This window comes from Mesoplodon densirostris, chromosome 6, assembly GCF_025265405.1.
Source record: "Mesoplodon densirostris isolate mMesDen1 chromosome 6, mMesDen1 primary haplotype, whole genome shotgun sequence".
Classification (NCBI taxonomy): domain Eukaryota; kingdom Metazoa; phylum Chordata; class Mammalia; order Artiodactyla; family Ziphiidae; genus Mesoplodon; species Mesoplodon densirostris.
In genome coordinates this window covers 129,601,118-129,733,599 of record NC_082666.1, presented here as the reverse complement: position 1 = coordinate 129,733,599, position 132,482 = coordinate 129,601,118, and the positions used below count along the sequence as shown (strand labels likewise).

The 132,482-nt window shown below is 45.0% G+C and overlaps 1 long non-coding RNA gene and 1 other non-coding gene across 5 annotated transcripts; both read right to left on the bottom strand.

Annotated features, from left to right (window-relative positions):
- Positions 1–44,796: 44,796 nt before the first annotated feature.
- Positions 44,797–118,491, bottom strand: LOC132492790 (uncharacterized). 4 transcript variants are annotated; one of them, XR_009532866.1, is made up of 8 exons: positions 118,242–118,491; positions 117,714–117,877; positions 116,111–116,222; positions 106,604–106,671; positions 105,265–105,424; positions 90,835–91,019; positions 53,322–53,467; positions 44,797–47,019 (listed from the first exon to the last, which is right to left on the bottom strand). It is a non-coding gene; the product is annotated as an uncharacterized LOC132492790 (long non-coding RNA). The 4 variants fall into 4 exon arrangements; XR_009532869.1 differs by having other exon boundaries at positions 118,271–118,491; XR_009532868.1 differs by lacking the exon at positions 106,604–106,671 and having other exon boundaries at positions 118,242–118,489.
- Positions 49,695–49,767, bottom strand: TRNAG-UCC (transfer RNA glycine (anticodon UCC)). The gene has a single exon. It is a non-coding gene; the product is annotated as a tRNA-Gly (tRNA).
- Positions 118,492–132,482: the final 13,991 nt, after the last annotated feature.

Below are 132,482 nucleotides of genomic sequence, written 5' to 3'. Positions count from 1 at the left end.
CCAACCTGGCATGGCGGGGGCAGGGGTGCAGTGAAGCCATTTCAAGCTCTGCCAGCTGAATCACTATCCCCCCAACCCTGCGTTGCCCCGTCTAAGGATGACGGGCAGTGTGTTTAACAAGCTGTATGGCAACGTAAGTTTTATAAACAAATGTATATAAATAAATCATTATATAAGTAAAAACCTAAAATATTCCCTTTTTGGGACTTCCCTGGAGGTCCAGTGGTTAAGACTTCACCTTTCAATGCAGGGGGATGTGGTTTCAATACTTGGTTGGGGAGCTAAGATCCCACATGCCTCGGGGCCCAAAAACCAAAACATAAAACATCAATATTGTTACAGGTTCAATAAAGACTTTAAAAATGGTCCACATCATGGGCCTCCCTGGTGGCGCAGTGGTTGAGAGTCCGCCTGCCGATGCAGGGGATGTGGGTTCGTGCCCCGATCTGGGAGGATCCCATATGCCGCGGAGCGGCTGGGCCCGTGAGCCATGGCCGCTGGGCCTGCGCGTCCGGAGCCTGTGCTCCGCAACGGGAGAGGCCACAACAGTGAGAGGCCCGCATACCGCAAAAAGAGAAAAAAAAAAAAAAAAAAAATGGTCCACATCAAAAAATCTTAAAAAAAATTCCCTTTTTATTCTCTCAACTAAACTAAACTCATCCTGAAGCTACTAACTGTGGTATAAATTAAAATGGTCATCCAATCATTCTAATTATTTCTAAATCATTATTGATGTTTAGAAATTACTGGGTGGTCTTATGTTTGATAAGCTCTCGTGAAGCTGGACGCTGCCCGTCTCTAAGCTATGATTCTGCAGAGGAAACGAGCTCTTCCGATGCCTTCCCTGTGAACTTGATGGTCATTAGACCTGGGGCCAGGCACTGGCTGCAGTGGGAGAGTGACCAGGCGGGCTGTCCCTCGTGTTCTGGATGCTGGCGCATCTCACGGAGCTCGTACCTGGAGGGCCTTTGCTTCCACCCTCACCTACAGCACTGCCCTAGCCAGCCTGTCCCTCCACTTCTGCCCCCCTGGACCCCTCCTGAGGGCAGGCAGGGACTGCGTCCGCTCAGCTGCCACCTTGGCCTGCTCGGCTCATGCACCAGCGTCCAGGTGCACCCGTCCCAAGTCCCACTGCCACCTGCTCGGTGGCCACTGGATGATGTCATTCGGTGATGCGTCGTCTAACCTCAGCTGTTTACCAGCCTTCAGGACTGTAGTTCTGTGTGATAACCTGCAGGAACACCATGCCAGTGCATGCAGGCTGAATATCAACCCTGGCCCCGTCCCTTCTGAGTGGTTCAGAGAGTCCTGAAGTCTTATGCATGTGTTGGGGCTAGGCCGCGAACCCTCCCCTTCTATCTCACGGTACCTACCATTTCCTCCTCTGTCTCTCACCTCCGTACAGTGGCTCCCACGTTGATGTGTTCATTCCTGGAACCGTCCCTCAGGTAGTGTTGCCCTTCGGATGCTCTGTCTCTGAGCTGAAGCAGGAGAAGGCCCCCTCCACTGGCCTGATGGGCCCACAGTTGCCAGGCTAAGCTGCCTTATTCTCTTCGTGACTTGCTCCCCACTACACCCTGAGTCTCTGGAACCATACCAGACAGTAACCCCAGCATCTACCCCCGGCAGCTGACTGTTGCCCACACATCTCACCATCTTCTGGATTAAGCCTGTACATTTTCCCCCAGTTTTAATGAGAAATAATTGACGTACAGCACTGTATAAAGTTAAGGTGTTCAGCATAATGGTTTGACATATATTGTGAAAAGCTTACCACAATAAGTTTAGTAAACTTACATCTCATATAGATAAAGAAAAGAAGTTTTTCTTCTTGTGATGAGAACTCTTAGGACCTACCCTCTTAACTTTCCAATAAACCATACAGCAGTGTTAACTGTCGTCACCCTGATGTACGTCACATCCCCAGGGCTTATTTATCTTATAACTGGAAGTTTGCACCTTTGACCAATCTTATTCCACCCCCCGCTCCTGCTGCCTTTGGTACTTTGGTAACCACACATCTGATCTCTTTTCCCTGCCGTTTTTCTTTTCAAGATTCCACATGTAAGTGAGATCATACAGTACTTGTCCTTCCCTGTCTGACTTATTTCACTTAGCACAATGCCTTCAAGTTCTATCCACATCTTGCAAACGGCAGGATTTTCTTCTTTCTTATGGCTGATTATTCCATTGTACGTATATACCAAAACTTCTTTATTCCTTCATCTTTCAGTGGTCACCTCAGTTGTTTCCACGTTTTGGCTGTTGTAAATAATGATGCTATGAATATAGGGGTAACAGATCTTTCTTCAACGTAGTGTTTTCGTTCCCTTCGGATATATACCCAGAAGTGGAATTGCTGGATTGTATGGTAGTTCCATTTTTAAGGAACTATAAGTAGAATTTGCCCATTTTTAAACTGGATTATTTGGGGGGTTTTTTGCTATTGAGTTGTATGAGTTCTTTATATTTTTTAGATATTAACCCCCTATCAGATATATGATTTGAAAATGTTTTTTCCCATTCTGTGGGTTGTCATTTCAGTTTCTTGATTATTAATTTTGTTGTGCAGCCTAAATATTTTGACGCTTTTTCTACTCTGGGTTATTTCTTCCCCCAATAGCTTGGTAGCTTAAGAAGAGGTCTTTAATCCCCAATGGGTTAAGGACATTTTGCTCAACACACATGGGCATCAGAAGCAGCTATTTGAGTGGGACCAAGGCATGAATACTGAAAACTCCATAGGTGATCTGGATGTTCATCCAGGGTGGAGAAGAACCCTTAGCTTAGGGGCCCTCTGTTTGGGTCCAAAACACGTACTCAGTTGTCCCCTCCATTTGTAGGCCCAGTGCTGGATGTACCGACATGCCTCAATCGGATTGATTCTTTGGAAATTCGTGGTTGGTTGTTATCTGGGCCTCCTGCTACTCTGCAAACCACCCCTATGGACAGTGATGCACAATTTCCTTTAGGTTAATTCCATAAGTTGCATTTCAAAAAGAAAAAAAGACTTGACATCACAAGGAAACCACTTTTAGTTGCTTCATTTCCTGGAGCCTACAGCTTTTTTTTTTTTTTTTTTTTTTTTTTTGTACAGCTGGCAGAATGCCTGGGACAAGATGTATTCAATTCTAGTCAAAGCAGAGCTATGTCCGGAGAAACAGACGGCCCACCTAAGGTGAAAAAAATTACTTTCTTGGCAGGCAAGCCAGGGTGATTTATTCACCTCTTCCTCTAGGAAGGCAGGAATGTGTGCAGGCAAAATAAATACATGTTACAAGCACATTCCACAGATGAACAGAATAATTGGTGCTGAACCAGGCAGTGGGAGGTATCCTCCTGTGTCCAGATAGGCTCAGGGAACTTGTCACACACACATGAAAGTGCCCCCAGAACTGGAAAATCACTCCATCGCGGAGGTACTAAGAACCAGGACATAAGTGAAGAGACCCATCGTAACCCTCTCTGAGAGCCCATAATGACATGCTGAGAAGATCAGGGACAGATATAGGCTCAGAAAAATGACTGGCTATACACAAAGCAGTGAGAATTGTATTGTGCTCCATCTGAAGAAGCCCTGTCTGGGGTTAATGAGGTAGACAGGTAATCCGCATTTGTTCAGAAAAGGGGCAATACGGCCTCAGAATTTGTTGCTGATTATCTAATACTTTTCCTGGTGGTTACTTGTGTTCAGATCACCTGGAAAGTACATCCCCCTCAGAAGGCTTTTCCAATACCTGATGAAACAACCCTTAAGTGTTTCCGCTCTTTTGTTCTGAGTCTGCATTCAATAAGTAACATTCTGATTATGAATTTGGTCTCCCAGTTACCTTGATAATGGGCGGGGTTGAGGAAACAAGTCTGGAGGTCACTGGAAAGGCTTATTGTATACTTGTTACAAATAAGTGAATTTGTGTTTTGTTTGCTGTGTCAATCTTTTGAAGGTGTGGTTAGCACAGGTTAGTCTTGCAACCGACATGCCCGCCAGTACAGACAAAATCCACTCTTTGGACCTGCACGGCTGAGTGCCAGAACCTGGAATCTCTGGCCATTGCTCCATATGCAGTCTTGTGAGGCTCCACCCACACAGCCCAGGGTCTGTGCCTCTCTTTAAATTCAGCATAAACCACCCCCCATAGTCACCTCCCTATCTGCTTCTCTAAAATTAGCAGAGGCTGATTCTAAATTATCTTCTCTGCAGTGACTTCTCGTGTCTTGTAGCCTTGAACCCTAGGAAACAAGTTGCATGACCTGTGATCACACTGTGACCATGTAGTTTTACCCAGTTGCAAACTTTCAGCTTCCTGTGGTCCTTCCTGCCCTCTTCACTTGGAGAAATGGGCCATGGTGAGGCCACATGAGGATGTACTGAGGGTCCCCCTGTACCCCTTGATCAAGTAACTGGAAAGGAGTGCATGTTCTCATCCACAGGAGCAGAACTAGAATGGCACTTCTGTCTGTCAGCTGTGCCCTCAATAGCTGTGAGCTTGGCCCTTCCCCCGTCAGAGAGACGGTCCTTCTGTGACCTGCCCTGGCATCCTCATCCCCGACTCTCACAAAGTCACCATCACTTCAAAGACTTTTGCTCAGTCTTCACCTTCCTACAGAGTAAGTTGGTGGCACCGTGCACTCCTTGGTGGACACTCCACACTGGTTGTTTGCTGGAGGGCATTTGTCCACTTTGGTGACCAATAGTTTTTGCTCATTTCCAGAATGAGATGGAAGCAGGAATGACCCAACTCTGGAAATTACCTGTTAGCCTTACATCCCAGAGATTGCCCTGTATCCCTTGAAAACAGCAAGCTATCTTCCCTTTAAATGCAAAATAGAAATATCAGTATTGCATATTAATTTCTTCTTCCCCTAATTGGGAGAGTTGGCCAAAGGACTAATAATGATGACTGTTGTAAAAATGTCCTTAAAATAGTCACTTCATAGATAAGAGATGCATTTACTGCAACCGAGATTTATGAAGGTTCTGTGAGATGGCAAAATGGGGTTTGCAACGCAGGATGTTTATTGCTTCCAGGGGCTGTGGCTAATCTCTCATGAAGCAAGTTTTCAGTTGGGTAGAGATTGAGTAATTAGAACACAGATGCATTGCGTAACTCCTTCTTCCTCTTTATTTATTGTGAACCAGTGAATACCCTCAGTCTCAAGCTGCAGGCCAGCTTAATAGATTTGATTTTTGAGTGTCTCGCATCATGAGAGCTCAGCAGTTCTTGCAAGAAGTGCCCACAGATAACCAAGGCCTTGTATCTGTCTCTGTGCTGATGTTGAACGTGTCTGATAGATTCACCTAAGGGCATCCTACTGGCCTTTTCTTTAAAGGGAAAGAGAACTGACATTTACTGATTACTTACTCTGTAGGCATACTATCTTTACTTCTCATGGCGGATCTATGAGATTGGTATTATTTTCCCTATGTTATAGGTTGGATTGAGACCAGAGAGATTAAGTAATTTGCTCCAGGTAATAGAAAACCTTCGAAGCTGAAGACAAACGTGCTCTCTTCTGCTCAGTTTTATACAGGAGAAGTGAGGTGATAATACAGTAGAGCTGGATTTCTGGATTTAAAACCAGGCCTGTCTGACCCCAAAGCCCCTGCTCCTTCTGCTGTGCTGTGTTGCCATATTGACATACAAGAGGCTCGATAAATGCCTAAGGGTTTTTTTCTTTTTTTTTTTAGTTTTGCTACTCTGAATTGTTTTTTTCAATTGTGTGTGTATCTGGCAAAATGCACATAATATATAATTTACCACCTTACCCATTTTTAAGAGCACAGTTCAGTGGTATAAATACATTCATAATATTGTGCAACCATCACATCTCCATAACTTTTTTCATAAAACCGAAGCTCTGGGACTTTCCTTGTGGTGCAGTGGTTAAGAATCCACCTGCCAGTGCAGGGGGCATGGGTTCGATCCCTGGTTCAGGAAGATCCCACATGCCATGGAGCAACTAAGCCCGTTGTGCCACAACTACTGAGCCTGCACTCTAGAGCCTGTGAGCCACAACTACTGAAGCATGCACACCTAGAGCCCTACTCCGTACCAAGAGAAGCCACCTCAATGAGAAGCCTGCGCGCCAAAGGAAAGAGTAGCCCCCGCTCGCCACAACTAGAGAAAGCCCACGCGCAGCAACAAAGACCCAAAATGCAGCCAAAAATAAATAAAAATTTTTTTTAAAAAGAAAAGAATCTTAAAAAAAAACCTGAAACTCTATTCCTACTGAACAATAACTCCCTCATCCCTCTTCCCCTAGCCCCTGGGAACCACCATTGTACTTTCTGTCTCTACGAATTTGACTATTTTTAGTACCTCATATAAGTGGAATCACGGTATTTGTCTTTTTGTGATTGCCTTATTTTAGCATATTGTCCTCAAGTTTCATGCACATTGTAGTATATTGTAGAGTTACCTTCGCTTTTAAGGCTGAGTAATATTTCATGTATGTATGTATTACATTTTGCTTCTCCATTCATCTGTCAACGGACCCTTGTCTTGTTTCCACATTTTATTTATTGTCAATAATGCTGTGCACATAGGTGTACAAATATCTCTTTGAGACCCTGCTTCCTTTGGGATATATACCCCAGAAGTAGAATCACTGGATCATATGGTACTTCTGTTCTTAATTTTTTGAGGTACCTCCATACTATTTTCCACAGCAGGTGTACCATTTCGTATTCCCACCAACAGTGCACAAGGGTTCCAATTTCTCTGCATCCTCACCAACACTTATTGTTTTGTTTTTTTGATAGTAGCCATCTTAATGGGTGTGAGGTATTATCTCATTGTAGTTTTGCTCTGAATTTCTCTAATAATTAGTGATGTTGAGCATCTTTTCATGTGCTTATTGGCCATTTGGATATCTTTGAAATTTGTATATCAAGTCCTTTGCCCATCTTTGATTAGGTTGTTTGTTTTTTGTGTTGTTGAGTTTTAAGAGTTCCCTATATGTTCTATATGTTCTGGATATTAATTCCGATATTAATCAGATATATGATTTACAAATATTTTCTCCCATTCTGTGGGTTGCCTTTTTACTCTGTTGATAGTGTCTTTGATACACAGAATTTTAAAATTTTCATGAAGTCCCATATGGTGTCACATCCAAGAAATCATTGCCAGATCCAATGTTGTGAAGCTTTGACTCAAGTTTTCTTCAAAGAGTTTTTTTTCCCCCCTTAGGCCTTACATTTAGGTCTTTTATCCATGTAGAGTTAATTTTTATATATGGTGTTAGTTAAGGACCCAACTTCATTCTTTTGCATGTGGATATCCAGTTTTCCCAGCACCATTTGTTGAAAAGACTTCTTTCCCCATTGAATCGTCTTGGCATCCTTGTCAAAAATCAGCTGACTGTATATGCAAGGGTCTATTTCTGGGTTTTCTATTCCATTATTGTTATGTCTGTCCTTATGCCAGTACAACACTGTTTTGATTTCTGTAGCTTTGTGGTAAGTTTTGAAATCAGGAAGTGTGAGTACTCCAGTTCTGCTCTTCTTTTTCAAGGTTGTTTTAATTATTCAAGGTCCCATGAGATTCTCTATGAATTTTAGGATGGGATTTTTCTATTTCTGCAAAAAAAATGTCATTGGGATTTTAATAGGGATTCCATTTAATTTGTAGATTGTTTTGGGTAATATTGACATTTTAACAATATCAGGTCTCACAGTCAGTGAATGTGGGGTCTATTTTCATTTATTTATCCCTTTAATTTCTTTCAGCAATGTTTTATATTTTTCATTGAACAAGTGTTTCACTTCCTTGGTAAAGTTAATTCCTAAGTATTCTATTCTTTTCCATATTATAAATGCAATTGTTTTTGTAATTTCCTTTTTAGATTGCTCATTATTAGTATATACAAATGCAACTAATTTTTATGTATTGAGTTTGTATCCTGCTACTTTGCTGAATTCATTTATTAGTTCTAATAGTTTTCTTTGTGTGGAATCGTTTAGGATTTTCTATATGTGTGATAATGTCATCTACAGAGATAATTTTACTTCTTCTTTTTCAGTTTGGATGCCTCTTATTTCTTTTTCTTACCTAACTGCTCTGGGTAGAACTCCAGTACTGTGTACAGGGGAAGTGGTGAAAGCAGGCATCCTTGTCTTGTTCCTGATATTAGAGGAAAAGTTTTCAGTCTGTCACTATTGAGTATGATGTTTGCTCTGGGTTTTCTGTAAATTGCTTTTACTGTGTTGAGGTAGTTTTCTTCTTCTATTCCTAGTTTTTTCAATGTTTTTACCATGAAAGGGCATTGAATTTTGTCAGAAGCATTTTCTACATCAATTGAGATGATCGTGTGTGATGTTTTTTCTTTCTTTCTGTTAATGTAGTGTATTACATTGATTTTTGTATGTTGAACCATCCTTGCATTCTGGGAATTAATCCCACTTGGGCATGGGGCATAATCCTTTTAATATGTGTTGAATTTGATTTGCTAGTATTTTGTTGAGGATTTTTGCATTGATGTTCATGAGGGATATTTGTTTGTAGTTTTATTGTTGTGTCTTTATCTGGCCTTTGGTGGAAGGGTAATTCTGGCCTCATTGAATGAATTGAGGTGTTCCATCCTCTTTGATTTTTTGGAAAAGTTTAAAAGAAGCATTGATATTAGTTCTTCAAATGTTTGGTAGTATTTGCCAGTGAAGCAACTGGGTCCAGGACTTTTCTCTGTCTGGAGATTTTTTAAATTCAATCTCCTTACTAATTGTAGGTCTATATACATTTTCTATTTCTTCATGATTTAGTCTTGGTTGGTTTTGTGTTTCTAGGAATTTGTCCATTTTATCTATGTTGTGCAACATGTTGGTATATAATTGTTCATAGTACTCTCTTACATCCTTTTTCTTTCTTTAGAATCAATAGTAATGTCCCCCCTTTTATTTCTGATTTTTGTAATTTGATTCTTTTGTCCTTTATTCTCAGTCCAGTAGCTAAAGGTTTGTCAATTTTGTTGATCCTTTTGAAGAGCCAACTTTTGGTTTCATTGATTTTCTTTATTGTTTTTCTCTTCTCTGTTTTGTTTATCTCTATTCTAATCTTTATTATTTCCTTCCTCCTGCTAGCTTTGGGTTTAGTTTGTTCTTCTTTTTCTAGTTCCTTAAGTTATAAAGGTAGGTTGTTGATTTGATATCTTTTTTTTTTTTTTTTGCCATACCGTGTGGCATGTGGGATCTTATTTCCCCTGATCACAGATTGAACCCGTGCCCCCTGCATTGCAAGCATGGAGTCCTAACCTGTGGACCACCAGGGAAGTCCCATCTTTCTTGTTTTTTTTAATTGAATATAGTTGATTTACAATGTTGTGTTAATTTCTGCTGTACAGCAAAGTGATTCAGTTATACATATATATACATTCTTTTTTCTTTTCTTTTCCACTATGGTTTATCTCAGGATATTGAATATGGTTCCCTGTGCTATACAGTAGGACCTTGTCATTTATCCATTTTATATGTAATAGTTTACATCTGCTAACCCCAAACTCCCAGTCCATCCCTCCCCCAACCCCTCCCCCTTGGCAACTACAAGTCTGTTCTCTATGTCTGTGAGTCTGTTTCTGTTTTGTAGATAAGTTAATTTGTATCATATTTTAGATTCCACATATAAGTGATATCACATGGTGTTTGTCTGTCTCTTTCTGAGTTACTTCACTTAGTATGATAATCTCTAGGTTCATCCATGTTGCTGAAAATGGCATTATTTCTTTCTTTTTTAAGGCTGAGTAGTATTCCATTGTATATATATACCACATCTGTTTTATCCATTCAGCTGTCAGTGGACATTTAGGTTGTTTCCATGTCTTGGCTATCATAAATAGTGCTGCTGTGAACATAAGGGTGCATGTATCTTTTCAAATTAGAGTTTTGTCTGGGTATATGCCCAGTAATGGGATTGCTGGATCATATGATAGCTCTACTTTTAGTTTTTTAAGGAACCTGTATACTCTTCTCCATAGTGGCTGCACCAATTTACATTCCCACCGACAGTGTAGAGGGGTTCCCTTTTCTCCACACCCTCTCCAGCATTTGTTATTTGTACACTTTTAATGATGGCCATTCTGACTGGTGTGAGGTGGTAGCTCATTGTAGTTTTGATTTGCATTTCTCTAATAATTAGTGATGTTGAGCTTCTTTGGAGAAATGTCTGTTTAAGTCTCCTGCCCATTTTTCTATTGGGTTGGTTTTTTGTTGTTGTTGTTGAGTTGTTCTTTCTTATTTTTAAAGTGTTTATGGCTATAAGTTTCCCAATTAGCAACACTTACATTTCATCCCATAAGTTTTGGCATGTTGTGTTTTTGTTTTCATTAGTCTGGAAATATTTTCTTTTTTTTTTGTATTTTCTTCTTTGATCCATTGGTTGTTGAAGTGTATTGTTTAATTTCCACAATTTTGTGAATTTTTCAGTTTTCCTTCTGTTGTTGATTTCTAACTTCTATGCATTGTGGTTGGAGAAGATATTTTGTATGATATCCATCTTTCAAAATTTGAGACTTCATTTGTGACCTAACCTATATTCTATCCTGGGGGATAGCCCATGCACACCTGAGAAGAATATGCATGCTATTGTTGTGTTTGTTAGATCTAGTTGATCTATTGTATTGTTAAGTGTCTATTTCCTTTCTTATATTCTGTCTGGTTTTTTGGGTCTTTTTAAAATTTTTATTGGAGTATAGTTGACTTAAAATGTTGTGTTAGTTTCTGCTGTACAGTAAGGTGCTGTCTGCTTGTTTTATCCATTATTGTGATAATGGATCACGAAGCATCCAACCATTATTGTAAAATTGTTTTATTTCTCCCTTCAATTCTGTCAGTTTTAATTTCACATATTTTGATGCACAAATGTTTATAATTGTTTTATCTTCTTGCTTTATTGAAACTTTTATTAATATACAGTGTCTTTGTTGTAAACTTTTTCAATTTTACGTATTTTGTCTGATATTTTTATATCCACCCATGCTCTCTTTTGGTTGCTATTTACATGGAGTAACTTTTTCCATCCTTTGTTTTCACTCTATTTGTGTCTTTGGATCGAAAGTGGGTCTCGTAGATATAGTTGTATCATGTGTTTTTATCATTTCTGCCAATCTCTGTCTTTTGATTGAAGAGTTTAAACTATTTACACTTAAAGTAGTTACCAATAAGGAGAGATTTACTTCTGTGATTTTGCTATTTGTTTCCTAAATGCCTTGTAGCTTTTTTATTGCTCATTTCCTGTGTTAGTTGTCTTTTGTGTTCAGTTGATTTTTTATAGTGAGATGTTTAAATTCCTTTCTCATTTCCTTTTGTGTATATTCTATAGCTGTTTTCTTTGTGGTTACCACAAGGATTACGTTTAACATCCTAAAGTTATAACAGTGTAGTCTGAATTTATACCAGCCTAACTTCAATAACGTACCCACACTCTGCTCCTTTACAGCTCCATCCCCATCCCTTTCAGCTGTTGATGTCATAAAATTACATCTTTCTACATTGTGTGCCCCAAAACATAAACTAATATATTTTTAAAATTCAGTAGTCTCCTAAATCATGTAGAAAAGAAAAAGTGGAGTTACAAACCATTGTTACAATAATACTAGCTTTGATAATTATCCATGTATTTACCTTTATTCAGATCTTGATTTCTCCATATAGATTTGAGTTACTGTTATGGCTTCTAGTGTCTTTTTATTTCTTGCAGGACTCTTGAGCATTTCTTGCAGGACAGGTCCACTGGTAACAAACTCTCTCACTTTTATCTTGATGTCTTAATTTCTCCCTTACTTTCAAAGGGCAGTTTTGCTAGACATAGAATTCTTGGTTGACGGTTTCTTTTCTTTTAGCATTTTGACTATATCAGCCCACTGCCTTATGGTCTCCAACGATTCTGATGAGAAATCTGCTGATAATCCTATTGACGATCCCTTGTATGTGATTATTTGCTTCTCTCTTGCTGGTTTCTAGATTTTCTCTTTTTCTTTGGCTTTCAGTTCATCTTACTTGGAGCTTATTGAGCCTGTTGGATATTTTTTTCTTAATTTTTTTTTTTGGCCACACCACACATCATGTGGGATCTTAATTCCCTGACCAGGGATTGAACCCATGCCCCCTGCAGTGGAAGCGTGGAGTGTTAACCACTGGACTGCCAGGGAAGTCCCCTGTTGGATATTTATATTCATGCTTTTCACCGAGTTTGGGAAGTTTTCAGCCATTATTTCTTCAGATACCCTCTCTGCCGTTTTCTCTCTCTCTTCTCTTTCTGGGACTCCCACTGTGTGGTGCTGGTCTGCTTTTTGGTACCTCAGGTCCCTTAGGTTCTGTTCACTTTTCTTCAGTCTCTTTACTTTCTGTTCCTCATACTTGATCATTCCCTTTGTCCTTTCTTTAAGTTTGCTGATTCTTACTTCTGCCTGCTCAAATCTGCATTTGAATTTCTCTAGTGAATTTTTAATTTCAGTTATTTTACTTTTCAGCTCCAGAATTTCCTTTTGACCTCTTTCAAGATTTTCTATCTCTTTACTGATATTTTCTTTTTTTTTTTTTTTTTTTTTTTTTTTTTTTGCGGTACGCGGGCCTCTCACTGTTGTGGCCTTCTGCCGTTGTGGAGCACGGTCTCCGGATGCACAGGCTCAGCGGCCATGGCTCACGGGCCCAGCCGCTCCGTGGCATGTGGGATCTTCCCGGACCGGGGCACGAACCCGTGTCCCCTGCATTGGCAGGCAGACCCTCAACCACTGCGCCACCAGGGAAGCCCTGATATTTTCATTTTGATCATACATTGTTTTCTTGACTTTCTCCACATGTTCCTTTAGTTCTTTGAACATTTTTATGCAGCGGCTTTAAAGTCTTTGTCTAATATTTCTTCTATTGGATCTGTTTCAGGGACAGTTTCTATTGATCTATTTTATTTCTTTGAATGGGCCATACTTCCCTGTTTCTTTGTATGCCTTGTGATTATTTTGGGTTGAAAACTGGACATTTGAATCTAGTAATGTGGTAACTCTGGAAATTATATTCTCTGCCTTCTCCCAGGGTTTGCTGTTTTTTGTGACTGTGTTTTTTTGTTTTATTCCATAGACTGTATGTCAGCTGAGTGTGTCTCAGGTGTAAACTTAAGGTATTCTTAGGTCTTTTCTGAGACTTTCCTTGGGCATGCCTAGTCACTTTCTAATTTTCCCCATATATGCAGTCATTTTTTAATAGTCTAGTCTTTAATATCTGACTACCAAAAGGGGAAAAAGAAAAATAAAGGGGGTAAAAAAAGGGTACTGGTCCCTTTAAATCTCCTGGCTGTCACTTCAGCCAGATGAAGAGGGACTTGTATTGGTGGGGGAGGGGCTACAACAATGGGCACTGTCTCTGCCCCTCTGTGATCAGAAGCAGTGACCAGTGACCAGAGCACAGATCACTGATGTCCTTTTTGCCCACCCAGGCTCCTGCAAGCTGTGCAGAGCTGCTCCAGGAACCATGCACAGCTGCCTGCCATGGGGTTGGGGATGGGTAGCTGCTGCTGTGCTGAGAGCTGAAACTGGCCAAAATGAACAGTCCAAGTCTTCCCCTGGACATTGCAAGCCTTCAGTAAGCTGTCCAGAGTTCCACAGTAGTTACATCAGACAGGTTTCTGCCAGTGCAGCGTTTGTCTGGGGGTGGGGGAGACAGAGTCTTAGCGCTTCCTACTGCACCGTCTTCCCAGAATCTGCCAAGAGTTTAAAAAACAGATTTCCTTGTTTTTTTTAGGAGCAGTTTTAGGCTCACAGCAAAACTGAGTGAAAGGTACAGAGATTTCCCATACATCCCCTGTCCCCATTATCAACAGAGAAATGCCTCTGGATTTTGTAAGTAAAATAAAATCATGTGTAAGAAAACATTTCTTGAGAAAAGGCCAAGTCTGGCCCTTTTAGGACCAAAGCTCGTGCACCGGGGATTCCTCAGTACCTATGAGGGAGAAGCCCTCATGGTTCCTTCTTCTGGGTGTACACGTGAAGTGCAGGAGTAACAGTAATACTGCCACCCAAAGTCATGTGTTTTCTGTCAGTGGCCCCAACAGTTTCCTACTTATCCAGGAGTCGTCTTTCATAATGACTTATCCTACTTGAAGCCTCTTTATTTAAATAGTTGCCAAGTTCTAGAGATTCTGTTGCTGTAACATCTCACCCATTGCTATACTCACTCCCACTCTTCTATTTCTTTTTCTTTCCTTTGGCCACGCCATGCGGCATGTGGGATCTTAGTTCCCTGACCAGGAATTGAACCCGTGCCCCCTGCATTGGGAGTGCGGAGTCCTAACCACTGGACTACCAGGGAAGTCCCCACTCTTCTATTTCAGACCCGTGTACGTGGATTCTTTTCTGTCGTAAGAGTCTCCTAAACAATTCTCCCCTGTGCCAGACACTCCCATCACATGGCAACTAGATGTATCATCCTAGAGCACAGCTCCAATTACCTCATGCTTCTGCTCAAAAACAGAGAAGCTCCCCTATTCCAAAATCAAAGCCTAGGAGCTGTCTGGGGCAAGTCCCCAATTTCCTGGGGTCCTTTCCCAAAGCCTGAGGTCCTAGGACTAGAGTGAGCATTTTGTTTCTGGGTGCTGTTTCCTCAAAGTGGTGCTTTCTGAGCAACTACCAGATGCAGGAGTTCTGCTTTATAACAGTCTATAAGAAGAAAATAGTAACTTTCTAGACTCTCCAACCTTCACCCCAGAAAAGCCTCTGTCCTTTTCCATTAAGTTGTTTTCTAGCGCCACCTGGTGTTAGAACTAAGCAGCAGTGGCTCTAGAGGAAAAGGAAGAACCCACTGTAAATGTTTTATCCCAAACTGAGGATCTTTAGCACCAGAAAGGAACCTTAGACATCATTTAGACAGATTCCTTGTTTTATAGATCAGTAATTTATCCAGGATTTAGAGCAAGAACTGAATCCACATTTCAGTCCCAGGCTCCTCAATTTTCCAACACATCCCCCGACACCCTCAGCCCGCATACCTTCTTAAGCCTCAAAAGGAATTGGGCCAGAGTGATGATGCCACCTTTGGAAGAAGACAACAAAAGGATATTAACTTTTATTGATCTCTTATTATAAGTCAGTTACTGTACTGAGTACATTTATACTATCTCATTTATTCTTCACAGGTAGCCTGTTCTTATTCCTGTTTCACCGACGGACAAGGTAAGGTTCAGAGAGATTGAGTGTCTCATTACAGTTACGTTGTAGTATTTTTTCACAATTATTCACTCCCTCCTTGCCCTTGCCTTACTTCTGTGTCTGGGCCACATACACACTCACTCCCCTGCCCTCACTGACTTTGGGCTCGGCCACTTCGACCTTCTTTGGTCGATGGAACGTGAATGAACTTGATCGGTACCCATGAGAGCAGAAGTTTTAAGTTCCATGGTGTGATTAGATGCACTTCAGCCCTGACCTCCTCTGTGGGGACAACATAACTGAGAGGGTAGCCGTCCCTCCAGCCCTGCCCCTGGAATAGGACACATGTGGAGCAGGGCCAAGCCTGTCAGTCACAACTGACCCACAGTTAGCCTGCAGCCCTTGTGAAACATGAGCAAAAAATAAATATTTGTCCTTTAAGCCAGCGTTCCCCAACTTTTTTGGCACCAGGGACTAGTTTCGTGGAAGACAGTTTTTCCACAGACCCGGGGCGGGGGTTGGTTTCAGGATGATTCAAGCCCGTTACATTTATTGTGCACTTTATTTCTATTATTATTACATTGTACTATATAATGAAATAATTATACATCTCACCATAATGCAGAATCAGTGGGAGCCCTGAGCTTGTTGTCACTTGCCACTCACTGATAGGGTTTTGATGTGAGTGTGCAAGCAATTGACTTATGATGGTCTCTGCGCGGTCAGACCTCTCTGCTAAGGATCATCTGCATTTGCAGCCGCTCCCCAGCGCTAGCATCACTGCCTCAGCTCCCCCTCAGATCATCAGGCATTAAAGTCTCATAAGGAGCGCGCAACCTAGATCCCCCGCATGCGCAGTTCACAGTAGGGTCCACGCTCCTGTGAGAATCTAATGCCGCTGATCTGACAGGAGGCGGAGCTCAGGTGGCAGTGTGAGCGACGGGGAGCGGCTGTAAATACAGATGCAGCTTCGCTCCTCTCCTGCCGCTCACCTCCTGCTGTGCGCCCAGTTCCTAACAGGCCGCCGACCAGTACCTGTTGGTGGCCCTGGGGTTGGGGACCCCTGCTTTAAGCCAATGAGAATTTGGTGTTGTTTGTTGCTGCAACAAAGCTGACCCATACAGGATTGAACACAAGTCTGACTGACTCCAAAATCTCTCTGGAAACTGTGAAAAAGAACCCTGCTCCCAGGGTGATGTCTAATTTAATGAATTTAAGAACCTATGTGTTAGGTCTTAAGTTGCTAAGGTTCTCGCCTCCTTGGAGTCTTTGCTTAATTCTACCCTTGCACTGACACTTATCTTGAGGATCCAATTTAATTCTGCAACCTGTTTCTCCAGCTCCACCTCCTCAGTGCTTTTGATTCCCTTTACTTTGATTTACTTTTTCTTCTTTTTAAAAGCAGTTATTACCTTCCAAAATACAGTTAACTTATTTATAATGCATACAGTTTAAATGGTGCCCAGCTGAGTGTCAGGAGGGAAGGGTTTTTTTTTTGTCTGTTTTGTTTATTGTCATTGTCCTTCCTTAAACAGTGCCTGGCACATAGTAGGTGCTAAAAAATATCTGTTAAATGAATGAATAAATAGGAAGGACACTTCTGAAATCATGGTAGCTGTTGTGTTTTACTAGCTTGACCAGTAGAGGTCATAGATGAGTTCTTTAAATATCTCGGACCTGCAACTACTTTTATGTGTGTTTTATGTCAGGATCTGTTCACTGTGGATGCCTCGGGGATTAGTGTGGGTTGCCACGTGGCAATGATCAATCTGATGGTGGCATTTGGCATATATCATAAAAACTGCTGAAAGTGAAAAATTGATGATGTCTCAGATTGGTTTCTCCTCCATCTATGACCTAGTCTTGGGAGCCAAGGAAAAAAAATGGCAAATAGGATGCAAGATGGCGCAGAAAGTGTCGGCTTTAAGGTTGTGTCTATTTATATAAGTTGCTTGTAAATAAAAGTTAAATTCAGTCAAACAATCAGAGAGGGTAGTAAATGCTTATTGGCAACTGCAAAGCTATTTGCCTAGATTAACAATGGAACCTTCCAAAAGTGTCTGCGTATGTGTGTTTACAGATACAGCCTAGTAATACTAGAGCACTTCACTGACCTTTCCCTCTCCTCTATTACAACAAAAAATGGAATCACAAGCCGTGATTCTGCCTGCAGGTGGCTTATTCTCCCTGGTTCAATAGCTCATGCTAAACTTCACAGTGTGTAACTGCACGGGGGGTAAATTTAAAGGGATGATGAGACTAGATTGGAAGCAAATTGTTTTCTTCAGGTTGCATATGATTGATGAGTTCAAGGATAAAAATTTGAGAAGGAAGGAGGTCTGATTTTGTTGCTTGCCTCTCACACACCAGGCACTGAGCTAAATACTTTTACAGGTCCTCTCATTCACTGTGCCTGAAGTGAACAGTGTCAAAGATAGCACCTAGCACTTAGTGAAAGCTCAAAAACTACTGAATAAATGAGTGAGGGAGTCGATGACCATTAGGAAAAGGATCTGTTTCTTTGTTTTGTTTTGGGGGGTTGTTCCAGGGGGTTGATTTGTTTTATTTCCTCTGTAGAGCTCAATCCAATTGAAACGCAGAATGTGGGTACATTTGTGTTTGGTGTTTATTCATATCACGTGTCCACTTACTGGGCACTTAAAAAAAAAAGGATGCCTAGAAGGTGGTTCCTGTCACGAGACACTGAAAGATAGGTGTGGATGGCGAGCTTAGGGGAACGGGCGTTAATTTTGGTCCTGCTGTGAAGCTGACCTTTCCTTTAGAGTCTATGCGATGAAAATCGTAATCACATAACTTCTACTGATTCTCCTTGACACATGTCATGAGACAAATGTGAGATGCCCTATTTGAAAGGTTTTGTGGTGAATCAATGGGAAAGGTAGCCAGTAGTGGGAGTTTAATGAAAGTAATTTGTGATGGCCCTTGGGGAGGGCCTGGGACTAAGTCACAAACTCCATCCTGCAGCACATGTTGCTCTGGCTTTGTCTCCATCAGTGGATGAACAAAACAGGACAGTAATGCCAATATCATGTACCACCTATACCTCTTCTGCCTTTATGGTTGGGGTGGATTGCCAGACTGAAGAACTTCATTATGTTTGAATATCAGAGATGATGGTTTTCTTGAGCTCTGTGTTGGTAAACAGCCAGATAACATAGTTTTATTCTATTGTGAGGCTTGTAGCCAGATAGATGCAAGGGTAGATTCTCCTATGTGATGATATGAAAGAGAATTCGCCAACTACTCAAGAATACTTTTAGTGTGGGGCATCAGGCAGGGGAGGGGGACAAGGAGCCCCAGGAAGAGTTCCCCCCAAGAGTTTATGGAGGTGCATCCTCACTCCACCAGAAGTGAAATAGGGCTTCTTTCCTCTCCCCTCTCTTTTCCTCCTCTCCCTTGCTTAGAGCTTTCTTCAACTGTTAGGCATGTGATATATTCATCGCAAGCATAATCGGTACACAGAATGTAGAGATGCCAAGTGTGCGTGAACAAATTAGAGGTTCTTAGTCAAATCCAAACAAACATATACTTGATAATGGCTTTGGCTGAAATGTATTTTTACATTTTGTAGCGTGTTCCCATTTGCCCGTGGTTAGCAAAGATTAAGCTTGCCAAACTTTAATGCAGTACAAATGCCATGTTCAAGACAAAACAAGTGCACTGTTACAGGATCTGGCAAATCTAAAGCATTATCAACAGCTGTGGTTTTCAAATACTTTGTGAGACTGGAAAAATAAAGCACATGTGCGTTTAGAGTGGGCATTTACACTCCCATTAATTTTTTAAAATATAATTTGCGGTTACTGGTAGTTTCACATGGTTTTATAGTTACAGTCAAGTTCTGATTACATGTGATAATGGCCAGAAGGCAGAAATTGATTGAGTCCCTCATTAATTAATTAATTAAGGATTCATTGAGAGAAATCTCTGTTCACGGACATATACTTGGTGCTAATTGTAGCAAATCACTTCCCACCCCTCCCCATCCATACTTTTGCCAGAATTGCCATGAGTATAAGTGTTCATTTGAATTTCATCCCATTCCATTTATCACCATCAAAGGACACATCTTTAGAAATAGAAAGGTCAAAAGGAAGGAGAATTGTCGTAGGGAAGGAAAACAGCAATTCTAAATTGTTAAACAGTTGACTTCTATATAGGAGGGTTCTGTATTATGGTTCAAAGTATCTGATGTTGAAAACCATTTGAAAAGTGACAAGAAAATTGACATTTTGCTTTACCTAATGACTCGAACTGATAAGGTTTCATCATAAATATCACCGTATATGACACAGATCATTTATCAATATCTTGGCTTTTCATTTTCTATTTTGAAAGTTAAATCCATTATCACAATTACAACTCTGTACAATCAATTAAAAATTACCTGTCAGAGATTATCTGAAGTCCAGATTATCTGTGTAGGGTCAGAATTTACCCTGTTTTATAAAGAGCAGGCTCAAAGGATCACATTTCACCTTTGTGCCGGTGTTGGTTTTAGCTGCCTTCAAGAAGCCCTGAGTGATCATGGTTTATTTTACTTCACAAAAAATTAAGGGGAAACTACCATGAACCTCATGACATTAGGTTGGTTGGAAAGAAATAATCATCTGAGTTATTAAAGTACTAATTGTGCACTTTAAAATTGATTTCATTAATTTTAAATATTTTTAATAATATACTTGATAGTCACAAACTTGATTTACTCAACATTGTTGCCTGGTAAAAGTCCTATGAAGATGTAATACAAAGATAAGACTTGATCCAGAATTTGCAAATCTAAGTTCCTATCTGGTCTAGATGTCCAAATCATCATTTTCTTGGAGATCAGTAATCCATTTGGACCCATGCATATTTTTTAATTGAAATGAAATAAAGTTCCCAAGAAGAGTTGCTTAACCGTTTCAGTTCCCTGATCAATTTAGCACATTAACTTGTATAGTTGATGAAAAAAATTTTGCTGAAAAAGTTAAATTTTAGGCAATCTGGGGAAATTATATAAATTTGAAATTTAATTCGAATTATTAACAAGAAAACCTTATATTTGTTTTCCCCTTTAATGTGAATAAATGCTTTCACATAGTGTAATTCTCTTTATTTCTCTTTTGGTAATATTTTCCTTATAATATTTTGCTGTGGCTATAATCACGCTGATGGGAACTTCACACACAATTAGTTCAAATTAGGGGAGGCTTTAGGGTAAATTGAGCAGATCACCAAAACTTTAGGAATCGGAGGACACCGTGAACGGCTTATTTAGCTGTGCTTGGTGGTGTTTCATACTGTAATCATTTAGCTATTTGGTTGTATGTCTCATTTCTTAACAAGATAAAAATTGTATCTTTTTCTCAGGAAGGCAAAACAGTGATATAAAGAGTTTACAGGGTAACAGTTCCCTCTACTGCAAGTAGGTATCTCCATTTTGTGTCAGCATGTCTCTGAAAAACGACAAATATTCTCAGCTGCTTCTTCTACTAACCCACAGTCGCCTCCTTAAGTAACGTAAACTTGGGATATGTCAGGAGATCAGGAGGTACACGACGGGCACAGAGCGCCCTAAAGAGCAGCTGGTACGGAGCCAGGCTTCTGGACCATCAAACCCAAAGTCATTTTCTGTACACACTGAGCCTAAGAAATGTGTGCAGCTCCTCACTTTGATTTCACAAAGCAGACAAGCTGCTGTAGAAATTGTCAGTCATCATCTGTTTCTGCCCATTTTCCACATTCCTGTGCCAATCATCAGAAAGAAAATTACATATACACTTTATGACTTCTGAACTGACAAAAATTTGCTGCTGTGGAAATACTTGCATGGTTCTGTAACAATGAGTAAACCCAGAAGTAGAAGAATATTTTAAAGAAAAAGAAAAAAAAAAGGAGTTATCAGTGAGTTGCCAATTGCATGACCACCGCTTTGACTTAACTTTTTTGGTCCTGGGGCATTCTTTCCATTTTCCAAAAGATTTCTCATTACTCCTTAGCAGGGTTTAGCCAGAAACTCAGAGGGCATAAGCTGTTCAAAAAGATCACAGTATGTTTTTCTTGAGTTTCATTCAGCAGCCAGGAATTTTCTCGTTGTTTTAATTGGTAGCTGGCTTCCCAGTAGTTTTCCAATGCAGTCATACTACTTCACTCCACTTAATTTAAAAGACATCCATTTCTGTGTCTCTCACGCATCTACTGAATCTCTCCTACTTCCCCTAAGGAGTAAGTATGGTGGCCGCCGTGTCTCCAGGCCTCCGTCCCTTGTGCTCTTAGCTCTCTGTGCTCTTTCGTTCCATCGGCCCAAGACCAATGAGATGCACAGAAAGGCTGGATCTGCGGCATTCATTCCTTGAACCAACATGTCTCACCCATCTTTCATCTTCCTATGTTAGCCCTCCAGTGCCAGTCCACCCCTGGAATAATAAGAATATCTCTTCTCTTGTTGCCTTCTGCCTTCCCCTCCCCACCCCTGCATCTTCTCCTGAGACCTAATGGCTTTCCCAATGGCTATAATAACAATAGGCAGTATTTATTGAGCATTCTCAAGCATTTCCCAGACAATTCAAGAACGTCACACGCAGAGCAGGCCTAGGGATTGACACCTCTGCTGCCATTTCTGGGCCATCACTCCCATGCCATCGGGCTGAGACCCCAAACCAAAAGTTCTCCCGGGGAAGAACTTTTAATGGCCAGACTTAGCAAATAGAATTACAGAAATCCCAGTGAAACTTGAATTTCAGATAAACAACGGGAAAAAATTTAGTGTAAGCATGTCCCAAATATTGCATGAGAGGTACTTGCACTTGACCATGATGTATTGTTTATATGTCCTTGCCCATCCCAAACCAGGTCACTGGCTCCACCTCACTCTCGAGCTTTCTGTGATAACTCACGCACAAAAGATGGGGAAGTGAGTCTTCACAAAGCTCTCCTCGAAATAAACAATATAAAAATTCCTTGATTGTACAATCTAGGTGTGTCCAGGAAGCCCATGTGCAAACATAGGTTTGGAGGCAGCATGTTATAGCAGCAAGCACGCGGGCTTTGGAACAAAACAGATCTGTGTTGCCTGACAGCCCTACCACTACTGCCTGTAGGACTCTGGGTAAAAGGGCTTTAATCCTCCTATGATGCAGTGTCCTCCTTTAGAGTAAAAAGAGAATAAGACTTAAATTGTAAGGTTGTGCATTAGTTTTCTAGGGCTGCTGTAACAAAGTACCACAAACTGGGTGCCTTAAACAACAGAAATGAGTTGTCTCACAGTCTGGAGGCTGGAAGTTTGGAATCAAGGTGTTGGCAGGACTGCTTCCTCCTGAGGCTGTGAGGGAAGGGTTTGCTCCAGGTCTCTGTCCTCAGATAGTAGACAGCTGCCTTTATATTCACATGGCATTCTTCCTGTGTGTGTCTCTGTGTCCAAATTTCCCTTTTTTTCTAATAAGGATACCAGTCATCTTGGATGAGGGTCTTCCCTGATACATCACCTTGACCTAATTACCTTTGTAAAGACTTTATCTCCAAATAAGGTCCCACTTTGAGGTACTGTGAGTCTGGGCTCCAGTGTATCTTTTGCGGGGAGCAAAATTCGACTCATAACAGGTTGTGAAAAGAATGGAGTATGGTAACTTACGTGAGGCACCTAACAGAAACTCTGGATTATAATACTTAAGAAATAGCAGCTTTTATCGTTATTATCAACAGTTCTGTGTTCTGTTGTTTTGTAATGATCTTATGAATACACAGTTACTCTCTGGGATTAATGGACACATATATAGAAGGCCTAGGTGGGGAAAATGTGTAAGTATCTGGAAAATGTTAGACATAAGAATCAAATATTGAGGACTTCCCTGGTAGTGCAGTGGTTAAGAATCCGCCTGCCAATGCAGGAGACACAGGTTCGAGCCCTGGTCCGGGAAGATCCCACATACCATGGAGCAACTAAGCTTGTGAGCCACAGCTACTGAGCCTGTGCCCTAAAGCCTGCGAACCACAACTACTGAACCCACACACATAGAGCCCGTGCTCCGCAACAAGAGAAGCCTCTGCAGTGAGAAGACCATGCACAGCAACGAAGAGTAGCCCCTGCTCGCCACAGCTAGAGAAAGCCCGCACGCAGCAACAAAGACCCAACGCGGCCAAAAATAAATAAATTTATTTTAAAAAAAGAATCAAATATTGAGAATAAAGGGCTTTATGTTTCTGTATGTATTTGGGGTAGCGGGGAGAGAAAGAGCAGGGACATAAGATAGATGGTGAATAGAGGTGATAGGATTTAACTATCCAGACTGACGCATGTTGAATTAACACTCCATTTTACTTCACTTTGAAAACAGAGTCAGAGAGAGACAGAATCAAAGTTTACTCTTGAACAATACAATCTGCCAGAAACAGTCAGAATCATTGTGGTTTTTAGAGCAAAAAAAAAAAAGTCATCAGAGAACCAGTCACTCGATTCTGATGACAGAGAAAGTCAGACTGTAATTATTCTACAAACAGCATTACTTGGAAAATGTTTACTAAAGCAACAGTTTCAAGCCTCTGTGGGATTTAAAAGTGGTGCATTTTCTGTGGCACCTTTCATTTCAGTGTATTACTTGAAGAGAGATTCTCGCTGCTAATAAAACTAGAAAGGAGAAAATTGCATTTGTTAGTTCGTGAAGAGAGACACCCTGTTTGATCTTGGACATTTCCCTCCAGCATACCCTCTGTGCGGCTGGGTTACTCAGACAATGCAGTGGAATGTGTGGCAGGGAGGTTGGGTCTTCAGTACCATGAAGAAGGGTGATTATTTAAGGAGTCTGGCCTCCATTAAGAATAGAACAAGAGGGGGCTTCCCTGGTGGCACAGTGGTTAAGAATCCGCCTGCCAATTCAGGGGACACGGGTTCAAGCCCTGGGCCAGGAAGATCCCAAATGCCGTGGAGCAGCTAAGCCTGTGCGTCACAACTACTGAGACTACACTCTAGACCCTGCGAGCCACAACTGCTGAGCCCACGTGCCACAACTACTGAAGCCTGTGCTCCACAAGAGAAACCACTGCAATGAGAAACCCGCGCACCGCAACGAAGAGTAGCCCCTGCTCGCCACAACTAGAGAAAGCCCATGTGCAGCAACAAAGACCCAATGCAGCCAAAAATAAATAAATAAATTTTTTAAAAAAGAAAAAGAATAGAACAAGAGGAAATATGTTTGATTTGCAGAAGAAAGGATTTAGGCTGGATCCATATACTCTCTGTATTGGTAAACAGTAAAATAGATGCTCAAGAGCGGCTAAGTAATACCACTCCTAAGAAGATCTATAAAATTATGATAGAAATTGCATTGTTAATAGTATTTGAAAATCATAAGGCCTTATGAATCTTCAATCCAGCATATGAGATTTGCATAGGGTAATGCAGCCTGAGGCTCTCATGTGTTTGCAGATTCTCAGGGTTTTACTTCCCATCTCCTTTCCCCCATAGGTCGGGCTAAACAGAAGAGTTTCCTTTAAGTCTCGCTTTGGGAGGGGATAAATGTTTTCAGTTCTCCCCTTTCACAGATGTATAGTAATTCAAGGGTTCTTTATTTGAGGATGCTAGGTCCAAATTTCTGCCCCTCATGGACCCCAAAATTTGCCTCCTGTACTTTCATAGACATTAAAACTCAAACCCATTTTTAAACCCAGAACAGTCAAAATATCAGTTTCTGGAGTATTATTTCCCTTACTTTCCTATTAGCACTTAAAAGCATACTTGTTATATTTTTGTCCAGTACATCTAAGTGATTTGTAGTAAGAGGGTTTTCAGATTATCTAATCAGCACTATTGCTAGCAGTGAAAGTCCTGTGTTGTTTTTCATGTATTTATACTTTGAACATTTCGTTCTTATTTTTTGTCAAGATTCCTTTGTGTATGTAGTCACTTCTGAATATGAACTTGCTTGATAACCACTTCTGATCCTATATAGACTTACACTGAAAATACCTTATTAGGCAAAGTGAAAAGAAGATTTGTGCAAGGTCAGCTTCAGGTTGCCCTCCCTCGGGTTTAAGGTTTGAATTTGGACTGTCTGGAGGGCCTAGATTCCCTAACAAAATAGTTTGAAATGCAGTCTCAGGCAGATAACAATCCTGGAGTCTTCAATAAAAGTTATTAAAAGCCTTCCCTAGAAAGGTGTATTTTCAGCCCTACACAGAATTCCTATAGATAGTCTCACCAAAATGAACTTGCAATTCTAAATTACAAAATACATGAAAGAAACAATCCAGAATCATCAGCAATAACAACCTGTATAATTAGACCTTAAGAACTTCAGGAAAAATATTTTAAGTACATTTAAAATTGTTAAAGAGAAAAAGCAAACGTTGCTGAAATATTTACAAGGAGTAGTTTTTCAAGCCTACAAAGGGGTTAACTTGTAGGCTCTCCCATAGGTCATTTTACTTATGAAGTAACTCAGGGCCAGAGTTCCGCTTATGGGCAGGAGGGCACTCGGTTATTTTCAGACCACCCTCTGCACGTGCTAGGGTTCAGTGAGCAGAACTAAACTTGGGAAAGGGAGCCACTTCTGGCCTTCAGTCGTGGGCCACTGAGCAAAGGGAAATTTAAATCTGTGTTCCGGTGAAGTCAAGTTTGGAAAGCCAATGGATTAATTCCAAAAGGGTAGAAAGACTGAGAATCAAGCGAACGAGAAGCAGGACAAAAGCCAGTGAATGTAGGAGGTGGACAAGGTGCTGTTCCTTCAGGCAAAAGCATACAAGTGGGAGCAACCTTCATAGGTCACCTTCCCGGGAGGCTATGGTTGGGAACTAGCTTGGGGGATGTTCAGAAGTGTTGTTTTGACGGTGAAGTGAGGCCAGACATGCTGAAAGAAGTCTAATTCCAGAAAGGGACTGTGTCTGCTAGGGTGTTAATAGGAGATTCTAATCCCTGGGACTATACATATTTACTTGGGCTTGGTTTCTCCTGCCTCTGCCCCAGGAACTTCTGTCCTTTGTTATGTGGGTGTTGGACACAAAGCTACCAGAGACTGTCTCAACTGATCAGCTTCCAGATGAATGGGACAGAAATGTTTCTCAGAACTAGAATTGGGCCGGAATGTTTTAATATGAATCTAGTGCCACGTCAGGTCTGTAGATAGCAAGTCATGATGAAAAGAAATAGGCTGGGGCTTCCCTGGTGGCGCAGTGGTTGAGAGTCCGCCTGCCGATGCAGGGGACACGGGTTCGTGCCCCGGTCCGGGAAGATCCCACATGCCGCGGAGCGGCTGGGTCCGTGAGCCATGGCTGCTGAGCCTGTGCGTCCGGAGCCTGTGCTCCGCAACGGGAGAGGCCACAACAGTGAGAGGCCTGCGTACCGCAAAAAAAAAAAAAAAAAAGAAAGAAAGAAAGAAATAGGCTGAAGTCATGTGATAGCTACTTTCCTCCACATTTAAGTGTTTGGAATTTTTAGTACCTGTTTTTAGGGCACAGAATGGAATAAATAGGATACAGTTAAATAAGTAAAATCAATTCAAACTGCTTTTGCATAAGATGTTTCCAGAGAGGAAAGAGCTGTCTTCATGAATGAAATCCAGCTCAAAGGTAAAAGCCAGATTAGCATCACTTAATGTGTGTGGGATATGTCTATGAGTTGGAAACGTTCTAGTTGAACAGGGGTAATTTAGAGCCAGTTTCCAGGGCGTCTAGAAGATCACCAAGCAGCTGTTTTTTCTTCCTTCCTTCCACCCTCCTCCCCTCCCCCTCCTCCCCTCTCCCCCCTCTCTGTCTTCCCCGTCTCCTCCCCCGCTCTCCGTCCTGGTTGCTCCTTTTCTCTCAGCATCTGCCTCTGCAGACAACCTCTCAACCCCGACGTCTGCATCTGCCACAGAGAGTTTTGCTGCCCTGCTCCCTCTGTTTCCGGGTCAGCCTGTGTCGGGGGTCAAATCAGATGCCTCTTCCAGCCTGAGGCAGGGGTGGAGGAGGTCGAAATGATCAGAGTCCTAAAAGTGATGGAAAGGTAGAGAGTGGAGCTGCCTTTTACGGCCTTGAATGAAAGTGTGGCTGCCCTTAGCCCCATGGGGTAACTGTCAGGCCACTCTGCGTGTTTAAGGGCAGGGGGCACCCAGGCCTCTCTGTGATGCTCTGTGCAGCTCCATGGAGCACTTCCCCGTTTCTCTCAGATTATGTCGAGGCTGGTGGTCTTTGGTTAGTGGTGCTCACGGTTAGTGATTCTTCTGGAGGTGGAGTGAGGAATTCTCTTCCTCACAGTGTGGTGAAGGGCGGGGGGGATGTCCCCTCTACAGATAAGAGGGACCGTGGAAGTGAAATAGACTCAGTACTTTGCAGGTAGGATTCTGTTTTTCTTCCTATTTCACTTCTATATGTTATTTTTTTCCAGCTCCAGAAGCTAACAGATAAAAAAGCAGTTTGGGCTGAGGTAGTGCCTTTTTTAGAATGGCATTTACAACACAGTTTGCGTGCTCTGAGGAATATTATATCCGAGAAAATAAGGAATTCATACTAAATAAATTTGAGAAATAATTAACAAAGTAAAGCAGGATCCTTTACTGTAGGACTTCTCAGATCCTTCAATATGCTAATGGCGTTGGTTTTCCCAAATTTATTTGACCATCAGAAAAGCAGCCGCAGGGACTTCACTGGTGGTCTGGTGGTTAAGACTCCACGCTTCCAGTGCAGGGGGCGCGGGTTCAATCCCTGGTCAGGGCGCTAAGAGCCCACATGCTGTAGTTTGCGGCCAAAAAAAAGTAAAAAAAAAGCAGCCGCAGAAACAAAAGCTTTTAACCTTGTTTCTGCCAATGCAATTTTCCCTACTCTCTTGACCCAAAGGTTCATCTGATGCTGTGCTTGACCAAGACACTGCCCCCCACCCCCTGCTCCAGACCTTCCCTTCTCTACTCTGTTTTGTGACACAGGGGCCAAGACTCTGGAGACCATCCTTTGTGCTGGTCAGCTGGCTTCCTACTGATGCACCCAAGAGGGAGACTGGGCAGCGGAAGGCAGAGGGGTTTTCCTTCTTCCCTTTTGTTTGCTGCTTCTGGGTGTCAGCCTATCAACGGCGCTTCACCAGGCAGCAGCGGCTGGTTGCTGACTTTAGCCTCTCTCCATGGTCCCAGAACCTCACTGCAATCCATCTGAGGTAGCAGTGGTCCCAGGGAGTCGAAGCCCCAGATCCAAGAGGCCTCTCCTCCCACCTCCTGAGGTACCAGTGTTACTGAGCTCAGGTTCGGCTGCTCACTGCTCAAAAGCCAATCATTGGAGAGGCGAGTGTCCGTAGAGGGGAAAGGTGCTTTAATCAGAAAAGCTGGCAATCTGGGGAGAAGGTGGACTCGTGTCCAGAGACCAGCTCCGAAGATTCTGCTCAGCCATGACAGTCTTTAAAGGGAAACATGTGGGTGGGAGGAGAATCTCAGGGAATCATCAAGGCAGGAGGTTGGGTTCTGCATCTCCATTGCGTGCAGACTGGCTGACTCTCTCTTCAGATGTCATCTTGCCTGCGTGATCTGCCAGCAGGATTGCTAAGGGGGCTATTGGGGGTAGAGAGCTAGTCTTTAACTGCTTCAGTCTTCATTCTTCTTTTTATCTAGGGAAAGAATCAACAGGTCAGGCAAATCATGGTGTGCATTCAGGAGAGCATAAGTCAGGGTGTAGTTTCTATTGGTTAGTGATCTCATTCCTGTAATTCGGTTTTTAAGGTTAAAGAGGGACAGAAATGAGTAAACAGGAAAGGGGCAAAAGAGCTGCTTTCAGTTCCCCACGGTTAAACATCATCCCATTTCTGTGGGATTAGGGGCGAATGTCCATCTTCTGTAACTGCTTCATGCTGACATTGGGCGCCTTCTCAGAGTGGAACTTGTCAACATGGGTCTGTAGCATCTCTTTGCTGACAATTCTAGTTGTCATGTAGGGGCAGAGACATGTAAGGGCAGAGCAAGCTATAATTATTTTGATGCCACAAAGGTACAGATTATTATGAGCAATAATATTAATCCCATTCTCTTGAGGCCAGTTCTTGGAATTGTGCTAGCCATGGAGTCAGTGCTGCTCAGGATGGAGCAGCTTGTGTCGTGCCCTCTGGTGGCTGTTACAGTATCTGTAAAACAGCTCAGGAATGCCCATCAGACACTGAGTCTGTGACTCTGTTGTCCTAATCATTAACTACTTGAGCCTACGCTTTTGTGACTCAGGAAGGCCTGGGAGACGAGCTTTTCCACAAACAAGAGGCAGGGGACATGGGGGGCGTTTGTACTTGTGGGGACGGGGCTGCGGGGTTTGCTGCATTCCACCAGCAGTGGCTCAGCCGGGCCCTACCCTGAGACCTGGGTCCCAGCCCTGTGTGGCCCTCAATCAACTTCCAGGTCTGGTGACTCCAACTCTTCCCCAAGAATGGAAGCTGCTTCCTACCTATCTCTGTATCCTAGTGTCCTGTTTTGCCTTTTTCGTCTTCTAACGTCTGTAACAGACTTCCTGTATCACATCCCCTCTGTTGCAATACCTAGTGTGGTGTCTGTCTTCCTGATTGGACCTCAATGGGAAAAGAATGCACATGAGAGCTTCCCCTGCAGAGGAGTGTCTTTGGAGATGGAAGGAGGGTGGGAGGGTGGGTAGAGGGGGCGGGGGGAAACTCCTGGAATTCTTCCCTTGAATGGAAAGCAGTGTTCTCCAAACCTTACAGGTTTAAGTGAACTCAAATGAAGTTAATCTAGGAAATGTCACAGCATGCCTTGAGATAGTAGGAGACATTCTGGGGTGCTGTTAAAATAGAATTATGAATTGCTTTCTCATCTCTTAAGTTACTCAGCAATTTTAGTAAAAGTGGAATGAAATGTCTCTTTCTGCACGACTGTATCTGCCACACCTATAAACCACGGATTAGTCATTCCAAGACAGTGGAAGAAGACAGTTAGTAGAGGGTTGGAAATGGGAGTAAAACACAAGTAGTACCTTCCAAATGGAACCTCCAAAGATACATTTTTTAATATTTGGTTTTTAAAAATAACTAAACTAGGGCTTCCCTGGTGGCGCAGAGGGTAAGAATCCGCCTGCCAGTGCAGGGGACACAGGTTCAATCCCTGGTCCAGGAAGATCCCACATGCCGTGGAGCAACTAAGCCCGTGCACCACAACTGCTGAGCCTGTGCTCTAGAGCCCACGAGCCACAACTACTGAAGCCCACACGCCTAGAGCCCGTGCTCCGCAACAAGAGAAGCCACCGCAATGAGAAGCCCACGCACCACAACGAAGAGTAACCCCCGCTCGCCACAACTAGAGAAAGCCCGCGTGCAGCAACGAAGACCCAACGCAGCCAAAAGTAAATAAATAAAAAACAAAACAAAACAAAAAACACTAAACTAAGTTCTAGTTCTCAAATACGGATGATCATTAGAATCATCTGGGGGAGAATTAAAAATACAGAGTGCAGAAACTGACCCCATGACCAGGATTCAGACTCTCCTAGTTTGGGGCCCCAGAGCTGGTATTTTTTGAAACCTCATGTGAACAAGGGGTTCTGATAATCAACAGGTTTAGGATACATTATTATATAGAATTTTAAATTTTCTATTTTTTTTTCTAACACTTAGATTCAGAATTCAGTCTTTTGGGTTTTTTTCCACTAAGGTCTGAGTGAGGAGCCGAGCTGACGTTCTCTGTCCTGGCGGGGCAGCTGGAGGGGACAAAAGGCAGCGGAGCGCCGCTCTGAGACTGGCTTTTGAAGGGCTTCTGATCCCCTCCACCCCCTGCCAGAGCCAATCTCGGATGTCAGAGCCCAGGCAGCTGTAGCAGCTCAGTTTCCATGGCAACACCGCCTCTGTCAGGAAGCTGGGCTTCCCTGGTCCCTGGGCCTTTCCCGCATCAGCGCTGAGCTTTTCCCAGCTGTGGGATCCTAAGGATGACCAGGCATCTGGCTCCTTCAAGAAACAGCCCCAAATGTCCATAGATCCTGCCAGGAGCTTATCAAGTCCCTGGAAAAGGAAGTAAAGGAAAGAACGTAGCCAGGGTCAGCGGCGAGAAGGAGTCTCATTTAGCTGTAGCCGGGTCAGTTTTCTTGCTTGGTGACTTTGAAATGAAATGCAGAGCAGAGGAGAGCCTCAGTATGAAAAACAAACCCACGAGCAAACGAACAGCCACCGTTTATGAAAAGAGTGCAAAGGGTGTCCCCTCTTCCTGCCGCCCCCTGGCCACCTGTTGCAGCACTGAGGAAGTCAGGAACTTTCTGCTCACAGCCAGAGGAAAGGGCACCAGGTCTGTTAAGATCAAGAAAAATAAGGATCGCGTGAAGGTGGGAGTTGGGTACAGCGGTGCCCTTGACACACACCGTGGGTGTCACAGGCCGAGGGAAGGCAGAGGAAAGAGGCAGCCCTGACCTGGGGTTGCAGCTGAAGCCGCCGGTCCTGCTGATTTAAGTGTGTTAGAATTTCAAACACACTCAGTTTTTTTTTTTTTTTTTTTTTTCCTTTTTGCGGTATGTGGGCCTCTCACTGTTGTGGCCTCTCCTGTTGCGGAGCACAGGCTCCGGATGCGCAGGCCCAGCGGCCATGGCTCATGGGCCCAGCCGCTCCGCGGCATATGGGATCCTCCCAGACCGGGGCACGAACCCGTATCCCCTGCATCGGCAGGCGGACTCTCAACCACTGCGCCACCAGGGAGGCCCCACACTCAGTTTTAAAGGGATGAAGAGGCTGCTTGTCTTCCAGCTGAGCCGGCCGGTCACCTGTGCCGCCCAGTGTGGCTGATGCTGCTGGGGACTTAGCGTGGAAGAGCGGGTCCTGGATGTGATCTGGAAACTCACCAGGCATGTGGCTTCGCAGTAGTGGAATCTGTCGACATGAACAATCCTCAGCACATTGGATGATTCGAGTGCACTTTCATGATTCTCTCTCATTTTACCCCCTTGCTATTTCCACACGCCACAGGAATCCCGCACTCCCCTCTGAATTATGTGCCGCTGGAGATGGATGCTCGGACCCCCCACTCAGGCGGGGCAGTCCCAGCGCCGCCGACTCACGGGACCTACTGTTCGTCATTCCTTACCCAGTGCCCAGCCGGGAGGGTGGGAAACCCGTCCCCCTGACAGCCATCCATCACGCTCGTAAACGCTCTGTAGTTTCCTAAGTTCCATCAAAGTTCACGTACACACCGAAGCAAAACCATCCTCCTCTATGCATTCTTTTTTCTCAACCTATATGCAGCCCACAGACGCACGTGAAACATTCACGGGTGTGTGCTGGGAGCGCTTGAAGCCCTGCGCGCATCTGTGCAGTGGTGTGTGTGCGCACCAGGCCGCGTGCCAGGGCGCACGGGACACCTGGTGCCGGGCGGGACCGCCTCCTTCGCAGGCTGCACATGGAGGCCGAGCTGCTCCTAGGCTTGGATCCTCATGAATCACTCTTTGGCAGTTTCCTCCCCAGCGTGCCATGTGTTGGTTTTTTGTTTGTTTGTCTTTTTCCTTTTAATGACCATTCCTTTAAAACGGAAGTGTAGTTAATTTACAATGTTGTGTTAGTTTCAGGTGTGCAGCAAAATGGTTCAGTGATACATATGTATGTATAATAATATAAATATATTACATATATATAATTTTTCAGATTCTTTTCCATTATAGCTTATTGCAAGATACTGACTGTACTTCCCTGTGCTATACAGTAGGTCCTTGTTGGTTATCTGTTCTGTATATAGTAGCGGGCGCATCCCATGTGTTGGTTTTAACTGCCTCACTCATCTTAGCATCTCCAAAGACTGTGTGATGAGTTGGTGTCCCAGCCTGCTGCCGGCTCTCTCCTCCCCCTCTTCTGCTCCCACACCCAGATTCGCCGGGAATGTTTATCGCTCAGTAAACGATAAGGGATTCCTTCCGCGAGTCCAGGAAGACACGAGAGGCAGCTGTCTTTTGTGTTAGCATCAACTCCGGCTCTCCTCCCCGTCTGCTTTCTACTTGTAGGCCCTCTGCCCACTTACTTTAGAAAAGAAGCAAACGTTACCTGAGCTCCCCAGACCATGCAGTCCTGTTCTTGAACAACCTTCCAATGGTTTACTATGTAAGTTACCTGGAGCAACACACACACACACACACACACACATACACACTCACACACACACACACACACACACACACACAATGTGTGTCAAAACCAAACAGTTTGGCATCCTCTCCTTGTTTTTAATCAACGGCTGCTTCCCATCTAGTTTTCACCTTGTGAAACTCATGAGAAATCTGAAGTCATCACCTCAGCTTCAGACTGAGTGTTCTGAGGGGTCCTAGAGGGCAGATGGGACAGGAATTTGAAGGCTGTTTCTCCATACTCTTGGATCCTTTCAATATGCATCTTTTAGCCCGATGCTTGGTGCATCACAGTGCACATCTGAAGTATCAGGTTAGGAAAGTACCAAAAGTGGTAGTTTTGAAGCTAACGAGAAGTAGCTGCAGATTCCTTTCTCGTTCAGCTCGAGGATTTTCTAATCTCTTTCAGTGTAAATCCTCTTGACTGGAGTGAGGCTTCTAATATTACCTCTTACGACGAGTGCTTTTCAGACCCCTTAGAAGGCATCCTAATAGTCGAGAACAAGAGAGAATTACCACAGAACAGGAGGGAAATGATACAGGACTTGTATCAACAGGGTTGGACAACGATGATGAAATTCCACATTTTTATCTAGAATCATCCTGGAATGATTAAGGCTGAGAAGACATGAGGAAGGCCAGGGGACCGTCCCATTACAGCCTGTGGTGCCAGCGTCCAGACCAGCCTGCATGTGCTGGTCACCTGTCTTTGGAGGGTGAGCCCCCAGATGCAGGGAGGCTGGAGAGAGCAGCGTCTGTGTCTCGTCTCCAGACATCTAGGGGAGAATTCGTGTCCTGGGGTGATGCTTTTGCCTTGCCTTTATTGATGACTTTCTCCTCTGAATTCTCACATTACTTTTTTTTTTTAAGTAATTTTTATTGGAGTATAGTTGCTTTACAATGTTGTGTTAGTTTCTGCTGTACAGCAAAGTGAATGAGCTATATGTATACATATATCCCCTCCTTTTTAGATTTCCTTCCCATGTAGGTCACCACGGAGCATTGAGTAGAGTTCCCTGTGCTATACAGCAGGTCCTCATTAGTTATCTGTTTTATACACAGTAGTGTGTATATGTCAGTCCCAATCTCCCAGTTCATCCCACCGCCTCTTCCCCCTTGGTGTCCACACATTTGTTCCCTACGTCTGTGTCTCTGTTTCTGCTTTAATCTTCATGCATAGTTTATATGATGCGTGCAGTGTGATGATAACACCGTTAGCTTTCTCTCTGCATTTCGAGGACAGAGTTTGTTTTTAGGGCCACACTGACTTGCAACAGTCATTGTGGGTGATCTGTCTCCATCTATCCCGCCCTAAGCATCCTCTACATGAGAGGCCAGCAAATATTTTCTGTAAAAGGCCAGTGTGTTTGGTTTGAATGTTTGTGTCTCCCCAAAATTCAGATGTTGAAACTTGATGTCCAAGTGGTGGTATGTGGAGATGAGAACTCTGGGAGGCGACTGGGTCGTGAGGGCAGAGCCCTCAGAAGGGGCGTTGGGGCCCCCTCAGAGGGCTCCCTTGCCCTTGCTCCACGTGACACACAGCCAAAAGGTGGCCGTCTCTGAACCAGGATATGGGCTCTCTCCAGACACTGAATCTGCCAGCGCCTTGACCTCAGACTCCGCAGCCTCTACAACTGTGAGAAAGAGATGTCTGTTGTTTACAAGCCTCCCAGTTTATGGTATCTTATTAAAACAGCCCAGGGACTTCCCTGGTGGTGCAGTGGTTAAGAATCCGCCTGCCAATGCAAGGCACACGGGTACGATCCCTGGTCTGGGAAGATCCCACATGCTATGGAGCAACTAAGCCCGTGTGCCACAACTACTGAGCCTGCGCTCTAGAGCCCGCGTGCAGCAACTACTGAGCCTGCGTGCCACAACTACTGAAGCCCACACGCCTAGAGCCCGTGCTGTACAAGAGAAGCCACCACAATGAGAAGCCCACGCACCGCAACAAAGTGTAGCCCCCGCTCACCACAACTAGAGAAAGCCTGCGTGCAGCAACAAAGACCCAATGCAGCCAAAAATAAATTAAAAAAAAAAAAGAAGAAGAAGCCCAAACAAACTAAGACAGCCAGACAGGACACATTTAGGCTTTGTGAACCACATGGTCTCTGTTGTAACAGCTCTGCTCTGCAAGAAAGCAGCCAGACACAATCATATGTAAATGAGCAAGCCTGTGTTACAATAAAACTTTATTGACAAAACAGGCTGAGGGCCAGAAGCTGTCCTTGGCAATAGTTTGATGATTGCTGGTCTAAGTCAATGCCAGTCATCCCATTTCCCTTATTAGTGATCAGACCAGGCAGGCATGTGTGTGTGTGACCTTATCCTGGTCAGGAAACAGGAGGGGACATCTGGTGCGGGCCTCTGGAAAAGGCTTCCTTGACTCTAAGACCTTGTCCCTTATTTCCCTCTGGACCTTGCTGTGTTGGGAGCAGCCATCATACTCCCTGGCTGAGGAAGGCCCAACACTGGAAGGAGGACAAGGCTGAGAAGAACACAAAGAGGAGAGAGACCCTGAGGCCCTGACATTCTCACCCAAGCCTGCTCTGGTCTCCAAACTATGCAGATTCATCTATGTCCTTCTTGGGTAAGCCAGTTAGCCTTTTTGTTTGCAAGAAAGCATAGTAATTGATACAGCTCTACCCCTGAAATGTTTAAAATGATGTTAAATTGATGTAAATCGAATCTGGCTTCTCCTTGGGGAAAAATTATATACTTCATACTACATTTCTGATAAAGAGCCCAGTGTCCAACTTTTTACAAAAATGATTAAAAATGCCATGTTGAGTCAAACATATATGGTGTGTTTCTAGAAAGTTGTTTTTACAGTGCTTATAACTGATGACTAGGACAGAATACAGTGAGTGGCTTCAAATTCAAATGCGCATGAGTGTGTATCACCTGAAATTCTCGTCTTATTACATCTTCATAATTCCTACGTCTTAGTGCAGGAAATACAGTAAACATTCACTCAGGTCACAGAATCGACTGGGAGTTTTAGGGAACATTTCACAAGACTCTTTGAGGAGAATTTTAAGGATATTTGGGTCCACATGATAAATCTAAAGAGTGTAAAGGGGTCCAGAACCACTGACTTGGAAGTATATTTCATGAAACATGAAAATATGGGAAATACAATGTCAGGGGGTAAAAAGCAGAACACTGAAGTGGACACGCAGGGACTCTTAACTATGTAAAAAATATATGTGCACAGAAAAGGAATAGGATGAAACTATAAAATAATAATAATTTAGGTAATTCAAGTTTTATTTTCATAAAATTTCCAAGTTTTCTACAATAAAAAGGTTTTGCTTCTATAATCGGGAAGAATAAAATTTCAGTACCAGCCACAGAGCACACGTTTGCCTTATGACAGCGGCTGCCACCAAAAGAACATCATTCCTTTTATAAGTTGTGTATAAAGATTTAATAGGCCTGACTATAAGACAGTGAGATTTTTAAATAAAGAAACTCCAAAATCAAATGGATGTATTTCTTCCTGGTAGTTCCTTTAGGAGACGATATGCTTATTCAAATGACGTTTTCTGGAGCTCCTATGGAAGAACTGCCTGTGAAGAGAGAGCCACGGAAGAAATGGATCTCCTGTCTCTATGGAGGCACAGCGTTCTCTCTCCTCCCTCCTCATCTAGCTTCAGCTAATGGTTTGTGTGCTTGTTGACACCTTCAGCGCCATTGGGAAGGGCTGTGGGGTCATGTGCAGGGGTGGAGCCTAGAAGCGCCCTCAGTCTCCATGTAAGAGCAGGTCTCTTTGTGGATTCCAAGATCCTTTAGGAGTTAGCATAGGTTTACTTGGCTGTACCCTGTAAAGGTGAATTAAAAGAAAGTGAGGAATTAATTGCACTTTCCTTTTTATTTTTATTTATTTATTTATTTTTAATTTTAATTTTTTTTAACATATTTAATGGAGTATAATTGCTTTACAATGGTGTTAGTTTCTGCTTTATAACAAAGTGAATCAGTTATACATATACATATATCCCCATATCTCCGCCCTCTTGTGTCTCCCTCCCACCCTCCCTATCCCACCCCTCTAGGTGGTCACAAAGCACTGAGCTGATCTCCCTGTGCTATGCGGCTGCTTCCCTCTAGCTGTCTATTTTGGTAGTGTATATATGTCCATGCCACTCTCTCACTTCGTGCCAGCTTACCCTTTCCCCTCCCCATGTCCTCAAGTCCATTCTCTACATCTGTGTCTTTATTCCTGTCCTGCCAAGCTCTTCAGAACCATTTTTTTTCTTTAGATTCCATATATATGTGTTAGCATACGGTATTTGTTTTCCTCTTTCTGACTTACTTCACTCTGTATGACTCTAGGACCATCCACCTCACTACAAATAACTCCATTTTGTTTCTTTTTATGGCTGAGTAATATTCCATTGTATATATGTGCCACATCTTCTTTATCCATTCATCTGTCGATGGACACTTAGGTTGCTTCCATGTCCTGGCTATTGTAAATAGAGCTGCAGTGAACATAGAGGTACATGACTCCTTTTGAATTATGGTTTTCTCAGGGTATATGCCCAGTAGTGGGATTGCTGGGTCATATGGTAGTTCTATTCTTACTTTTTTAAGGAACCTCCACACTGTTCTCCATAATGGCTGTATCAGTTTACATCCCCACCAACAGTGCAAGAGTGTTCCCTTTTCTCCAACCCTCTCCAGCATTTATTGTTTGTAGACTTTTTGATGATGGCCATTCTGACTGCTGTGAGGTGATACCTCATTGTAGTTTTGATTTGCATTTCTCTAATGGTAAGTGATGTTGAGCATCCTTTCATATGTTTGTTGGCAGTCTGTATGTCTTCTTTGGAGAAATGTCTGTTTAGGTCTTCTGCCCATTTTTGGATTGGGTTGTTTGTTTTTTTGCTATTGAGCTGCATGAGCTGCTTATAAAATTTGGAGATTAATCCTTTGTAACTTGCTTCATTTTTAAATACTTGGTCCCATTCTGAGAGTTGTCTTTTGGTTTTGTTTATGGTTTTCTTTGCTGTGCAAAAGCTTTGAAGTTTCACTAGGTCCCACTTGTTTATTTTTGTTTTTCCTTCCATTTCTCTAGGAGGTGGGTCAAAAAGGTTCTTGCTGTGATTGACGTCATAGAGTGTTCTGCCTATGTTTTCCTCTAAGAGTTTGATAGTGTCTGGCCTTACATTTAGGGCTTTAATCCATTTTGAGTTTATTTTTGAGTATGGTGGTAGGGAGTGTTCTAATTTCATTCTTTGCACTTGCCTTTTTATCCCTACTCAGTACACAGCGCCATGCTGAGCACAAAGCAAAGGCTCAATTAATTGATGTTAATTGGGACACTCTACGGAGTCACTCTAGCTGGGGACTGGATTGTCTGTGTTGACATCACTCAGCTAAAGAGAAGCTGAGAGTTATCAGCTTGTTTAGACTCATAGATGCTTCAGTTTTCCCAAATAGCCTAAAACTCGGTCTCTTACTGGGGTGACAAACTCTGCCCAGTTTGCCAAGGGTATTTCTCACTTTAGCACCAAGACTCATGCATCTCAGGACCCCCCTTGGATGCAGGCTGACTGAGGTGGTTGGTCACTCTATCCACTGGCGACCCAACTTTACAATGATGCACCTTCCCTTCGTTTTAGCCTGACCTGGCTTCTCCAGCCAAGCCATTCACCCAAGGCTGGATGGAGGCATCCAGTGGCCCAGCCATCCGACCTCTGCTGTGTGTTGTTGTCCTGCAGATGAACAAGCCAGAACAAAGGGATGAACTGCACAGAGACAGGGCCCGACACATATAACCTGGTTATAATTTTCCTGGGAGAGTTTGGGTTCCTGGCTATCCATCCATTCCTTAGTTATGTATGTATGTATGTATGTATGTATGTGTATATTTATGGCTGCATTGAGTTCCTGGCTTATCCATCCATTCCTTAGTTATGTATGTATGTATGTATGTAGGTATATATTTATGGCTGCATTGGGTTCCTGGCTTATCCATCCATTCCTTAGTTATGTATGTATGTATGTATGTAGGTATATATTTATGGCTGTGTTGGGTTCCTGGCTTATCCATCCATTCCTTAGTTATGTATGTATGTATGTATGTATGTATGTGTATATTTATGGCTGCGTTGGGTTCCTGGCTTATCCATCCATTCCTTAGTTATGTATATATGTAGGTAGGTATATATTTATGGCTGCGTTGGGTTCCTGGCTTATCCGTCCACTCCTTATTTATTCATTTATTTGTTTATTTATTTATTTATCTTTGGCTGCCTTGGGTCTTCGTTGCTGCAGGCGGGCTTTCTCTAGCTGTGGCGAGCGGGGGCTCCTCATTGTTGCAGTGCACGGGCTTCTCATTGCGGTGGCTTCTCTTGTTGTGAGCATGGGCTCTAGGCACGCAGGCTTCAGTAGCTGTGGCACACGGGCTCAGTAGTTGTGGCTCATGGGCTCTATAGCAGAGGATCAGTAGTTGTGGCGCATGGGCTTAGTTGCTCCGCGGCATGTGGGATCTTACCCAACTGGGGCTCGAACCCATGTCCCTGGCATTGGCAGGTGGATTCTCAACCACTGCGCCACCAGGGAAGCCCCCGTCCACTCCTTGTAAAGAACAACTGCCTCTCAGGTTGGCTCATCACTTCTGTTTTGCCTGCGACATACAGAAAGGCAAACCGACCAGCCCAACATGACCCTGCTCAGAACAAGGTTTTCTGCCAGGTTTTCACATGCTGGAAAACTTGTGTCCCTTGGAAAGAAACCCCAGCAAAATGAAGCCTAATTTTTATTTATTTTTGCATTCAGAGAGGAATGGCGATGTCTTCCATGTCCTAGACACATCTTAATTTGTGGATTTTTTTCTTATTTGACTCTCTTAATAGGAGGAAAGTATGCCAGGGCTGATTTATGAGTCTCCAGTGGTGCCAGGCATCATTTTGCATGTGCACAGCTGCTCCACAGTAGTTTAACTTGGCGGATAGTACTAAACCCTGGAATCGTGTCATCTATTCGTACACGTGCACAATAGTCTCCTTGTGCAGGTTCTTCAAGGATCCTCGCAGGCATGGCTGAGACTGGGCGTTCACGGAGTCTCACAGTGATTTATTCTGTTGGAAGGCTTTCAGAGTTTCCAGAATGAAGGATGAGATAGCATTTTGTGCCACCGATTAAGTTCCCCAGGGAATTAGAGTTGGGCTAATGTGGAGAGGCCTCAAGCCCACGGTGGGAACTCCCGTTTCAGTGGTCGTCCAGGCGATGTGGGACATGTGACTGCTGACAGCAGGCTGGCTTTCATTCTGACGTGTAGCAGGGAAGCAGCTAAAAGTGGGGGGCGGGGTGATCTAATGCAAGTCGCCGCGGGCGTAAATAACTTGAGAAGCTCTGTTGACAGCAGAAAGTCCGCCCTCCGCAGTAGTTAACAAGGCTATCTTCAAATTCAAAGGGCCCTGACATTTGTCCCAGTTGTCCTTTGTAGTCGAGGGTGCTACTGCGGACACTGTGTTTATCCCTGCAGCCGAGTGTGGCTGAAAATACCCGTGTGTGACAGATGATAAGGCCTTTCTGTGGAAGGGGACAGGGCGGACGTGAGAGCCTGGCTGGGGTTTGTGTGCAGGCCTCCCAGCGCACAGCTTGGCGTGTCACAGAGCATCTTGTCTCCATCTGCAGCGACCTGGCTGCTCTGGCCTCGGCCCCTCGGCTCCAGTGGCCCGCAAGTGTCTCCATTCTTGAGCGACTTTCCCTGGGTCTTGCTTGCTGTCTCCCCTGCCCGCACAGGGCAGGTAGGCTGGTGCCAGACTCCCTCCTACACCCCGGCTCGGAGGAGAAGGCCTTTGAGGTGGGCTGGGTCCCTCGACACTTTTGTCGATGGGTGATTTTATTTTGCTACTTCAGCACTGAGTGTTTTCAACTGGAAAGACCTTGGAGGCTGAAAGGACTTCCCCCCTTTCTCGGTGTCACCTGTCTTAGGACAGGGAAAGGCAGAGGCAGTGCTTTGGGTTCAGGGTGCCTCTCCGTCGCTGGACTAGGTGGACACTTACACAGTTTGTTGCCTTAAAAAATGGTACCTCACCAGCCTATTCTCAAAATCCTTTTTTTTTTTTTTTTTTTTTTTTGCGGTACGTGGGCCTCTCACTGCTGTGGCCTCTCCCGTTGCGGAGCACAGGCTCTGGACGCGCAGGCTCAGCGGCCATGGCTCACGGGCCCAGCCGCACAGCAGCATGTGGGATCTTCCCAAACTGGGGCACGAACCCATGTCCCCTGCATTGGCAGGCGAACTCTCAACCACTGCGCCACCAGGGAAGCCCCTCAAAATCCTTTTTTAAGGCTAGAAATTCCTAAAGGCTCATCTTGGAAGTCTAATAATGGGTTCACAAGCCAGCGACAGGGCTCAGAAAGCCTTTCTGCTCGGGTGTCTTGCTGGGGGCAGCAGTTAAGGTCAGGCCTGGGCGGCGCTGGTGGCCTCAGCCCATGGCCAGCACTGCGTGACTGCTTATTACTTCGCCTCTTTGGCAAATAAAAATCTTTTTACCCGTGGGTTCAAGATGGGGCTTAGGAAAGAGAATAAAAGGGCTTTTTGGTGATACCTTAGCCTTAAAATCTCCTATGGGAGGCACTGCTAATTGTTTTGAACAGGGAAACCCCAAGAATCTTACGAGCTCCTTAACCACTGAGTGAATCACCTTATCAGGCCTTCTTTTAGAAGAGTCTGGTGCATAAGGAAGTTGTGATGAGGATGACTGGGAGATGAGAGTGTGGTGCCTGAGACCCACCCTGGGCACTGGACTTCCCCGGGAGGGAAAGACGACCTGAGCCTCCATGAGCAGCTAAGGGACATCTGGTGTCCAAGAACGGACATCTTCTCAGGAGGGTGAGGGGGTCTGGAATTGGGAGGCAGGGGAACTGAGCACAGACTTTGTCTCCTTCACAATTCTGCCCCTTTGGTTTGAGGTCATCCAGTAGAGTTCCATCCCACACAAGTCTTGAAGTTGTTTCTCCAAGGAACATCTCTGAATCAGCTTTCATCTCTTCTTGACCCTCTAAGGACGCTGGGAGGGAGGCCCAGAGTCCCCAAGGCTCCAGCACATGTAGCAACAGTCTCTGATCCTGTAGATATTGTTTTTTTGTTTATTTGTTTGTTTGTTTGTTGAGAAACTAGGAGGAATGGGATTGAAAGTAACAAGCATCTAGTATGTTCTGTCATTCCCATTTTATAGATGAGGAAACTGAAGTTCAGTTATGGGACCAGGATTATGTGAAAGCAAATAGCAAGGCTGGGATCTAAACATAGGCCACCTATCGGGGGTGAGCAGGTTGACAAGTTAGCCCAACTCAGAGAGCCCCCTGCATCTGACTTCTGTGACCTTCACCAGGAAGACAGCAGGTTCTCCTCATGGTGTTTGAGAAACCACTGACTAAAGAATGAGCCTCGCCTGTATCCCTGATGATCTTTTAAAATAGTGAATAGTAGCACTGCTATAATGGTGAACATTGAAATGCCACCATCTGCCCTTGGTCTTTCGGAAGGTACCAGGCAAATCTTGCTGTTCTGAGACCGATATCTAAATTCTTTTAATTAACTCATTTATTGACCAGGGGATTTTTTCAGAATCTAACGCCTGTGGCTGGTGATTTGTTATGTAAATCAGTATTGAAACATCTCTGGTCAATAACGTTTGGGTAACAAAAGACGTATTAATAAGTCTCTGGTCAATATTAAGAAACCTTATTTGGTTTGATGAGTTAAAGCAATACCCTTAGCCTCCACTGTGTATGTTGGACAAGAGGTCAGAAGGAAACAGTTCCTCTGAGATAACTCCCCAAAGAAGATCCTAATAGGTTTGGGTTGATAGACATCCAAGAAGTTACAGATGATAGGGGTTGACACCCTTCCAAAATTAATATATGCCCAGTAGGCTAAGTCCGTGGTTTCCTTCCTTTTCCATTGGATTTCTAAATGTCAGAAGTCCCCATCTTCATGGTCTGTGACGTGATGGGGCCCTTCTAGTTACAGAGCTCTTCCTCGTGAATTGCTCTGTGAAACCTCAGAGACTGTGCTTCATTCCTTTTCTGTCAGGTGAGGACACGGAGACAGAACGCCCATGCATTCCTGACGGCAGCACAACTGGTGCACCACGGAGCTGGGGCTAGAATCTAGAACGTGAGTGCTTTTACCATTGCCCCGCCGGGCTCCCTCTCCACATTCCACAGAAGGGTTTCTTAAGGATCCCATTTTGCATAAGGCAGCCGATGGTAGCAATGGTCACCTGAAGCCAAGGTCCCAGGCTGTGGAGCTGGTAGGGCTGGGGCATCTCTTGCCTTGGCTTGGGGTTGGCCCAAGGGATTAAAATCACTGGGGTACAAGAGGAAGGATGCCAAGGTTGGAAGCTGGGCCCAGCCTGAATTGGGCTGTGCTGGCGGCATGCGAAGTTATGAAGCATTTTCAAAGTACCTGTGACCTTTTTCTTTTAGGTAATAAAATCTTTACGTTCCAACTGTTAGAAAATATTTGAAACAAGCCATTCCTAAATATGTTTATGTAAGTATTCCTAAGACACACTACACACATGTGTGAGTCAGACTAAGTTCTTCATAAAATAGAATTGAATTCAGTTGTTTAAAATGGGTTTGCTGGGCTTCCCTGGTGGCGCAGTGGTTGGGAGTCCGCCTGCCGATGCAGGGGACATGGGTTCGTGCCCCGGTCTGGGAAGATTCCACATGCTGTGGAGCTGCTGGGCCCGTGAGCCATGGCCACTGAGCCTGCGCGTCCGGAGCCTGTGCTCCGCAACAGGAGAGGCCACAACAGTGAGAGGCCCACGTACCGCAAAAAAAAAAAAAATGGGTTTGCTGTTGGGTTGCATGGAGACATGTACGTGGTTTGATCCTAGCCCTCACTTTTCAATGTTTTGAGTGTCAAAAGGACATAGGATGGCACCTTTCTTAGGAAGTGTGATTTATAATATACTCTACACTCAGTGAAAATTGAGTTTGTGTAGTAGTTAGGATTAGGTTGCTAGAAGATCCAAAATAACAGTAGTTTAAAGAAAATAGAAGTTTCTTTTTCTCTCATGAAACGAAGTCAGGAGTCAGTTCACAGATGGTTTGGTGGCTTTGTGGTATCAGGGGCTCATGCTCCTCCTATCTTGTTACTCACTATGCATGAATCCTATTTCCAAATTCACCTCATGGGCCAATATGGCTGCTGGAGTGCCAACAATTATATCTGCAATCCAGGCAGTAGGAAGAAAAAAGGAGTGAAAATGAGGGAACGCTCTCTTCCACTTCCAGTATGTCTCCTCAGCTAGAACTCTGTGATACGCCAGATCTGGCTACAAAGCAGACTGAGAAACGTATGATTTTTAGCTAGCCATGATGTTCTCAGCTAAAACAATAATCAGGATTATTTTTACAAGGAAAAAAAAGGGAGAATGAATATTGAGTGGCAGTTAGGAATCTCTGCCACAGCTTGGTTATGGAACCTGTTCCTTGCATTTTGCTTGTTCCCTAGGCTCCCTACACTTGCTCCTTGCCCATCCCCTCTTGCACACATGCAATGAAAAAAAAAGACCCTATCGCTTGAGAGACCCAGAGCCATGCAAACAGAAAAGATCATTATGGGTGGAAACTGAGTCAAACTAGGGAGCTTCTTGCTATGATTATTTGCCTTTATTATCAATGTCATTTATTTCATCATCAAAAAGCCTTACTGTGTACTAGAATGTGTAGGGGAAACATCAGAGGTGTTAGGAAATATAATACAGGATTCCTGTCTCTACCCTTGACTTTCTCATTTGGGGGAGATGAGACTCCCAGAGTAAGGTCCTGTCAAGAGCTGTGAAAGGGCCGAGATTTTCCCCCACTTGTTGAGTGAGGAGCTAGCCCGCCCGTGTCCTGGGTGCTGGCAGGAGACGCAGGACCCTGGGTCAGAGATAAAGGACTTAATTATAGCAGTAGTCTGGGTGCGTCTTTTCTGGTGCTAGTTCCCCAGTTCCCGCAGGGTGACTCAGGTGGCCACATGGCGACTGAACGGCAGCGGGTGGCATTACAGGAGAGGAACCTGGAGACCAAGGCAGGCAAAGCTTGCACGATGGGAAGTAAGGCTGCCGCCCGTTCTCCAGAGGGAACCTCCATCTCCGAGGTTGCAGGCTGTCCACCGTGTAGCGTCCTTGTAAAGACGGTCCATCCAGAACCGAGGTGTCAGCGTCTCCGCCCGCAAGATGTCAGACACAGGAGAGGCCCTTGGAGAACCGTCTCCCGCCCGACGAGGCACAGCGCACGCCAAGCGCGGCACCAGGACAGAAGCACCCCGGTCCCCTGTGAGTGAGCAGAGCGCGTTGGGGGCCACGCAATCGGGGGCCTGGAAGGGAGGGCGAGGCTGGACCAAGAGCGGGGAGAGGGCTCCACCCCCCGTGCTGGTGCGCAGACGTGGTACGAGGCGTTCGCAGACCTACCGAAGAGCAGTTTGGTGGAAGGGAGGGTGTTACAGGAAAGCCGTGGGGCCTGGACGTCCCGGGAGGGCCTGGGATGCCTGAGGGACTTCCCACAGTGAGGAGGAGGGTCGGTAATGGTGCCGCCGGCGACACGGCTCGGGATGGCCGGAGCGGAGGAGACGGGAGGCGAGGCAGGGACCGGTCTGGGCATCAAGGGCTGGGTACGCGAGCGCTTCCCACAGGGCAGGGCAGTGCACCCGTATTTATTGTTTCGCTTCCTTTACTGTGGAGCAGGCAGGCAGGCTTGCAGGGAACATCGTGCCTCTAAGGATGGAGGCGGAGCACCACTGATAGACCCGTTACCTCAAGCGGCATTTCCCGAATTTCTCACGATGGCATCACCCGGGTGTTCGGTGCTGGATCCTCTCGTGTATTTTAGGATCAGGCCCCTCCCTGCAGGTATCAGTGTCAGGTTCTAAAGGACCCCGGCGGCCCTTCCTGCCCAGGATACGGGAGGGCTTTGGTGTGGGGCGGATGGATAGAAATACCTGTGTCGTACCTGGGTGACCAGTCACGACAGCGGCTCTGAAAGTGAGAGAACTAGTGTAAAGGACACATCCCCAGGGAAGCCCGGATACTAACAGGCAAACGGCTTCAACAGAGGAGCCCCTGACAAAGACGATGCTGGACATCCCTGTCCGTAACCCTCAGACTGGAGACGGAAATTCGGCGTGTCCTCGAGTGGCTTCCTACTCTTCTCACAGCACAGTCTTGGCTCCTCGACCTGGTGTGAGAAGCAGCAACACGTGCCCCGGCCCCGCACGTCCACAGTGAGTGAAGTGCCCCCGACTCGGCGTGGCTGCCGCCATCCGTCATGGAAGGCTTGGCAGACCGCTGTGGAAACCAGCTCCTAAGTATTTTAAACAGAGACTATGGCTGACAGGAGTCAAACTTTCTGTATTCAGGGAGGATCAAAACCTCAGCGATTTCCAGTAGTTTATTATACGCACCCGCTCATCATAAGCACACTGCACTGGTCATGGAATGCATACGTGTAGCAGGCCATCCAGAGATGGATGAAGAACACTTCCAGGGCACCCAGGTTCCAGCATGGAAGCAGAGTCACAGTTGTTGTATGTGTGCGTATCAGTATGCACTGGTCAGTGGAAACGTCTTCGGTAACAGGGTATCCTTCCCTACTGTGTTGGGTTTCGCCTGGGGTCGAGCATTGGTTGGGATTTTCCTTTTGCAGTGAATGGGTATCTCCCTTTCTGGCGCTAGGGAACTGTGATCCTGAAAGACCATTTTGCATTGCATTTGTTTGCTTTATTAATATTAGATAACACCGGCCATGAATGAATAAGTATGGATAATCAGAGCTCTGTTCCATCTTATAGTCCCCCTTGCATGTATTTTGCAAAACTGGGAGATCTTCAGTATGCTCCTAGAAAGAGAGAGAAAGAAGATATTTTTTTAACACCTCACCACCACTACATTCTCTAGACTCTGGACTAAATTAAGATGAAACTCTCTTAAAATTCCAAAACTGGTTCTTTTTGCATATGCAGTTAAGAGAAAGCTGGCTTGATAAAATACCTTTTTTTCAGAATTCTGACCCCAAGAGAACGAAAATATTCTGAGGAGCAAGCTTGAAGGTAGCTAAGTAAATTCAATCTATTCCAACTGTTATTTTTGCTTTGCATTTGCCAGGTGAATTGCCATGACACGTGTGGTAATGATTCCTTATCTTTACATTTGTATGTTGTTTGTTGTTAAAACGTAGGATCCTTGTTTGAAAAAGTTGAGGAAATTGTTGGACTTCACCCTTTTGTTTTTGTTCTGCAGGAATTAGATTTTGTTCTTTGTGTGTTTACATTTGTCTTGCATATAAGTATGCTGGCTATGAGATCTCTGCCTATTGAATGTATGTACGTTTCATTATGATTAGGTGTCTTTGTCTTTGGATAGTATTGCTGAGGTTAACTTGTAAATGAGCTCTATTTAATAGACTTAAAAGTAAATGCTTACAAATTAAATACTACTATTTAGAAAACAGGCCAAAATGAATTTCAGCTCCTCATGATCTGGGAAATATTCAGTATGGAATTGATATCTGGTATTGAAGCTAGCTTAAGCTTTTTGGTTTGACTACAGACATGTCTTTTAGAAAATTCAAACTATTTAGGATAAACCTTATAACCAGCTATAGAAATTTCTAGTAAGCGTTTCCGAAAAATAAGTATAAATTGTGAGAGATGCCTTTAACATTATTACTTAGGATGCTTTTAAATGCTTGTAATAGAAAACACAACTAAAAGTATCTTAAACAATTACGACTAATTCCTAATGGTTCCAGCATAGATTCAATCAGTGAATCAGCGACATCAAGGATCCAGGTTCTTGCCGTATTTTCCTCTGCCATTCTTACATGTCAGTTTTGTCCTCGGATTTGTTCCCTCATGATCTTAAGACAGCTTCCACGGCACCAGTCCTCAGCCAACAATGACCAGATTCAGGAAAGTATGAACCTTTTGTCCCTTTTAAGAGCAAAGGAAACCCCAAAGTTCCCTTATTTGCCTTCACAGTTCTTAAGCAAGGTTGCACCTGTATTAAATCAAATATTGCCAAGAAGAAAAGGAATTACACCAGGATTGCCTTAACCTAATCCTCATTCACCCACTGGGGCTAAGGAGGGAACAATGAAAATCATGGGCCTAATAACTGAACAGTATTGGGGTTCTCTTGGCAAGGAAGTATGAAGGGAATTGTTGGTGTGGTCAATACAGACATGTCTTTTATTGTGCCTGGGTTTACTGAGGGTGAATGGGTTTATGTTGTTTCTGTTGCACAGTTTGCCAACAGAGAAAAAAATTAGCTTGGCATGATGAAATTCTTAAAGTAAATTAGATGCAAATAGGATGAGAGCTTTTGGGTGACCTCTTTAGAAATGGCTCTGATTTGGGAATGTCTACTTAAGGGTGGTCCCTCCAGATATTTGGTATTAAATTTTAGAGTTGTGCTAGTTTGGGTTGGATGGTGGGGGATTACTGAATAGCTAGGTCATTCCCAGGCAGGGTGCTGAAACATTAAGTACTGAATATAGAAGCTAAAGGTGTCTGGGACTGTTTGGTGCCACACTGAGATATTTTCTATAAAAAGCAGATGTTCTGAAAAATTATTATAGTTGTTTGCCAACCTACAGAATGCTAAAGGACAGTTAATACTTGATTGCTTCTTGGTTTTCACTAGAAATTAAGGGGTTTTTTTAGAGCTTCGGATTCAAATTTAAATATGTAATTAAAGCTACTAAAATAATAAAGGAAACATTTTAGTATACAGCAGGAAAGTAGGATATATGTTTTTTTAAAAGGGAGTTTTACACATGGTTGGGCTGAGATTAGGTTAAACTTAAGTAAATGGATTTTGTTATTAAAAATAGGCTGGTGCAAGCCTAGATTTGGTCCCTCTCTACTAAGGGAACAAGTTTACTTAGAATGCTGCTTTTGATAACAGATTATGTGAACTCCCCTGCCTTTAAGTGATCTATATTTGCTTCTGAGACCTCTTCTCACTTTGATTAAGAAACAAGTATTGTCTTACAGTGACCTGTGATCTTTTTTGACGAACTTCCCAAATATCAAATCTTAGTTAAAATTCTTTTGCCCTCCAGCTAACTTTGGGATGCTTTAGAGGGCCCTTGACACATCTTAGAAGTATTTAACTCGTATTATTTGGTATGTTGAATTACATGGGAAGCATTGTCAAGTGGGTGATAAGCCTCCTCAGATTATACAGTACAGATGTTATTAATATAGATATTCTAGAAATTATGTAAAGTTTCTGAAATGTAAATATGTCCTGGTATAATGCTATCAGTCATAATTCTGGTTATCTTAAAATGTTGTATATCGCAGGAACTTGACTAAGCTTTTTTGTTAACACACTGTAATCAAATCTTTAACCTTGCCTTTTTAAGTCTTTCTTTAATAGTTAAGCTGATGCTTTGCAAAACTGCTTCATCTTCAAGAAGATTCATAGGAAGGACTAAATACATTTTAGATTATGCACCTTTTTTTTTTTTTTTCTGCACGACATGGCAAAATTAAGTCACGATCTTAATTCCCCGACCGGGGATTGAACCCGTGCCCCCTGCAGTGGAAGTGCAGAGTCTTAACCACTGGACCACCAGGGAAGGCCCTCAGATTATACTGCTGAACTGGGTAAGAAATTAAAAACCCTAATGGAAATCCTGATGGCTTCATAAAAAGTTAACAAAAGGATTGGCTACTAAGTGAACTGGTGAACATGGTTATATGTTTGTGGGTTTTGTCTGGAATATTACTGATTTTGATTTGTGTTTTCCAGATATAGGGAAGCACTTCCCCTGAAGTTACTCATGACATACAGCAATTTGGTAAATTATACCTTGTTGAGTAAAACTGAAATATTTTTCTTTTCTCTCTGGCTGGTCCCTCCAGAAACTAGAGATCCTTGGGTTCTGAGCAGCCTTATCAGGTGAATGGGAAAGACTGTCTCCTGGCATGTACAGGAATCTTGATATTTTGGGGACCAAGAATGCCATCGAGGCAGAATCTGATGGCAGGCCTTTGGCATGGATTTCCTGGCCTTGAGAGGCCTTTGGGAATTCAGTCTAAGACTCCTGAGGGGTTCTACCACAGCCAGTTTGGGAAAGCCTATGTAGTCAATGGACCAGACTTAATTTACATGTTTGTGGAGAACACTGCCTACTTTAAGTCTACTGCTAGAAGCACATGTACAATGCTTGTGTGGCAATTGGGTATAAGTGATAAAATGTATGGCCTATAAAGTGTATACCCATTAACATACCTCTGAGCCTGTTCACAATATTTGATCAGTTTTCCCCCATCATGAGTATCTAGGCAAATATAAAGGAGGCCTAGCACCAAGGGACATGATCTACACCTGGGGCAAGAAGCTAAATCAATCACCCTGGCATCAAGGGACATGTTTTGGTCTGTTAAAGAATTTGCAATTAACAAGGGAGATGATGGGAAATCTGTACATATTTTGAGGTCTGGGGAAGTCATTCTAGCTGATACATGATTTAACTTAAACTTTACTGACCAGAGCAGCCTGTTTTGTGGCCTTTCGGACATGCATTGTACATCTGCCTTGGCCATTGAGGAGTGGAATACGTTTGAAAGTCAAAACTGGAGTAGATGTGGTTCAGATGTTCAAGGTAAAAAACTAGGTGGCCATTGTGCATGTGATTTCAGGCACATTCCTATATTGCTGAAAACTTGAATTTTCTGAGCTCTGTCATACTTAGGAGGCCACCAGCCATTCTCAAGCAGCGTCTGCTGGCAGATGGCAGCTGTAACCATATGACCTCAAGATCTCCTCTTGTAACTATTAAATTTTTAGACAATAAAATTGTTTTAGTCAGATGTCAGCAGAAAAAGGAGACGTGGTCAATTGCCCCTGTTATATATACGTTAATACCACATCAGAAGTTAAAACCTACTTAGATAAAAGTACACAACTGGCCACCTGGCTACAAGTCTCCCCCAAAGTGCCAGGTCCAGACTGGTTTTCAGGCTTAGTCTCCTGAATTCCTCAGGGGATGAGATTTTTATTATACAAGACTCAGATCCAGGACTTGGAACTCGAGAATATTTCCAGCTCTGTGTCCATTCCCCAAATCCAGGTAGGACTATGTCCCATTTCAGCAGGAAGTAGCCAGAGTGGTAATCACCCTGTTCCCTGAAAGAACTGGGGAAGGATGAAACGGGAATGGAGTTTGAAACCAAATCACTGTGAGATGGAGTTCCTCTGCTGAGTTTATGATTACCCTCTCCATCCAAAACACCGTTCCCCTCTTGTGGTCCAACACCTTCTCCTCAAGATTGAGGAATATCAAAGAAAAGGGAAGAACTGTAATATGCAGGAACAAATCTGACTCCGTATTAGATCTGCTCCTTTCACTTTAACCTTTGTGTTCTATTGCCTGTGCTTAGTCACGCTGGCTCTGCATCTTTTGTAAAAGAATGCTGCCTATAGCCTGAAATATACAGGATAGCCTACAGGACATCCTAACCTTGACCTGACCTGAACAGAGAATAACAGGAACATCAGGACCTGACTGAGCTGGCCTACATAGACAGCTACATCCAACACAAAGAAGTGTGCAACAACTAACCACGCCCCTCCCTCATCTTGCCTTTAAAGGGCTTTGCTAAAAGCCTTTGGGGAGTTACGGCTTTTTAAGGCATGAGCCACCCATCTCCTTGCCTGGCCCTGCAATAAACATTTCTCTGCTCCAAACTCCGATGTTTCAGTATTGTTTGGCCTCACTGTGCATCGAGCACACAGTGTGTGTGTGCTGCATGTTGTTACGTGTAGACTGTGTGTGTGGTATGCATGATGTGGTGTTTGTGTGGTATGGGTATGTGTGGTGTGTGTGTGGTGTATATGGTGTGTGTCTGTGGTTTGTGTGGTGTGTGTGTGGTATGTAGGAGTGTGTGTGATAGGTGTGCATGGTATATGTATGTGTGTGGTCTGTGTGTATGGGGGGGTATGTCCAGTGTGTGGTCTGTTTGTGGTTTGTGTGCTGTCTGTGGTGTGTTGTGTGTGGTCTGTGTCTGGGGGGTGTGTGTATGTGTGTGATCTATGTGTGTGTCATCTGTATGGTGTGCATGTAGTGTGTGTATGGTATACGTGTCTGTAATTTGTGTGGTGTCCATGGTGTGGGGTGTGTGTGGGGAGTGTGTGTGGTTAGTGTGGTGTGTGTCATGTGTTTGGTGTATGTGTGTATATGGTATATGTGTATGTGGTGTTTCTATCTTCTGTGCTGTGTTTAGGGGGTGTGTTTGGTGTGTGGTATGTGTGTGGAATACATAGTGTATGTGTGTGGTCTGTGTGTATAAGTATGTGTGGTCTGCATCTGTGTGTGTGGTATGTGTATCTGGTTTGTGTGGTGTCTATGGTGTGTGTCTGGTGTGTGGTGTATGTCATGTGTTTGGTGTATGTGTGATATATGTATGTGTGGTGTTTGTGATGTGTGTGGTTTGTGTGTCTGTGATCTGTGTTGGGAATGTGTGGTGTGGGGTGTGTGGTCTGTGTGTGTGTGTGGTGTCTGTGATGTATGTGTGGTGTGTGTGGTATGTGTGGTGTGTCTGATATATGTGTATGTGCGCGGGTGTGGCGTATGTGGTGTATGTGTGTAGTGTATCTGGTGTATGTGGTCTGTGTGTGGGTTTTGTGGTGTCTGGTATATGTGTTGTGTGTGTGAGGTCTGTGTATGTGGTATATGTGTGTGGTGTGTAGTGTATGTTTATGTGTGTGTGTGGTGTGTCTGTGGTGTTTGGGTGAGGCATGTGGTATATGTGTGGTGTATGTGTCTGTGAACATGTGTGGTATGTGTATTTGTGTGTGTGATCTGTGTGTGGTGTGTGTGATCTGTGGTGTGTGTGGTGTGTTTGTGGCGTGTGTGGTGGGTGTGTGTTTCTGTGGTTTGTGTATGTGTGGTGTATGTGTGTTTGTGGTCTCTGTGGTATGTTGTGTTTGTGTATGGTGTGTGTGGTCTGTGGTGTGTGTTTTGTGTGTGTGCTTTGCATGGTGTGTGTGGTGTGTGATGTCTGTGCGTGGTTTGTGCTGTGTGTAGTGTACGTGGTGTGTGTGTGGTGTCAGTAGTGCTTGTACGCAGACAGTACACACAATGTCCTGACACTGTCCTCTGTGTACGGGATGAGGGCTCCGTCTTACCAGCTGTGACAGGGGTGTCCTTTTCTTTTCCTCACGCCTTCCTTTACACACACAGGAAAACCAACGACAGGGGAGACTTGGCAGTAGCTTAGAGCCAGGCCCACTTCCGGTTAGTTTAAAGAACATTTACGGATGAAACGGCCAATCTGAAGTAAAAAAAAAAACAAAAAGAGGTTGTGGGGAGGGAGACAGGTTAAACAGAGAAGAGGAAGCAGCAGGAGGAGGAGGAGGAGAAAAGCCTGTGAGCTTCAGTGCACTACACTTGTGGTCACACCCAACAAATTCCTTTTTACTCGGTACATAAACTTGTCCTAAGCAATGTGCTCGAAGGGAAAATTCCCAAGCTGCAGTGCTAGGTTCGGAGTCATTTATCAAGTTAATCATGATCTATTAGCGTCAGCTGGAATGTGTTACATTCCATCTCAGGAAGGGAATCCAAGGGAACAATTCCCAGCAAGCAACTGTTCAGTCTGCAGAGTGAAAACCTCCAAGTCCTTTCATTACTGTTGACAATATTTTTCCATCATCTTCCAACTGGGGAGATATAGTCAAATGGGAAAATAAGGATTGGAACATACATTATACAGTTTGGGAACCAACACGGTGTTGGTGTCAGGAGAGACCAAGATTCCAATCAGAAGGCAAGGCGAGGTTTGGTACAAGATACTCACGGAGGGTGGAAAAAATAATAAGGTGGGCCTGGTACATACTTGGCACAAACTTGTAAGAGTACAAATGCTTAACTCAGTTCCTTTCACAAGTACCTGAAATAAATGGTTGGCCTAATGATATTTTAGCATTCAGCTATGTAATATTTGACAGAATAACAGAATATGCAAAACTATAAAAATGTAGTGAATTGTACACTGTGAATTGTAAAAATGAATATCAATTTGAGGGATACAACAGATTTAAAATGTAAATTTTTATAATTCTGAAGTGTTATTATGTTCATTTACTTCATTTGAGATAAAAAATGCCAATATTCTATTTGACTCACAGACCTGATGTAGCCACCTTAACCATGAATGTCCACAGGAAAAAAAATGAATTGGGCTATGAACTAGTTTCTCTAGTTTATGAATTATTGTCAGCCATGAGTTCTCTCCCTCTTCCAAATTTCGGCCTGATATTAATACTACAAGGGACCTATGTATCTATATATGAAAAGGAGGAAGCTGGGAATTTTCTGGATCACGTGGGCTAACAAAATATTTCTCATGGAATACACAGTGAATTGAAGCAACATTTTTAAAGAAAATTTACTTAATTATAATTTATCAAGTTAATTTCTTCTATTCTTCCTTATTTGGATGTGAGTAAATAGTCTACCGACAAAAGATATTTTCCTGTTGTACTAAAGAATCACATTATCCAGCTTTTGGCATTGGTCTAGAGTCTAGATATTTTTATATCAATATTATGCAAAGAAATCACTAGAATTTAACCTAATTGACTACTTAAGGCACTAGATTAAAAGTCGGTGAATCCACCCAGAAGACAAGCGAGCACAGGTGCACAGCAGTTGACCCCTGGCATTTGCCAGCTGTTGCCTTCTGGGTTCGTGTGAATGTGGGGAGGGAGGAAAAGAGCGAATCTGTTGACAAAATTTGCTCGTCACCCAAGGCCAGATTGTTTTGGGAGAACCCTGCCAACATTTAGGAAAGATGATAACTTGGACATTCGCCTATAATTCTTGTAACCCCTCCCAGCTGGAGCTAAGTATTAGCATTAAAACACTCATGTTAAAATGGTCCTCCAAGGTTCAGCATCTCTAGGCTGCCTTAATCTGCTCCCCGTTCCATTTCACCTCAATTCTAAAAGCTCCACGTATTCTTCTTCTATCCCAGTGATGCTGAGTTGCATCAAGTTGGCCGAGCCAGCAAGCTTTGGGAGTTGGTGGAGGAGAACATTTTGAAATCATCTAAAAAGAACATGCTTTTTAATTACAAGAGGGTGGGGAGTGAGGAGACTTCTCCCCAGATAACTGGACCCAAATGGAAATAAGGCTTTGCAAAAATAGAATTATTGAAAAACATCAGTAACAGTGATGTCTAGATGGTAAGTCAAACAGGGGCTCCCTACAAAATCCACCGATGTATCCATTCCCTGATGAAGACCTTTACTCAGTGTTTCCTCTGAGAAACACTGCCAAGCACATGGGTGGGTGTTAGACAACACTCGTGTAAGGGAGATGGCCCTGCTCGGAGAGCCATTCTCAGAGCTCCAAACGGACAAGGACAGCTGCCTGATGCCCGTAGTCTCTCTACCACTGACATTTCCTCACATGACCCAAAAGGAGGAGTCTGTGACTCAAAAGGTCCTTAGAAGTATTTCATGGCTCCACCCTTTTCAACTGACAGGCATCAGAGAAAGATCCTGACAAGGATCCTGACAAGGATCGCCGAGCACACTAATGACACAAAGCATGGCTTAAGTGAACTCATCCCTGTTTTGAAACCCACTGATACACACAAACTTTTTGCAGATAAAACAACAGAGGCAGAGAACAGAAGGTGGTTGCCAGGGGTCAGTGGGGGAGGAGGGAGCTGACCACCAAGGGCAGCAGAGGGAGCTTTCTGTGGGAGGGAGTGGTTGGTTCTGTGTCCTGATTGTGGTACATCTATGACTGTGCATTTCTCAAAGTTTACAGAAATGTACATACACAAAAAGTGAATGGTACTGTATGCCCATTCACAGTAAACTTAAAGAAAAGGGGACCCTCATGCACTGTTGGTGGGAATGTAAATTGGTGCAGCCACTATGGAAAATAGTATGGAGGTTCCTTAGAAAACTCAAAATAGAGCTACCATACGATCCAGCAATCCCACTCCTGGGCATATATCAGGAGAAAATGTATATTTGAAAAGATACATGCACCCCAATGTTCACAGCAGCACTATTTACACAAGCCAAGACACGGAAGCAACCTAATGTCCATCAACAGAGAAAGGAATAAAGAAGATATGGTATATATACACAATGGAATATTACTCAGCCATAAAAAGGAATGAAATAATGCCATTTGCAGCAACATGGATGAACCCAGAGATGATCATACTAAGTGCAGTAAGCCAGACAAATACCATATGATATCACTTATATGTATAGTCTAAAATATGACACAATTGAACTTATTTACGAAACAGAAATAGACTCAGACATAGAAAACAAACATAATTATCAAAGGGAAAAGGGGGTGGGGAGGGATAAATTAGGGGTTTGGGATTAGCAGATACACACTACTATATATAAAATAGATAAACAACAAGGTCCCACTGTATAGCACAGGGAACTATATTTAATATCTTGTAGTAAACCATAATGGAAAAGGATGTGAAAAAGAATATAAACATGCACACACATATCTGAATCACTATGCTGTACAACAGAAAGTAATACAACACTGTAAGTCAACTACACTTGAATAAAAAGTTATTTTAAAAGTGGACTCAAAAATTATATACATAACACTATCTTGAGTCAAGTGTGGAAACAGAAACCATAAAATAACCCATTGGAAATATACAGCACTTTCCAGGTTAAAACTCCTCAATGTCATTTAAACTGTATACTCCCATTTGTCTTGACTTTAAAAGATCAGGAGGCATGCTGATATGAAGATAAATGGTTAATAGATGTATTGGACAAGAATAAAACTGTCTCCTAACAAAGAGCCATGTGCCCCCAGAGACAGAGGGTGTGTGCACTCGCAGCACAGTTGAAGACACCATCCCAACCACGTCCGTCAGACTCTGGGCCCTGAGCCTGGTCCACCTCTGTGGACTGTCAGCACTGCTTCGCCAAGAGCAGGTGCTCGGAAAATCTTGTTTGACCTAAAGTGAAGGGAGGAGAAGGCTTCTGGCTGGTACATACAGAGCAGAAGCTCGACGTCTTCCCCGTGTGGGATCCATGTAACCTCAAGTGAATTCTGCCACTGTGTGTAAACCAAGACGGCCCAAGGTATTTTCATTTCCTTGAGTTTGGAAGTCACTCAAGGTGTTCAGAATTAAGAAATTGGATGCTATCTTGGATAGTGGTGATGGGCCATGAACAATAAATGAGGTCCTTTAAATAGTAAGTACTGTATAAAACAACCCAGGAGTTAGCCAGAGAAAAAAATGGCAAGGCCGATTTTTAAATAAACTTTTCTGTAATCAATCAAATCTTTCTAGAATTCAGATAATATAACAGACTCAGAATTTGGTCATAAAAAGAAAGCTGCCAAAATAACAACATAAAATAAATGTACAACACTTCATTTTTACGCATTTGTTTTTGCAAAAGAAAACAGAGACGCTGCCAATTTATCCCTCAGCAACCTTCCAACTGGGTAAAGCACTAATACATGCTATTTAAAAATTATAAGGAATCCATTAAATTGCCAAGATCTCAGATTTCATGTATTGAGGATTTTGCTTTGATGGGAAGCAAATGCTATACATTCCCTATTGGAATTAGGTATTTCTGGATGTGAGCAGCAGTTTTCTTCGAACTGGAAGGAGAATGCTGTATAAATGAGAGTGAATAATAAAGACTTGCCTGTGGAGTCCTCTCTCAGCGTCAGACACCAACAAAGCAGCCTGCAGGAAGGAGGAAGAAGCTGGCCTGGGCTCGTGGATCCCCCCTTCCAGGTTTACACAGGGAACAGTTGACCTTCAGCTCCTTCGGAGTTCCTGCCGCCTTATTGTCTACACGAGGACACTGACTCTGTTAGAGGCCTATGTTGTTGCTCATACTGCTTTGTAGCTACCCAGGCTCTGTGCCTGTGTGCCCGACTCTCTAGTACACCAATGACGGCCTTTCTAGGGGTCTTACCTTCGCTGGGAGGCCGAACATCTGGCCCACCCCAGGCAGAGAACCCACACAGAGTTAGGAACAAGGGTTACGGTTCTGGCCCTTTCCTATCTCTTCTTTTTTCCCCTTCCCTCTCTCTCTCTCACCCGTTTATCATTGATACGCACCATAATGTGTTTACCAGGTGGTATAAGCTGTTACAGCAGAAGGTAACAAGGCTTTTAATTGGTGCAGAAGCCTGTATTGGGCATCTCTTATAAGCATTCCACCAAGCCAGGCATAGGGAGATGAGAGAGGAGTGGGACCCACCCCCTCTCTCCCTATTGGCATTCACAGTCTAAATGACTGAGATCAACTCACAGGCGTATTGATTTGTCAGGTAGACCCTGGCTGCTGAGCAAGTGGTCATAAAGACTGTACGAAAAAAGAAACAAACAAAACCAACAAAAAACCAAATTGCCTTTCCTCCAAAGCAAATTAAATAACAGAGATCCAAATTGGATCACTTAACATTTTCTGTTTTAAATGTACTTAAGAACATTTGCTTACTAAGACAAGTTTTTGTTTTATACAACCTTAGAGAAGCCCTATGACTTTTGTCTTTATTTCCTTTTAATACAGTTCATTGAAATTATCTGGATTTGGTACCTTGATTTGTTGCTTTTTAGCATTATGTGAACTTTTAGAAACAATCATCCTAATAGCCATGTAATATAAGTCTTATTTAATAGTTTTTAAAAGTGAGATATGTTCATAGTTTAGTACCAAAAAGTGACTAAAATGAACAAATCTCATGAAATTATCAGTGGACTCTAGGAAACAAAGCATTAAAAGAAACCTCTGTGAGCAACAGACTTTAAACATACTTTCCCCCAAATATCAAAGGGTAAGATTAAAATGTCAAAAGTGTGATGATTTTTAACCTTTGAAGGTTAGGTATTTATAAAGAAATAAAAGCTGAAAATATTATATATATTTTGAAAATTAAAAGAAAAACAGCAGCTCAGTTCATGTGATGAAATAATATTGACTATGCACCAAGATTTTAAAGTCCACTAGTTCTGGATACTGAGATTAGAAATGCAGTATAGACCGAGTTAGGATAAAATCATCTGATTGACTTATGGGAATAAATTCCAGGTTTATTTGAAGGCAAAGAATTAAAATCACCCTCTACAATGTCCAACACATACTCAGTTCTTAATAAATACTGGGTGCACGGGGGGAAAACAATGCATTTTTGGCTTGGAGGTTTAAAAAAGGCTTTGACTCTTCTTGGTTTCTTGACTGTGGTTCAGCATGCTGACCTGGATTCTGTATGAGAATCTCCCTATCCACGGGGCAGCTCAGCAGGAAAACCAAGACAGTCTCCTCTTAAGCTTCTACCAATCCTCACACCCCACGCACACTGTTTTATACTCAAATGAGTATTTAATTCAATTAAAAAATTTTAATGGCCATTTCAGAGTTTAAAAAATCAGGCAAAACAGTTTTTGGAACGGACTGCCTGGTCAATATAGTGCAATGGTCACCCTGGTGGCCTGTGCAGCCCCAACACATGAGAGGTACTAACTTCTGGGGGAGTCAGGGAGGGGAATGACCTTAAAGTGAGAATCATACTGACTCCTTTCTACCTCTGCTTCTTCCTTTGCTTACCTGTTTCTCCCTTAATTTCAGAAAGAGGTTTCATTTGTTATATGGTAAATTTACCATGAAAGAGTCTTTTAGGAGGAAAATAAAATTCAATGTCTAACACTTGGCTAGCTAATAAGAGACATGTTCACAGATATTTTATCTTTATCATGTATGATTTCCTCTACAAGTTACAGCTCCAGTATGTCAGCTTTAGAAGTGTTATTTTTATGTGAAGCTTTGTAATACTTCATGGCTGAACCTGACAAAATTAGATTTCCTTTTGCCAGGTGTACTAGTCAGGGTTCTCTAGAGAAACAGAACCAGTAGGGTGTGTGTGTGTGCGCGCGTGCACGTGTATACAAGAGTTTATTGCAAAGAACTGGTTCAGGTGATTATGGAGGCTGAGACTACAAGATCTGTAGTCAGCAAGCTGGAGATGCAGGGGAACTGATGTAGCTCCAGACTGAATCTGAAGGCCTGAGAACCAGAAGAACTGATGGTAGGATTTTAGTCTGAAAACCAGCAGTTCTGATACCCAAGAAGAGCTGATGTTTCAGTTTTAGTCCAAAGGCAAGAAAAAACTGATGTCTCAGCTCAGGGGCAGTCAGGCAGGAAGAGTTCCCTCTCAGACAGGAAAGTCAGCCTTTTTTGTTCCATTCAGACCTTCAGTTGGTTGGATGAGGCCCATCCACATTAGGGAGGGCCACCCCCTTTACTCAGTCTACTGATTCAAACACGCATCTCATTCACAACCCCCCTCACAGACACATACACCCAGAATTATGTTTGACCAAATGTCTGAGCACCCCTTGGGCCAGTAAAGTTAACGCATAAAAATTAACCATCACAGGGCCTCCCTGGTGGCGCAGTGGTTGAGAGTCCGCCTGCCAATGCAGGGGATACGGGTTCGTGCCCCGGTCTCGGAGGATCCCATATGCCGCGGAGCGGCTGGGCCCGTGAGCCATGGCCGCTGGGCCTGCGCATCCGGAGCCTGTGCTCCGCAACGGGAGAGGCCACAACAGTGAGAGGCCCGCATACCGCAAAAAAAAAAAAAAAAAAAAAAAAAAAAAAAAATTAACCATCACACCAGGTGAGACTCAATTGTACGATTAAACAAGTGCTGATAAATTTACATGCCAAAAATTATGCTTATATCATAAATTCAAGCTTTTGGTTACAGAACATTGAAGACTTAATGAACCATTTTAAGGGGAAATTAGTTAGCCTTTGCAGTGTTACCAGGAAAACGATTGTTTAACCAAAAACAATTCTAAAAATATTAGCCACTATTTAATTAGTTCATTAATTCATCTATCAATCATGCATGTGTTCAGCAGACCTCAGTTGAGTATGTATTTTGTGCCAGGCACTGTGCCAGACACAGGGTGTTCAGATGCCAAAGGAGAGAAACCCATTCCTGTCAGCCAGGAACTTACTGTCTAGTAGGTGAGACAGCCAAATAAATTAGGAAGTAAAGTGGGTTACTGAATATGTTTTTTTGAGATATAACTGACATATAACATTATATTAGTTTCAGATTGGAGGTGGAGACAAGATAGTGGAGTGGAAGGACTTGACCTCACCTCCTTTCATGAAAACACCAAAACCACAACTAACTGCTCACAACCAGTGATAACAAAGACTGCAACCCACCCCAAAAGATATTGTACACCTAAAGACAAAGAAGCAGCCACAAGATGGTAGGAGGGGCACTTTCACGATATAATCAAATCCCATACCCACCAGGTGGGCAACTTACAAACTGGAAAATAATTATATTGCAGAGGTTCTCCCACAGGAGTGAGAGTTCTGAGCCCCAAGTCAGGCTCCCCAGCCTGGGAGGAGCCCCTAGAGCATTTGGCTTTGAAGGCCAACAGGGCTTGAGTGCAGGAGCTCCACAGGACTGGGGGAAACAGAGACTCCACTCTTGGAGGGCACACGCAAGGTTTCACGTGCACGGGGATCCAGGGCAAAGCAGTGACTCCACAGGAGCCTGGGCCAGAACTACCTGTGGGTCCTGGAGGCAGGGATTGGCTGTGGCTCACTGCGGGAGGAAGGACACTGGTGGTGGAGGCCCCAGAGAATATTCATAGGCGTGAGCTCTCCTGGAGGTCGCCATTTCTGCACTGAGACCTGGCCCCACCCAACAGCCTGCAGGCTCCAGTGCTGGGATGCCTCAGGCCAGACAACCAACAGGGGTGGGGGGACACAGCCCCACCCATCAACAGACATGATGCCTAAAGTCATGTCCTGAGCCCACAGCCACCCCTAAACACACCCTTGACATGGCCCTGCCCACCAGAGGGACAAGACCTAGCTCTACCCACTAGTGGGCAGGCATCAGTCCCTCACACCAGGAAGCCTACAAAAGCCCCTGGACCAACCTCACCCACCAGGGCACATACACCAGAAGCAACAGGAACTACAATCCTGAAACCTGCAGACCGGAGACCACAAACACAGAAAGTTAGACAAAATGAGATGGCAGAGAAATATGTTCCACATGAAGGAACAAGATAAAATGCCAGAAGAACAATGAAGTGAAGTGGAGACAGGCAATCTGTCTGAAAAAGAATTCAGAATAATGATGGTAAAGGTGATCCAAGATCTCGAAAAAAGAATGGAGGCACAGACCAAGAAGATACAAGAAATGTTTAACAAAGAGCAAGAAGATTTAAAGAACAAACAGATGAACAATACGATAACTGAAATGAAAATACCAGAAGGAATCAATAGCAGCATTAATGAGGCAGTGGAATGAATAGCTGAGCTGTAAGACAGATTGGTGGAAATCCCTACCGTGGAACAGAGTAAAGAAAAAAGGATGAAAAGAAATGAGGACAGTCTAAGAGACCTCTGGGACAAAATTAAATGCACCAACATTTGCATTATAGGGGTCCCAGAAGGAGGAAAGAGAGAGAAAGGGCATGAGAAAATATTTGAAGAGATTATAGCCAAAAACTTCCCTAATATGAGAAAGGAAACACTCAAGTCCAGGAAGCACAGAGAGTCCCATACAGGATAAACCCAAGGAGGAACATGCCGACACACGTATTAACCAAAAATAACAAAATAAACGACAAAGAGAAAATATTAAAATCAACAAGGGAAAAGCAACAAATAACATACAAGGGAATCCCCATAAGGTTATCAGCTGACTTTTCAGCAGAAACTCTGCAGGCCAGAAGGGAGTGGAAGGATGTATTTAAAGTGATGAAAGAGAAAAACCTACAACCAAGAATATTCAGCAAGGCTCTCGTTCAGATTCAATGGAGAAATCAAAAGCTTTACAGAAAAGCAAAAGCTAAGAGAATTCAGCACCACCAAACCAGCTTTACAACAAATGCTAAAGGAACTTCTCTAGGTGGAAAAGAAAAGGCTACAAGTAGAAACAAGAAAATTACGAATGGGAAAGCTCACCAGTAAAGGCAAACACACCATAAAGGTAGGAAATCATCCACAAACAAATATGATCTCAAAAGCAGCAATCGTGAGGGCAGTACAAACGCAGGATATTGGAAATGCATTTGAAATTAAGAGACCAGTAACTTAAAACAATCTTGTATATATAAAGATGGCTATATCAAACCTCATGGTAACTGCAAACCAAAAATCTACAATAGATACCCACACAAAAAAGAAAAAGCGATCCAAACACTAAATAGTCATCAAATCACAAGTGAAGAGAAGAAAAGAGGAAGGGAAGAAAAGAGACCTACAAAACAAATCTAAAACAATTAACAGAATGGTGGTAAGAACATACATATCAGTAATTATCTTAAATGTAAACAGATTAAATGCTCCAACTAAAAAACACAGACTGGCTGAATGGATACAAAAACAAGACCCATATATATATATGCTCTCTACAAGAGACCCACTTCAGATCTAGGAACACATACACAGTGAAAGTGAAAGGATGGAACAGCTATTCCATGCAAATGGAAATCAAAAGAAATCTGGGATAGCAATATTCATATAAGACAATATATACTTTTAAATAAAGACTGTTACAAGACACAAAGAAGGACACCTCATAATGATCAAAGGATCAATCCAAGAAGATATAACAATTGTCAATATATATGCATCCAACATAGGAGCACCTCAATATATAAGGCAAATATTAACAGCCATAAAAGGAGAAATTGACAGTAACACAATAATACTGGGGGACGTTAACAGCCCACTTACATCAATGGACAGATCATCCAGACAGAAAATCAATAAGGAAACACAGGCCTTAAATGACACATTAGACCAGATGGACTTAATTATGGAGCATTCCATTCGAAAGCAGCAGAATACACATTCTTCTCAAGTGCACATGGAACATTCTCCAGAATAGATCACATGCTGGGCGACAAAGCAAGCCTCAGTAAATTTAAGAAAACTGAAATCATATCAAGCATCTTTTCCAACCACAACACTATGAGATTCGAAATCAACTACAAGAATAAAACTGTAAAAAACCACAAACCCGTGGAGGCTAAACAATATGTTACTAAACAACAAATGGATCACTGAAGAAATCAAAGAGGAAATCAAACAATATCTAGAGACAAATGAAAATGCAAAAAAAGATGATCTAAAACCTATGGTGTGCAGTAAAAGCTGTTCTAAGAGGGAAGTTTATAGCAATACAATCTTACCTTAGGAAACAAGAAAAATCTCAAATAAACAACCTAACCTTAAAGCCACTAGAGAAAAAAGAACAAACAAAGCCCAAAGTTAGTAGAAGGAAAGAAATAAAAATCAGAGCAGAAATAAATGAAATCGAGACAAAATAGAAAAGATCAATGAAACTAAAAGCTGGTTCTTTGAAAAGATAAACAAAATTGATAAACCTTTAGCCAGACCCATCAAGAAAAAGAGGGAGAGGGCTCAAATCAATAAAATTAGAACTGAAAAAGAAGTTACAACAGACACTACAGCAATACAAAGGATCATAAGAGACTACTACAAGCACCTATACTCCAATAAAATGGACAACCTAGAAGGACAAATTCTTAGAAAGGTACAACCTTCTAAGACGGAACCAGGAAGAAGTGGAATATATGAACAGACCAATCACAAGTACTGAAATTGAAACTGTGATTAGAAACTCCCAACAAATGAAAGTCCAGGACCAGAGGGCTTCACAGGTGAATTCTATCAAACACTTAGAGAAGAGTTAACACCTACCCTTCCAAAACTCTTCCAAAAAATTGAAGAGGAAGGAACACTCCCAAGCTCATTCTACGAGGACACCATTACCCTGATACCAAAACCAGACAAAGAAACCACAAAAAAAGAAAATTACAGGCCAATATCACTGATGAACATAGACGCAAAAATCCTCAACAAAATACTAGCAAACCGAATCCAAAAATGCATTAAAAGGATCATACACCATGATCAAGTGGGAGTTATCTCAGGGATGCAAGGATTCTTCAATATCTGCAAATCAATCAGTGTGATACACCACACTAACAAAATGAAGAATAAAAAACTTATGATCATCTCAGTAGATGCAGAAAAAGCTTTTGACAAAATTCAACACCATTTATGATAAAAACTCTCCAGAAAGTGGGCAGAGAGGAAACATGCCTCAACATAATAAAGGCCATATATGACAAACCCACAGCTAACATCATACTCAACAATGAAAAGCTGAAAGCATTTCCTCTAAGATCAGGAACAAGATGAGGATGTCCACTCTCACCACTTTTATTCAACACAGTTTTGGAAGTCCTAGCCATGGCAATCAGAGAAGAAAAAGAAATAAAAGAATCTAAACTGGAAAGTAAGAAGTAAAACTGTCAGTTTGCAGATGACATGATAGTATACATAGAAAATCTTAATGATGCTACCATAAAACTACTAGAGCTCAGCAATGAATTCAGTTAAGTTGCAGGATAGAAAATTAATACACAGAAATCTCTTGCATTTCTATACACGAACAATAAGAGATGAGAAAGAGAAATTAAGGAAACAATGCCATTTACCATCGCATCAAAAAGCAAAAAATACCTAGGAACAAACATACCTGAGGAGGCAATAGACCTGTACACGGAAAACTATAAGACACTGATGAAAGAAATTGAAGATGACATAAACAGATGGAAAGATATACCACATGCTGTGATTGAAAGAATACTGTCAAAATGAATATACTACCCAAGGCAATCTAGAGATTCAACGCAATCCCTATCAAACTACCAATGACAACTCTCACAGAGCTAGAATAAAAACTTTTAATGTGGGTATGGAAACAGAAAAGACCCCGAATAGCCAAAGCAATCCTGACAGAGAAAAATGGAGCTGAAGGAATCTGACTCCCAGACTTCAGACTATACTACAAAGCTACAGTAATCAAAACAGTATAGTACTGGCACCAAAACAGAAATGTACATCAATGGGACAAGACAGTAAGCCCAGAAATAAACCCACGCACCTATGGTCAATTAATCTATGACAAAGGAGACAAGAAGGTACAATGGAGGTAAGACAGTCTCTCTTTAGTAAGTGCTGCTGAGAAAACTGGACAGCCACATGTAAAAGAATGAAATTAGAACACTCTCTTACCAGCATAAACACACAAAAAAACCCCTCAAAATGGATTAAAGACCTAAATGTAAGACCAGATACTATAAAACTCTTAGAGGAAAACATAGGCAGAACACCCTAGTACATAAGTTGCAGCAGTATCTTTTTTGGTCCACCTCCTACAGTAATGAAAATGAAAACAAAAATAAATGGGACCTAATTAAACTTAAAAGCTTTTGCACAGCAAAAGAAACCATAAACAAAATGAAAAGTCAACCCAAAGAATGGGAGAAAATATTTGCCAATGAAGTGACCGAAAAGGGATTAATCTCCAAAATATACAAAGAGCTCATACAGCTCAATGTCAAAAAAACAAACAACCCAATCAAAAAATGGACAGAAGATCTAAACAGACATTTCTCCAAAGAAGACAAACAGATGGGCCAAAAGCACATGAAAAGATGCTTAACATCACTAATACAATGAGCTATCACCTCATACGAGTTAGAATAGCCATCATTAAAAATTCTACAGAGAGTGGAGTCAAGGTGGCGGACAAGGAGGATGCAGAATTCACGTCTCCTCACAACTAGGGCACCTACCAGGCACCAGTGGGGGACCACAGATACCTAAGGGGACAGGAGGAACCCCCAGCGACCGGGTAGGACGTGGGGTGTGGGGGGAGTGTAAGGGGAGGAGAAGTGGAGGCGGGACGGGACTGGTGCCCCTGAGGGGAGGCTGGGGAGGGGAAGGTATCCATGCTGGAGTGGGAAACTGGGGGACCATTGGGAGGACAGATGATCAGAAGGGAGCGTGGCCAGGCTTCCCCTGCCCACTTGGGCCCCTGAAAGCCTGCTGAGATTCTGGGCCTGATCCCCTGCCCACCAAAGCCCCCTCTAGCCACACAAGCCCTGAGGGAGTGGGAAGGAGGGAAGGGGGAGCAAAAGTAAAGGTCGGACCTTTGGAACCGGCACCCCTGAGGGGGGTGGCTGGGGGAGGGGAAGACTTCCTACACCCAGCAGGACCCACCCATGGGTTAGAGGTCCAGCAGCAATGGGGGAGACCCTGGGGGTGATGGGGGAGGGGCACAGAGGAACAGAAGGGAACGTGGCCAATGCCTTCTCTGTCCACTTAAGCAACAGGGAGCTTGCTGGGCCCCCAGGCCTAATCCTCTGCCCTTGGAGCCTCCCTCCTGCTGCGCAGAGCTCAAGCCCCGCCCGTACACCCCCACCCAGGGCCCCACCTCTACACTCGGAGACCCCCTCTGAGACCCCCTCCAACATGCTGGGCCTAAACCCCACCCACACACCCTCACCCAGGGCCCTACCTCCAAACTCCAGAACTCCACACTCCAGAGGCCCTCCTTCCAACGAGCTGCCTTTCCCCTTCTGCGCAGGTCCTAAGCAGAGGCCCCACCCCACGCATGAACGTCACCCCCCCCACCAACCTAGGTCCTGTCCCACCTTAAACCCCGCCCCTGCCTAAGTTCCAACCCCGCCTAAACTCCACCCCCACAGGCAAGGCTTTTTTTTTTCTTCTTTTTTCCTCTTTTAGATTGGGGCTCTGTTTTACCCTGTTGATACATTGCTGTTCATTTATTTATATTTTTATTTTTCCTAATCTTTTATTTTTCTAATTTAATTTTATTCTTTATACTTTGTTATTGTTCTCTCCTTCTGGCTTGTTCCCCCCACACACCCACCCACACCTTTTTTTTTTCTATTGTGGTTTTATTTTACCCTGTTGCAGTGGTTTCAATTATATTTTTATTTTTCCTAATATATTTTTTACCTTTCTAATTTTATTTTGTTTTTATTCCTTGATATTGTACTGCTCCTTTTTTTCTTTTCTTTTTTTTTTGGCCACGCCACGCAGCTTGCAGGATCTTGGTTCCCAGGCTGGAGGTCGGGCCTGAGCTCCTGTGGTGGGAGCTCTGAGTCCAAACAGCTGGGCTAACAGAGAACCTCAGACCACAGGGGATATTAATCAGAGTGAGATCTCCCAGAGGTCCTAATCTCAGCACCAAGACCTGGTTCTATCCAACTGCCTGCAAACTCCAGTGCTGGACGCCTCAGGCCAAACAACCAGTAAGACAGGAATACAGCCCCATCCATCAAAAAAAAAAAAAAAAAAAAAAGAAACGACAAAAAAATATGTTACAGACAAAGAAGCAAGGTAAAAACCTACAAAGCCAAAGAAATGTGACAAAATAGGCAACCTACCTAAAAAAGAATTCAAAGTAATGATAGTAAAGATGATCCAAAATCTCAGAAACAGGATGGAGGAAATACAAGAAATACTTAACAAGGATCTAGAAGAACTGAAGGGCAAACAAACAGTGATGAACAATACAATAACTGAAATTAAGAATACTCTAGAAGGAATCAATAGCAGAACAACTGAGGCAGAAGAACGGATGAGTGACCTGGAAGAAAAAATGGTGGAAAAAACTGCCCGGGAGCAGAATAAAGAAAAAATAATGAAAATAATTGAGGAGAGTCTCAGAGACCTCTGGGACAACATTAAAGGCACCAACATTCGAATTATAGGGGTCGCAGAAGAAGAAGAGAAAAAGAAGGGTCTGAGAAAATATTTGAAGAGATTATAGTCAAAAACTTCCCTTGGGGCTTCCCTGGTGGCGCAGTGGTTGAGAGTCTGCCTGCCGATGCAGGGGACATGGATTCGTATCCCGGTCCGGGAAGATCCCACATGCCACGGAGCGGCTGAGCCCGTGAGCTATGGCCACTGAGGCTGCGTGTCCAGAGCCTGTGCTCCGCAATGGGAGAGGCCAAAACAGTGAGAGGCCCGCATACCGCAAAAACAAACAAACAAACAAACAAACAAAAAACAAAAAAACTTCCCTAACATGGGAAAGGAAATAGTCAATCAAGTCCAGGAAGCGCAGAGACTCCCATACAGGATAAACCCAAAGAGAAACATGCCAAGACACATAGTAATCAAAGTATCAAAAATTAAATACAAAGAAAAAATATTAAAAGCAGCAAGGGAAAAGCAACAAAAACATACAAGGGAATCCCCATAAGGTTAAGAGCTGATCTTTCAGCAGAAACTCTACAAGCCAGAGGGACTGGCAGGACATATTTAAAGTGATGAAAGGGAAAAACCTACAACCAAGATTACTCTAACCAGCAAAGATGTCATTCAGATTTGATGGAGAAATTAAAACATTTACACACAAGCAAAAGCTAAGAGGATTCAGCACCACCACACCAGCTTTACAACAAATGCTAAAGGAACTTCTTTAGGCAGGAAACACAAGAGAAGGAAAAGACCTACTAGAAAAACAAACCCAAAACAATTTTAAAAATGGTAATAGGAACACACATATCGATAACTACCTTAAATGTAAATGGATTAAATGCTCCAAGCAAAAGGCATAGACTGGCTGAATGGATACAAAAACAAGACATGTATATACATGCTGTCTACAAAAGACCCACTTCAGACCTAGGGACACATACAGAATGAAAGTGAGGGGATGGAAAAAGATATTCCATGCAAATGGAGATCAAAAGAAAGCTGGAGAAGCAATTCTTGTATCAGACAAAACAGACTTTAAAATAAAGACTATTACAAGAGACAAAGAAGGACACTACATAATGATCAAGGGATCGACCCAAGAAGAAGATATAACAATTGTAAATATTTATGCACCCAACATAGGAGCACCTCAATACATAAGGCAAATACTAACAGCCATAAAAGGAGAAATCAACAGTAACACAATCATAGTAGGGGACTTTAACACCCCACTTTCACCAATGGACAGATCATCCAAAATGAAAATAAATAAGGAAACACAAGCTTTAAATGACATATCAGACAAGATGGACTTGACTGATATTTATAGGACCTTCCATCCAAAAACAACAGAATACACTTTCTTCTCAAGTGCTCACAGAACACTCTCCAGGATAGACCATATCTTGGGTCACAAATCAAGCCTAGATAAATTTAAGAAAACTGAAATATCAAGTATCTTTTCCGACCACAACACTATGAGACTAGATAACAATTACAGGAAAAAAAACTGTAAAAAATACAAACACACAGAGGCTAAACAATACACTACTAAATAACCAAGAGATCACTGAAGAAATCAAAGAGGAAATCAAAAAATACCTAGAAACAGGGCTTCCCTGGTGGCGTAGTGGTTGAGAGTCCGCCTGCTGATGCAGGGGACGCAGGTTCGTGCCCCGGTCCGGGAAGATCCCACATGCTGTGGAGCGGCTGAGCCCGTGAACCATGGCCACTGAGCCTGCATGTCCAGAGCCCATGCTCTGCAACAGGAGAGGCCACAACAATGAGAGGCCCGCATACCACACACACACACACACACACACACACAAAAAAAAAACCCTAGAAACAAATGACAATGAAAACACGATGACCCAAAACCTATGGGATGCGGCAAAAGCAGTTCTAAGAGGGAAGTTTATAGCAATACAATCCTACCTCAAGAAACAAGAAAAATCTCAAACAAACAACCTAACTTTATACCTAAACCAATTAGGAAAGAAATCATAAAGATCAGATCAGAAATAAATGAAAAAGAAAGGGAGGAAACAACAGCGAAGATCAATAAAACTAAAAGTTGGTTCCTTGAGAAGATAAACAAAATCCATAAAGCATTAGCTACACTCATCAAGAAAAAAAGGGAGAAGACTCATATCAACAGAATTAGAAATGAAAAAGAAGTAACAACTGACACTGCAGAAATACAAAGGATTATGAGAGATTACTACAAGCAACTATATGCCAATAAAATGGACAACCTGGAAGAAATGGACTAATTCTTAGAAAAGTACAACCTTCCAGGACTGAACCAGGAAGAAATAAAAAATATAAACACACCAATCACAAGCACTGAAACAAACTGTGATTTAAAATCTTCCAACAAACAAAAGCCCAGGACTAGATGGCTTCACAGGTGAATTCTATCAAACATTTAGAGAACACTTATCCTTCCCAAACTCTTCCAAAATACAGCAGAGGGAGGAACACTCCCAAACTCATTCTATGAGGCCACCATCACCCTGATAACAAAACCAGACAAAGATGTCACAAAAAAAGAAAACTACAGGCCAGTATCACTGATGAACATAGATGCAAAAATCCTCAACAAAATACTAGCAAACAGAATCCAGCAGCACATTAAAAGGATCATACCCGATGATCAAGTGAGGTACAGCCCAGGCATGCAAGGATTCTTCAATATGTTCAAATCAATCAATGTGATATACCATATTCACAAACTGAAGGAGAAAAAATATATGATCATCTCAACAGATGCAGAAAAACCTTTCGACAAAATTCAACACCCATTTATGATAAAAAACCCTCCGGAAAGTAGACAAAGAGGGAAGCTACCTCAACACAGTAAGGCCATATGTGACAAACATCATTCTCAATGGTGAAAAACCGAACCATTTCCTCTAAGATCAGGAATAACACAAGGCTTCCCACTCTCACCACTATTATTCAACACAGTTTTGAAGTTTTAGCCACAGCAATCAGAGACGAAAAAGAAATAAAAGGAATCCAAATAGGAAACGAAGTAAAACTGTCACTGTTTGCAGATGACATGACACTATACACAGAGAATCCTAAAGATGCTACCAGAAAACTACTAGAGCTAATCAATGAATTTGTAGAGTACCAAGCAGGATACAAAATTAATGTACAGAAATCTCTTGCACTCCTGTACACTAATGATGAAAAATCTGAAAGAGAAATTAAGGAAACACCTGCATTTACCAGTGCAACAAAAATAATCAAATACCTAGGAATAAACCTACCTAAGGAGACAAAAGACCTATATGCAGAAAATTATAAGACACTGATGAAAGAAATTAAAGATGATACAAACAGATGGAGAGATACACCATGTCCTTGGACTGGAAGAATCCACCCTGTGAATATGACTCTACTACCCAAAGCAATCTACAGATTCAATGCAATCCCTATCAAACTACCACTGGCATTTTCCAGACAACTAGAACAAAAAATTTCAAAATTTCTATGGAAACACAGAAGAACCCGAATAGCCAAAGCAATTTTGAGAAAGAAACATGGAGCTGGAGGAATCAGGCTCCCTGACTTCAGACTATACTACAAAGCTAGAGTAATCAAGACAGTATGGTACTGGCACAAAAACAGAAATACAGATCAAAGGAACAGGAAGAGAGCCCAGAGATAAACCCACGCACATACGGTCACCTTATCTTTGATAAAGGAGGTAACAGTATACAATGGAGAAAAGACAGCCTCTTCAATAAGTGGTGCTGGGAAAACTGGACAGGGACATGTGAAAGAATGAAATTAGAACATTATCTAACACCATACCCCAAAATAAACTAAAAATGGATTAAAGATCTAAATGTAAGGCCAGACACTATAAAACTCTTAGAGGAAAACATAGGAAGAACTCTCTATGACATAAATCACAGCAAGATCCTTTTGGACCCACCTCCTAGAGAAATGGAAATAAAAACAAAAATAAACAAATGGGACCTAGTGAAACTTAAAAGCTTTTGCAGAACAAAGGAAACCATAAACAAGATGAAAAGACAACCCTCAGAATGGGAGAAAATATTTGTAAATGAAGCAACTGACAAAGGATTAATCTCCAAAATATACAAGCAGCTCATGCAGCTCAATATCAAAAAAACAAACAACCCAATCCAAAAATGGGCAGAAGACCTAAATAGACATTTATCCAAAGAAGATATACAGACTGCCAACAAACACATGAAAGAATGCTCAACATCACTAATCATTAGAGAAATGCAAATCAAAACTACAATGAGGTATCACCTCACAGCAGTCAGAATGGCCATCATCAATAAATCTACAAACAGTAAATGCTGGAAAGGGTGTGGAGAAAAAGGGAACCCTCTCGCACTGTTGGTGGGAATGTAAACTGATACAGCCACTATGGAGAACAGTATGGAAGTTCCTTAAAAAACTACAAATAGAACTACCATATGACCCAGCAATCCCACTACTGGGCATATACTCTGAGAAAACTGTAATTTACAAAGAGTCATGTACCACAATGTTCACTGCAGCTCTATTTACAATAGCCAAGACATGCAAGCAACCTAAGTGTCCATCGACATATGAATGGATAAAGAAGATGTAGCACATATATACAATGGAATATTACTCAGCCATAAAAAGAAATGAAATTGAGTTATTTGTAGTGAGGTGGATGGACCTAGAGACTGTCATACAGAGTGAAGTCAGTCAGAAAGAGAAGACCAAACACCATATGCTAACACATATATATGTAATCTAAAAAAAAATGGTTCTGAAGAACCTAGGGGCAAGACAGGAATAAAGACGCAGACACAGAGAATGGACTTGAGGACTCAAGGAGTGGGAAGGGTACGCTGGGATGAAGTGAGAGAGTGGCATGGACATATATACACTACCAAATGTAAAATACACAGCTAGTGGGAAGCAGCTGAGTAGCACATGGAGATCATCTCGGTGCTTTGTAACCACCTAGAGGGGTGGGATAGGGAGGGTGGGAGAGAGATGAAAGAGGGAGGAGATATGGGAATGTAAGTATATGTATAGCTGATTCAGTTTGTTATACAGCAGAAACTAACACACCATTGTAAAGCAATTATAGTCCAATAAAGATGTTAAAAAAAAAAGTCTACAAACAATAAATGCCAGAGAGGGTGTGGAGAAAAGGCAACCCTCTTGCACTGTTGGTGGGAATGTAAATTGGTACAACCACTATGGAGAACAGTATGGAGGTTCCTTAAAAAACTACCATATGATCCAGCAATCCCACTCCTGGGCATATACCTGGCAAAACCTAGAATTTGAAAGGATACATGCACCCCAATGTTCACAGCAGGTCTATTTACAACAGCCAAGACATGGAAGCAACCTAAATGTCCGTCAACAGAGGAATGGATAAAGAAGATGTGGTACATATATACAATGGAATATTAGCCATAAAAAAAGAATGAAAAAATGCCATTTGCAGAGCTTTCCTGGTGGCGCAGTGGTTGAGAGTCCGCCTGCCGATGCAGGGGACGCGGGTTCATGCCCCGGTCCGGGAGGATCCCACATGCTGCGGAGCGGCTGGGCCCGTGAGCCATGGACGCTGGGCCTGCACCCGTGAGCCATGGCCGCTGGGCCTGCACGTCCAGAGCCTGTGCTCCGCAACGGGAGAGACCATGGCGGTGAGAGGCTCACGTACCACACACACACACACACAAAATGCCATTTGTAGCAACACGGATGGACCTAGAGATTGTCACACTAAGTGAAGTCAGACAGAGAAAGACAAATATGGTATCACTTATATATGAAATCTAAAAAAAATAATACAAATGAGCTTATTTACAAAACAGAAATGGACTCACAAACTTCGAAAACAAAACTTATGTTTACCAAAGGGGAAAGGCTGGGGGTGGGGAGGGATGAATTAGGATTTTAGGATTAACATATACACACTACTATATATAAAACAGATAATCAACAAGGACCTACTGTATAGCATAGGGAACTCTACTCAATATTCTGTAATAACCTATATGGGAAAAGAATCTGAAAAAGAATGGATATATGTATAACTGAGTCACTTTGCTGTACACCTGAAACTAACACAACATTGTAAATCAACTATACTCCAATATAAAATAAAAATTAAATTTAAAAAACACTGTACTAGTTTCAGGTGTGCAACATAATGATTCAATACACGCATGCATGAAATAGTGGTTAATGGTAAGATGACCACACATGCTACTAGCCTAGAGCAGACCCCTGTACACCTGTAGTCCCAATGAACTAATTAAAAGCTCCCTATCGTTTGCAAAAGTGTCCTTATTCGGGCAATAAATTTTGCAGCCACCTAGCTAGAAGAGATGAGAGAGAAGTTTCTGTAAGATACAGGAGGGGTGCCCATGAGGAAGAGGCTGAGCTACCTGCAGGCAGGGACAGGAGAGCTCTCAACAGATCCTGGGACTGATCCTGAGAATGAGGCAGAGTGTTTACTGGGCAGAGAGAGGGAGGGAAAGGGCGCTCTGTGCGTGATGGCCAAGGGGCAGGGATCAGCGGTGGCACCGGAGCACGGAAGATTCTGATATGTCTGGGCAGCAGGGGAGGGGGGAGGGTTGGAGGAGGCAGTCGGGGGTTCCTGAATCAGGGGGGTTCATGGTAGCTGAATCCTAAAGGCTTCTTTCTGTGTGTTGGGCTGGGGAGTCTGAACACATCCTGCTGGTAATGACGACGTCACAGCACATAGTTTAGGTGGGATTTGTGATTTAGAAAAACAAACATGTCTGTTAAAACTTGAATTTCTGAGTATTTACCGATTTGAACCAACTTTTAAAAAATTACATCAGTGTTAGAATTATTGGCACCATTATCTTCATCATCACAATTTTAGAGCTTTTTATTGGATGGTTATTTAGTTCTAGGCATTAGGCAAGGCAGGTTACATACACTGCCTCAATTAATCCTCACAACAGCCTTTTGAAGTTAGCCTTAGATCTGATTCCCATGCACGTGAAATTCTGAGTGGGGGAATCACCAAGAAATGTTCAACCTTTGAAAATAAATAAGCAGTGATTTCAAGTTAGCACATTTAATAACGTTTGCAGAAATGTTTTGATTTTCTCGCTGGTCCTTCTGAGGCCCTGCCAGGAGTCAGGGTTTTCTCAGACGGTTGCCACCTGTCTGTTGACACCAAGGTTATCCTGATAGCCTGCGAGTAGGCTCTATGGATTCCTGTGCTTCCTCAGGAACTACTTATTCTGTAATTTTAGATGAAACCAGGAGTAAGAAACATTGTTGAATAACTCAGGATCCCACAGATAAAGTGAAAGTTTATGCAAAGAATAAAGGAGCCAAATGGAGGTTCAGTTGGACAGGGATGCCCAGCTCCTCTCTCAGTAACTGCCTGTAAACAATACAGAGCAAAGCCCCCAAGTTAAAGAATGTCTTGGTGCAGGGACTTTGCAGGCAAGGACTCTTGTAAGGAAGCTCTAGAATAATGGGGCTGGGCTAACGTCACCTGTGACTCCACCTGGCATTGTTAGTGACTTCAAAATTTTTTATTTTATAAATTTAAAAAAACTTATAAACTCAACTGTTACATATTTTCACTTAGACTGTTGCCTAACTGTTCATGTTCATGTAATACACCAAGGTAAGGAGGCATACCTAACATTTTTCCTCTCGACTGGAATGCATCTTTTGCTTTGTCTTTTTTCCTTAGAAAATTAATTTAATCTAAGCATTATTTAATTACATTCAGATGGCCAATAGACACATGAAAGGATGCTCAACATCACTAATTATTAGAGAAATGCAAATCAAAACTACAATGAGGTATCACCTCACACTGGTCAGGATGGCCATTATCAAAAAGTCTACAAATAATAAATGCTGGAGAGGGTGTGGAGAAAAGGGAACCCTCCTGCACTGTTGGTGGGAATGTAAATTGATACAGCCACTATGGAGAACAGTATGGAGGTTCCTCAGAAAGCTAAGAATAGAATTACCATATGATCCAGCAATCCCACTCCTGGGCATATATCCAGACAAAGCTATAACTCAAAAAGATACATGCACCCTAGGGTTCACAGCAGCACTATTCACAATAGCCAAGACATGGAAATGACCTAAACGTCCATCAACACATGAATGGATAAAGAAGATGTGGTGCATATATACAATGGAATACTACTCCAAACATAAAAAAAGAATGAAATAATGCCATTTGCAGCAACATAGATGGACCGAGAGATTATACTAAGTGAAGTTAGACAAAGACAAATACCATATGGTATCATTTATATGTGGAATCTAAAATATGACACAAATGAACTTATCTGTGAAACAGAAACAGACTCAAAGACACAGAGAACAGACTTGTGGCTGCCAAGGGGAAGGGAGGGTGATGGAGGGATGCAGTGGGAGTTTGGGGTTGGTAGATGTAAACTAGTAGATACAGGATGGATAAACAATGAGGTCCTACTGTATAGCACAGGGAACTATATTCAACAAACCATAACAGAAAAGAGAAGAAAAATAAAGTGTATTTGATTTTACCTCACATAATTCCTTATTTAATGCTCTTCCTTTCTTTATATAAATCTAAGTTGTACCTTATCATATTCCTTCTCCCAGAAGAACTTCTTTTAACATTTCTTGCAGAGTCAGCTGTTTTTGTTTGATAAAATATTTCTCCTATACTTTTGAGGTATAATTTTTGCTGGATATAGAATTCTACACATTACTCTATATAAAATACATAAACAACAAGGATATACTCTATAGCACAGGGAGCTATATTCAACATCTTGTAATAACCTATAATGGAAAAGAATCTGAAGCTGTATACCTGAAACTAACACAATATTGTAAATCAACTATAGTTAAATATAAAAAAATATAAATAAATATAAAAATATATAAATAAAAAAATTTGTAACTCTGTATGGTGGTGATGAATGTTAACTTATTGTGGTGATCATTTTGCAATATATACAAATATTGAATCACTATATGAAACTAATATAATGCTATACATAAATTATACCTCAATTTAAAAAATAAAGGACAAATTTTTTTTTAAATTAAAAAAAAAACGGGGCTTCCCTGGTGGTGCAGTGGTTGAGAGTCCGCCTGCCGATGCAGGGGACATGGGTTCGTGCCCCGGTCCGGGAGGATCCCACATACCACAGAGCGGCTGGGCCCGTGAGCCATGGCTGCTGAGCCTGTGCATCCGGAGCCTGTGCTCCGCAACGGGAGAGGCCACAACAGTGAGAGGCCTGTGTACAGCAAAAAAAACCACAGAAAACAAAAAAACAGCCCGGAGGAAGATGGCGGAAGAGTAAGATGCGGAGATCACCTTCCTCCCCACAGATACATCAGAAATTCATCTACACGTGGAACAACTCCTACAGAATACCTACTGAACGCTGACAGAAGACCTCAGACCCCCCAAAAGGCAAGAAACTCCCCACATACCTGGGTAGGGCAAAAGAAAAAAAGAATAAACAGAGACAATAGGATAGGGACGGGACCTGCACCAGTGGGAGGGAGCCGTGAAGGAGGGAAGGTTTCTACACACTACAAGCCCCTTCGCGGGCGGAGACTGCAGGTGGCGGAGGGGGAAAGCTTCGGAGTAGCGGAGGAGAGCACAGCAACAGGGGTGCGGAGGGCAAAGCGGAGAGATTCTGGCACAGAGGACCGGTGCCCTCAGGCACACACCAGCCCGAGAGGCTTGTCTGCTCGGCCGCCGGGGCGGGCGGGGCTGGGAGCTGAGGCTCGGGTATCGGCTTTCAGTCGGAGCGCAGGGAGAGGACTGGGGCTGGCGGCAGGAGGAGAGCCTGAAGGGGTTAGTGCACCACGGCTAGCCCGGAGGGAGTCCGGGGAAAGGGTCTGGAACTGCCGAAGAGGCAAGAGACTTTTTTCCCTTTTGTTTCCTGGTGCGCGAGGAGAGGGCATTAAGAGGGCTGCTTGGGGAAGCGCCGGAGACAGGCGCGAGCTGCGGGTAAGGCGCGGACCTCGGAGACGGGCGTGGGACGCTGGGGCCGCCACCGTCGCGCCTGTGTGCGAGCGCGGGTCACTGTCCGCCCCGCCTTCCGGGGGGCCTGTGCACCCCGCCACTTCCTGGGTCCCGGGACCCGGGGACGGCTTTCCCGGGAAAGCGCACGGAGCGCCACGGGCTGCTGCAACGTCACGCTGGCCTCTGCCGCCGCGGGCCCGCCCCACACTGCGCGCCCCTCCCTCCCCTCTGCCTGAGTGAGCCAGAGCCCCCGAATCAGCAGCTCCTTTAAACCCGTGCTGTCTGAGTGAAGAACGGACGCCCTCCGGCGACCTACGCGCAGAGGCGGGGCCAGGTCCAAGGCTGAGACCCGGGAGCTGTGAGAGCAGAGAGGAGACAGGGAAATCTCTCTGTGCAGCCTCGGAGGCAGCGGATTAAAGCTCCACGGTCCACTTGATGTGCCCTGCGTCTGTGGAGTGCATGAATGGACAGCGAATCATCCCAAATTGAGGAAGTGGACTTTGAGGACAAGATTTAAGACTTTCCCCCCTTTTCCTCTTTTTACAATGAATTATCCCAAAATAAGGAGGTGCACTTAGAGAGCAAGATTTCAGACTTCTCGCCCTTTTCCTCTTTTTACAACGAATTATCCCAAATTGAGGAGGTGGACTTGGAGAGCAAGATTTTTGATTTTTCCCCCTGCTCTCTTTTTGTGAATGTGTATGTGTAATCTTCTGTGTAAGATTCTCTCTGTATAGCTTTGCTTCCACCATATGTCCCAGGGTTCTATCGGTCCATTTTTTTTTTCATTAATTACTTTTTAATTTTAATAACGCTACTATATTTCATACTTTATTCTATTTTACTTTACCTGCTCTTTTTTTCCTACCTTCCCTTCCTCCCTCCCTCCCTCCGCTCCTCCTTTCCTTCTTTCTTTTTCTTTCCTCCCTCCCTCCCTCCCACCCTTCTTCTTTCCACTTTTTCTTTCCTTCCTCCCTCCCTCCCTCCTGTCTTTTTCTTTCCTTCCTCCCTCCCTCCCTCCCTTCTTCCATTCACTCTTCCTTTTGCTTTCATTCCTCCCTCCCTCCCTCCTTTCTTTCCTTTCTTTCCATCCTTCCTCCCCCCTCCCTCCTTTCTTTCTTTCTTCCGTCCTTCCTTCCTTTCTTCCCTTCTTCCTTTCTTTCCCTCTCTCTTTCTTTCTTCTACTAATTCTTTCTTTCTACTTTTTCTCCCTGTTATTCTGAGCCGGGTGGATGAAAGGCTCTTCTTGGTGCTGCAGCCAGGAGTCAGTGCTGTGCCTCTGAAGTGGGAGAGCCAACTTCAGGACACGGGTCCACAAGAGACCTCCCAGCTCCACATAATATCAAGCAGCGAAAATCTCCCAGAGATCTCCATCCCAACACCAGCACCCAGCTTCACTCAACGACTAGCAAGATACAGTGCTGGTCATCCTATGCCAAGCAACTAGCAAGGCAGGAACACAACCCCACCCATTAGCAGAGAGGCTACCTAAAAACATAATAAGGCCACAGGCACCCCAAAACACACCACCAGACGTGGACCTGTCCACCAGAAAGACAAGATCGAGCCTCAACCACCAGAACACAGGTATTAGTCCACCCCACCAGGAAGCCTACACAACCTACTGAAACAACCTTAGCCACGGGGGTCAGACACCAAAAACAACGGGAACTACGAATCTGCAGCCTGCAAAAAGGAGACCCCAAACACAGTAACATAAGCAAAATGAGAAGACAGAAAAACACACAGCAGGTGAAGGAGCAAGATAAAAACCCACCAGACCTAACAAATGAAGAGGTAATAGGCAGTCTACCTGAAAAAGAATTCAGAATAATGATAGTAAAGCTGATCCAAGATTCTATTTCCAAGATCCATAATCTTGGAAATAGAATAGACAAAATGTAAGAAACAGTTAACAAGGACCTAGAAGAACTAAAGATGAATCAAGCATCGATTAAAAACACCATAAATGAAATAAAAAATACTCTAGATGGGATCAATAGCAGAATAACTGAGGCAGAAGAACGGATAAGTGAGGTGGAAGATAAAATAGTGGAAATAACTGATGCAGAGCAAAATAAAGAAAAGAGAATGAAAAGAACAGAGGACAGTCTCAGAGACCTCTGGGACAACATTAAACACACCAACATTCGAATTATAGGGGTTCCAGAAGAAGAAGAGAAAAAGAAACGGACTGAGAAAATATTTGAAGAGATTATAGTTGAAAACTTCCCTGATATGGGAAAGGAAATAGTTAATCAAGTCCAGGAGGCACAGAGAGTCCCATACAGAATAAATCCAAGGAGAAATACACCAAGACACATATTAATCAAACTGTCAAAAATTAAACACAAAGAAATCATATTAAAAGCAGTAAGGGAAAAACAACAAATAACACACAAGGGAATCCCCAACAGGTTAACAGCTGATCTCTCAGCAGAAACTCTACAAGCCAGAAGGGAGTGGCAGGACATAATTAAAGTGATGAAGGAGAGAAACCTGCAACCAAGATTACTCTACCCAGCAAGGATCTCATTCAGATTTGATGGAGAAATTAAAACCTTTACGGACAAGCAAAAGCTGAGAGAGTTCAGCACCACCAAACCAGCTTTACAACAAATGCTAAAGGAACTTCTCTAGGCAAGAAACACAACAGAAGTAGAAGACCTACAATAACGAACCCAAAGCAATTAAGGAAATGGGATTAGGAACATACATATCAATAATTACCTTAAATGTAAATGGACTAAATGCTCCCACCAAAAGACACAGAGTGGCTGAATGGATACAAAAACAAGACCCATATATATGCTGTCTACAAGAGACCCACTTCAGACCTAGAGACACATACAGATTGAAAGTAAGGGGATGGAAAAAGATATTCCATGCAAATGGAAATCAAAAGAAAGCTGGAGTAGCAATTCTTATATCAGACAAAATAGACTTTAAAATAAAGACTATTAGAAGAGACAAAGAAGGACACTACATAACGATAAAGGGATCGATCCAAGAAGAAGATATAACAATTGTAAATATTTATGCACCCAACATAGGAGCACCTCAATACATAAGGCAAATACTAACAGCCATAAAAGGGGAAATCGACAGTAACACAATCATAGTAGGGGACTTTAACACCCCACTTTCACCAATGGACAGGTCATCCAAAATGAAAATAAATAAGGAAACACAAGCTTTAAATGATACATTAAACAAGATGGACTTAATTGATATTTATAGGACATTCCATCCAAAAACAACAGAATACACATTTTTCTCAAGTGCTCATGGAACATTCTCCAGGATAGATCATATCTTGGGTCACAAATCAAGCCTTGGTAAATTTAAGAAAATTGAAATTGTATCAAGTATCTTTTCCGACCACAATGCTATGAGACTAGACATCAATTACAGGAAAAGATCTGTAAAAAATACAAACACACAGAGGCTAAACAATACACTACTTAATAACGAAGTGATCACTGAAGAAATCAAAGAGGAAATTAAAAAATACCTAGAAACAAATGACAATGGAGACACGACGACCCAAAACCTATGGGACGCAGCAAAAGCAGTTCTAAGGGGGAAGTTTATAGCAATACAAACCCACCTTAACAAACAGGAAACATTTCGAGTAAACAACCTGACCCTGCACCTAAAGCAATTAGAGAAAGAAGAACAAAAAACCCCCAAAGTTAGCAGAAGGAAAGAAATCATAAAGATCAGATCAGAAATAAATGAAAAAGAAATGAAGGAAACGATAGCAAAGATCAACCAAACTAAAAGCTGGTTCTTTGAGAAGATAAACAAAATTGACAAACCATTAGCCAGACTCATCAAGAAAAGAAGGGAGAAGACTCAAATCAATAGAATTAGAAATGAAAAAGGAGAAGTAACAACTGACACTGCAGAAATACAAAAGATCATGAGAGATTACTATAAGCAACTCTATGCCAATAAAATGGACAACCTGGAAGAAATGGACAAATTCTTAGAAATGCACAACCTGCCAAGACTGACTCAGGAAGAAATAGAAAATATGAATAGACCAATCACAAGCACTGAAATTGAAACTGTGATTAAAAATCTTCCATCAAACAAAAGCCCAGGACCAGATGGCTTCACAGGCAAATTCTATCAAACATTTAGAGAAGAGCTAACAACCATCCTTCTCAAACTCTTCCAAACAATATCAGAGGAAGGAACACTCCCAAACTCATTCTACGAGGCCACCATCACCTTGATACCAAAACCAGGCAAGGATGTCACAAAGAAAGAAAACTACAGGCCAATATCACTGAAGAACATAGATGCAAAAATCCTCAACAAAATACTAGCAAACAGAATCCAACAGCACATTTAGAGGATCATACACCATGATCAAGTGGGGTTTATTCCAGGAATGCAAGGATTCTTCAATATACGCAAATCAATCAATGTGATACACCATATTAACAAGTTGAAGGAGAAAAACCATATGATCATCTCAATAGATGCAGAGAAAGCTTTCGACAAAATTCAACACCCATTTATGATAAAAACCCTGCAGAAAGTAGGCATAGAGGGAACTTTCCTCAACATAATAAAGGCCATATATGACAAACCCACAGCCAACATTGTCCTCAATGGTGAAAAACTGAAACCATTTCCACTAAGATCAGGAACAAGACAAGGCTGCCCACTCTCACCACTCTTATTCAACATAGTTTTGGAAGTTTTAGCCACAGCAATCAGAGAAGAAAAGGAAATAAAAGGAATCCAAATTGGAAAAGAAGAAGTAAAGCTGTCACTGTTTGCAGATGACATGATACTATACATAGAGAATCCTAAAGATGCTACCGAAAAACTACTAGAGCTAATCAATGAATTTGGTAAAGTAGCAGGATACAAAATTAATGTACAGAAATCTCTGGCATTCCTGTACACTAATGATGAAAAATCTGAAAATGAAATCAAGAAAACACTCCCATTTACCACTGCAACAAAAAGAATAAAATATCTAGGAATAAACCTACCTAAGGAGACAAAAGACCTGTATGCAGAAAATTATAAGACACTGATGAAAGAAATTAAAGATGATACAAATAGATGGAGAGATATACCATGCTCCTGGATTGGAAGAATCAATATTGTGAAAATGACTCTACTACCGAAAGCAATCTACAGATTCAATGCAATCCCTATCAAACTACCACTGGCATTTTTCACAGAACTAGAACAAAAAATTTCAGAATTTGTTTGGAAAAACAAAAGACCCCGAATAGCCAAAGCAATCTTGAGAACGAAAAACGGAGCTGGAGGAATCAGGCTCCCTGACTTCAGACTATACTACAAAGCTACAGTAATTAAGACAGTGTGGTACTGGCATAAAAACAGAAAGATAGATCAGTGGATCAGGATAGAAAGCCCAGAGATAAACCCACGCACATATGGTCACCTTATCTTTGATAAAGGAGGCAGGAATGTACAGTGGAGAAAGGACAGCCTCTTCAATAAGTGGTGCTGGGCTTCCCTGGTGGCGCAGTGGTTGGGAGTCCGCCTGCCGATGCAGGGGACACGGGTTCGTGCCCCGGTCTGGGAGGATCCCACATGCCGCGGAGCGGCTTGGCCCATGAGCCATGGCCGTTGAGCCTGCGTGTCCGGAGCCTGTGCTCCGCAACGGGAGAGGCCACAACAGTGAGAGGCACACATACCGCCAAAAAAAAAAAAAAAAAAAAAAAAAAAGTGGTGCTAGGAAAACTGGACAGGGACATGTAAAAGTTTGAGATTAGATCATTCCCGAACACCATACACAAAAATAAGCTCAAAATGGATTAAAGACTTAAATGTAAGGCCAGAAACTATCAAACTCTTAGAGGAAAACACAGGTAGAACACTCTATGACATAAATCACAGCAAGATCCTTTTGGACCCACCTCCTAGAGAAATGGAAATAAAAACAAAAATTAACACATGGGACCTAATGAAACTTCAAAGCTTTTGCACAGCAAAGGAAACCATAAACAAGACCAAAAGACAACCCTCAGAATGGGAGAAAATATTTGCAAATGAAGCAACTGACAAAGGATTAATCTCCAAAATTTATAAACAGCTCATGCAGCTCAATAGCAAAAAAACAAACAACCCAATTCAAAAATGGGCAGAAGACTTAAATAGGCATTTCTCCAAAGAAGATATACAGACTGCCAACAAACACATGAAAGAATGCTCAACATCATTAATCATTAGAGAAATGCAAATCAAAACTACAATGAGATATCATCTCACACCAGTCAGAATGGCCATCATCAAGAAATCTAGAAACAATAAATGCTGGAGAGGGTGTGGAGAAAAGGGAACACTCTTGCACTGCTGGTGGGAATGTGAATTGGTACAGCCACTATGGAGAACAGTATGGAGGTTCCTTAAAAAACTAAAAATAGAACTACCATATGACCCAGCAATCCCACTACTAGGCATATACCCTGAGAAAACCATAATTCAAAAAGAGACATGTACCAAAATGTTCATTGCAGCTCTATTCACAATAGCCCGGAGCTGGAAACAACCTAAGTGTCCATCATCGGATGAATGGATAAAGATGTGGCACATATATACAATGGAATATTACTCAGCCATAAAAAGAAACGAAACTGAGCTATTTGTAATGAGGTGGATAGACCTAGAGTCTGTCATACAGAGTGAAGTAAGTCAGAAAGAGAAAGACAAATACCGTATGCTAACACATATATACGGAATTTAAAAAAAAAATGTCATGAAGAACCTAGGGGTAAAACGGGAATAAAGACACAGACCTACTTGAGAATGGACTTGAGGATATGGGGAGGGGGAAGGGTAAGCTGTGACAAAGCGAAAGAGAGGCATGGACATATATACAGTACCAAACGTAAGGTAGATAGATAGTGGGAAGCAGCCGCAGAGCACAGGGAGATCAGCTCGGTGCTTTGTGACCGCCTGGAGGGGTGGGATGGGGAGGGTGGGAGGGAGGGAGATGCATGAGGGAAGGGATGTGGGAACTGATGTATATGTATGACTGATTCACTTTGTTATAAAGCAGAAACTAATAAAAAATAAAATAAAAAAAATAAAAACAAAAAAACAAACATTATCAGTTTTAAGGAACTGAATCACGCGTAAATCCAGAGATTTGTGGATGAGGAGGCAGACTCAGAGAGTAAATCCCTTGGTCTGAAAGCAGCCAGGTCTCTGACTTCAAAGCCCTTAACCACTTAAGGAAGCAGGTCACTTGAACATTAGAAAGTAGGAAAATAAAAACGTAAAGTTTAAGATAAAAACAAAGTTTAAATCAAGAGGAACAAGTCAGAAATTCTTTGCATTTTAGAATATCTAGTAGCGCCTCCATATGATGATATGTGAATTCTTATGATTATTTACTGGTCACGGTCTACAATTACACTGTTTTTAAGGGATGACACCTAATGATCATTTAATTCAAAGTCTCTGGAGTTACCTGTGGTCATGAGATGTCAACAGACTTGACAGGTCACAGCTGCCTGCAGATCACTTGTCTGTGGGTAAGCTACAGCTAGAGACGAGTCAGTAGACCAGTATCACGTCCCAGGAAAGAGAGGTGTGATATTGTGATTTATAATAAGAGAGGGGCAGGGGGTCGAATCAATCACCAGCAGTCTGTGATTTAATCAATTCTGCCTATGTGGTGGGGCCTCCAAAAAACCCCAAGGATGGTGTTGGGAGAGCGGCAGAGTTGAGGGACACGTGGATGTGCTGGGAGAGGGGTCACTCTGAGAGGGACGGAAGCTCCTTGCCCTCCCCAGGCCTTGCCCTATACACCTCTTCCATCTGGCTGCTCCTGAGTTATATCCTTTTATGCTAGATTACCAAATCCAGTTAAGTAAAATCCTTCTCTGAGTCCTGTGAGCCACTGCAGCAAATTAATTGAACTCAAGGAGGGGGTCGTGGGCACCTCTGATTTATGGCTGGTTTGTCAAAAGCACAGGTGACAACCTGCACTTATGACTGGCATCTGAAGTGGAGCGGGCAGTCTCGCAGGACCCAGCCCTTAACCTGTGCGACCTGATGCTCTCTCCAGCTAGGCAGTTATCAGAATTGAGTTAGAGTGCAGGAACCCAGCTGGTGCTGCAGAATTGCTTGATGGGTGGAAAACCCACCTGCCTGGTGTCAAAGTGAAGTAGTATAACAGAGCATATTAAAGTAAGGAGACACACAGGAGTGGTACTTATCACTGCATTCATTGCATTAATACAGTTCACATGCTTTTTTGAAGGACGTGTTGTATGCCAAGTCTAGGGCCTTTTGGAAAATCTAAATTGGCTAGACAAGAAAATAAAGATCACAAACATTTGTAGTTATTCAAGAGAAGAAAGGAAACAAGATGAGGAATCCTTGTGTAGTGAGTCAGTATTTTGAGATAGTCATCTCTTTCCTCCCTCCTCCTCCTCTCCCTTCCTTTCAATTAAATTACCTCATTCTGTACTAATTGAATCAAGGAAGGGATGTGACAGCAAGACAGAGAAAAAAGAGCCTCTTCCAGGTTTCTGAGTTTCCAGGGACAAAGCTTTCAGGCATCGCACCAGGGGTTCTAACTATGCGGCTTCTTCTCAACCCTTAGGGGATATTTGAAAGGCTTTGTATGCTAGTTGGGGGGTAGATGTTTTTCACAACAACCGGGGACATTATTCCATCATCTGAAAATAGTGGGTGAGGCCAGGGATGCTAAAGAGTGGGGAAAATCCTGCAGGACAAGGAAGGGCTGACCCCAAGTGCCAAGAGCACCTCTGTTAGAACTCACTGACAGGCAAGGATATGGAGAAAATGGAACCCTGTGCATTCAGCCAATCTGGAAAACAATACAGCAGTTCCTCAAAAATTAAATTTAGAATTACCACATGACCCAGCAATTCTACCTCTGGGTATAGACCCCTCTGAAAATTGAAAGCAGGGACCCAAACAGATACTTGTACAACAGTGTTCATAGCAGAATTATTCATGATAGCCAAAAGGCGGAAACAACCAAAATGTCCATCGTCGCGCAAATGTGGTCCATCCATACAATGGAATATTATTCAGCCTTAAAAAGGAAGGACATTCTGACACAGGCTACGACACGGATGAACACTGAAGACATTATGCTGAGTGAAATAAGCCAGACACAAAAGGACATATATTGTACAGTTCCACTTGTATGATGTACTTAGTCAAATTCATAGCGACAGGAAGCAGAATGGCTATTCCCAGGGGCTGGGGGTGCGGAATGGGGAGTTAGTGTTTAACGGGGACAGTTTCAGTTTGGGAAGATGAGGAAGTTCTAGAAATGGAGAGCAGTGATGGTCACACAACCATCAGAATGTACTTAATGCCACTTAAAATTGGTTAAAATGATAAATTTTATGTTATGTGTATTTTACCACAATTAAAATAAAACAAAACTCACTCAGTGGCAGAGGAGACCTTGAAAACAAGTCTTTTCTGCCCTGAGGCCCATAAAAAGACTCCTAGGCTGGGAGAAGCAACAAGGGAGGCCAGCAGGAGAGGCAGGCAGTGATGGGCTTCTGAGAAAGGCCCTGCTCGCTGTTCTGGGGGAATGGTCAAAACCTTCACAGATCTCAGAAGGGGAAACTTGGACCACACTTCCTGGTACAGCCGTGAGAATGGCAAGAATTTGGAAGAGGGACAAATATGGCTCTGTGCCGTGTCTTGGCCACCCCAGGTCTTAGCCTCACAAAATCCCCAGGCCCTAGTGAGTGTACGAGCAGAAGAACAATTACTGAGTGCCCAAGAGTGGTGGGGAAGTGGAAGAAAGAGGCACAGGAGCTGAGGGCAGGCAGAGGGAGCTGAAGGGACCTCCCAGGATTGAATTTATGACCAGGGACAGCCCCGGCTGATGGGCAGCTCAGTGTCCCCCGAGCACACAGACACTGTGGAGGATCAGATGAGTCCTGTGTAAGCCTCCCCGGAATCTGCGTGTGACGCCAGAAATCGAGAAAGGTCTTGAAGTGACTGAATGAGGGTCTGAAACAGAACCGTAGCTGCACCACAAGGTTACATTTATTGCAGCTGAACCTCCAGCCCTACATGCAAAGCCATCCTCACTCCCTCCAGCTCTCTAAAGGTTACGGAGCCACTGGGGGCCTTCAGCAGAACATCCTGTCTCATTTTCCACTCATATGAGGACCTCCACCATTAGTGAGTTCAATCGCTATCACTGTGCTTTTCCTCTGTTCACAAAATGTTTCTGCACCATGTCGGGTGGACGTGCTTCAGCAGAGCACCCCCCTGCCTACGGAACGCTGCACCCCCAGCCCTCGTCCAAGGCAGCACAGCCCGCCCGGAAGCAGTTTTCCACTGTAGGTGCCTATTTTCTATTTGGGCATGGAGCAAGGAAGTGAGCTGAATGAATATGATTAAGCTCCTGGCCTGTGATGCTCCCCACATGGTCTTGTTTTTCTCTTTAAAGGAATGATGCTAAACCCTAGTGGCTCCCCCAAACACCTGGATTTTAGTATCTGAAAATTTAAGGTAATTAGCAAAACATAATACCTACTTAATATAGCTTTCATCTGCTCGTATCAATTTAATATGATTATTCCCAATGTTAATTTCAAGTTCTAAATACAGTCTCCTGTAACAGGCGGCTCACATAGAATCCCATCTCTTCATTTCACTAATTCTACTGCAGATAAGTGTTCCCTTGGCTATTCAGGCAAATCCTTGTAATCCTGGGAATGTGGTCGTTAAGTAACTAACCTCTGGTTGGAAAAAACAAATACCAGTCCTGGTCTTCATCACATTTTGATCCTCTATGGAGCCCAGGTTTGGGCAGTTTCCAGTTTTCTTGTGTCTCGAGACTTCAGTTGCCTGTAAGGCTTCTGAATTCTGTCTTCCCGGCATGTCGGCTGTGGGGCGTCTCACAGCGCTAGCTCAGCCCACCCCGGCACACTCTCAGGCTTGCTCCCTCTCCCTCTCCCACTCCCTCTCACCCTGGGAATTAAAGGTATGTGCTCTGCAGTCTCAGTAACCTGGCTTTTAAGTGAGACCACAGTACAAAATAATAAATGAGATTTTAAACAATGTTTGAAGTGGGTGCAAGCCATGCTGTAGGTTTCCAGACGGATATTCTTGCAGAAGCCATTGTGGAAGATGACGAAAGGCAAATGAATCACAGATGAGGGTGAAACAAAAACAAATGAAGTAAGGAAAATGCACAGACACATATTTTAGAAGTGATTTTCTATTCCTAATTAGGCTTGATACCACCATGCTTGGTTACTAGTATGCCTTCATTCACGTCTTTCGACCTTCTTAAAAAAAGAAACAAAGAAGTCACTTCAAGGGACCCCCCGTTTCAGTTCCAGTGTGTGGCTCAATACATGTACGGCCAGAGTCCAGCAGCCATCACACACCTGCGGTAATGCCCGCCTTCTTGGTTACGGGGTGCTGCCTGGATCTCATTTCATTACTCAGGACAATATGACATTCATGTCCACAGCACTCTATGTTTCTCCAGGTCTGAACATGGGCATGGAGTAACCATAAAATAAAAGGAGTGTATAAGGGGACTACAACACATAGCTCTGGGAACCCACTGATAGCCAATTTACTAGCCCAGGTAGGCGCAACCACTGTAAGCTAGAATAGTACCCAAATGACAAAGACAGGAGCAAGAGAATGAATAATTACCTAATAGCTGACTGCAGACGCTGATATCTTTTCATAATTTTAGGTTGAATATACCAGCTTGATACAAGCTTTGAAAAACCGAGTATAATTCATTAAAAGAAAAAGCACAGTGAGTGATGCTTTTAAAAAAGACTAACTTCAGGGAACTAGATATTTTCATGGCTCCACTGATGACTTGCTAATTGACAAAGGGAAAATGCATCTTGCGAGTTCAGAAAGCTGGGGCTGCAACTAGTCTACTTATTTTGACCAGTCTACTTTCCTATCTGGATATACGTGTAGAATATGCAAATCAAATAAAATACTTACATTTTACTGTATACATATGAGTCAAACTGTTGTCCAGATTTGGTTGTCAAAAGTTGACTTTGGGAGCTGAGGCTCGGGATTCGGTTGGATTGCAGGGAGAGGACTTGGGTTGGCAGCATGAACACAGCCTGAAGGGGTTAGTGCACCACGGCGGGCTGGGGGGGAGTCCGGGAAAAATTCTGGAGCTGCAGAAGAGACAAGAGACTTTTTCTTCCCTCTCTGTTTCCTGGCGTGTGAGGAGAGGGGATTAAGAGCGCTGCTTAAAGGAGCTCCAGAGACGGGCGCAAGCCGTGGCTAACAGCGCGGACCCCAGAGACGGGCGTGGGACGCTGGGGCTGCTGCTGCCGCCACCAAGAAGCCTGTGTGTGAGCACAGGGCACTATCCACACCTCCCTTCCGGGGAGCCTGTGCAGTCTGACACTGCCAGGGTCCCGGGATCCAGGGACAACTTCCCCGGGAGAGCGCACAGCGCGCCCCAGGCTGGTGCAACGTCACGCCGGCCTCTGCCGCCGCAGGCTCGCCCCACATCCGTACCCCTCCCTCCCCCCAGCCTGAGTGAGCCGGAGCCCCCGAATCAGCGGCTCCTTTAACCCCATCCTGTCTGAGCAAAGAACAGACGCCCTCCTGAGACCCACATGCAGAGGCGGGGCCAAATCCAAAGCTGAGCCCTGGGAGCTGTGTGAACAAAGAAGAGAAAGGGAAATCTCTGCCAGCAGCCTCAGAAGCAGTGGATTAAATCTCCACAATCAACTTGATGTACCCTGCATCTGTGGAATACCTGAAGAGACAATGAATCATCCCAAATTGAGGAGGTGGACTTTGAGAGCAAGATTTATTATTTTTTCCCCTTCTCCTCTTTTTGTGAGTATGTATGATGTGTATGCTTCTGTGTGAGATTTTGTCTGTATAGCTTTGCTTTCACCATTTGTCCTAGGGTTCTATCCATCCGTTTTTTTTTTTTTTTTTTACTTAAAAATTTTTTTTTTCTTAATAATAATTTTTTTATTTTAATAACTTTATTTTACCTTATTTTCTTTTCTTTTACCCTCTTTCTTTCTTTCTACTTTTTCTCCCTTTTATTCTGAGCCGTGTGGATAAAAGGCTCTTGGTGCTCCAGCCAGGAGTCAGTGCTGTGCCTCTGAGGTGGGAGAGCCAACTTCAGGACACTGGTCCACAAGAGACCTCCCAGCTCCACGTAATAACAAACAGCGAAAATCTCCCAGAGATCTCCATCTCAACACCAAGACCCAGGTTCACTCAATGACCAGCAAGCTACAGTGCTGGACATCCTATGCCAAACAACTAGCAAGACGGGAACACAACCCCACCCATTAGCAGAGAGGCTGCCTAAAATCATAATAAGTCCACAGACACACCGAAACACACCACCAGACGTGGACCTGCCCACCAGAAAGACAAGATCCAGCCTCATTCACTAGAACACAGGCACTAGTACCCTCCATCAGGAAGCCTACACAACCCACTGAACCAACTTTAGCCACTGGGGACAGACACCAAAAACAACGGGAACTATGAACCTGCAGCCCGCAAAAAGGAGATCCCAAACACAGTAAGATAAGCAAAATGAGAAGACAGAAAAACACACAGCAGATGAAGGAGCAAGATAAAAACTCACCAGACCTAACAAATGAAGAGGAAATAGGCAGTCTACCTGAAAAAGAATTCAGAATAATGATAGTAAAGATGATCCAAAATCTTGTAAATAGAATAGAGAAAATGCAAGAAACATTTAACAAGGACCTAGAAGAACGAAAGATGAAACAAACAATGATGAACACAATAAATGAAATTAAAAATACTCTAGAAGGGATCAGTAGCAGAATAACTGAGGCAGAAGAACGGATAAGTGACCTGGAATATAAAACAGTGGAAATAACTACTGCAGAGCAGAATAAAGAAAAAAGAATGAAAATAACTGTGAGGACAGTCTCAGAGACCTCTGGGACAACATTAAACGCACCAACATTCGAATTATAGGGGTTCCAGAAGAAGAAGAGAAAAAGAAACGGACTGAGAAAATATTTGAAGAGATTATAGTTGAAAATTTCCCTAATATGGGAAAGGAAATAGTTAATCAAGTCCAGGAAGCAAAGAGAGTCCCATACAGGATAAATCCAAGGAGAAACAGGCCAAGACACATGTTAATCAAACTGTCAAAAATTAAATACAAAGAAAACATATTAAAAGCAGTAAGGGAAAAACAACAAATAACATACAAGGGAATCCCCATAAGGTTAACAGCTGATCTTTCAGCAGAAACTCTGCAAGCCAGAAGGGAGTGGCAGTACACATTTAAAGTGATGAAGGAGAAAAACCTGCAACCAAGATTACTCTACCCAGCAAGGATCTCATTCAGATTTGATGGAGAAATTAAAAACCTTTACAGACAAGCAAAAGCTGAGAGAGTTCAGCACCACCAAACCAGCTTTACAACAAATGCTGAAGGATCTTCTCTAGGCAAGAAACACAAGAGAAGGAAAAGACCTATAATAACAAACCCAAAACAATTAAGAAAATGGGAATAGGAACATACATATCAATAATCACCTTAAACGTAAAAGGATTAAATGCTCCCACCAAAAGACACAGACTGGCTGAATGGATATAAAAACAAGACCCATATATATGCTATCTACAAGAGACCCACTTCAGACCTAGGGACACATACAGACTGAAAGTGAGGGGATGGAAAAAGATATTCCATGCAAATGGAAACCAAAAGAAAGCTGGAGTAGCAATTCTCATATCAGACAAAATAGACTTTAAAATAAAGACTATTAGAAGAGACAAAGAAGGACACTACACAATGATCAAGGGATCGATCCAAGAGGAAGATATAACAATTGTAAATATTTATGCACCCAACATAGGAGCACCTCAATATATAAGGCAAATACTAGCAGCCATAAAAGGGGAAATCGACAGTAACACATTCATAGTAGGGGACTTTAACAGCCCACCTTCACCAATGGACAGATCATCCAAAATGAAAATAAATAAGGAAACACAAGCTTTAAATGATACATTAAACAAGATGGACTTAATTGATATTTATAGGACATTCCATCCAAAAACAACAGAATACACATTTTTCTCAAGTGCTCATGGAACATTCTCCAGGATAGATCATATCTTGGGTCACAAATCAAGCCTTGGTAAATTTAAGAAAACTGAAATTGTATCAAGTATCTTTTCCAACCACAATGCTATGAAACTAGGTATCAATTACAGGGAAAGATCTGTGAAAAATACAAACACATGGAGGCTAAACAATACACTACTTAATAACTAAGTGACCACTGAAGAAATCAAAGAGGAAATCAAAAAATACCTAAAAACAAATGACAATGGAGACACGACGACCCAAAACCTATGGGATGCAGCAAAAGCAGTTCTAAGGGGGAAGTTTATAGCAATACAATCCCACCTTAACAAACAGGAAACATTTCGAGTAAACAACCTGACCCTGCACCTAAAGCAATTAGAGAAAGAAGAACAAAAAACCCCCAAAGTTAGCAGAAGGAAAGAAATCATAAAGATCAGATCAGAAATAAATGAAAAAGAAATGAAGGAAATGATAGCAAAGATCAACCAAACTAAAAGCTGGTTCTTTGAGAAGATAAACAAAATTGATAAACCATTAGCCAGACTCATCAAGAAAAAAAGGGAGAAGACTCAAATCAATAGAATTAGAAATGAAAAAGGAGAAGTAACAACTGACATGCAGAAATACAAAAGATCATGAGAGATTACTACAAGCAACTCTATGCCAATAAAATGGACAACCTGGAAGAAATGGACAAATTCTTAGAAATGCACAACCTGCCAAGACTGAATCAGGAAGAAATAGAAAATACAAACAGACCAATCACAAGCACTGAAATGGAAACTGTAAGGCCAACTGGCCCGAGGCAGGGGAATGCAATCAGATTCACAGGTTGCATCAGACCGAAACTCTCCGGACCACCCAGTTCCAGGAACTGACCTGGGGACTTTCCACCCGGCCCAGCCTTCCCACCGTTCGTTCGAGGGGCAGGACTGGCAGTCCCAAGACTGATGTAACCGGCACCAGATAGTGCCACGATACCCGAAGAGACCACCAGATAAGGAATACCCTGCGCCCTCCCAGATTCACCACACCCCTTTCCCTTCTTCCCCTATAAAATCTTGCCCAACCCTCGCCCGGGTACGACTTCTCTGGCCCCTTTCTCTTGGACCAGTGAACCTCGCCCAGGAGCGCCCCCTAATAAAGCTCACTTGAAGTTTTCCTGTTTCGTGATGCCGCTTGTTAAGAACCGACCTTACATTTGGTGCCGAAACCCGGGAGGGGTACCAAGCCCCGCGGGTTACCACGCGGGCCGCTCCTCCCTTCCCCAAGGAGACAACCAGGGAACCTCTACTCATCCACCCGATCTGGCAGAAAACGGGGTAAGTCCTCCTCCCTTGTTCCCTCCGAACCCCAGAGTCCCTACCCACCGGACTCCCTGTCCGTAGTTGCGGCCGCGTCAGGGACGCCTCCGTCCTCTCTCCAGGCTTCGGGCAACTGTGGAGACGTCCCAATTGCCTGACCGCTCTCTGACCCGCCAGGCCTCGGGTGATTGTGGAGACGTCCCAATCACCTGACTGCCCTCCGACCTGCCGTGAATTGGAGACTGAGACCAGGGACGCCTCTCTCCCTCTCCATTCACTCAGGGACAGACTGGGGGTCATGGGAACCTCACAATCGAAACCAGATTCTAAGACGCCCCTGGGGTGTCTCTTAGCCAATTTTACAGCCGTCGGTTTCTCCCAAGATCTCCATGCCAAAGGCTTATTTTCTATTCCACTGTGGCCTGGCCACAATATCCTCTAGACAATCAATCCAAAATGGCCTCCTGAAGGGACTTTTGATTTTAACATCCTCCGTGATCTAGATAATTACTGCTGCAGGACGGGCAAATGGTCCGAGGTCCCCTAGGTTCAGGCCTTCTGGTATTTATGCTCCCGGCCCTCCCTCTGCGTCGATTGTTCCACTTCCCACATCCTTCTTGCCAGACAGACATCTCCTACATCCAAGCCCCTAATTTCATTTGACGATGACCCCTCTCCACTAGCCGACACACCCGAATCTCTCGCCTCTCCCCCCTCCAGAGCTCCTCTCCAGCCTCCACCCTACCCTGAAGCGGTCCCTCCTCCTCACGAACCCGCACCAGCCCGTCCAACCGCTACCCAGCCTCCCTCAATGCTTTCTCCTCCCACGCCCCTTGCCTCGCCAATTAGTGCACATACACGCTCTCACGACTCCCAAGATCCAAATCTCCTCTGCCGTCTGAGGGAGGTGGCAGAAGCGGAAGGAGTAGTTAGAGTTCATGGCCCCTTTTCCCTCCAAGATCTCTCTCAAATAGAAAAGGGATTAGGCTCCTTTTCTGCCGACTCTTCCCGCTACATCAAAGAATTTTGCTACCTCTCTCAAGCTTACGATCTAACCTGGCACGATATCTTTGTGATCCTATCTTCTACTCTGACCCCTGACGAGAGGAAAAGAATTCAAACTGCTGCCCGAAACCATGCAGATCAGGTTCACCTTACCAACAACTCCATGCCTGTCGGAGCGACTGCCGTACCTGGCACCGATCCAGGCTGGACTTATCAGGATGGCCAAGATGGCCATAAACGCGACCTCATGATCCAATGCCTCCTGGCTGGCGTGCAGGCTTGCCGCTCATAATGTAGTCAATTTTGAAAAACTAAAAGAGATAACCCAAGAACCTAATGAAAATCCAGCTATCTTTCTCAATCGCCTTCCAGAGGCCTTAACTCTACACCCGGCTGGATCCCGACACCCTGGCAGGGGCAGCGGTCCTAGCCACCCATTTTATCACCCAATTAGCCCCGGACATCTGAAAGAAATTAAAACGGGCAGAAGACGGCCCTCAAACCCCTATTCGAGATCTGGTAAAGATGGCCTTTAAAGTCTACAATGGCCGTGAGGATTTGGCAGAATCCAGCCAACAGGCTCGGATGCACCAGAAGGTGGCCCTCCAAACCCAAGCTCTTGTAGCCGCCCTAAGGCCGGCTATCTCCCATGGATCACAGCATCCACGGGGTCCGCAAAAGGCAACCCCACCGGGGGCCTGCTTCAAATGTGGAAAAGAAGTCCACTGGGCTCGCCAGTGTCCCAATGCCCGACCTCCTTCTAAGCCCTGTCCCAGCTGCGGGCTAACGGGCCACTGGAAGAGGGACTGCCCTACGAATAGCCCTCCCTCAGCATCTCCATGCATGGGGGCAGGCCGACCCAATGGCATTACCACTTGAACTGCTGGGATTGGCTGACGACTGACGGCGCCCGGACTCGAAGACCCCCATCACCCTCGCCGAGCCCAGGGTAACGCTACAGGTAGCGGGTAAGTCCATCTCATTTCTGGTGGACACGGGGGCTACCTATTCGGTCCTGCCTACTTATTCCAGGCCAGTTTCTCCTTCCCAGATCACAGTCATGGGTACTGATGGCAAACCATCCTTCCCACTCCAGACCGGTCCACTCCCAAGTCATATCGAAGGCCTCCCTTTTACTCATTCCTTCTTAGTCATACCATCCTGCCCAGTTCCCTTGCTAGGCCGAGGTGTCCTTTTCCACTTAGGGGCCTCCCTCCAACTGGTTAGACTTGACCCTAAGGCCCCCTCCTCCCAACTCCTGCTTCCTCTTCTAGGCCTCTCTAGAACCCTCCCCTTCCTATCCCCCTCTTCCAATCACACCGAACCCAATCAATCCCCAAGTCTGGGATACTTCTAAGCCCATAATAGCAACACACCATTCCCCCATCCTCATCCGCCTAAAGGACCCCTCCAAATTTCCATCAAGGCCCCAATTTCCCATCTCTGAGACTCACCTTAGGGGCCTACAACCTATTATCACCAGACTCCTAAACCAGGGACTCCTTATCCCCACTGACTCTCCCTGCAACACCCCCATCCTGCCTGTCCGCAAGGCCTCTGGGGATTATCGCCTGGTCCAGGACCTCCAACTAATCAATGAGGCCATAATTCCTCTCCACCCAGTAGTACCAAACCCATACACCTTGCTCTCCCATATCCCCCCATCCACAACCCACTTTACGGTTCTGGATCTCAAAGATGCCTTTTTCACTATCCCCCTACATCCCGACTCCTATATTTCCTCTTCGCCCTTACCTAGACGGATCCGGATACTCATACTTCCAGTCAGCTCACCTGGACAGTTCTTCCCCAGGACTTCCGCGACAGTCCTCACTTCTTCGGTCAGGCGCTGGCATGGGACCTCACTTCCTGCTCCCTTACCCCCGGCACACTCCTTCAATATATAGATGACCTCCTCCTTTGTAGCCCATCTCTCAGCCTCTCAAGACAACATACTGCAGATCTCCTCAATTACCTTGGCTCTCGAGTTATCGGGTCTCCCCAGCCAAGGCTCAGTTATCTGTATCTTCTGTAACCTACCTGGGGCTCCACCCTACCCCTACCACAAAAGGTCTAACAGCCGATCACACCCGGATTATCCGTGAACTCCAGCCTCCAGAAACAGCAGAACAAATTCTCTCCTTTTTGGGCCTTACAGGATTTTTCCGACACTGGATCCCTAACTTTGCTCTCCTCGCTAAACCCTTATATCTAGCCGCTAAAGAAACCCCTCAAGGACCCCTCACCTCTCCTTCCGCCGTTCGACAGGCCTTTCTCACCCTCCGTAACGCTCTGGTATCTTCTCCTCCCCTTTCTCTGCCCAACCCAAACCGACCTTTTCACCTTTTTGTGGATGAATGGGCCGGAATAGCCACTGGACTCCTTGCCCAGCCTGTAGGGCCTTCCTACCGCCCCATGGCTTACCTCTCCAAACAGCTAGACCCAACCATTCGGGGATGGCAACCATGCCTTCGGGCCCTAGCAGCAGCAGCCGAACTGACCAAACAAACACTACAGATACTCAACCACACAGGAATAGGTAACATCTCCGACTGCTTTCTATGTGCCTCGCTTGGCCGGCCACCCTTGGCTGCTGTCCCACTCGACCAGCCCTTCAATTCTACTTCCTACACCTCCCAAAACCCACCTTTTTTTCCCGTTAAAAGTCCCCATATTCCTTGATTCAAAAAATCTCACCATCTGTTACGGCAGCCGCCCAAATCTAGCTGATACTGGGTTTCTTTGCAACTCATCCCTCACGGTAAACACATCAATTGAAGCACCACCAGGCATGGTTTTGTGGTGCAATGGTTCCCTCACAAAAGACATCAATTCTTCCTCCCCCTTCCCATGTATCCCCGTTACTCTCGTCCCACAACTCACACTGTATAGCCAAGCCGAATTTTCCTCGCTAATCACGCCGCCCTTTACCCCACGGAAAAGAGCTATCTTTCTTCCTCTGGTCGCAGGCATCTCTCTCACCTCCTCCCTGGTCGCTGCAGGCCTCGGCGGTAGGGGAGCTCTAACACACAGTGTTTCAACATCCCGCGACTTAGAACATAAACTCCAGCTAGCCATTGAAGCCTCCGCCGCCTCCATCTCCTCTCTCCAGAGCCAAATCACCTCCATAGCCCGAGTCGCTCTCCAGAATCGACGAGCCCTGGATCTCCTGATGGCTGACAAAGGAGGTACCTGCCTCTTCCTACAGGAGGAATGCTGCTGTAAATGCCCTCCATCGCTTAAGAGAAGAACTCCAACGCAAACACCAACAGTCCACCTCCCCAATTCCCGATTGGTGGCGATCCACCCTCTATACCTGGCTAACACCAATCTGAGGCCCCTTAATTCTCATCTGTATCTTGCTCATGTTTGCCCCGTTTTCTTAGGTTCCTTCACAGGCGCATGGAGGAAGTCCCTCGGGTGGCCACAAACCAAATGCTCCTCGGTCCTTACACCTTGCTTCCTACAGAACACCCCACTGGTCTCCCCTAAGCCTCGGACCTCTGGTCGCCCGACTCCCCTTTCGACACCCCCATTCAGCATGAAGTAGCCAGAGATCAGAACACCGCCCCATTACACCAAAGATGTCGGGATGTAAGGCCAACTGGCCCGAGGCAGGGGAATGCAATCAGATTCACAGGTTGCATCAGAAACTCTCCGGACCACCCAGTTCCAGAAACTGACCTGGAGACATTCCGGACCACCCAGTTCCAGGAACTGACCTGGGGACTTTCCACCCAGCGCAGCCTTCCCGCCTTTCGAGGGACGGGACTAGCGGTCCCAAGACTGATGTGCCACGACACCCAAAGAGACCACCAGATAAGGAATTCCCTGCACCCTCCCAGATTCACCACACCCCTTTCCCTTCTTCCCCTATAAAATCTTGCCCAGCCCTCGCCCGGGGGCGACTTCTCTGGCCCCTTTCTCTCGGACCAGTGAACCTTGCCCGGGAGCGCCCCCTAATAAAGCTCACTTGAAGCTTTCCTCTGTTTCGCAATGCCGTTTGTTAAGATCTGACCTTACAGAAACTGTGATTAAAAATCTTCCAACAAACAAAAGCCCAGGACTAGGTGGCTTCACAGGCGAATTCTATCAAACATTTAGAGAAGAGCTAACACCTATCCTTCTCAAACTCTTCCAAAATATAGCAGAGGGAGGAACACTCCCACACTCATTCTACGAAGCCACCATCATCCGGATACCAAAACCAGACAAGGATGTCACAAAGAAAGAAAACTACAGCCCAGTATCACTGATGAACATAGATGCAAAAATCCTGAACAAAATACTAGCAAACAGAATCCAACAGCCATTAAAAGGATCATACACCATGATCAAGTGGGGTTTATTCCAGGAATGCAAGGATTCTTCAATATATGCAAATCAATCATGTGATACACCATATTAACAAACTGAAGGAGAAAAACCATATGGTCATCTCAACAGATGCATAGAAAGCTTTTGACAAAATTCAACACCCATTTATGATAAAAACCCTCCAGAGTAGGCACAGAGGGAACTTACATCAACATAATAAAGGCCATATATGACAAACCCACAGCCAACATCATCCTCAATGGTGAAAAACTGAAACCATTTCCACTAAGATCAGGAACAAGACAAGGTTGCCCACTCTCACCACTCTTATTCAACATAGTTTTGGAAGTTTTAGCAACAGCAATCAGAGAAGAAAAGGCAATAAAAGGAATCCAGGGGCTTTCCTGGTGGCGCAGTGGTTGAGAATCCGCCTGCCGATGGAGGGGACATGGGTTCATGCCCCGGTCCGGGAAGATCCCACATGCCGTGGAGAGGCTGGGCCCTGAGCCGTGGCTGTTGAGCCTGCGCGTCCGGAGCCTGTGCTCCGCAACGGGAGAGGCCACAACAGTGAGAGGCCCACGTACAGCAAAAAAAAAAAAAAAAAAAGAACCCAAATTGGAAAAGAAGAAGTAAAGCTGTCACTGTTTGCAAATAACATGATACTATACATAGAGAATCCTAAAGATGCTACCAGAAAACTACTAGAGCTAATCAATGAATTTGGTAAAGTAGCTGGATACAAAATTAATGCACAGAAATCTCTGGCATTCCTATACACTAATGATGAAAAATCTGAAAGTGAAATCAAGAAAACACTCCCATTTACCACTGCAGCAAAAAGAATAAAATATCTAGGAATAAACCTACCTAAGGAGACAAAAGACCTGTATGCAGAAAATTATAAGACACTGATGAAAGAAATTAAAGATGATACAAATAGATGGAGAGATATACCATGTTCTTGGATTAGAAGAATCAACATTGTGAAAATGGCTCTACTACCCAAAGCAATCTACAGATTCAATGCAATCCCTATCAAACTACCACTGGCATTTTTCACAGAACTAGAACAAAAAATTTCACAATTTGTATAGAAACACAAAAGACCCCGAATAGCCAAAGCAATCTTGAGAACGAAAAATGGAGCTGGAGGAATCAGGCTCCCTGACTTCAGACTATACTACAAAGCTACAGTAATCAACACAGTATGGTACTAGCACAAAAACAGAAATATAGATCAATGGAACAGGATAGAAAGCCCAGAGATAAACCCATGCACATATGGTCACCATACGTTTGATAAAGGCGGCAGGAATGTACAGTGGAGAAAGGACAGCCTCTTCAGTAAGTGGTGCCGGGAAAACTGGACAAGTACATGTAAAAGTATGAGATTAGTTCATTCCCTAACACCATAAACAAAAATAAGCTCAAAATGGGTTAAAGACCTAAATATAAGGCCAGAAACCATCAAACTCTTAGAGGAAAACACAGGCAGAACAGTCTATGACATAAATCAGAGCAAGATCCTTTTTGACCCACCTCCTAGAGAAATGGAAATAAAAACAAAAATAAACAAATGGGACCTAATGAAACTTAAAACCTTTTGCACAGCAAAGGAACCATAAAGAAGACCAAAATACAACCCTCAGAATGGGAGAAAATATTTGCAAATGAAGCAACTGACAAAGGATTAATATCCAAAATTTACAAGCAGCTCATGCAGCTCAATAACAAAAAAACAAACAACCCAATTCAAAAATGGGCAGAAGACCTAAATGGACATTTCTCCAAAGAAGATATACAGACTGCCAACAAACACATGAAAGAATGCTCAACATCATTAATCATCAGAGAAATGCAAATCAAAACTAAAATGAGATATCATCTCACACCAGTCAGAATAGTCATCATCAAAAAATCTAGAAACAATAAATGCTGAAGAGGGTGTGGAGAAAAGGGAACTCTCTGGCACTGCTGGTGGGAATGTGAATTGATACAGCCACTATGGAGAACAGTATGGAGGTTCCTTAAAAAACTAAAAATAGAACTACCATATGACCCAGCAATCCCACTACAGGGCATATACCGTGAGAAAAGCATAATTCAAAAAGAGTCAAGTACCAAAATGTTCATTGCAGCTCTATTCACAATAACCAGGAGATGGAAACAACCTAAGTGTCCATCATCGGATGAATGGATAAAGAAGACGTGGCACATATATACAATGGAATATTACTCAGCCATAAAAAGAAATGAAATTGAGCTATTTGTAATGAGGTGGATGGACCTAGAGTCTGTCATACAGAGTAAAGTAAGTCAGAAAGAGAAAAACAAATACCGTATGCTAACACATATATATGGAATCTAAAAAAAAATGGCTCCGATGAACCTAGGGGCAGGAAAGGAATAAAGATGCAGATGTAGAGAATGGACTTGAGGACAAGGGGAGGGGGAAGGGTAAGCTGGGACGAAGTGAGAGAGTGGCATGGACATATATACACTACCAAACGTAAAACAGATAGCTAGTGGGAAGCAGCCGCATAGCACAGGGAGATCAGCTCGGTGCTTTGTGGCCACCTAGAGGAGTGGGATAGGGAGGGTGGGAGGGAGGGAGACGCAAGAGGGAAGAGATATGGGAACATATGTATAAGTGATTCGCTTTGTTATAAAGCAGAAACTACCATACCATTGTAAAGCAATTATACTCCAATAAAGATGTAAAACAAAAAAAGTTGACTTTGGAAATTGCTAAAATCCACTTCCGATAATAATGTGATTATCAACTGGGCATGAGGAAAACAGCACAGGATTGGGAGCTGTAACACCTATGTGACAGCCCACTCTCCTATGCTTGTATACTTAACAGTCCTTAGTGTCTTTGGACCTCAATTTCCTTGCTTAAATATGCCAATGGTTAGAATAAAGACTCTTAACTTGGGTTGAAAGGGTCCATGAATCCCCTGAAATTAAACTATTTCATGTGTATTAGGGTAGAGGCCTTTCTCTGAGGAGAGGTGTGGTAGATTAGACACACAAGCAGCAACAACTCTCATCTAAAGGTATTATGCGATCCCCTGTCCCTGGGTATGGGGTGGCCTTGCAACTTGCCCTGACCAACAGGATGAGGCAGAAGTAATGTTATGTGACTTCTAAACCCTGACCTTGCTGCTGCTGCCCTCGTCCTCCTGGAAGGCTGCCCACCATGTAAACAAGCCCTGGCACCCCTGCTGGAGAGCTGCGGCTCAGCTGGCAGCCAGCAACAACCGTTGGGCATGTGGCTGAGGCTGTCCTGGACCATCCAGTCTCAGTTAAGCTAAGGATGACTGAAGCTGCCTGAGGGATCCCAGATGAAACCAGCCAGCTGGGCCCAGGAAAACAGCAGAATTGTGAGCAAATTAATAGTAGCTGCTTTAAGCCACAGAGTTCTGGAGTGGTCAGTTACACTGCATTATTTAACTATTCCAAGAGTGTATTAAGCTTTTATCGAATTCTCAAGGGTTATGACTTTCTGAATTTGAATTAGATTATTTCAAAGGTTATGCTTCCTTGTCTCTGCTCTCTGTTAACTATGTCATAGGTATAATTTAAGGTGGCAGTCTTGCATTCAAACTGCATTTTAAAGTAAATTCTAGAATTTTTGAACTGAAGAATCAGCAGGTCGTTGAGTCTGTAGTTCAAAGACATTTTCTACTTTCCTCTTAAAAAAAATGTGGAACAGTCCTCAGGCACATCTTACAATCTTCATATTTTTAATGATTAAAGCAATTTCATCTGAAAATTCTATTAATATTTTGGTTTGTTATTTCCAGACCAATGTTTGAACTTATTTAGGACAGCGAGCATTGCTCCTAAGTGATCTTATCCTTCAATCCCTCTTCCCAAACTCTGGCCCATCCTTTCTAGCCTAAAGTGTAACACAGAGTCTGAGGGGGTGGTCACCCTGTATCTTTACTGCTGACATAACATGGATGAAACGCCATCCCAGCCGTGCATGGATTCTACACTTGCTTTTGTTTCAAACAGCCCTCTTCATCATTGGGAATGTTAGGCTCCTTCTGGATTTAGTCTTTCTGACTCTTTTCTCACATGTGCTTGGCAGTTTTTTTGTATCCATGCTTGTTTTTCCAGATCATCTTTCACACTTTACATACACCATTTAAAAATATACCTGATCTAGGGCTTCCCTGGTGGCGCAGTGGTTGAGAGTCCGCCTGCCGATGCAGGGGACACGAGTTCGTGCCCCGGTCCGGGGGGATCCCCCGTGCCACAGAGCGGCTGGGCCCGTGAGCCATGGCCGCTGAGCCTGCGCGTCTGGAGCCTGTGCTCCGCAACGGGAGAGGCCACAACAGCGCGAGGCCCACATACCGCAAAAAAAAAAAAAAAAAAAAAAAAAAAAAAAAAAATATATATATATATATATATATATATATATATATACACACACACCTGCTCGCAACAAACAGCTTCCTGCACAAAGAGAGTAAATCTTCTTGGCTACCTCCTTCCCTTTTCTTCTTCTCCTCTCCACCCCCACCCGCCCTCGCTTTGGACCATTTACAACTGTAGCATCAGAAGTTCATTTTGAGGACTCTCCCCTGCTTCTTTTTGGAATCTCAGACCAGGGTGTCAAAGTCAAGCTTTTATAATTTCCTGAGATATTTTAAAACTCAAACTAACCGACTGTATGTCTGGCAGTGACCACATCCCTCTGGAATTTTCTGATGGCCAGGTGGCCCTCTTCCAGGATTCCTGTCACTTCTGACTTTCCGTGCAGAGCCTCTGAGTTGGCCAGAATTAGAAGCAGGGTGTTAATCCTCTTCATCACTTCCTCTCCCTTCTGAAAGATGAAATTATCATGTGGGTTATCGATTCTCAACCTGGCTGCACGCTGGAATCACTAGGGGGTGGGGGCACTTAAAAACAAACAAACCAATGTCTGGGGCCCTACCCTGAGAGATTCTGCTTCAATTAGAATGGGTGGAGCCTGCCTATCCATTTAAAAAAAAAAAAGTCTGGGATTATTCTAATGTGCAGCCGGGGCTGAGAGCACTAATTGAGGTAAATCATGAATTTATCAGAGGTTCTGAGTTTAGAAAATGAGACATCTGGCAGATGCCGGGGTAGCTGAAGCCCCCATCATTGAGAGTCCGAATGCTTCTCTTCCCTAATCCATTAATTTTTAACACAGGCAATCTAGTTCTAGCATGTCTACACAGGACAATGACAACCAGACCATGATATTACTTTCTGATTGTTGATATTAATCTCAACACAGCTCTAACATCTTTAAACAAGATGAAGCTAGACAGCAAAAAGTCCTTTGAAAAGTTCAGAAAATAGTTGGGGACAGTAGCTTTTCTGAAATTCCACATAAAGATGAGCTACACTGCTGTGGATGGTTTTCCTTATTAGTTAAGAGAGCAGTCTGACAAAGGAAGTGTACTGCAAATGAAAAAGCAAAATTTTTTCTCCTTCTTTGATCAATTTTCAGGATGCTAATTCTGCCTTAGTCAAAAGGCAACTGAGATGTCAAATACATTATATTTTTGAAAAATTCTCTCTCACCATACATCGCATACATTACACTTAGGCTTAAAAAATTTTTTTAATTCTAATTGTTAATTATTATCACCAAGTAGGCAAATGCAACTTTTCATGAGGCTATTACTCTTTCACAATGGAAACAGCCTTGTTTCTAGTTAGTGGCAGAACTGATTTTGGTGTCATCCGCAGAAGTAGGCTAAGTGTCAGCCAAGCTGGGATGCTGAGGCATGAACAGCAAGTCAATTCTGAAGGAGCATCTTTTCAAAGGACCTACTGAGGACACAGCTGCATCTTGGCGACCACAGCACACGCTGGGATTGCACAAGCAAAGCATGATTACGCCAGGGAGGTGGTGTTAGACACTAGAGGCATGCAGGGGAATTCAGCCTCCTATGAACTAGAGATGCCCAGGGGACAGCAGTTTTCCTGAATGCTTACTCCAGGAATAGAAGCTGCAGAGTCTAGCTCTAACCTGTTCTAAGTTAGCTGTGTAGAAACTGCTTTCTGCGGACAGAAGTCCAGAGGTATGCTCTGTAGAATCTAAAAACAGAAAGACAACAGAAAGGATGAGCAATATTCTCATGCTGAAATACTGCAACTGCTTTCAATCAAGCAGGCCCTTTTGGGATCACATGCATTTTGTCAATAACTAAGTTTTGCAAACATTTTGCAATATGGTATCATCTGACAAACTCTCAGTAATGTGTATTTCCACTTTCTAAAGAAAGCACATGGACAAAATGGTGTCAAATAACATGAACGGGTGTGTTTTGAAACTGGGGACACTAAGAAAACTGGTGTTGCTTCTCTTTCCAACTCTAACTCATGCCACATTGAGCTAGGATTACAGGAGTTGAAAATAATGCATGAGAAGATTGTGGAATGAAACAGAAATCTTAACAAAACAAGACAGAGCTGACAGCAGGGTGAAGGCAACTGCCACAGGGTTTTTCCTAAACTTGGTGCCTGTGACTCAGACCGAGAGTTAACTTAACATCTCTTTCATTTCACTTAGACACACCCAAATACACACTAATATTTCACCATCTACTGCCAAACATCAACCGTGAAAACGACGTATACTTTTGTTCTGTATCAGGGCAAGAACTGCAGATACGTGTATAAGTGTTTACAGAAGTTTTAAAAAATCTTAAGTTATATTTCTCCTCCTACCGAAATTGTGCAGTCTTTCTAAACAACTCTGTTGACTTTCCTGGAGAAAAGAGAAGATTCCCACTGCTTCAAATTAAGGTCCACATACTAGCAGAGGAATTACTGGTGATGACCAATGGAAGACAGATTGGCTGTTCCTTCAATTAGAAGTATATACATTCAGTTTATAGTTTGCCGTTGGAAAGCAAGCACTTCACATCCCCAGTGTGCATCCGTGATTACTTTTTCCACCTCTTTCCTTAGTAGGACAGGAAAAAACATACTTAGTACCCTAATGTTTTGATTTTGCAAGCAATACAACCAACCTCCTGATTTCATGGTAAACCAGGAGGCCTTCCTACTTTGGCACAGTTCAGCTAGGACTGTACAAATGACTGGGATCAAGAGAAGACATTCTGCTTCTTCACTTGATCTGAGTCAGTGTGAACTAATTTAAAATGTCAAACTTGATTTCGATAAAAGAGACTTGAAAAACAATACTGTTTGGTTAAGAAAGAGGTTAATGAGGAAAATGTAATCCCCACTCAAATGCCATTGGAATGCAAAGCCACATTTACTTGCATGTGTGGTAGCTGTAAAAGGTCCAAGGAATTTTGTTTTCAGTGTTTTGAATTGTTTATAATGTATTCTCTTTTTATTCCATCTACTAACAATTCCCAGAAATGATGGAAATCAAAAGATGGAAAAACGTAATGGCACTTGGGTTCTAAGAAAATTACCAGTTGCAACATCTGCTCTAGCCACAGTTCATGAAGCAGGTGATTATGGAGACAATAAAGAAAAATGTTATTAAGTCAGTAAAAATCCCTTGAACCTTGCCAATTCTGTGAAAGCGCCTTGAAGTCTGACACTCCAAAACAGTCCATGAAAATTTTTGCAACAAAATTTTCACTACTAATGATGCTCGTTTGCAAGCACAGAGTTCAGATATTCCAGGCTGTGGGACATAAAACACTGTACAATTTCTTTGACCTTGTTACGTTTTATTAAAGCATTTACCAAAGTGTCAAATAAAACAAATCTATTATTTAAAAATCAACCCTGGAAAGGTCACTGGCTTTTCAACAGACGAGTTTTTCATCGCACTTTTAAGTATTTTTCCGCACATTTCAGGGCCAGGAACTGCTTCATTAAGAGCACTGGGTTTCAAAACAACGCCGTTTCCCCAGGCTCGGCAGCCAGAGCAGAGCGCTGTGCTGGGAGCCCCGGCCATCAGTTAACGAGGAGCCAGGCCCTCGCAGTCTTGGCAGAAAGTCTGCCCTGTTAAGGTTCAGGCCACAGTTCACCTACTATGGAGCTGCTGCTCTATCGGTTAGGATTACCGTTGCTTGAAGTTTTATTTAATGCCTTAATCCATCACTTGAATGGCCTCCTTAGGCTTTCAAATATGCAAGAATGAAAATGAGACAAGAATTAACGTTTTTATGGCCTCTCCTAATATTTCTATTTCTGGCAAATTCTTTCAGATACAGAGAGTGATACAATTCTACAGTGATGAAATCCCTTCAGAAACCTCTATTTCTCTCCCCTGAAGTTTTCAGGGGACAGGACCGCCTGTGGAGTAACTCCCTGCACCCCTTCCTGACCCAGCCCATTGGTGCATCTGGAAGAACCACTGGCCTTTTTGGACTAAACCCTGGCTGGGGTGAGAGGTGCAATGTATTAGGCCTCTAAAGTCCCAACCACTTCACAGAAATCAATAAACTAATACAGAATTAATATTTTTTGAAAGTTTTAGCACCATGTCCCTCCTGGGTTCCTGCAGCCAGGCTCCACGCCGTCATCACTGCGGCGTTGCCTCTATCTGCATCATTGCTGGCGTGTAGCAAGAGGGACTAAAGACCAAGTGCAGACCAAGGGCAGTCATTTCCACTCCCACTTCACTGGCCAGAGCAAGTTCACAGGATCACACCCAAGTGCAGCAGACATCTCCTCCTGCAGGGAGGGGTACCGTGCCCGAGAGCACTGAGGCCATTCCCAGAGCAACCAAGTCCTTCTGGACAACAATCAGTAAGGGACATATATTCAATCTTGACTCTGCTCAGGAAGAACTGCTGAGCCAGAGAATCAGCTCCGGAATAAGAGCTGCAGTTCAGGGCATTAAGGTGGGGCCAGGCAGCAAGGCAGATGGAGGAGATGGCCCCGGAGTCCGCCACTGTGGCCGGGATCGGCAGTGCCCGTCCAGCACTGCGGTCACACTGAGCCAGGCTGACTTGCTCAAGCCACTTGCTGTTCAGTCTTGGGCTGGAAACCGAAAACTCGCTCTCCTCCCTTAACTAGGGAAAAGGCTCACTGGGGAGTCAATGTCCAGAAATTAGAGCACAGGACAGGTCAATATTCCATCAAGTAACAAAATGGGCACAGCAGACGGTCATGGAGCCCTAGCGAAAACGTGTGCCTACACTCTCCAAAAAACTGCTCGTTTTCCTGCTTTGCTGCAAAATCCAAAGAGGGAAGCTGGAGAAGGGAGGCTTTGTGGTGAGAGAGGCAGAACAAGCTGCGGGTTTCAGGACAGCAGGCAAGCTCTCCTGGCCCTGGCTCATCACTCCCAAAGGTCCCCCCGCCCAGGACGGTCACCTCACCAGCTGCAGGGTCTATGCCACAATCTGTGCCCAGACCGTCCTCTCCCTGTGTCAGTCAGGGCTCAATACAGGAAACGGAAAACACTCCAGATCTTTCAAGCTCAGAGGGATTTAATACAAGCTATCACATGGAAGGGCTGGAGGAGCAGCCGTGAGAGCCCCCATACCCTCTAAGCTGGGGACCAGGCAGCAGGCCACGGGATGCAGCCACTGCCCACACTCATGCCTTCCAGAGCCCTCTTGGGCACCTACACAGCTGAGGAAAGACAGCGTCCTCCTCTTTTCTGCCTTTCAAATCCTATGTGACTGCATTTCATTATCAGAACCTGCCCTGCATCCTGCCTCTGGCTGCAGAAGTGACTGGGAATTCTAGTTTGTGTACCCCAGGCCCCGCAGCACAAGGAGTTCCATCGGCAAGAGCGTGGCTCTCCTCCAGGGACAGGCAACCACAGTCCTCAGTGGCTGCCGAGACTAAGGTACCCTGGACCCCTCTTCTCCTGAGTCCCCTCAAGATGGAGAGTCCCCAAACTAACCAGTCAGAGCCACTGTTACTGAGTCACCCTCCTCCAGATGTGATCCCCTGGCAGCCTTGAGTGTCAGGGGACTGGCTTGGGGGCAGGGGCGGGCAGTGTTCATGGAATTAAGGTGGCGTTAAGGCCAAGATCTCAGGAGGGCTCTCCTCTTGCCCTGCCAGTCACCTTCTCCCCCAACACCCTTCTCAAAACAGACCGCTGGTTCTCAAGGTCTGGTCCTGGGCCAGCAGCATCGGCATCACTTGGGAATGTGTTAGAAACGCACCCCAGCCTGGGTGCATCAAAGCTGGCGGGTGGTGGAGCCAAGCCATCTGTAGCTTAACAAGCCCTCCGGCTGATCCTGATGCACCCCGCAGTTTGAGAACCCCTGCAGTTGGGAATTAGACATTTCCGGAACGAGAGAAAGTGGAAACAATGCCCACCTGATTACTAGGGGGGAACATGGCATACATCTCAGCAGAGGTCTGGTCAGGCTAAGATGGAGCCTGGGCTAGGTCCATTGCCCCGAAGTCCAAATCTACGTCTCCTTTCCCTCTGGTTGACCACGTGGGACAGGGTCAAAGTCATGACCAGCATGTTTGCAGGGGAAGAGAGAGAAGGGAGGCCATACCCAATCTGGATCTGGCTCAGGTAACCAATCCCAGTATCTGGAGTGGAAAAGACAGGCCTGGTTGACATTCCTGAGGACACGCTCCTATACCAGGAAATTGGAGAAAAAGCCAAATGGAGCCATTGACTCTTAAAACAAAAAACCTGCCCCTCTAGTAAACACGATTTAATCTAAGTCTTGCAGTATCTGCTCCCTTTAGACACTGGGGCGGAGAGGAAGATGAGGGACAGAAGCATTCGTCACGCCCCGTGTCAATCCCTGAGCTCCTGAATTGATCTAAGACTATTCTACCTGCCCCTGCTAAGATAAGCTAAGATAAGACAAAGACTCCCCGTTCCAAAACTTCTGACTCCAGCTGCCCCTCCCCCTCCACACCCAGGTTGAATAAGCAGAATTCTGCTTTGGACTTTGCTGCAGAGGTCTTGTTCCCATCTTCCTGTTGCCACCTTCCTCGCTGAGGCCTGGGGCTCCATCTCATTCTTCCATGCCCATCTTTTTTCCCAGGGTCTGAGGCCTGATGTGATCTCTTACCAAGCATTACTTTTGCAACCAGGAAAGAACCCACTGTGCTGGGATTTTAAAAACTGAACACCCACCTCCCGATCTCATTCCCCTGAGGATCATGCTCAGTGTCAGGTCTACAAGGGGGCATATACCCTCTAGTTCACTCCAGAGCACCAGGAGGTGGCAAGAGCCCCAACCCTGCACGCCAAACCTCAAGAGCGTAACGTGCATGGGGACCTTGTTGGATTTTTCTACAACCATAGCTTTCAAACTTCTTTTTACTGTAATCCGTGATAAGAAATACATTTTGCACTGTGACTCAGTACACACGTATACACACGAGAAAAAAGGCTCATGAAAGAATATCCTTAACATCCTTCTCATATTTTCTATTCTATTCTATTCCACTTTAAAAATGCTAGTCAAATCCCACATTACTGAGTTACTAATGGTTGGCAACCTGTGGTATGAAAAACACTGAAGTCCACACTGTAATAAACACACCACCGGCACCCCAGAGAAGGCAGCATTAATAGCACACTCGCATCGTGACCAGCACTGCTGAGAGCTCTGTGTGTTTGTATGTGTGTTACTATCATTTCAGTTAAAATCCTAAAATTGCTACAGGCCATAATTCCAACTCTATGCTCCTAGTATTCCAACAAATACAAAAAAATTACTTTTACTGGATTCATCTTAACTTCAAATTTGGTGATGATTTGAAACAGCAGCACGTGTGGATGGCTAAATTCTCATTACCAGATAAGCAGTTATTTTCTAAGTTTCAACAAACATTTTGTAGTTTGGTTTAAATCAAGTAAATGGATATAATCGCATAATCGAGTTTCTCTCTTCTCCCTGTTAAATAAAAGCAGTTCAAAGACTGGAAACGTTTCAAGGAAAAAAAATGGGGTTTGAAAGCTGAAACGTGTGCCTTTTCCTAATAGATTCAGACCCTCAGCTGTCACATGAGGGCAGCTGGAAGCCCTCCTTTCACAGCTGGGCCGGTTCTGCCTCTTTGGGACCTGCACCGACTCTGTCCCTCATCTCAGGTAGGCCCAGCACACGACACCAGGGCCTCTCCTGTCCCCGCAGTGCGGGCCCGTGCGTCATCTGCAGCGCAGACAGGCAGACACAGGATGCTGGCAGATTGGAACGGGCTTGCCCCGCTCCACGCCCTCCTTCCCCAAATCAAAACCCACCGAAAACACCGCGAAGAGCCAGGAAACCTCATGGCGTTAATTGCTTCCATTCCCCAAGCTGCATGTGGCACACAGGACACCTCGTATCCCTCCAGGGGTGCGCAGGGGAGGGCGGAGGGTGCAGGGAGGGAGCGCCAGCCCGGCCCACCCTTCCTCCCGGCTCTGCGCCCTGGGCTTGGGCCTGGCTTGAGAGTTGGCGCCACCTGGCTTTTTCGAGCAGGAGAGGCGGGAGGTCTAGGATGTGGGCGAGGGGCTGCGGGCACTGCAGAGGGAAGGCGCCCCAGAGCGCCCCCCCTTCAAAGCCCTGGGGCGGCCGGGCAGCTGGCAACAGCGCACTGCAGAAGGACAGGCAACTACCCTCCAGGGAACCGAAAACCCAGGAATTTCCCTCGCTACTGATGTTAGAAGAGCGGATTCCACATTTAGGGCAGGCCCAAAGCGCAGAAATAACTGTGGCAACTCAAAGCATTATGAATCAGCACTGGTCAGTTTACGCCTAGATGGGCTCTGGCTAGTTTTACCGATCAGCTATTCTGCGCAAACTTCCTACACCGACCTGTGGGAAAAGAAAGGAGCCAGGAGAACGGGCTCTGATCTCCACGCAGTTGCAGCACTGGAAAGGGGGCACCTTGTTAAAGGAACCCCGTTCCTGGGTTTGTTCACATGCAAAATGGGGAAAACCACATGTTCAGTAACTGCTACAAGTGACCTATGTGAAAATAAAACAAAAGCCCACCAGGAAGTGTTTTCGACGTTACCGCTTTAGTAGAAAAGTACAATCATAGTCGTAATAAAAATGGTAATGGACTCTAATACCCATTCAGTGCTCTATAAGTCTGCACTGTTTGTGTGCATGGGTGTGACGAACTCACAGAAGGACAATGGAAAACACTACTACTAAACCCGGACTAGTTATCTAAAGTACTTACCTATCCACCTATTTCAGCTGGCCTTTTAAAGGGGGGAGGATCTAGAGAAAGGTATGTTTGGAAGCTGCTTTTCCATGTAACCATGAAGGTGCACCAACAGACACATGGATGCATGTAACAGGCACACATTACGTCCATGAATGGAAATGTGTACATGCACGGGAAGTGTGGGTTTGCATTTATTATAATAATGACTCAGGTACAGTGCTACACAATTTACTGGAGACTCTGGCATTCACTTTTCATTTAACCCTCACAACATTAGGGGGCATCATTAATCCCCACTTTACAGGTGAAAAAACTGCAGCTCAGAAAAAAATAACTTGCCCCAAATCTTGATGATGAGAAGCTATAAGACCAAAGATATTTATTCTAATTCTGGGCCATTCTCATATTCAGCAAACACGTGATGGACACCCACTGTATGCCACTAAAGCATTGTGGCCACAAAGATTAAAGACTATTCTACTGCCCTCGGGAGCTCACACCTAGTGGAAAAGAGAAATGACATTCCTGTAGAATATAAACTCTGTAGTCAGCCTGAGGCTTAGTGAAGGCTTCCAAAAAGAGCAGACACCCAGGTGGAATCTTGAAGGACAAGGAGAATGACATCCTTCTACCTTATGGAAAAGGAGGGAGGTGTGCAGCACGTAGAGGGACAACACGTGCAGAGACATGAAGGCAAAAGAAACTGGGCTGTTCAACACAGTTCAGCAGAGCCAGGGCTCAGCGTGTGTGAAGGCAAAGTGGTGAGAAAGGAGAGGTTATGTGAGGAGCATCACATACTCGCACTTGGGTTTTCCTGAAGTCTATGCAGAGTGAATGAAAGATTTAGAGTAGGGGCATGACGTGATCAAATTGCATTATATAAAGATGACACCAGCTGCTGTGAGCACACACTGGAGAGCACACTGGCAGTAGGAGAAATAATGGAATGACGCAAACTCAGTACCTGTCATCACTGAGGCAGGAGGTAGAGACGGTGGATTTGAAAGATAATTGGAGGACCTGGGGGCAGCTGCCAGGTTACGGCCTAGCTCCTGACTGATGGTGGTGCCATTCATAGAGCCTAGGAGAACAGACTACGAGTGTGCAACAGGGACTAGAAACACATTCCGTTCTGAGCGTGACGAGTTTTAAAAATCTAAGTAAATCTACTTAGGACGTGAAAATGTCCTCCAGCAGGGGGTGGGATATTTGGGTCTAGCACTCCTAGAAGAGGTCTGAATTGTAGAAAAATATGCCATCAACGTCATGTGAAACCACAGAATGGCTAATAAAAACAATAACGATAATAATAATAATCATTGCTAACATGCATCTAGTACTTACTACATACGTAGCACTGTGAAAAGCACTTTTAGTAGATTTTCTCATTTAATCCTCAAAACCATCTTAGGAAGTATTTAGATTGACTATAGCCCAGGGAGAGGTTTTCATATAGGAAGAGAAAAGGTCCAGAACAGGACCCTGAGGATGAGGTTTAGGAGGAACGGGCGGAGAGCTCTTTGTACTCTACTGCACAGCTGGAGTTGCAACGAACACCTTACATCATGGCCCAGATTCAAAGGTGGAAGGGGGGTACCCTTGCTCCGGTCCTACCTAGGACAACAGCCTGGAGTGGCTGTCTGGGCTGGGTAGCCCATTGCCACAGGCCTAAGGTCCCTGCTGAGAGAGACCCCCTCAGCCCTGGTGCTATGTGGGGGCCTTTTAGCCTCCAAGTTGTCAAGGTCCCCCAGCTCAGAGAAACTGCCTGTTGTGCTACACACCCATGGGAAACACAGTACAACTGTTCCCCTGAAACACTCTGGATTCCAGCCAGGCAGCATCCACAGGCTCCTCAAGGTCACCCAAGGCAGGAGAAAGCACCCACACTTAATTTCCAACATGGCAGACAGTTCCCCACATCCGTATCTCACATCGAGAAGGTGCTTCCCCAAAGCAAGCAAGAGCAGCTTTACCATCTTACTATTAATGCTGGACAATTCCTTTGTTAGCTCTTCCACCTGCTCCCAATGTTGATAATTTGGGAGTGTGTTGTGTGAGGGAAAAGGATCAGTGAAATATTAGTCTGAACATTGGCTTTACTTTATAAATTTGTTAATTATTGTTTTGCCTCTTTATTAAGTCTGATCATGGATTTCTACCTCTAAAGAGACTCTAAAGACATGTGAGACCTGTGGCTGTATCCTCATTACAGGACTTATAACCTTGTCCCAAAGCTCCTTGTGGGCTTACAGTCCACACAATAGAGCAGGAATGTTTAAAGAAGGGCAGCCCAAGTGACACGGTGCTGACTTTGAGTTTTGCTTTAAATTTGTACTCCTGAACCCAAGACTATTATGTTCTGGTCTGGGTATTGCTGTTCTGAATGAGAAAGTGGCGTGAGGAGTGTGGATGGCTGGCTGGTAGAAGGAAATATCCTAGAGACTTGACCCATACTCACCTGGCCCGTCTCTCCAGTAACTTTCACGGAGTATGGCACTGAGCAAGAAGCCATCCTGGGCTCTCTAGCTGTGCGACCGGGGGAAATCAGCTCTCTGGGCTCGTGTGCTCATCTGCAAGAAGAAGGAGCAGAAGCAGCTCTATAAAGAACTATGCAGGTTTACGGGCCTTCCCTGGTGGCGCAGTGGTTGAGAGTCCGCCTGCTGATGCAGGGGACGCGGGTTCGTGCCCCGGTCCGGGAAGATCCCACATGCCGCGGAGCGGCTGGGCCTGTGAGCCATGGCCGCTGAGCCTGCGCGTCCGGAGCCTGCACTCCGCAACGGGAGAGGCCACAACAGTGAGAGGCCCGCGTACCGCAAAAAAAAAAAAAAAAGAACTATGCAGGTTTAACATTCACTGATTAACTTATTAACTTAATACAAGAATAAGCAGGGTGTGGGTGCTGGCTGTGTTGCTTCTTCATCTGGCCGGGGTAAGGGACTCACCGTATGTTGATACATACAACAGCATCAGAGAATACAAAAACAGAAATTGGGTTTGTGAACCAACAGATTACCAAGATTAAAAATTACTAACATAAGTACATGCATATGCATACACACAAATATATAATACACACATATAATAATAATTAAAAACGTGTATATATAGAGAGAAATAAATCCAGAGAAATTTACTGGTCAGGACATGCAGCAGGTTGATGGCAAAGCCAGGTGTAAAGTCCAGATTTTCTAACTGCTTGTCAGGTAATTTGCCCACCGGTCTGGGTATATAAGCCACGTAAGTCACCAGACACTGGAAGATTTGATGAGATTCATGTTTAACCAGCTCCAGGTGCGCCGGTGTGCTTCCTTCCCCCACTATCATCAGTAGCGCGTTAGAAAAAGCTGCATGTTCTGGCGACGGCATGGATCTTCTGTTAAATGGGAGCCCCCAAGAATTTACCCCTACCTTTGATACTAACCCTACGTGCAAATGTGCTGAAGGAGAATAGCCTGAGATCATTTTTCAGAGGCGACAGCAATCCATTTAACAGAAGCAGCCAGAAGAGACGAAATGATCCAGCTTGTCCTTCCACTGAGGGCGGTGAGGGGCAGTGAGCTCTTGGGCATCAGCCTGGGAGAGAGCGCACTTCCCCAGCTCCAGCCTAGCCTATGCCCTGGGCTAGTAACTACCTAGTTAGGGCCCAGCTCACCTTCCGGGAAGTTCAGAAGTTGAAACTAGACCACTTTAAAGACCCCTCACATTCTGAGATTTCACCTTGAGAAATTCCTGAAGCAAACCGCCTGAACTTTTGAGCCAACTGTCCCTTGCCTCTCTCTGCTAGGTTATTTAAAGAACTGCGATACTGGCCTCCTATTGTTCAGCAGTAATAATAATTTTAACATAGCTGTTAATGAGGAAGAGAAGCTTTGCACCTAAATCTTGCTTAGACTGAAGTAAAAAGTAAACTGAAGCCAGGTTTGCAGGCTTTTGCCTTCCCTTCACTTCAATATTCATTAACTACTGAAGAGCCCTGACCTAAGGAGAGCAAGGCGCTGAGGCCTGAGGACTCAGCTGGTGTAACGTGACAGTAAGGGCGCACTTACCAGCAGGAAACTTACCTGCTTTTGCAGGTAAAATGCCAGAAGCGACCTGGCGCTTCTGCTCTGGGTCCCGGGCGAGTCACGGCTCTGCGGTCCCCACAGCCCCTTCCCGGGCGAGCATCACATCCCGAAAGGCCGAGGAACGCCTCGCAGCCTCCTCGCGAGCCCGTGGCTCCCTCCCACTGGGGAAGAAAACAAGAAAAACCTGGGGTGAGGGCGGAGCGGGGATGGACAAAAAGGGAAGGAGAAAATCCTGCGAAACGCGTTTTGGCAGGTCCGGCATTCGGAGACCGCCATGTGCGCTCCATATTGCGCAGCCCCGGTCTTTGATGTTTTTCCTGAAAGTAGAGACATTATTCTTTCTCCAACTGCGCCTGAGCCCCACAGACAGGAAAACAGCGAGGCCAGGGCGCAGGCCCCCGGTAGGCCGGCCACGTGGACCGAGGCGCTGCCCCGACGCCCGCGGCCCCGGGCTCTCCCGTCGCGGACACCGGCCCGGCTGGCCCCCAGGCGTCCTGCCCACGGCGGTTAGGAGTTAGGAGTCACCTCAGGACCCTCGTCTCTCCGGAGTTTACCGAATGGCCCCCCACGGGCCCACTGTCAAGTCCTCCTTCTCTTTGCCTCCCTCTACCCGTGGCCGGACGGCACGGCGGACTTCCGAGGACTCTAAATCCGCTCGCGCTCCTACCGGGGACGGGGAGGAGACGGCCGCCACCAGCCGCGACCCTGAGGCGGGAAAGTCCCCGCTGCCGGGCGGGAGGGCGGCGCGTACGCGGTCGCAGGTCTCGCGCGACGCGAGGCTTCGACAACCCCGGCGCCTCGCAAGTGGGCGGGGCGGGAAGGACGCGCCCGCGAGAGCAGGGACGTTGGAGCTCCCGCCGCTTCCGGGTCTCCACGAGCTCTTCCGGGGTGCGCGCCACGCGGACGGAGTCGGCGACTGTGGATAGCTATAAATGCGTAGGGGAAGGTTAGCGCCGAAAAAGAGGTGTAACAACGTTAGCCGACGGTGACGTCCGGGTGGCCGACAGCAGGGCCCCTCCAGTTAGTCACGATCAAGCTCCAGTGCTCAAGCAAGTCAGCGTCTGCTCTCCGCCCGCCCAGAGAGGCGGGAAGCGGGGGACCAGGGGGCGACCTCAGCATCCCCGCCCCGACCCGTGGTCCCGAGTACTCGGGCACGGCCCGGGCGCCCCATTAGCTAGCGTAAATTCACTGGGCGCAGAAGACACGGCTTTTCTGCACTCTTGCCTCCGGGAAGGTCTCTGTTCCTGGTTGTCTGGAGTGAGTCTGGCCTGAGTGTGAATTCGGTCGGGCTGGCTCAGCTCACCTCGAGCCTCGAGGGTCAGGAGAGGAACACTATGGGCAGAAGTCATAATGATGCCCTGTCCGTTCAATGGGTCAGCTGAAGCGGGCACCCTCTTGTTTGGACGCTGTGTTGAAAGTAGGAGCAGATCCTCCTGAGGTGATCTCCTTTGTGAGCCTGAAATTAACTGGACACACCTGGCGCCTTTACGTATAGTTGCTCTCAAACAATTGCTCCTTTTCCTTCAGAGCATCCGTCTGTCAACCAGGATCAATTGTCTCAGGGCCTACTGTGTGCTCAGATCTTTACCAGCCCCTTCTGGGGATACCAGGCCACAGAAGGCCAGGTTCCTGCCCGTGAACCTGGCTCAGGACTTGGGAATTAGCGCGTTAGTGGAAGAAAGGGAGGGGGCACATTAAAATTACTTACTCTGCTGCACTTTTTTTCTGGAATGACTCAAAGTCACCTGAAGAAGAATATAATATTGCACGCCTGGCCTTGGGCTCGGCTTCCTTTTTCTGACCCTTCCTCAACCCGGCTTTCCCTCCTCAGGAGATTTGGAATTCCCCCTACGGAGGGTGGGTGGGGAAGGAGCCAGCCCAGGTAAGTATGGGAACCACATGGTGTCGGGAATGGACAAAAGGAAATCATCGCCAAATGCAGCCAGGCAGGTGGGGGTAGATTGAAGCAGAAAGGGAATAGGAACTGTGAATAACCCCCAAGGCAGCAGACTCCGGTGGTGAGGTGTGAGGAACAGTCAACATTTGGAGCTCTGGAGTCAGAAGATTTTTGGCAGCTGTTAGATAACTTCCTGATCTGCAGTAAAGTTCACGTGACCCAGAGGATGTTTCCGCAATTCCGTTGCCTGGCTACCTTCCTCCCTTTCCAAGTCTGCAAGCTTAAGAGATTTTACTGGGTCCCAGTTGAATGGTGGTGCTGGCCAAATACGGGCCCAGGAAGGAGTCCTGACCTCCTACAGGGGCACCCCCAATCTCACTCACCTGTTGCCTACCCAGCTCTCAACTGCAAGGTGACATAGAAGCACCCGTTTCCAGCCGCCAACCTGTCGGTTCCGGACACTCCACAAACGGTCCAAACAACATTTTTTTTCTATTTATGTTTAGTTCCGAGCGTCTTCCACTGCCCCAGCACCCTCCTGCCCCATCAGCAGGAGGAACGCGATTTCCCATAATTAGGGCCTGACCAGTATGGAAATATATGCAAGGTGTTTAACTTTCCTTAGTGAAAAAAATTTTAAAGGATCCTGGCCCGCAATGCAGGATTCCCTGGGAAGCAGCGCTCAGTTAGCGGGGCGCAGCACCCGCCAATCCTGAACCCTTCTCTGCGCGGGCGAAGGTGGAGGAGGGGCTGAAGAGCCCAGGCCCACGCGGCTCCCTACGGCCCAAATCCCTGGGTTCTTCCAGGGCCAGTGCAGTTGTCGCCTCTTGGTCCCTGCGGCCAGCTGGCCCTCGCATCGTTCCCACTCCCAGGCCCCCTAGTCACGCACGTGGGGCCTGGCCCGCCCGGCAGGTGGGTAGGAGCTCTTGCTCCACGGGCATCGCGAGTCCGGGTTTTTGCGCAGGTTCCTGCCGGCTCGGAGGGATCATCCTCCGGGGCGGTCTAATGTGGGCTTTCCAGACGTGCGGCGAGAGGGTTATAGAACAGGCTGGAGAGCAGTCGCAAGAAAGCAAGGATCAGACCTCGCCCGCCGGTCGGAGAATGTAAATTACGGGGCAAGGCGCTTGTGAGACCCAAGGGAAGGACCTGGAGACCCCAGAGTCGCGGGTCGGGGGAGGGAGACCGTCGCTTAGGAAGCCACACCTCGCGGTGGGAAGAGGGGATGGCAGTTCCGTCACGTTTCCCGCGTTTCTAGGAAGAAAGTGCGGTGATTTCCCCGAAGATGAATAAATACACAGCGATGAGGCTCACCAGGGCTAGGAGCTAGGAGCTTTCAAACCCTTAGTGGGCATATGTCCCCATTTTTCAAACGCGAAAACAAACCCGGCGAGGCCAAGATACTGGCTCAAGATCGTAAAGCCAGTAAGTCCAGGAGCCAGGACCCAGCCCAGGTGCACCTGGCCCCGAAATGCATTAAGGCACCTGCCACTCAGCCTCTGGCAAGGGGCTCAATCTGGATCGTCACTACATTCCTAATTCTACAAGAGTCGCAGATCTTTCCGAACTCTTGAATGCTTTTGGGGGCGGGGGGCGGTGTCATCCTTAGCAAAGGAGAGATTTACTTTAAACCTGCCTCTCGGAGGAAGCGGGGTGGGTAGTAAGTCTTAAGTATGCCAAGGATGTCTTCTATTTCCGCCGACCATAAGCACGGTGTGGTCGAACTGTTTCACGTAGTTGCCTTCCAGCCCCGCACCACTGCTCACTCAGCAGCTCACAGCCCGCTGCCGTCGTGCGCCTCTCCGCCGGCACGAGGTGATGCCGAAGCAGCCGCTGGGGACGTTGTCGCTGGTGCCAGCCCCACTCACAGCCACCGCGCAGAGCGCAGCTGCACTGGCGTGCTCACTTGGAGCCATTTCTTTTTGGTCTTGGCTTAAGAAATCATCCCGATCATGAATAACTGTAATAAGATCACTCTGGCCCCAGCTGTCCGGAACGGTGAGCAGCCCAGAGGCTGTCCTGGGACGGCCGGCGCGGCACCCCTCCGGTACCTGGTCGGGGAGGGCCTCGCCCGGACCTGCCCGCACCCCCCCGGGGCTTCCCCCACCACCAGGCCGCGCCCGCAGCTTTCCTACCACCGCCCGTGGGCAGAGCCCTCCAGGAGGCCAGCCCCGCTGGAAAGCGCCCTTCCCACGCAAAGAACCCCAGAGATACTGAGCAAGGGAACTGCGCGCTAGAAACCGCGTGGAGAAACCCAGCGAAGTGGAGACAAACAAGCTTTAACTCGGGTTGTTGGAAACGCGGGCAGAATTCCGAAAGCTCTTCGATTTTTGTGCACAATTGTTTTCCTTTTGCTTTCCCTCTCTTACTACAGTTTCTGGTTCTTTTCATCTCCTTCTTGAATTTCTTGATTTTTAGAGTTTCCAGACTGCCAGAATCCCTGACAGGCGAGGAGATATCACTTCCGGGTCGCGGCATCCTGCTTGGAGGCGGGAAGACCAAGTTCAACTCAGATTGGCAAGCTAGTCCCAGTCTCCGCTCAGCCTCTTGGACTTGGGGTTCCTAAAGTTGAGTGTGGCCCACCAGTCACAAGTAGGGGCAGAAACTATAGCAGAGGATGATAGAGGAGAAACACTGCAGCTTTCTAACTTGGTTTGTACTTGTCTATCAGCCTTGTTTATCACCAGAGTCAGATCATCAATCATTGTTTATTAAACAAAACGGTGGGATAGAGGGGCTACTTACTACTTGGCGTTTAGGAAATCATCATAGTCACTCCCTCTCCCCCACTCCCCCCATGACTGTAAAATGAATTAATATACCCTGCAGGGTTAAAAAATAAGGACCACTCATTTAGCTGCCTCCAAGCTTGGAACAGTGCTCCAGGGGAAATGAGGGTCCAGAGCTCCTAGATTAACCAGAAATTCAGGAACTGCCCCCAGAACTTCCCCACCATGCCCAAAGGGAAGAGAGGGCTCAACAGGGATGAGCACGGCTGCAGGGGCTCTTTAAAACAACTTGTCCTCAGTGTCCACCTGGAGTCGCTACTGTGTGCGGCAGACTGCCCCGAAGAGAAGGATGTGGGTTCCTGCTCCATAATTCTTCCTGCCCAGGCTCAGCATCAGGAGAGTAAAGAAAGAGGGAAAGGAGGAAGTAACTAGGGGGTGGAGAGGATCTGGGCTGGGACTGTCTTTGTAGGAGAAGAGCAAACAGAAAGAAACGCTTCCCTAAGCAACTCCCAATCCACACCTGCCACAGGCCCGCACGCTCTCCTTCCTTTCCTTCTGGCTTTGCCTGTTCTCTCTCACTCTCTTCTTATCCTACCTTCCGCACAAATGCCTCAAATCCAAACTCTAGGCATTTTCTCAAGCAGTCACCAGACCGCCTCTCTGTAGACGGAAGGGGGGGTCCAGGACACCACGAGGCGACCGCTGAATGAGTGCTGGGAGGGGGAGGGAGGCAAATAACAATGTTGGGGAGCTGGAGCTCCTGGGGTTTCGCTGCCAAAAGTTGAAACGTGGGTTTCCAGAGCCCCACACTCAGTCCTCCCCCCCCAGCTTAGGGGTGGGTGGTCGCTTTTGCTTGCTGGACAGACTCTAACCTCTGGCCCTGACAAGTGGAGAAAGGGCAGAGGTGGCCCTTGAAAGTTAGGAACCACGTTAATCCCTTCCCAGGCCTCCCCAGGCTGATGGGGAGAGCTGTGGATTCAGCTGAGATATTAGCGGTAGAGCAGAAACAAGTCCAGTGAATGTGAGTTTAAATCTTCTCAATGCCGGTGTGGTGGGGCAAGAAAAGTGACACTGAGGGGACACGTGTGGTGGACTCTGGGCTCCCCTGGCTGAGTAAGAAAGTCTGGTAACTTTGGCTCTCATGGGTATTTTGGAGGAATAGGGATAAAGGCAGTACAGCTTGTACAGTGCCCAAAGCTTCGAGTCCCTGCTCCCGAAGTTCCCATGGCCTCAATCACCCTCTAGGAGTGCACGGTAGAGGCTCATGGAAGGCAGCTCAGCTCCCTCTCAAGGTCCCCGAGAGACCTGGCCCAGGCTGCAGGACCCCTCAGTGTGTCATCAGCTCCCAGGACATTGCTAGAAGCACAGAAGGGTAGTGAGGGGGCCTGGAGTTTGTTTGCAGGCACAGATCTGTGGCTCCGGCCAGGTCCCTCCTCTCTGCACCTCAGCTTCCTTGCAGTCATACAGGGTTTGGAAATACTCCTCTTACACTTCGTGAAGATTAAACAATATGCAGCCTGCAAAACGCTCCACACATAACAGGCTCCCCTTAGAAGTTAGTTCCTCCCCTCACCCCACCCACCCCGTCTCCCCAGGTAGAGGGCAGGCGGATTTCATTACCCCCCTTGATGGAAGAACTGAGGTGGGGTCCTGGAGGAGCGGCAGAGAATCACTCTTACCTTCCCCTAACTTTTCAGATTGAAGCCCCAGGGCCACTGGCCTCAGTCCTGCTCAGGTGGCAAACCCGGGCCCCTCCCGGCCCCGCAGCGCCCTCAAGGAACGCAGGCTCAGGAGAGGGCGGGGACCACGGTCTCCACCGCGCCAATCAGGGTCCAGTGCACTGTACCTGGACTCTGAGACCCCTGCAGCCCTCTGTCTGGGCGCGAGTGCCACTCCACAGAGTCCACTCAACAGCTGAAGCGCTAGCGACTCGGTGCGGGGAGCTGTGGCTTCCACGCCAGCCTGACTTGCTTTCTCCTCTCTCTCCTGCCTGGGCGCTTGGCTCTAACTCCTCTACCCCGGGCCCCTCAGTGCCCAGATGCTACGCCTTGGGCCCGGTGCTCCTGAAGGGAAGGCGGGACTTACGATGCAGGCCAGGTCCTACTTCTTGTCTTGCTGGAGGCCCGGAGTGAGGCCTTGTTCGTTGAAAAATCGCCCTTCTAGTCGCCCATAATTTACCAAACGTCGGGACAGTCCCCGCAGCCTTTTTGTTCCCACAACCGCTCCCTCCACTCTGCTTGAAGGCCAGGGTTAAGACCTCCTCCACACCTGTGCGCCCCTACCCAGGGGCCACGACCGGCACCGCCTTCCTGGGGTCTGGAGATAGATCCCAGGAGAGGAGAGAAGAAGGAAGCCAACGAGGCCTCACGCTGAGAGAGCCGGCACCGTTCCCATCACCAGGAGAAGGCCGGTGAAGGCCGTGGTCCTGGGAGGGCTGGCTTGGTGCATGGAAGTATTTAGCAGGTCCAGGGCTATCACTGCCTAACAGGGTGTGAAAAGTAATATGAATGTGAAATACTGTGGGAAAACGGAGAGTTTCCAAAGCAGGCAGCGAGGCCCCTCTGCGGCCTAGCCTGCAAGGCCCAGACCCTCCGCTACAACACACGTGGCGCCAGGAGACACTGCTTCGGGCAGGGACCGCAAAGGGTACTTGGGGGGAGGGAGGAAGGACCGGAGCGGGGGTGGGGTGCGCATCGAGACGTCGGGAGGGGCCGGGGGAGGGCAAGCTGACAGCACCCCAGGGAACCTGGGTAAAGCACCCGCTCGTGACTGCCCAGGTTGACACAGGACAGCTTCACTACCTCCGCCCTAAATGTACAGAGGAAAACCTGGAGTTTTAAAATAGATAACCATAGGTTAGGTTAGTAAACAAGATTTTACTGATTTTATGAGACAACCTATCCACCCACTGGATAGAGATGACAGGAGGTATGCGGGTGCTTTCTGTAGGAGGTGGATGGAGGTGAAAAGGCGAGGTCTTACTCGATGCAAATTTCTCCAATCGATTCCAGATCAAGAGCACATAAACATGACCAGCGTTCCCACACGGTGCCCTGCAGACAAGGACCCGTCCTCGTGGTCTGACCATAACCCCTACGCCCGACCCAAAGAGGCCTTCGGACTCTCCCAGCTCCCAGGCCTCCCCAATCCCTAACTGTCTGACGCCCGAACCACGGGCCGGCCTCACCGGGAGCCAGGCCACGGGCCGAGCCCCCGCGCAGCGTCGGCGCCCAGGCACCTTCCCCTCGGGCGAGGGCAGGGCTCTCCAGCAAGGCCTGGAGAAAGCCCGGGGCCGGGGTCTGCCCGCAGGGCCTAGAGCTACATCCCCTGCCCCCGCCACCACCACCACACACCCCCCTGCCCCGGCCGGGTTCCGGACCGACGCAACGCGACCGGTCTGGCTGGAGCAGCATCGCGGCCCGGGAGGCCGAGGTGCGAAGGCTCCCTTTGGCCAGGTGCCCCTGCGTCGTCTGGCGCCTCGTCAGTTTGGAAATGCTCGTACCGCTCGCTCCCGTTTTTTGCTTTCGGGGCCTCGTGCCGGGCGAGACAGCCAGCCTCGCTCTGTCAACCTTTCCCAGACAGGACTGCAGCGGAGCCGCGGGGTGACGGCGCGGCCGGTGGCAGACGGTACAGGTTTGGAGACAGACCCACATCTCACTATTCTGAAGCACGAGGACTGAGCGTATTCACGAGGGGGTGGCCGCGGTCGCCCTGGTTAGCTCCTGCAAACAGCTCCACGTTCGGAGGGTAAGCCGGAGCTCCAGGACCCGGCGTTGGCAGGGGCGCGGACGCAGGCGCAGGGGAGGTGGGCGCGGGCGCGCGCTGGAAGGCCTGGGGCGCGCTCACGCGGCGGGAGGGTGGGGCAGCTGGGCCGGGGCCGCGCCCCCGGGAACCCGGAGCTCACCGGGCCCCAGCCTCCAGGTTCTGTCCTGGAAGCCCGAGACTCGCGAGTCCTCCACCCCGCGCGCTCCCTCCCGCGGCCGAGAGCGAGTCGAGTCCCACGGCCCCGGCCTCCTCTGCGGTCTCCCCAACCCCGGTCTCCCCAAGCCTCCCGGCGCCGCGCCGCGAGCCTGCCTCCCCCGTGAGCTCACTTCCTCCCCGGCGGCCCCCGGAACCGCTCCCGGCCGGCGCGCGGGCCTGGGGCGCTGGGCCTGCTCCGAGCTCCTGAGCTCTGCTCGGGCAGAAGTCCGCGAGCTGCGAGGGGGTCGGCCGGGAGGAGAGAAGTCGAAACTTCTGGAAAGAGAGGAAACGGCTTCATTCGTGGCCCAACTCAGAGCGCGGGCCGAGGCCGCCCGCTGCCCCTGACTCGGCCCGGAGGCCTGCGTCTCTCTCCGTCCTTCTTTCTTTTTATTCTTTTCTTCTTTCTCCTCCGCCCCTGGTCCCCTAGTTTCTCCTTTAGTTTTCACCTGTGTTTTAAAAACTCATGCAGGCACGTTAAAAAAAGTAATTTCGCACGTAAAGTCGGCAGCGGCGGAGGGAGAATTACAGATAGGCTTGGATTTAATTAGCTGGTAATTCTCCTCTCCTGCCCCCTTAAACGGAGATTCTAGTGGTGCTTCAGGGCCCACAAGTGACTATGACAAGCATATTTTACCTTGACATTAAAATGCTGCCCCCGGGGCGTAATCCAAGACCGGGCGCCATTTATTCGGATTTCGAACTTGAGCTCTGAGGCCTGAACACTGCTCCCCAGCCCTGGAAGGATGGCTTGTGGGCGCTGTTTAAAAATCCCTGCTGATTTTTCATTTTGTCCGGTTCTGTTTCTGAGGCTTCAGGAAGGACCGCCCATGGCTCCCAAGGACCCTCAGTATCCGACCGGACCGCCTCCAGCCTCAGACCCCACCGAGACCCACGCCCAGAGAATGAAAGAATATTTTTAAAAGCGTGAATGTGGGCAGAACCAAGAGCCACCTCTTGGTTCCGCCACGCAGAGAGGAGCCCGAACAGAATCTTCAGCCGGGACAGCTGACCGCATCTGGCGGCGGTGCGGGTGGACTGTTTCCCTGTAGAATCCAGCAGCCCGGTTTCGTGACCGCGCCATATCTCTCCTCCCGCTCTCTCCTCTCCCCCATCTCGCCTTTCTCTGTCGCAGTAATCGACCAGCCTCCCTTCCTCTGCGATTCCCTACGAATCCTTACTAGTCCCCTGGCCCGCCCACAGCCCCTCTCCGGCCCAGGGATGCAGCCGCCCGGAACCGGGTACCCGCCTGACAACTTCCAGGCTCTAAGGGAATCGCGTGTCCGTGATGTCACCAGATCCACCAGCGCTTTTGATGAGAGCTGCTTCGCTTTTGGAAACATCACTCCCTCTTTTTTCCCAAGACAGAAGAATTTCTTCTCCTGGACGGGCTTAAACACAGACACAGACACAGACACACACACACGACAAAGTATCTGTGTTGTGAAAACATCAGCCCCTAACAGCTGTCTTGGAGTCCAGTAAAGACTTTCAAGAAATATGAAGACAGGCCTCCAGTAACCCACCCCCAGATTATCATTTCTCTGGCAACCTTTCTTCCCACCTGGTCCTCTACATCGTTTTTTTTTTCAAAACTTTTCCTACCGCCATCTCCTCCTTATTTATACCTTCATCTTTCTTAAAGGAGAGATCCCTGGAAATAACTATCTAAGGAGAGCAGAGGAAGCCACCACCCCCAGTTTCACTCATTAGTGGCACATGCTGGCCAGGAACCAGCAGCATCTTTGAGTCTTCTCATCTGTAAAGAAGGGGCTAGAACTCCCAAGACCCATTTCCACTCTTAAATGCTCTACTGTTAAGACAAAACTTTTCTTCTGTATTTCTGAACGATTGAAGATTATATATATATATATATATATATATATATATATATATATATATAATACATACACACATATTCCAATAATGTCCTGTGTCAAGAAGAGGAGGACATTTTAAACTTCTGCCAGTGCTCTCTTTAGCCCTCCCAGACCAGCCTTCCCTGCAGGCATGAAAAGACCCTCAGGGTGGAGAACACCAGGGGTAAGTCTCCTGATCACAGCCACCATCCAAGACCACTTATGGTCACATGACTCATTAGGACCCTTAATCCTCATCTGACCTGCCGATTCAAGCACCGCCAGTGAAACCTCATAAAACTGGTCAAGAGGCTGGCCAACATATGCACACATTAATTAGAGTTATGTTAGCCTTAGGATTCCAGTCTGATGAACAGCTCCAGAGCTGTAGAGGGCAGGGGTTTGGGGTCCTTTTCGCCTACCAATGCCCTTTGGTCTTACCAGGACATCATTTGAACTCAGTGGGTGATCTGAAAGCTACCCCCCTTCAGAAGGTGGCTTAGCCACAGTAACTAAGGCTGAGACCTGGCAGTGGGTCCCTAAGAGGGACAGGCAGGAATCTGTTCAGAGGAGGAAAAGGGAATCAGCAGTGAGCTTTTATTGTTGTTATTGCATCTAGTATTACTATGAGAGAGAGGCAGGGAGAATCCCAAAGTGAAAGAAGAGATTTTGGGCATTAATGGAAGGAGTGGATACTGAGCAATCCTGTCCCTGAACACACACACACACACACACACACTCTCTCTCTCTCTCTCTCTCTCACACACACACACAGTAATAGATAGCTATAGATGCTTTCAATCCCACTGACAAGGATAAGGGAAGGCATGGTGAGGAGGAGTGTGGGCTTCAGCCAATTTAGCAACTGCAATTCTGGCCAGGTACCAAGAAGTCACAGAACACCCTAGATAGCAGAACTGGCCCCATATCTGGCAGGGGCCCCTGTGCATGACACTTTTCCTACAAGGCATGTCTTCTTCTCCATCTGCATCTGACTCCTAGATAGACGATGGTCAGGGTCAGTCACTGTTGGGACAGCAAGACCACTTGGCCTCTCTGAGAACTGCGCTGATAAAACTGATGTAACTGGAGGTGCCCTCTGCTCTGTATAGGGAGCAATTAACCCTGGCTTTATTTTTGTCTCGTTGAATTGTAAAGGACAAAACGCCTGAGGTCTATCAAGTCTACATATACTAACTTATTACACTGCAGGATTTATCTCAGCTGTTTTAAAATACAGGTGCATTTCCCAATCACTCCCCCGCCACCCTCCACTGCATTTATAACTCATACAAAATACCTACAGGCTAGAACATGGCAAAACCTCTCTGAAAGTAGGAGGAAGTTTATTTGTGATTTCCTTGGTGCACAACAATTTAGTCCTTTTAAATTTGACTGGGGGTGTGTGTGTCAAATTTGGGGACACACCAAAAAAGGAGAAGCCACATTCCTACAGCTCTAAATTTGATAACGTCACTCTTTCTACTTGCTTTTCTTCCTTTCCTTCTTCCCCTTTGCCTTAATCTTTGGATTCAGCAACAGAGAAAAGAAAATCGAGTTTGGAGCCTTAAGGATCATTTGTTCTGCATGTGCCCTGTCTTCCCTTTCCCAGATTTTTTTTTTTGCGATACGCGGGCCTCTCACTGTTGTGGCCTCTCCCGTTGCGGAGCACAGGCTCTGGACACGCAGGCCCAGCGGCCATGGCTCACGGGTCCAGCCGCTCCGCGGCATGTGGGATCTTCCCGGACCGGGGCACGAACCCGCGTCCCCTGCATCGGCAGGCGGACTCTCAACCACTGCGCCACCAGGGAAGCCTCCCAGATATTTTTAAATTGCAAATGGGAGGCATCTCACACTCTAACCAGATTTAAGCCTCTTCAAGTTCTTCAAAGCTTCCAGGGATCTGCCCCCATCCCCCAATCCCTCCTGATCAGCAGAACAGATACAAATGGAGTAACTTGCAGCCTTCCAGATCCATAGCAGTTCTATTCCTATTTGCTTTCTATGCATTAGGAAGCTCTGGAGGAACATGCAAGAAATTAATAACAATGAGAAAGAAACTGGACAGATAGAGAAAGGCTATTCACACAGACCTTTTGTATATTTTTGAACCATGAGAATGTACTGCGAATTCACGAGAAGTTAACTGATCAGGGCATATATGAGAGACATTAGGTGTTGAGTACACTTAGACATGATATCACATCTTGAGGAGGATCTAGAGGCCATCTACGGAGAATATGGGATTGAAAAACATATAATAAAACTTTCTGTTTTGCTCAATGGGTCATAAGTTGGAAATCTGACTAGAAAATAATATTTTAATGCAGAAGTATAAAACTTTAGGTGAGGCAGAATGTACACTGCTCCTCTCCTGTTCTCAGATGGGAATATTTGCCAATTGAAAGCCATTTGCCCCTCCAGTTAAGCCAGGTTACTAGAAACACTGACTTGCAGGACTGGCCAAACCCTCAATCCTAAGTGGAAAGACTGAGCGAGAACACAACTGAAGAAGAAAGATTGATGCTTCCTAATAGATGCTTGAAAATGGACAATTTCTTGTAAAGGAGGACAAGACCCTTCCTTAGAAATGGCTGCCTGTCAGCCTACTCCTGCCTTACCCCTCTCAGGGTGGGCTGAACACTTCACCCTAGGACAGCTGCCCATTTCCCTAGGCTTTAACCAGCTGCAAAAGTTCTTGTTAGTCAAATTCTACTCAGGAAGCCTAAATCAAAAAGAGAGTAAAAATTCCCTTAGTGATGTTAACTCAGAAACTAACGGATCAACTAAGCAGTGAGTTGAACAATCAACCCACTCCACCCCCAGATCATTAAACGGTCCCTGGATGCCAAAAAAACCTTTAAGTTAGACTGCCTTGCTCTTTAAAAAATATGCAAATACGGATAAACAACAAGATCCTACTGTATAGCACAGGGAATGCTTTTCAATATCCTGTGATAAACCATAATGGAAAAGAATATGAAAAAAAATATATGTATAACTGACTCACTTTGCTGTACAGCAGAAATTAACACAACATTGTAAATCAACTCTACTTCAATAAAAATTTTAAATATGCAAATAACTCCACGCCCACTGGGGACCCATCCCATCAGCTCACACTAGAGTTTACACACCACCTGCAGTTTTTCTGGTGGCATTAGCTCCTGCTAGTAAACAACTTAAACCATTCCTGTGGCAAAGGTCAACTGCAAAATGAAAGGGACTTTAGAAAACTTTTATGTAAAGGTATGGTATACGGAAAATCACAAGGGGGGTTATCTTCATTCTATCCACTCGTGTTAATAAACAATCCTCCCCCAAACACAAAATCGGACCCTCTTTTCCCCACGAAAACGTGATTTCTAAGGAGGAAGTCGGTTATATCGAAAAATGGGAGAGATTTCTGAAGAGGGACTGGGAGAAAGAGCAGGGCAATGTTTCTGATACCCCCAAAGGTGGTACTTGGGGGAAACGGTAGGGCAGGAGGGAAAGGGAGGGAGTTGAAAGAGTCTTTGGTTTCCCCAGCTGTTTGCGGCCTTTGGACTATATGGAGTCGGGGTTTTCCAAAGATGACAAGGGATAGAAAGTACGTCTCCCCCCTCCCCCCTCCCAGGCAGGTCTTCCCCCAAATGAAGATATATCTTCAGGCTGGAGACTTTTCCTCCTTCCACAGGGAATGAGCCGAGGTCACTTGGAACAAAGTCTCAACATTTAGTTAAAAATAGCAGAGTGATGATGGAAGCAACAAAAGGAGTCAAGGTATTTGTGCTAAAAAAAACCCTTCAATCTCAGGTCTGGCCGGCAGTGGGAATATCCAAACGGGTTCTTTATATTTCACGTTTTATAGACAGTCTTTTCCCTAAAGGATATACTTTCATTAGGTCATAAATGCACCAGCAGATGAGAGAGAGGCAGGAGGTGTGCACGCGCGCGCGCGGATCAGCGGGGTCTTGGTGGGAGGCGGCGTCCCGGCGTGGGGCTCCGTGCCACCCACTCCTGTGGGCGGAGGTCGGGGACCGCGAGTGGAAGCAGCCGTTGGAGACGCTTCCTCTCTGCTGCTTCGCTTTCTTAGTTCTTACGTTTCCGGTGGGTCCACCGAATCTTCCAACTGCCCAAGGTCCAAGCATTTACTCACCACAGGCCACAGAGGGGTGGGGGAAATGACGTGCCTTTTCAAGAGAGTTTAAAATTTTCACTCGATGAAGTTTACTTGTTGGGGCCTCAGGGCCAGAGCCTAGGAGGGAGGAAAAGGGGTTTTCTGGCGACTTTCACTTCCCACTGGACCGGGTTGGAGAGGTTTACCTCCCCCAGCACCCAAGGACTG